At 35.8% G+C, this 144,179-nt stretch overlaps 11 protein-coding genes across 18 annotated transcripts; 7 read left to right on the forward strand and 4 right to left on the reverse strand.

The window, feature by feature from the left end:
• The first annotated feature begins 41,940 nt into the window (after positions 1 to 41,940).
• Positions 41,941 to 44,603, forward strand: LOC149400980 (heme-binding-like protein At3g10130, chloroplastic). Of its 2 annotated transcripts, none has more exons than XM_089611535.1 (8): positions 41,941 to 42,469; positions 42,540 to 42,677; positions 42,782 to 42,850; positions 43,109 to 43,180; positions 43,254 to 43,336; positions 43,712 to 43,849; positions 43,931 to 44,141; positions 44,241 to 44,603. In XM_089611535.1, exons 1-8 carry the CDS (start codon positions 42,074 to 42,076, stop codon positions 44,283 to 44,285), a joined length of 1,152 nt encoding a protein of 383 aa, XP_089467661.1. In that variant the 5' UTR covers positions 41,941 to 42,073; the 3' UTR covers positions 44,286 to 44,603. The 2 variants fall into 2 exon arrangements, with proteins under 2 accessions (XP_089467661.1, XP_089467662.1); XM_089611536.1 differs by having other exon boundaries at positions 42,269 to 42,469; positions 42,544 to 42,677.
• Positions 44,604 to 51,029: 6,426 nt separating this feature from the next.
• Positions 51,030 to 53,745, forward strand: KCS11 (3-ketoacyl-CoA synthase 11). Its single transcript, XM_089611534.1, has 3 exons — positions 51,030 to 51,314; positions 51,760 to 52,534; positions 52,633 to 53,745. The coding sequence occupies exons 1-3, from the start codon at positions 51,307 to 51,309 to the stop codon at positions 53,407 to 53,409; spliced, it is 1,560 nt and encodes a 519-aa protein (XP_089467660.1). The 5' UTR covers positions 51,030 to 51,306; the 3' UTR covers positions 53,410 to 53,745.
• Positions 53,746 to 53,927: 182 nt separating this feature from the next.
• Positions 53,928 to 56,257, reverse strand: LOC149400982 (histone H2A variant 1-like). Its single transcript, XM_089611538.1, has 2 exons — positions 56,014 to 56,257; positions 53,928 to 54,485 (listed from the first exon to the last, which is right to left on the reverse strand). The coding sequence occupies exons 1-2, from the start codon at positions 56,125 to 56,127 to the stop codon at positions 54,189 to 54,191; spliced, it is 411 nt and encodes a 136-aa protein (XP_089467664.1). The 5' UTR covers positions 56,128 to 56,257; the 3' UTR covers positions 53,928 to 54,188.
• Positions 56,258 to 71,436: 15,179 nt separating this feature from the next.
• LOC149400983 (EG45-like domain containing protein) lies at positions 71,437 to 72,924 on the reverse strand. The gene is made up of 3 exons (XM_089612403.1): positions 72,575 to 72,924; positions 72,182 to 72,482; positions 71,437 to 72,086 (listed from the first exon to the last, which is right to left on the reverse strand). The coding sequence occupies exons 1-3, from the start codon at positions 72,729 to 72,731 to the stop codon at positions 72,080 to 72,082; spliced, it is 465 nt and encodes a 154-aa protein (XP_089468529.1). The 5' UTR covers positions 72,732 to 72,924; the 3' UTR covers positions 71,437 to 72,079.
• Positions 72,925 to 85,592: 12,668 nt separating this feature from the next.
• LOC149400984 (26S proteasome regulatory subunit 8 homolog A) lies at positions 85,593 to 89,075 on the reverse strand. Its single transcript, XM_089611683.1, has 9 exons — positions 88,771 to 89,075; positions 87,673 to 87,770; positions 87,333 to 87,557; positions 87,120 to 87,182; positions 86,866 to 87,029; positions 86,516 to 86,672; positions 86,302 to 86,400; positions 86,021 to 86,131; positions 85,593 to 85,946 (listed from the first exon to the last, which is right to left on the reverse strand). The coding sequence occupies exons 1-9, from the start codon at positions 88,970 to 88,972 to the stop codon at positions 85,806 to 85,808; spliced, it is 1,260 nt and encodes a 419-aa protein (XP_089467809.1). The 5' UTR covers positions 88,973 to 89,075; the 3' UTR covers positions 85,593 to 85,805.
• A 4,616-nt stretch (positions 89,076 to 93,691) lies between these two features.
• LOC149400985 (uncharacterized) lies at positions 93,692 to 96,198 on the forward strand. 2 transcript variants are annotated; one of them, XM_089612959.1, is made up of 8 exons: positions 93,692 to 93,938; positions 94,020 to 94,269; positions 94,394 to 94,529; positions 94,679 to 94,760; positions 94,928 to 95,103; positions 95,189 to 95,326; positions 95,424 to 95,563; positions 95,671 to 96,198. In XM_089612959.1, the coding sequence occupies exons 2-8, from the start codon at positions 94,152 to 94,154 to the stop codon at positions 95,928 to 95,930; spliced, it is 1,050 nt and encodes a 349-aa protein (XP_089469085.1). In that variant the 5' UTR covers positions 93,692 to 93,938; positions 94,020 to 94,151; the 3' UTR covers positions 95,931 to 96,198. The 2 variants fall into 2 exon arrangements, with proteins under 2 accessions (XP_089469085.1, XP_089469084.1); XM_089612958.1 differs by lacking the exon at positions 93,692 to 93,938 and having other exon boundaries at positions 93,948 to 94,269.
• An 11,265-nt stretch (positions 96,199 to 107,463) lies between these two features.
• Positions 107,464 to 109,766, forward strand: LOC149400986 (uncharacterized). The gene is made up of 2 exons (XM_089610567.1): positions 107,464 to 107,702; positions 108,674 to 109,766. The coding sequence occupies exons 1-2, from the start codon at positions 107,464 to 107,466 to the stop codon at positions 109,764 to 109,766; spliced, it is 1,332 nt and encodes a 443-aa protein (XP_089466693.1).
• A 7,810-nt stretch (positions 109,767 to 117,576) lies between these two features.
• On the forward strand, positions 117,577 to 120,203 carry LOC149400987 (RING/FYVE/PHD zinc finger superfamily protein). Its single transcript, XM_089611837.1, has 7 exons — positions 117,577 to 117,740; positions 117,819 to 118,014; positions 118,320 to 118,405; positions 118,503 to 118,649; positions 119,001 to 119,124; positions 119,526 to 119,812; positions 119,894 to 120,203. Exons 2-7 carry the CDS (start codon positions 117,834 to 117,836, stop codon positions 119,984 to 119,986), a joined length of 918 nt encoding a protein of 305 aa, XP_089467963.1. The 5' UTR covers positions 117,577 to 117,740; positions 117,819 to 117,833; the 3' UTR covers positions 119,987 to 120,203.
• Positions 120,204 to 120,599: 396 nt separating this feature from the next.
• On the reverse strand, positions 120,600 to 123,689 carry PEX7 (peroxin 7). 6 transcript variants are annotated; one of them, XR_016296484.1, is made up of 4 exons: positions 123,629 to 123,689; positions 122,502 to 123,535; positions 121,620 to 121,718; positions 120,600 to 120,913 (listed from the first exon to the last, which is right to left on the reverse strand). XR_016296484.1 is itself a non-coding variant. In XM_089611833.1 (3 exons), exon 2 carries the CDS (start codon positions 123,468 to 123,470, stop codon positions 122,520 to 122,522), a length of 951 nt encoding a protein of 316 aa, XP_089467959.1. In that variant the 5' UTR covers positions 123,471 to 123,535; positions 123,629 to 123,689; the 3' UTR covers positions 120,600 to 120,913; positions 122,502 to 122,519. The 6 variants fall into 6 exon arrangements, 4 of the variants coding, with proteins under 4 accessions (XP_089467959.1, XP_089467962.1, XP_089467960.1 ...); XR_016296483.1 differs by having other exon boundaries at positions 120,600 to 120,945; XM_089611833.1 differs by lacking the exon at positions 121,620 to 121,718.
• A 414-nt stretch (positions 123,690 to 124,103) lies between these two features.
• LOC149400989 (uncharacterized) lies at positions 124,104 to 126,137 on the forward strand. Its single transcript, XM_089610568.1, has 6 exons — positions 124,104 to 124,216; positions 124,619 to 124,694; positions 124,742 to 124,811; positions 124,917 to 125,289; positions 125,633 to 125,733; positions 125,812 to 126,137. The coding sequence occupies exons 1-6, from the start codon at positions 124,104 to 124,106 to the stop codon at positions 126,135 to 126,137; spliced, it is 1,059 nt and encodes a 352-aa protein (XP_089466694.1).
• A 12,197-nt stretch (positions 126,138 to 138,334) lies between these two features.
• On the forward strand, positions 138,335 to 139,279 carry LOC149400990 (uncharacterized). The gene is made up of 2 exons (XM_089613312.1): positions 138,335 to 138,699; positions 138,806 to 139,279. Exons 1-2 carry the CDS (start codon positions 138,411 to 138,413, stop codon positions 139,069 to 139,071), a joined length of 555 nt encoding a protein of 184 aa, XP_089469438.1. The 5' UTR covers positions 138,335 to 138,410; the 3' UTR covers positions 139,072 to 139,279.
• The last annotated feature ends 4,900 nt before the right edge of the window (positions 139,280 to 144,179 follow it).

The raw sequence follows: 144,179 nt of genomic DNA on the forward strand, positions 1-144,179 counted from the left end.
TTATGGGATGATGAAGCCGATAATATTAGACGATGAGCAGAGAGAGAAGGCGGAGTGGTATATCTATACCAATTGTCCTGAAGTAGATCCATATTTGCTGTAAGTTTATCGATCCATGTGGTTCTCTAAGTTATTCCATTGTTAATCTGTTATTTGAGTAAAGTTTCGAACAACAGTGAGCATTTGGAACTCATACGAAGGAATTCTCAAGTGGGCATTGAAGATGTTGAACTCGAAGCAACGCATAGAAAAGAATTCAAAGATTGGTTTGCAAAAAAGATAAACACTAAACCATAAACCAAATAATTCAAAGAGTTAAAAGTGCTAAGAATTCCTTTGTTTTGAACCAGATTTATGACATAAAAGTTAGTGGCTCTGACGTTTCTGAAGAGCTCTACACATTGTCTGTCGGTTCATTGGAAATCGGCCATCAATATCCGAGCTGTTTTGTTAACGGCGTGAAGTTCATCACTCGTCGTCGTGATAATCAACGAATAATTCAAAACAGTGGTGTATGTGTGCCCGTGGATGAGTACAATTTCTACGGATGAATGGAAGACGTCATCGTGCTTAACTACAGACATAACTGTCGTGTCGTACTATTCAAATGCATTTGGTATGGTGACAAGTAAAATACAGGACGAATAGTGCACGTTGATAAGATTACTGGAGCGACGAGTTCTTATACCGCTAAAGAGTGGTTTACAGATGAGCCGTTCGTACTCGCGACTCGGGCGAACCAAGTCTTCTACATCCAAGATCTTGTTAAAGGTGGCGATTGGGAAATTGTTCAAGAATGCCATAATCGAGGGATTTGGGACATTCCTGAAGTTGACCCTACAACCTCAACCTTGGTCCCATTGACAATAGAATTGTCAAACATCGAAGGTCTGAATCATCGACACGAAACCGCTGAAATTGAGCTAGTCACTATGGTTCACGATGATGAAGAATTTGATGAGGATAATGAGGCACACATCGTTTTTGAGGGAGAAGATGTTGATGTAGATAGAGAAGAAGATACTAACATTATAGGCAGTGATGATGATGAATGAGTAATATTTATCTAATATGTAACCACGATTTTCCTCCGCCATATGTGAGGGCATTTTAATAAATTAAATCGTGGTGTCGTCCACGTTTCTTTGTTTTCTAATCTTGTTTTCTTTTTATAGGATGTCGACTGGAGTAGGTGGAGGCGAGGGTCCACCACAGACGCCGGGATCCTCCGGATCGAAGAACACACGTGGACCAACGAAGGGTCTCGTGTCAGCGAGAGCAGGGGCAGGGACTCCTGGTGCGAATGTAGTTCGCTACGATCGGCGACACATGATGTTCTACCAGGACATCAGGGAGCTAAATCCCATGATCGGCACCTTCTCGAACCGTCTTGGAAACTTGATCAAGGCGACGTTTCAAGCACACGCAAACGACTGGAATGAAGTCGAGCCTCAGCATGTGACGGCCGTTATGACCGCAATCCATAACGAGTACCGTTTTGTGTACGAGGATCCTGCAACTGGCGAGAGAGTGCCATCTGATTGCATTCGCAACGAGATAGAGTCTACTATCATTCGCGAAATGAAGCGGTTGCGACGCAACCAAAAGTCAAAGTTATCATCTAGATTCTTCAACAAGTTTTGCGAGAAAATAGAGCTCGCCGGATAAGAAACACCAAAGGGCTATACGCACGAGGCTTGGTTGAAGGCAATAGAGGTGTTCAACACACCGGCCCATAAGGTATGAGTTGAACATGATTTTTTTTTCTCATCGAATCGAATTTAATGAATTTATGTCTCGCAGGCAAAGGCTGACCGCAACAGATAAAATGCGAAGAAGAAGCAGACAAAGGCCAGACAAGGGTCGATACCTTTTTTCGCTCATCGACAGAAGGGCGTAAGTTGGTTAATTTTTATTAGCATTAGACACATTAGTCTTATTTTGATGATTAAAACTTGCAGAGGAAGAAGGATGGGACATTGCCCTCCGCATTAGCAACGTGGGAGAAAAACCATCAAGATATTAACGGCAACTGGACAACGCCCTTCGCGAATCAACAATTTGTAAGTTACTTTATTTAATTACTTAATAATAATTATATAATAATTTTATTTAGTTTTTTTGTAAAGGCGCGAATCAACGCCCAAGTGGCAGATATTTTGCGACAAGCGGATGAGCAAGTCGAAGAGGTAAGCCTCGAAGACGCAGAGGAGTATGCGATGCATGACATTCTCGGGCCATGCCCAGATTGGGATGTCGGGATAGGACCCACGACCCCAATTGGGGCTTTGAGTGTGGCTCGAGCTCAAGACGGAAGCTCGTCTGGTTCGTCATCTCAGTCACGTGCCGATCCAGTACTGTATACCGAGTTGCAAGCTCAGTTGGCAGCACAACAAGCTCAAATGGCGGCACAACAAATCCAGATGGAAGAGATGCAGCGACAGCTGCTCTCGTTTACACAGATGCATACTCGGGCTTCCCCCACAAGCCCACATCCTCAGCCTACGCCGATATCAGCGGCAATGGCTGATAATGTGACGCCAGGTTCTGCGGAGTTTCATCGAGATCGTCCTAGTGGTAGCGGCAGTGGCCGAGGAGGAAGCAGCAGTGGCCGCGGAGGCAACTTATTTGGAAGAGGAAATTCATCTATCGATAAGTTTTATAGGCAACAACGAAAATAGTTGGACTTGTATATTTTTATATTAGCGAACAAACTCGTATTAGTTGTTTGTATATTAAAAATATTTTAATATGAAATATTAATTTCTAATTCTAATTATAATTCTATTTATGTGTAAATTTTATTTTTTTTTCAAAATAAATTGGGCATCAGGTGCGACTAGTCGCACCTGATAGTAAGGCGGGAAGAGTATTGGGTACGGCTAATCGCACCCAATAAGTTGGCGGGAAGAGCATTGGGTGCGACATGTCGCACCCAAAAGTCAAATTCCCGCCTTATTCTTGAGTTCCCACGAAAAAATAGGTCCGACTTCAGGTGCGATAAGTCGCACCTAATAGTATATACTATTATTGGGTGCGACATGTCGCACCCAATAGTATTAGCTGCGGACTTTTAGGTGCGACTTTGTTGGCATCAGGTGCGACTTTTGCCGCACCTGATGCCCATATTTGTAGTAGTGAATTTTTTATTTTCTATTTTATATATAAAAAATTTAAATTAAAAACTTTCTTTATAAAAAGTTAAGGATTCTTTTAATAAATCGCGCATTTCGATTAAAGCGAATGGATACTTCTGATATTTTCCCTTCTATGAATAAAAGGATTTTTGTTTCTTTTTATTTTTATTTTGGATTTTTGGCTCAAATAGTCCCTAAATTTTTATGATAGTGGAATGTTAGTCCTTAAAATTTTTTATGAAGTATTTTGGTCACTAACCTATTGATTTTGTAGCATTGTGATCCTTTTTTGACAAAAAATATATTTTATTTTATGAAATTATATACTTCATAAACTTAAAACATGTTTATATACTAAACTAAACTGTTAATTTTACAAAATAAATTTATTGTATCATATTTTGATCCCAAAAGCACTACAAAAAATTATACATTATTAGATTTTTATAGCATTATATATGTTACTTTTTAACTTTTTAAAATTATAAAAAGTTATTTTAGTTTGTAAATATATTTTAAGTCGATTTGGTGACCAATTATATAATAAAAAAGGTTATTATTTTTTTTTTTAAAAGGATCAAAATCCTACAAATAAGTTAAGATCAAAATGCTTGAAAAAAAAAGTTTAGGGACTAAAACGCCACTATCATATGAAAGGCTGATGACTATTTGTGCAATTTTTTTTTATTTTTTAGTTTTACGTGTTTAACGAAACAAAAAAAAAAAAAAAAAAAAGTGAAACAATTGACCGAGACGTTCCACTATAAAATTAGGTGCTAGGTGTCATTATATGATTAAAAGAACAGAGAAAGGGACACACTTCGGAGACAGGTGATTTGAACTCTAAATATATAAATATGGTAAAACCGAAAAGGATCTTGGTGTACTCGCGTATCCCTATATAATATGCAATTAAAAATTATAATCATGTACTTTTCAGGTATTTTAATCTCCATGGGTGAGCTGTTGTGTTCAACACAGGATAATTACTAATGTATTGCTATAACAGTTTTTCTCAAAATTAATTAATAGTAATAACCGTTTAAAGATTGAAAAGCAAAAGTAGTACTCCCTTGTATAATTATGGGTTTGCAAGACAAAATAAGCTATTATTTGACTGCCGAAATCTACCACATTTTTCTTCAAGCGCAAAAGCAACAGTAAGAATTGCCGAATAATTTGTTGTTATAATCTTATACATAATAATAAGTTGTCCAATTTAGCACACATCTTCTTCGAGCGAAAATAGCAACAAAGTACAGAGTTTGTTTATTGTTGTCTAAGCCAAAAGATCAATACTATATTTCAGTAATACCCGAATCCAAAACTGAAATATATTTGTATGCATATTTGAATTATCTTCAACACGGATATTTATGAGTAACTCTTATAGTTTTATCTAAATAGATATCATGTCAAAATTATGGAAATCAAGGCAAAGCTCGTAGCTACTAGGAACGAAATCATTCATGTATACTATTGTATATATAAATAAGATATATTTATGCAGCTGGAGCGTAATCATAGGCTCCATCATCGTCGTCGTCATCATCTCCTTCAATGGGAGCTTCTTGAGTGGCAAGGAAACTCATATTCTGTACCGAAATAAGATCGTCTTCATGACTTTTGGGGGCCTTGGAGAATAGTCCAGTAGTGGACCTGGCAAGGAGACTCATTTTTTGCTTCTTCTTTTCTTTGTTACGAAAAACTTTGAATAATATTTGGAGATGACTGTTAATAGAAGAGAAAACTAGTTGGGTTTTTTGTGTGTGGTTTTGGTACGAGAAGAGACTGAGTTCGTTGGGTTAAATAGAGCGAAGAGACAGCTCAGCATGTGGAAACAACGTGGACTCGTGCTTCAAGTGTGTGCTAACCTAACGCTGTGTAAAGGTGGCAAATGCGGTCCACTTGATTTGACTGATAATCCCACTGAAGCATAAATTATTATTACTTTTCCATGAAACAAACTTTTTGCGTAGCGTCACTTATGCTCTTTACGAGCTACGTAGTGATATTGCGTAGAGAAAATTTCTTTATATTGCTAATTAACTAGCTTAGTTTGATTGATTTATATAAACGATTCAAATAACATGCATTAAGGCTTCATTCGAAACCCAGAAAATGCGAGAATAATAATGAAAATGTGAAAGTAAATTATTGTGCCAAAATTAATTGGAACTTGTACAAAAATCAGAAATTGTGATTTCGTTCATAGGGGTTATTAATAACATAGATGATTTAGGTTGCAGAACAATCTCAGTATGTACGCTGCAGAAGATGATTTTGTTGCAATTTCTCGTGAGAAAGTTCAGAGAGAGAAGTAGAGAGTATCTTAGAATTAATTTAACCTGAATTTTATTTTATTAGGAAAAATAGTCCATCATGCCGAAATTAATTAAATTATTATTGTTCAATTAATTAAATTAATTGATCAATTAATTTAATTAATTTCAACATGATAAGTTATTTTTTTGATAAAATAAAATTTGGACTATTTTTAAAAAGAATGTGAATTATTGTGTTACTGACTTAATAGCCACTATCACTAATTACTCTGATTGTATATATTTGAATCAACTAGCTCATAGGTTTCTATAGTACCTCAAGATGGGTAACTTATTCCCATTATTATTTTTTTAAAATAAGTTGTTTTGTTTTTGTTCAGTCAAGAACATGATCAATTATTGTTATCTTTAGTACTTAAGCGATATAAATATATAACACAGAGAGATCAATATATAACTTATCAGCATTCGAGAAAAACACGGAGATATCGGAAAATATTTTTAACTTGCCATCAATATCTTCCCATCTTAGATTTCTATGATACCTATGGAATTGACTTTTTCACACTAAACTTATTTTCACATTTTTTTTTGTTCACCAGTCAAGAACATAAATACCTCAAGAAGTGGTTCAAGCTACTTAAATATTCGGGGTACTTATTTCATTGTCCTCCTGCGCGAAAAAAGAAATCAAACATTTTGTTTAGTTCCAATTTTTATGAACGTATAAGATCAGATTTGTAAGGAAAATCCGACTTACCAGATATCGCGAGAGATTGAGAAGTGTATCATATAAAACTTACCTAGGGTTTCTTGCGATCACTTCATTTTCTGTTTGTGCAATTCCATGCAGCCATATGTTTGTGTTCGTCTCTCTATTTTGGAGATCTTCATCGACAACGAACTCAAAGAACTTTGCAATGCCTGTACCGTCATACTAAGTGTGTGAGAACTTATTTTTGCATTGACGTGTTTGTCAATCTTCGAGAGAAGATTGGGTGAAAGTGAGAAGGAATCTCAATTTTGAGGGGACTTAGATTGCAAGAATCCACTGGTGAAAAGTCAAAGACAAAGGTATTTGTGAAGGGAAGTTTTGTCAAACTTAATACTCCTGCACCTTTGATTATTTTGAGTTAATGGATTGCTTTTCACCTCTTACGTATCAATCCTTCTGTGCTATTTTACTAAACAGGGTTAACAATTGCTTATATTCTTTATTACTTTTAGTTATTGTTATTTGATTGTTGATTTAATTAATCTTGATAAAATCAATCAGTTGTTTAATTAACGGTCACAATATTTAAGTTGAACAACTATTTAACACCACGTCAAGTAATTTTATTATACATAGTATTGGAGCTATATATAATACTGGATCACCGATAGGCAGGCACAAAGCCATGTGTATATGAGGGGGGGTTATAGCCCCCCCTCAAAAAAATATTTGTACTTTTTACCCACTTTTTATTTTATTTTTACAATTTTTTACCTTTAAAATTTACAAATTAGCCCCCCTGAATTTTTTTTACAAATTAGTCCCCTTAAAGTGAAATCCTGGCTTCGTCCCTACCCGATAGGGATAAAACAGTAAGAGCTCGAAAATAATTAATTAGGGCAACTAGTATTGTTTCCCATCTTAGATTCAAAACTGGAACAAAGGCAAAAAAAAGTATGAATACCATAAGTAATTAGCGATACACACTAATAAATATAATGAGAAAAAAAAACGAAATGAAATCATTAGAAATATCCCATTCAAGCAGCTGGAGCATAGTCGTAATCAGCATCATCATCGTCGCCGTCCCCTTCAACTACACCGTAATAGCTCGCTTTGTTGAAGCAATACTTCTCATCACCATAACCACCAATCTTCTTCTTGTCTCCAACAGCTGTGAATAGAGAGAAAGTATTTTTCATTATATTATCAGTTGTGATTTAAAAGTGATTTTCAAGTAGCTAGTGAAATGCTTATTTGAGATTTGAGAGAGTATGATTGAAAGAAAGTAATTAGTAGGGGTGGCAATTTCGTGTTCGTGTCGTAATCGTGTCGTGTTAATCGTGTTCTTTAAAAAAATCGTTAGAACCAAATCTGACCATTTATTAATCGTGTTTGAAATCTAGATCCAAATCCGACCATTTATTTTATCACAGATCCATATCCATTTAAATTAAACCATTTAATAATCGTGTTAAATGGGTTATTTAATCGTGTTTTAATCGTTTTTAAACATTTAACCTCAATTATCCAATACACAAATATAAAAAAAAAATATATATGTGATTAATTTTAGCCAATGCAAAAACTTGAATTACATGATGTAGTTATCTAAATCTACTGATCTCAATCTAACAGAAGAAAATATATTACACCCTCAGTTTTGAGGTAGAATGGACAATCCGCTTCACCCTGTCAAAAGAGGAGCGAAATTTTATAAAGTCTCAATTGCAAACATTTACAGCAAACTAACACACGTGAACATTTCATCATGCAGGTGGATATTAACTTCATATGCGTAGACTTTTCCTTTTTAGTTTTTCTAATCAACTTGGACTCATACTAAGAAAATGGACACTCTGTAGCAGAGCATGAAGTTGTTTTACTGGTTGGATGACTGGATCTAACACAGTAGGAAAATATCGAAGAAGTAAAAAAATACCTAACTCATTATAATAACATTAATATACTAGACATTGATATTGCAACTCAATTTCTCTATTTGGCTTAATTTGATACTGGACGTCGTCAACAACGTCTTTGAAGGACGGGGCGGAAGAGACCGCGTCGCAGGTGTAGTATTGTAGTGGCTCAAATACTCAGATCGAAACCCTATATTTTCCCTCAAAAATACATAAGCAAAAATTCTACAACTTACCACAGCTCTGCTCTGCTTTAGCCTGTTCAAAGGAAAAAAAAATTAAGACTAAAAGAATTGTTCGAAACACTGATCAGCTAGGCTAAGCTCATTTTGAACATTTTGTGAGCTTGTTGTATGAAACTATGTCATAAACAACACATTGTATGTTCTACTTCTACATATTCATATTATTGTTTATCTGAAGTTTTTGTATCTAACTGGCATAATATTAAAATCTATAATCTATAAGACTCTCACCACTCTTGGTGCTGTCTTCGCAGAAAGTTTGCCCTTTTATGTTCGATGGCTTCGGTTAAAACTTTGTTCTTATTGTGCAGAAAAATCACAGAACATATGGCATGAACAAACCTTTCATTCATGACTCAAATCTCATCATCAAATTCAAATAGTCATCCATGAATAGAATACGCTAAAAAAACAAATAGAGCAGAACAATTTCGAAAAAAAAAACCCAAATAACAAACCCTAACCTCTCGAAATCTTTTAACCCACAAAGAGAGGCCGCAGCGAATTTGCATCACAAAATGGCATGGAAGACGTATTAGAGAATGGCAGAGAGAACGGCGGTCGTCGAGCACTGAGAAGGTGTCCATGATCAGGCGTTCCATGTCGCCTCCGATGAACGTCGTTCGATTGATCGTGCTTCATTTTGTGAAGACCAAGCCCGGGACGTGCCTCGCCGCGAGTTTCCTGTCCCGATGGATACAGCCGATGAGACCCGACACGAACATCTTCAACCTCGTGCTCGGCGGCTGCGTGAGGTTCGGGCTCGGTTCAGAGGCGAGAGGGTCGCGGAGTCGATGGCCCGGGCCGGCGTTGTAGCTGATGCGAACTCGGTCGTCGTCGTCGCGGGGATCCACGAGATAGTGGAGACAGAATGAGAGAAAGAGAGAGAAAGGGTCGGTGAGAGTTAGAGAGATAAAGTGCGAGAGAGGTGGAGAGGTATGAGTTAGAGATAGACTTTTATTTTTCTTTGCTATAAAATTTAGTCAGAGTAAAATTTGAGTTATTCAAAACTTCAAACGAAATTTTTAGAGGTAAAATTTCCCTCCTTCTAGAATTAGTGAAAATTTGACCCAATTTGACCAAAAAAATTGATGAGTCTATTTAAAAGTTGAAAATTATATGGACAATTTTTGTAACAAATGAATAGTCTTTTATTATCAAATGATTAACGTATTCAAAATTAAAAAATAAACGTAAGTTGCCTTTTTTGTTACTAATTTTTTTAAAATATAATTAATCCCTAATTACGGTATTTAAAATCATCAATAAAAGCCAGTTGTTAATTTCTTTTAAATTAACTATAAAATATTAAATTGTTATTAAGAATGAGAAACGTGGGTTATGAAAAGTATTAATCAACATTTACAAACTAATTGAGTACCTTTATATATATATATATATATATATATATATATATATATATGCCAAAACTAATTGAGTAGATTGATATATATGTGATTCTTATTAATTATGAAGTCAATTGGTTATGGCTCCTTGAATTAGATTAAATTAAATATCGTTCTTTAAAATTGAATAAAATTAATTATCTTTCTAAAGTTATATAACATTTGATGCAATATGGATTGAATTGAAATCCAATAAAATTGAATATGATAAGTTATTATGAGATGATAGCTATTGTGATTGTGAATTGAATAGGTCTATATTAATTGGATTGAATTGAAATAAAACAAAATTGAATATGATACGTTATTATGAGAATATAGTTATTGTGATTGTCAATTTTAAATTACGATTTTTCAATATGAATTGAATTGAATTGAAATTCAATAAAATTGAATATGATACATTATTATGAAACTATAGTTATTGTGATTGTGAATCGTGATTGTTCGATATGAATTGAATTAAAATTGAAAAAAAAAACTGAATTCAATACGTTATTATGATACTATAGTGAGACTATAGTAATTGTGATTGTTCGATATGAATTGTGATTCTTATTGCTTCCGTGATTCCTATTGCTTCCGTTAAGTCAATTAGTATACTATTGACTATATGTTATCATACGTGAATTGATATCTATACGAATATACTTTATTTTATTACATCATATTTTCTAATATTAATTTTATGTTTATAATTATAATTTTATGTTTATAGTTATAAATTTACAATTTTACATATATGATATTAATCGTGTTTAAATGGATCATAATCGTGCTGTTACTCGTAATCGTGTTAATTGGATCATATTCGTGCGGGTCGTAATCGTGTTTCGTGTCGACCATTTACTAATCGTGTTAATCGGCTTTTTATCGTGTTACCGTAATTGTGTCGTTTTTAACCATTATTTAATCGTGTTAGCGTGTTCGATCCAATTAAGAACCGACCCATTTATTGAGATCCAAATCCGCATTAAATCGTGTCATAACCGTTTCGTGTTTCGTGTTCGGATCAAATTGCCACCCCTAGTAATTAGGGCTATATATAGAGAAAATATTGTCGATATTCTTTTAAAAATATATAAAAGAAAATTATTGACGGTGACAAAAACTGTGGGAAGAATGGTTATGATGTGTGGCGCCACGTGTTATGAGAAATCTAAGCGCGGTGGTCTACAGCTTTGGTAATAGTTCATCTCGACATAATGACTCTATTCTCTGACTCTTTTTTTTATCTCTTTGGAATTTTGCATAAAATAAAAAAATAAAAATAAAAATCGACTTTGTGGTGTTGGAATTACGTGGACATCAAAAAGCTATTGTGCTTGGACAAGGACTTTCAAACCCATCGGAAAGCCATTTACTTTACGGACATTTCCTTAACTAGGACTAAATTAAGGAACATTTTCATTTTCCTATTTTTTTCAAAAATTTATCAAATTAGGACTAATAAAAAAAAATTCGTTTTTTCGATGGGATGAGCGGGAAAATAGAAAGAAGGAGAAAAAATAAGAGATTTTGTTGGGAAAGATTGTAGGTTGGTAATTAGTATGATGGTATAATAGGTAGATATTGTGTATCTATCATTTGACTTTTGTTTGACCGGTACTAGTTTGGTAAATTTTTGAAAAAAATAGGAAAATGGAATTTTGCCTTAATTTAGTCCTACTTTTGGCAATTTTCCTTTACTTTTATGAGGTGGGCCTTGATATTGTTTTGTGTTGTTTCGTGGGTTGTCGACTTATTTTTTACGATAAATTTGTTTGACAATATGTTTCAGAATATGTTAAGGTATTTTGGCATTTGTGTGCATAATTGTATTTCTAACAAATTTCACGTTTTTTCATAATGAATCGCAGAAAATCTTCTACATATATTTTCTCCGCTCAATGAGTAAGGAAATCATGTTTTGATTTTCAGAGGTGTTGACTACTATAAAAGAAAAAAGTTCTGCCCTTAGTAGTTTTGGCGCATTCATTCACACAATTAAGGTGTCACTACTACAAATTTGGTTTTCTGATGCGCATGACTATCAGATGCGACTAGTCGCACCTAAATGTCGCATCTAAATGATTTTCGGGTGTGACTAGTCGCACCAGACTGTCAACCAGAAGTCCAAAAAATTTCGCTTAAATTATTTTTTCTTTTGAGTATCAGGTGCGACTTTTCGCACTAGATAGTTTAAAAAACTTTTAGGTGCGACTTCTGATTGTTTAAAATTTTAAGCGGGCCAATTTTCCCCCTTCTTTTTTCATTAAGTTCTAACGTGGCTTTTTTCTATTCCTTTCCTTCTTTCTTTCTTTATCTTCATCGTTTTTCTTCTATTCTTTCTTCCTCTTCATTTCGCTCGGTCACCTGCAGAGAACAAGAAAAAAAAATTCCAGCAACGAGAACCATCCATCATCACCATCCCGACCACCATCATCCTTTCCTCACCTTCTTCTTCTTCCTATTCGCTCAGCCCTCGCGTGCCATCACAGCTCCACCGCACGCGCGTCCCAGCCGAGCAGAGCGCCACCGCCACGAGCTCGCCGGGGCCGCCGCCCGAGAAAGAGACGCCGGGAAAGAGAGAGAGAGCACGCCGAGGAGTCCAAATTCACGGAAATTTTGGTAAGAAAATCAAACCCGAATGGATTTGTGAGAACTAGGGTTCGAAATGGGAAAAAAATTGGGGATTTTGATTTTTCTTGTTTGATTCCGTGAATTGATGTGTCTTGGTTGTTGTTTTAGATTGATATGAGATGATTATCAGCTTAACTTGTGGATTCAAGCACGTTCTTTGGAATTTTCTCATGAATTTTGGACGAATTTCAAACAATTAGGGTTTATGAATGTTTGAAATTGGGGGTTTTTTATTTTGAACGTGGTATGGAGATTTTGAGGTTATTTTCGTGATTATTGGTTTGATTTGAGGTTGGGTTTGTGTTTGTTTTGGATATTTGGACGAGGTTGGTTTGAATTTTGTTATGTTGGCCGTGAGTTGTGCTTGGCCGTACGATGTTGTTCTGAGAATGATTCACTTTTGTTTTGGCTGATTGAGTTAGATTCTAGTTTTGTTTGGAAATTGTAATTTGACGGATTGTTTGACCTCGTTTGTGTGAGTTTTATTATCGAGTGTTTACTTGGCCGTGAGACTTGTTTTGGCTATGTGATTCATTTTGGTTATGTGATTCATTTTGACTCCTTGTAACCGAAAAAGTTGTGAAATAATTATTATATAATTAAATTTATAATAAAAATTAATAAAATCAGCATATTAATTTTTTTAAAAAAAGATAAAGAGCATCAGATGCGACTTTTGCACCTGATAATTAAGACTTTCAGGTGCGACGTTTCGCACCTGATAATCAAGACTTTCAGGTGCGACTTTTCGCACCGAGGAGCATTAGATGCGGACTTTCGGGTGCGACTTTGTCGCATCTAAAGCTGCAAGTCGCACCCGAAAGTCCGCACCTGAAAGTACTTTCAGGTGCGACTTTTGCACTTTCAGGTGCGAAAAAAGTCGCACCTGATGCTATATTTTGTACTAAGGTGTTTTAGACTTGCAAGATTGACGGATTGATAAACTCTTTGTGTTGTGTCTGTAGTATGAGCCTCTAGACATTATTCTAGATTTATGGAGTGTTAGAGTGTTGTTTGGGTTTTGTGATTTCGTGATTGAGTATTCACGAGCGTTGACATCGAAGATTACCAAACACTTGCGAGAGTGTTTGAGAGTGGAAGTGAGCGGATCCCAGGTTCAGAGAGAGCCTGTTGAGTTGGAATTCACGGGTAGTAATAGAAAATGGCTTTTGAGACGGGGATCGCTCATATATATAAGACCATTGTGTACTATTGACTATTTTTCATATGGAGCTCTACAGAGTAAGTGGCGTTGCACCGAAGTCAATTACTATTATTTGTGTCATTTAGTTTTACGCATTGCCTTATATATTTTTTTCATCTATTGCTACCATATTATCGTATATATTTGCTCTACATTGTGTGCGATATCTTGTTTCGGACTAAACAGAATTTCATTATGGTTGAATGGGATTTTTTTAATATCTTTTGATTTAACTTACAGTCGTAATGTAAGAACTGCATAATTAATAGGTTTTACAATGCTCTTGCGTGAAAATACTTCAGGAGTTATGCACTGCATATACTATACAGCAGTGCTACATATATAAGTTATGGCCTTTATCTCATGTCTAAAGCATGTAATCATGACGTTCATTTTCTCATTTTAACTACTAATTAAGTAAACTTATAATTTCACTTTTTTTTATCCTTATATTCTTCCAGGATAGAATATTTGCGATCTCTTTATTCTGTGTGATTTAGTAACATGTACGCTTCATCTATATAAATTCATTTCTCTTTTTTTATCCGGATATTCTTCCAAGCAGAGCAGATGTGTGTGAGCTCTTCATTACGCGTGATCAATTGTCAAGGAGAGAGAGCTTGGAGCCAAACTGAATTTGGACAAGAGAAAGATTGAGAGAGAACGAGAGAGAGATAACTTTCTTTGACTGAATGAATGAATGAATTGTTAGTTATAAGGTATATATAAACAACGTATCTAACTAACTATAGCGCTACTTCTATCACAGCCGTTAATGTAACGGACTTCCGACTTCCATCCAAAGGTTGTGGTGCTATAAGTCTAACATTTACTAATACTAACACGTAGGCTAATTATAATATGTAAATAACTATTTATAACTTCGGCCAAAAAAACCGTAGGCTATAGCGCTACTTCTATCACAGCCGTTAATGTAACCGACTTCCGACTTCCATCCAAAGGTTGTGGTGCTATAAGTCTAACATTTACTAATACTAACACGTAGGCTAATTATAATATGTAAATAACTATTTATAAATTCGGCCAAAAAAACCGTTTAATTATTTATAAATTTGACTAGATGTATAGAAATATGAAATATTACGCTATGAATTGTTATAGTTGAAATTAGTGATGGACAAAATGATCACAAGAGTAACAATTCTTAATTAAGAGATATTCTTTCTACCGGTGCAATAACAGAGGGTTTATTATCATATATGATAAAATAAGGTATGATATAATTAGGATTCTTTATTTACCTTATTACGCACACCCGGAGCATAGTCATATAATGGGCCAATTGTCTTCATTTTTTTTTTTTTTTTTGAAAGTCACGGAATATCCATTAAAATTGGGTAAAAACCCATCAATACAGGAGAAAAACATCTTAGTACATGGAACACCTCAAACCTAAGTCGAAGTGAAACTAACACTAAGTTCCGGTAATCGCACATTTTGTGCATGCTTCCGACGAGTGGAAGAACGACGAGCACAGAAATTGAGCACACATTGGGCTCTTTCAACAAAACCTAAATTGGTAGATGGAAAGATCCACTCAACCTCGGTTTGATGACCACGAAGAAGATGCATCTTCAACCTGTATAGAACAAAACCTAACAGGAAATCCACAACGGGATAGTGGACAACGGCTAATCCGTGTCCAAGATAAACCAAGACAAACACATCGCGCATAAAAACATAAAGCATAACTAAGTAAAAACACAAAACAAAAAACACAACACAAACAAAACGGCAGATCCGACCACTTCTGCACCCGAAAAACTCTTCAGCCACGTCCCTCCCATCTTTAGCTCGGAGTCTCGCCGTATCACTCCAGTCGGAGAGAGAAACAGAGGAAGCCGCCGAAGCCGCCAAACCGTTCTCAGATCCGAGACCAGGCCCACCGGAGCCACCTGACCCACCGAAGCCACCGAGACCTGATCCACCGAAGCCACCGAAGCCACCTGCGAACCACAGACCCAGCGAGGGATCCGAGACCAGACCCACCGAGGCCACCTGCGAACCACAGACCCACCGAGGCCACCGAGACCACCTGCGAACCATAGACCCACCGAATATTATCAAGATCATCGTCCAACTCATAATCTGAATAAATAACTGTCATCATCACACTACAATCATCATTAACATCAACATCGTCGCTACCTAATATTATCAAGATCATCGTCCAACTCATAATCTGAATATATATAAGTCCCTGAAATCTCCATCTATATATAGCTATAAATAATCAAGTTCTTATTGTATTTGATAGCTAATATCCTATGATTAGGGCTAGAATAATTGATAAGTAATTATCAGCTACCTAGGATGTGTACATTATTATTATTATTATTATTATTATTATTATTATTATTATAAACGGAAGGAAATATTTACTATTCATCTAGACTTGATTTACTATTCAGCTTAACACTACAAGAAAAATCACTTCCAGCGATGCCTTAAACTGTCGTTGATAATGACAAAAATCGTCGATGTAGATCATCAGCGACGACTTAAGTGACATTTTCTTTCGTCACCATTTTCTTGTCGCTAATGGTTTAAACAATCAACAGTGACGAATTTTGGTGTCGCCGAAACTCAATTTCTCTTTCTAAAAAAGCCACAATTTCATTATTAAATTTTTCTCAATATTCTTCTCTTAAGGGAATATTGAATACAATTACGGACATTAAGAAGAAGTTATTTAATGAGCTTCGTAAATTTCATAAATTGAATACAAAGTGTACACCATATAATACATTTATTTCACAAATTACAAGCTTATACAAATTACAAGTTTATCGCCCTTTATATGTCAAGATATTAACATTAATGTCACCATAAAAATTAACCCTATACAATAATTAAATTACAATCGCTGCCATAAAAAATCACCATATACTCTTTATATAGTCTCTTGATGTTTCTAGAATAATCTTATGACAATGATTTTTTTTTCAATGTCAAATCTTCCTAAATTTCTCAGAGTCCCATATGTATATGCTACAAGCACTATATACCCGCGCGGAATAATTAATATATTTTAATTTGAAAGAATAAATATATAGAGATATGTCTATAAATATTTAAGTTTGAAAAAAAAATGTATTTAAGGCTTTATAAAAATATTTTTATCTTTTTGATAAATAAAAAAAATCGATGCGAATGAACACTACTTGTGTTTAGGGTCCAATATCTTATTTAAAAAAATTAAAAAAAAGTTTTAAAAAAACAAAACACTGCTCATTGAACACTGTTTCGTGAGAGGAGAAGGGTTCCTCTCCTTTATATATATAATAATAATAATAATATGTGTTCATTAACCAAGTAACTATTTTATTCCTCCATAGCTATTCATTGTATGTAAATAAAGTTAACAACGTCATGTATTATTCACATTGGAATACTCGGTCTGAGCAAAAAGAAAAGTGCAATACTCAGTGGACTCATACCCCTTATTTTCATCTTTGGTGCGTATTGGTGATTATGCACCCATATAATATGCGGAAATATTTAATTACGTTACTTAGCTAATTAATTAAGGTTATAATACAAGATCTAGATTTACTTTAATTAATCTTAAGCATGAGAGGAATATCAAGCAACCGAATTAAACATAAAAGTCATTAGAAAAACTTTCTCCTTAACTACAGGAACTTTAATCGAGTTCTTCAAGAAATTCAAAAAAAAAAGTTTAAAAAAAAAAACAATGTTCATTGAACGATGTTTCGTGAGAGGGAGAGGGTTCCTCTACTTTATATATATATATATATATATATATATATATATATATATATATATATAATAATAATAATAATAATAATAATAATATGTGTTCATTAACCAAGTAACTATTTTATTCCTCCATAGCTATTCATTGTATGTAAATAAATTTAACAACGTCATGTATTATTCACATTGGAATACTCGGTCTGATAAAAAAGAAAAGTGCAATACTCAGTTGGCTCATACCCCTTATTTTCATCTTTGGTGCGTATTGGTGATTATGCATCCATATAACTATGCGGAAATATTTTATTACGCTACTTAGCTAATTAATTAAGGTTATATAACAAGATCTAGATTTACTTTAATTAATATTAAGCATGAGAGCAATATCAAACAACCGAATTAAACATAAAAGTCATTAGAAAAACTTACGGGTTTCTCCTTAGCTACAGGAACTTTAATCGGGTTCTTCAAGAAATTAAAAAAAAAAGAAGTTAAAAAAAAACATTGTTCATTAAACAATGTTTTGTGAGAGGGGGAAGGTTCATATCCTATATATATATATATATATATATATATATATATATATATATATATATATATATATATATATATATATATATATATATATATATATATATATATATATATATATATATATATATGTGTGTGTGTGTGTGTTCATTAACCAAGTAACTATTTTATTCCTCCATAGTTATTCATTGTATGTAAATAAATTTAACAACGTCATGTATTATTCACATTGGAATACTCGGTCTGACCAAAAAGAAAAGTGCAATACTCAATGGACTCATACCCCTTATTTTCATCTTTGATGCGTATTGGCGATTATGCACCCATATAACTATGCGGAAATATTTTATTACGCTACTTAGCTAATTAATTAAGGTTATATAACAAGATCTAAATTTACTTTAATTAATATTAAGTATGAGAGAAATATCAAGCAACCGAATTAAACCTAAAAGTCATTAGAAAAACTCGGGTTTCTCCTTAACTACAGAAACTTTAATCGAGTTCTTCAAAATCCCGTTCTGAGCTCCAATAACTCGATATTCTAACTTTATATCCCATGATCAGATCTCCGGGTACTCTCGTGGTGATGGACTTGATGATGACACCTTAGTCTTCTGAAACGTAATCTCCGAGATGAATAAAAAGAAAGTGTGGGCACACTCTGAATCTCATTACGACTCTGATTTATGATTTCAGATCGTACCGTATTTATGGAAACAGAATCATTGAATTCCGAGGGAGAAGAAGAGAGAGAGAGAGAGAATTTCGTCCAACACAGGGGAGTTGGTCGAAATTTTAGCTATCAGCTTGTGTTTTTTGCTTTCTCATAAACTCCTATTTATAATGGCAGAAATGAGATATTCTTGGAATCTCTTAGATATACTTTATTTTCATCTATTCTTTCATATTTTTGCAGTTAAGCATGAACCCTTGGATCTTAACTACAAATCCTACTTTTTTCTCTCATCCATCAGATCATAATCTAGGGTATTATATTTCCTTATTTTTCCCTTATATTTAAGGAATCTAGATATTTGATAATAATGAGGACAATATCTAATTTCCTTATTGAATGGAGAGAATATTTTTACCATTATTATTCTCCTAGATATTAGAAAATTAATTATGAGAGAGAATAAAGAACAATATCTTATTTCCTTATTTAATGGAGAGAGAATATCTCAGTCATTATTATTCTCTCTCTTATTTAATTAGTTACGTGATTTCTTTTCTACAAATCTATTAACTAATTAAAGAGAGAATATTGGGTACACTAGGACAAAATAAGTTATCCGGTGCGACGAATGTCGCACCCAATGCTTCAAATGTCGCACCTAAAAGTTTATTAAGTGTCGCACCTAATATGAATATAAGTGTCGCACCTAATATGACTATTAGGTGCGACACTGTCGCACCCAATGTGAAATTCCAGAACCCAAAATATTCGGGGGGAATTTCTGACCGTTTTAAATTTTTAAACCCATTAGGTGCGACAAATGTCGCATCTAATGGTATTAGGTGCGACAAATGTCGCATCTAATGGTATTAGGTGCGACAAATGTCGCACCCAATAGTATCAGGTGCGACACTATCATATCGGGTGCGACCGGATAGCACTAATCATCAGCGAAATTTTTAGTCGCTTGGAAGACTATCTGGTGCGACATGTCGCACCTAATATGTGCTTAGGTGCGATATTTAGGTGCGACATGTCGCACCTAATATGTTAATTTGTAGTAGTGGTAATTAACACCAAAAGTAGGCGCCCAACATGACTGGTACTAGGCCAATGAATTTCGAATTTTATATTGTCCATAAGGCCCAACTTAAAATTCAATTAATTATTTACTAGATCCAACAATAAATAATTAATTCCACAATAAATATTTAATTCGGCAAATAGATACATTTACAGTTGTGAAATTATTATAATAATATTCATTATTACCATAGAGTTCTTATCTGTCTTTACCAGAGTCAAATCGGGGACTATGGACCTAGTAATAGAAGCTTTACAAATCCATGAAAAAGATGAAATAGTTCTTTCTCTTTTTTCATCGATTTGTTTAATATTGGTCAAATACTCCACTATGTAAGTCATAACTGAACCCTCTCCTTTATACTAGAATTATATATACTCATCGTGAAGAGTTTCTACTGATATAGTCAGTTCGTGATCAAGATCCTCCAGGTTCAACCCGTATCGAGAAAGGTTAATTATTCTGTTATAACTCTTTATACTTATATTCCCTAAGCACTGTTGCTTTCCTAGCAAAAGATTCTTCTGAACGTTACTTACTTCGGAAGTGTGCGCAATCTATTAGTTCTGGAATCAATTCTTATGTGAGTGAACATTTACCTTCTTTCATGAAGGCTGGATTCCGTATCTGTGAATCATTTCCTGCTTAGATCATATTCCGGATTCTCAAGACATAAGTTTAATCAGCGTCTCCGTAGCCTTTAATGAATTGAGTCAAAGAACCCGGCGATATGATCTAGAAGTCCATGATCACTTCATGATTTAGATAAAAAAAATCTCACTGTGACCATCATAAGCGACCCTGGGTAGTGTGTCGTAACGGTACTTAAATGACACATCTACAACCAAAGTTTGTCCAGGTCGTACACTTATCACAAGTGCAGAATGCTCTCACTAATTAATCAACTTCCACTCGTGTTCCACATATATGATTTTAGATTAACTATCCAGGTATGAATCAATCATCGACCATGTTTTAGTTCGCCGCCCGAACTCGGATGCCCAGCAGGTGATTCAATTTAATACGGAGACTACGGATTGATGAATGTTTGATAAATATTTTATAAGAAATAACCGCTTTCAAATTAATAGATAATAAATGTCGAACTTTATTTTATTAATAATTTCAGCGAGAATTACAAATAAAATCTTCTCGTGGACAAGAATTTATAACCGTGTGATGTTGTTTGTTACTTACCACCATAGATTATTTGCTCCAATAATCACCACAAAGAGTTACTTTGCTTTCCTTTCACGAAGCATAGTAAATTATACGTTTAGTAAATTAAAGAATGTGTATTTAATATAATTATTTATTTATATTTGAAATGCATAATTTTATATTTAGAGGTTTTTGTATTCTATTAAGCAATTTATATTGAGTATTTTTTATGAAATAAGTTTGGTTCAACTTTTCTTAGATATCTAAAACATTAATCATAATAAAAAATAAATCACTTTTTTTTTCTTCTGTAATTACAAACGTTTATGTTTTTAATTAAACATATACATATATATATATATATATATATATATATATATTTATGTGTCTATGTATACTATTATGTGTATAACTATTAATTTAATATTTGTATCTAAATATATACTTATTAATTATGTGTTCATGATTATTGTCATGTATAATAGTATTTCAAACCCCCACAATAACACGCGTTCGCGTCCATTTTTTATATCTATATATATATATATATATATATATATATATATATATATATGTATGTATATATATATATATATGTATGTATATATATATATATATGTATGTATATATAATGATGCGTGATCTTAGGAGAAGTACTTGATTTATATAGACGAGATTCTAGTGAAGTACTCGATCTCAAGTCTTAACACATACATACGGTGATTATTTATATTTGAGAGATCATTCTTTAATTAAATGGGTTTGTGTAACGAGTAAATAAAGTGTTAAGAATAAAATTTATTCAAAATTATGCATAAAATATCAAAGTCGAATTTATATCCCGCGTATGTGTCAACACGGACTAAGGAACGAATAAACTACTAATGCATATATGTTAAGCATAGTAATTACCAACTAGTTTATTCGTTGAATTGTAGAATAGATAACCATGCACGTTCTTCCTATTTCAAAGGGTACTAGGCATGTACAAGTCAGTTCACCTTGAATTTCAGCTACTACTTAGCGCATTTAAATGTTAAACTAAACTGTTCAAATAGATTGACACTTATCAGTAAACCTACGGGATTAGTGCCAAAAATTTGGAATTTTTTATATTTTCGCAAATACTTGAACTTCAAATTTTTTAATCAATGTTTCTCATACATCCACTTATGCGTATCTTTAATGTTCAATAATGGGAGATATTTTTTACTTTCGTCAAGCATAACAATTCATGGATCAGAGACTTTTTTTACGAGATCAGTTGATACTATTATCATTGAATTTTTAGTTTATCACAACATCCACTTATTAAGACTTTTCAATTTACTTATTCAATGTCGCTCACAAATCAGCTCGTGCTTTTTTCATGTATGTGATTGTTGGGGTAGCAACTCAAGTCCCACATCGAAATAGTAGGCAAAAATTGTCTTGGATATAAGAGTCACACCAACTTCATTAGTATGAGGCCTTTTGGGGTGCCCAAAGACAAAACCATGCGGGCTTGTGCCCAAAGCGGACAATATCATACTAATGTGGAGTTATGGTGGGTTGGCAGCCTAACACGGTGGAGAACGGATGCCCTACAAGTGGTATCAGAACCAAAGGTTCAGGAGCATTGGGAGTTTGGGTTGTGTTTGCAATGTGGAAGGAGAAGCCATCAATGTGATGACCTCGCGATAGGAGTTTCTTGTGTCGAAAGTCTTCCTGACAATGATGATGGTCAGGCGGCGTGTCCCGTTGGTACCAAACGGCGGTATAAGATGATTTCGCTAGAGGGGAGGCCACGTGTATATGGTTCTTGGTTTGAGGGGAGGATTGTTAGGGTAGCAACCCAAGTCCCACATCGAAAGAGTAGGCAAGAATTGTCTTGGATATAAGAGTCACAATAACTCCATTAGTATGAAGCCTTTTGGGAAGGTGCCTAAAGACAAAACCGTGCGGGCTTGGGCCCAAAGCGGACAATATCATACTAATGTGGAGTTATGATGGGTTGGCAGCCCAACACGGTGGAGAACGGGGGCCCTACAGTGATCACTAATTCTCTGGCTTAAACGATAAAGTTGAAACTAAATACACTAATTCTTGTTGAAACGAGTCTTAAATACCAAAGAATGTGATATTTGTATTAATGAAATTTATACTGATGTAAATCGTTGACCATTATGAACTTGTTGATTAATCTACAAGCTGTTAGATGTATATCGATCCATAATTGCACTCAACTAGGAGGTTGTGGTCGTGTCGTTAAGTTTATGTTACAAACTTGTCACTAATTCAAGCAGATTTAATAACATCTCGTTTTCACTAAATCACTGTAATTAGTGACAAATTTGTCAATAAATCACTGGATTTAGTGACATGTTTGTCACTAAATCACTAGAATTAGTGACAAACTCATAACTAGATGTCTAGAATTAGTGACAAGTTTGTGACTAAACCACTGGAATTAGTGACAAACTTGAAACTAGTTTCAATGATATAGTGACAAAATTGACTCTACATTCAGCTATTTAGTGTGTGACGACCCGACTTTTCGGACCGTCTTACTTATCTTAGTTTTGAAACTTTAGAAAATTCTTTAGAAAACTTGGAGGAATTTTTTTTTTTAAACACATCGAATCAAGGCGAACTAAAATTTTGAAGATCTTAAAAAGAAACAAAAACATTTAAGAAAAATATGAAGATTGCATATTGAACACTTCATGAGAAGTACTTAACCAAAATTGAAAATACGAATTTAAAACTAAACATAACGACAAAAAAAATACTAAACATAATCCATAATCTAAATCTCAACCAAAAATATAAAACTCTTTGAAACTTCGAAGTAAATGAAAATAAAAACCTTTAAAAATTATTTCTTAAAAACTCGTAGCGGAAGACTTATTTCTTAATAACGAAAACGAAACTTTAAACCTTATTTCTTAATAACTTGTAGCGGAAGACTTAATTCGTGAATGGAATCCATGACCCAACCCTCTCGCTATCGACGCCGCTAGTCCGCCCTTCTCAGTTCCTTGTAGATGTTTACCTACAACACAGACGTATATTTTTTTCGAAGAGATGAGCTTACGCTCAGCGAGAATAATATAAAGCTCACAAAATAAAAAGAGTAATGCAATGCATGAACCGGTTATTAGTATTTTAAAACTAAACGGTGACTTGATCTATCTTTTCTTGATTCTTTCAACTTTTAATTCGGGGTGCCCCTAGGGTAGTCGTACCTATTTTAGTGCACACTTTAGAAACGAAGATATGGGGTTGCAAGGTCCCACACTTCGCTCTATCTTATAAACTTATTAGGGCCTCGGCCCGAGAAATTTCCCCATTTGGGCCCGTAAGTCGGCTCGAGAAATTCTCCTTAAGACCTCCGTAGCTCGAGGCGGTATGACTCATTTGCTTATCTTTATCATTTCACTTTTTTTTTCTTCGTTACATGCACGAATGACGTATGACATACAATAAACATGATAACATGACTAGAAAAAGAACATGATATAAGTATTCTAATTTATAACATATCATCACATAACGTATCGTACCATATCATATCATCACATAGCATACCATACCATATCATATCATAAACTCGGCATATCATAACATATCGTTCATAATTTATCATACCATACCATATCGTATCATATCATTACATAACCTACTATACCATATCATATCATAAACTCCGCATTCATAACATATCATACCATAACACACATATGTCAAACAATCAAACAATAACAATTTCTAAAAAATAATAAACTCATTCAGATCATATAACACTTATTATATTTTTGAACTAATCTATGTTGCAGTGAGATTATTCTCACCTTCGTTTTGGAAATTACGACCGTTGGTCGAGGACGGCTCGGGAAAACTAGACGGGTCGGAAAAGCTACGCGACTCGGAACCTAATAAACGGAAAAAAATTATTAAGCTACTTTTGAAGAAGTTCTAAAGACAACTCAGGTTCTGGAAATTTTCAAAAATGGCTTTCAAAGTGAAATTACCAAAATACCCTTGGCTATTAGGGTTTCGGTGAAAAATTAAAACTCTGAGAAAACTTCTGTAAAAATTCCAGTACGTATAAAACATAATTTGGATCACTTTTTGTAATCAGAAAATAATCAGAAAATCGGGATTAGGTCTCAGGTCTGTGCACTGATATAAAAATAATCAGAAAATATTCTGTATTTTATAAAAATATTTTTCGATTAAATATTTAGATAGAAGAAACATAAATCTAACTTTTCCAAAAAGAATCAACGCAAAAGCATTCGTTTTGACACCAGGGCAAGCGTTATAAGAAATCGTTTTCAAATAATCTGAACCAGAGAGAAAGAAAACATACCTAATTAGACCTACGAATTTTCAAACCAAGAGAGGGATGAGGGAGATAGAGCAGAGAAAGAGCGTTAAAAGAAGAGGAGTGGATGTTTAAATATGATTTAATTAAACACTAAAAGCCCAAAACCTAAAAGCCCAAACCCTAATCCTACTTTTAAAATTAATATATTAATTATTATTATTATTAAAATAAAAGATATACGCTGATATCTTATATATATTTAACTTTTTTATATATATAAAAGTATAATAACGTATATTACATTACTTTACATAAAAATAAACTGATCATATATATATAAGTATATATATATATATATAATGTAAAAACCTTACATAAAAATAGATCATATATATATATAGATATATAGATATATATAAAAGTGTATATATAACGTAAAACTTTAATACACTAAGTATATATATAAGTAATTTATATATATATATATATAAACGTAAAATGATTTATATATAATATTATATAACATAAAATAATATATATATATATATATATATATTATTTATATATATATATATATATGTTAACTTTAATTTGTTATAATATATGTAGGTAAAGATGATTTATTTATAAAATATATAACTTATATATATATATAATATTCATATTTTGTAATCTAAAGAGTATATTAAATTCAAAAATACTCTAAAACATACATAAAAGAAAAACTTTAAAAACTATCACATAAATAAATCATTCACTACTACTTTATAAAAACAATACTAACGTCACTCGAACACCAAAATTTTAGCTTTTTAATAAAGCTTAAAATTTGGGATTTCACATAGTGACAAATTTATCACTACATCCATTCATTAAGACTCCTCAATTTAGTTATTCAATGTTGCTCAAAAGTCCACACGTGCTTTTTTCATGTATGTGATCATCGTTGCTAATAAATCACACACGCAAACGCACGTATCACATAAACTAAAAACTCTCAAAAACAACCAAACAATAAACTAAAAACTAAAACAAAGGGAAAAGATGTATTTTTAGGTTACAAGAGCTCTATTTATAGGTGAAATGAGAACTAATGGCCCAGATCCGCTCAAAAAGGGGAAATTATCACTTCAGAAATTGTCTTCAGCGCGCCACGCTGGGGTTCACCGCGCCGCAATCCATAACGTGTTTTACTGTGGTCTGTTGCAGGTTTTCACCTTACGCGCTTCCGCAATGAATGCTGAATTTTTAATTCTCATCTTTGACTTCGTTCAAAATGTGTCGTTTTGCTCCGTTTTGACTCCCGTTTTCTTCTAAATGACTCTCACAACATCTCGAATCTCAATTAAACACCCAAAACCTGAAACTCACTCTAAAAACACCAATTAACCTCAAATACACTTGAGAACTTACTAGATTCACGTTCGGGAATGATAGATTTGTACGTATAAAACGTACTTATCAATCACTAATTTTCTAACTTTAGTGATTTATTTGACAATAACTAATTCTTATTGAAACAAGTCTTAATTACCAAAGAAGGTGATTTTGTATTAATGAAATTTAAATTGATGGATGTTATGGTTGACCATTATGAACTAATTGATTTAATCTACAAGTAGTATGTATGTCGATTCATAATTGCACTCAACAAGGAGGTCTTGCTCATGTCGTTTAGCTTACGTTACAACTTCTCACTGTTTCAAGTGGATTTATTAACATCTTGTATCACGAAATCACTGAAATTAGTAACAAGTTTGTCACTAAATCACAACTAGTGACATGTTTGTTACTTAATCACTAAAATTAGTGACAAGTTTGTCACTAAATCACTAGAATTAGTAACATATTTGTCACTAAATTAATGAATTAAGCGGTGGCTAAATTGAAAGTTCAACGTTTTAATTTGGTTAGTTCCCTAAAATGTCCATATTTTTTGAACCACACTACTAGAAAAATGCTATTTAGTGGCACTTGAAATGTGACGTTTTGTTGAAAAACTGCCATCTATTATAAATTTTTAGTGGCAATTATATAAAAACTGCCACTAAAACACTAGCATACAAACAAATGGCATTCATAAAACAAGCGTTTCTAAATCTTCAATAAAGATGACACTCATAGTGCCACCAAAATTATTTGTGTTATTTATTTATTAAAATACATTATATGATATTACGCAAAATAAAAAAAAAATAAAAAATAAAAACTTATTGATGTGGTGCTCTATCGCTCACTCTCCATGTAAATATTCATGTGATTACATATAAAATAAAATAAAATCCTAAACGTACTCTTTTTTATTGGTTTAAAAAAAAATAGTAATGTTAATAAATAAATGTTATAAAAGAAACTTATCCTAATTCTAGTCGAACTAGGATAAGTATTCAACTATGAGATGTTCTATTTCTTAAAATATATATATATATATATATATATATATATATATAGAGAGAGAGAGAGAGAGAGAGAGAGAGAGAGAGAGAGATGCTAATGCCACAAAATTTTATTAAGAACCTGTAATCAGATTCCCTAAACTCTTTGAACTCTTGCAATCTTATATTCTTGGAAACAATATATTATTTCTTTTATCTTCTGAGAAGTGGGTAAGTAGAGCAGCCCATAATCAGGTATGTTTCAATAACTGTTAATGCAATTTATTTTAAGTCTTCAAAATAGCACATCACTCTTCTATCGTAATTTTTTTTTTAGTCTGCAATTTTTTTTTTTTTTTTGTTTACTCTTCTAGGAAACGAATTAAAATAAGTGAGCACATATCTTTTTTTCATTATTATTATTCTGGATCGTGGCTTTTTTTAAAAAAATAATAAATAAATAAATAAACATCCCACGTGTAACTCCACTATAATTTCCACTTCGTTCTCAAAATTCCCTCCTTAATCTTTCCCTCTTTATTTTCGTTTTCCCACCCTTTTTTTTCAAGGCAGTTAGACTTGGAGGAAATATAAAATAGAGGGATACAATATTCACTGCAGGATAAAATAGAGGGATACAATATTCACTGCAGGATAAAATAGAGAGGGATACGAACCAAGGATTGAAATCTCGCATCTCGCGGTCGTACCGCACTTCGAATTTTGGGAGTATCTCGTCCCGTACCATGGTATTCCGTGGTATTTGATGAACGTTCGGGGTATCTCGTACCGCGTGGTAAACCGCATTTCGCGGGGTATATCGTATAAAAAAAAGGGTATTCCGCGGGATATTTGAACAATAAATAAATTTTAAAAAAATATTTTTCAATTTTCATGTATCAAAGAAAATTTTAACAAAGAATTTTTATACATAGACATATTTCTTAAATATAAATTTAAAATCTTAGAGTATCGAACACATAAAACACAATTCAGTCACGAAATTACTAGTAAATAAAAGTGTTTCCATTTACACTATGTACTATTATAATACAAATCCAAAACTAAATTAATTACATAAAATAAAACATCCATTTGCCTTTTTTTATTTTCTTAATAATTGATCAAAAAAATTAAATGACAATTGTAGGAAAAAAAATATGCCAGATAAAATATATATATATATATATATATATATATGTTTTTAAAGTTTAATTGTATAAGGAAAAACATATATTTTTTTGTACAGAATGTAATTTTTTTTACTCATTAGATAGTATGTGACTATGTGTTTGACAAAGAAAAAAAAAGCAAGTATATTCTCTTTACAGGGTTCAAAAACGTGTATTAGAAATAGCAACACATATACGTCTACAAGGAATTGTGTGGCAGTCATCACATTGCAACCCATGTAACAGAATGTATTGTTTTTTTTTTTACTCAGTGTTTGACAAGTCAAAGAAAAAAAAACAAGTAACTTGTATTAGAATTTAGAAATAGCAACGCATATGTGTGCAATGTGGCAGTCTATCACTTTGCAAAAGAATCCCACATCGGAAGTAAAATGTACATTTTAATAATGAAACAGCTATAAATAGATTGAGTGTGTTGGACATTTTTACTTCAAAGATTTGGCTACATTTATTGTCATTTGGGCCTGTGACGGGCCCAAAAAACAGTTTAAATTATGGATTTATGTTTGTAAATAATTCACGATTGATATCTGTAGTGTTTTAGAACTTAGAACAGTGTGGGTAATAATGTTCTATTACCATGGATTTACGATTCAGTTACGCCTCTATTTTTTTTTTTATTGAAATACTTGTTGTTTGATTACTGTGAGATATATATCCTTACTTTACCCAGCCACAATTCGTAGTTTTTTTTTTATTAGGGGACTGATCACTCTAAGAATAATGTTTGCAAATAATTCACGGTTGATATCTGTAGTATTTTAGAACTTAGAACGGTAATATTAGTCATTATATCTAAGTGTGGGTAATAATGTTCTATTACCGTGGATTTATGATACAATAATGCCGTCATCACCGGAAACAGCCGGTCCTGGCAGTCGACGAGTTCCGCTACTTCTCCACCTCTTGCGCTGTGGCTTCCACTGTGATGCAGCGGAAATTTTGTTGATGAGATAAATGGACTACGATTGTTGATTCGACGCACGAATACCCAATCGAAGAACCTTCCTCCACCTATTGATTCGCTCACGAATACTAGGTCTCGAGCATCAAATCGGATTCTCGCAAGAGCATACGAATTTGGGGATAAAAACACAAAGGTTTTAATTTTTTTTTCATTCATAATCTATCTTTTTTTACAAAACAAGTCACCAAGATTTTGTTGGAATTGATCTAGGGTTAAGAAAAAGTTTAACGCTTTGAGCAAGTAGCGGAATTTAAAAATTTTCTTTAAAACAAGTAAAACGATTTTACTAACCTAGACAAAGAGCAAGTACATATAAATTAAAACTATAAACAAGCAATACATGTTTACTAACCTTTGAGAAGCTTAAACGTTGAGAAACCTTTGGAAGGTTGAAACGTTCGTCTCCTCTCGCAACCGTCTCTCTTCTTTCCTCGGGAACTCGAGCAACCACGAAAGTTTCTATCACAAGAATCACTCGAGAAAGAAAGGAATTAGTGTGTGTGCACTTTTAAACACGATGACTCTAAAACAAGTCTAAGAGTCGAAGAGCTAAAACACTAGGTCAACTGTGAACCTAGGTGCCAAAACAAAAACGAAAATAACTAGAGAGAGAGAGAGAGAAAGGGGCGGCCACCACAAGGTCTAGAGAGAAAAGCCATCAATCTCTAAAACTTTGGAATGAATAAAATGAAGGGAATGAAGGCTCTATTTATAAGAGAGGTTTTACCTTCAATAAGGTAGTTTCCTCTTCTATAGAATATCACATATTCATGAGCAACATTCCCTTTATTTCTTTAGCGACATACGGCCAAGAGAGTCTTCATGACTCCTTGGATTTGTTTCCTCTTTTGTTTGCTTCTCCCTTGACCCATTTGGCCGAAATCCCCCTTTCCTCATAGAGGAAATTTGTTTCCTCTTTTTCTTTTGGCAAGTATCTTCATACATTAATGCACAAAAAACTCTCTCTTTTTCTCCTTGGGTTGGGCGGCCAAGACCTTCTAGAAGGGCCTTCTAAATTTTTCTTCACTTGTTCATTACAACATAAGAGAAGCCCATTAAGAATTTTCAAGTAAAATTCTATGAAATGAATTTAATCCACAAGGCCCAATGAACTCATCATGGCCGAGTGATTTAAGTCATCACATGACCATGTCAAAAAATTTATTGACATTCATTTCATCCTATGTCCAAAAAGACAAAAATACCCTTTTGACAATTTTCGTAAAACTTGTCTCGTTCTTGTTTTGACTTAGCTTCTAGTTTAACTATTCCTACTCGATATGATTTGTGACAGTGACCTCATGGATCCAAATGAACAAAGCTTGAGCTAAAGTACTTGGACTCAAAAGTTCACAAACTTTTTCCAAGTTTAGCTTAATGTCAACTGATTCCACTAAAGAGTTGACACTGAGAATCTCTCGGTTCAAATGAATTTATTTTCTACTCAAGAATTCAACTAAATTGTGATGAGTGGATCCATTGAATATTATCTATGTTTACCATTCATGAATATCATCAGCTAGTCGGGATTTACAAAATTACCATTTTACCCTTCTAGCTGTTATTTCCTCAACTCCTTTGTCGCTTGTGAATAGGTCAGAAACAATGTATTGACGAGGAGCTAACAAAGCACATCGTTTCATCCAAAAAGAGTCAAGACTCAATTTGGACACTGGCCAGTTCATTTATTCACATTCCAAGGAACAAAGCATGACGTGATATACATTGCATTTCAGCAATCTTGTACATGAATTCCATATCTATGAGATCTTCACAAAGTTACTCATGACACTTTCATAACTTAGTACTTCACCAATAAGTCATGTTAAGAATCACATAGTGAATCTGAACTCTGACTTTCTCAAATGAGAATACGTAAGCTATGAAATGACATGTCTCATTTCAGGATTGAGGTAAGCATGATGCAATTCATACGTAGTGACTTCGAGACATAAAAGGTTAAATGGTTTGATCTTATTTTGCCTCTAGAAGTGCACTGGTCAATTCAGTACTTTCGGAAGATACCTAGAAGAACTATAGAGTCTCCAACTCTCGATGTCCCATAACCAGACATCATAGATTCTCCTAACAATCGTACTGGGATCAATATACTTTTGATCCTTAGATTGCGAATATATTGTTTTAAGCAAACCATGAAGAGTTTGTTCATGCAAATCTACATTTGTCTCTTCATATGTTGTTAGGTAGGGGTGGCAATTTGGGGCCGTACACGAGACACGACACGGTTACGACACGGTGTAAATGAGTTTGGATCGACCTAAAATGGATCTGGGTCCATCCGTGTCGAACACGATTAACACGATTAAATAATGGGTGAACACGACACGAACACGACAACCCATTGAGACCCAATTAGACACGAATATTAAATGGGTTGTTAATGGATAAACACGATAAAGACCCATAATGACCCAATGGATTGTGTTTGAACTTCTCTTTTATAGTAAAAATATTATGTTGGTGGCTTAGTTGATTATATGTAGTATTTTTATTAATTACTTATTCTGACTAATTTGTTATTTAATTTGATTTAGAGAATTTCAATATTTTGAAGTAAACATGTTTAAGGGCCTAAACCGATTCGCGTGTTCAAATGGGTTTAGTGGTCTAAATGAGTCTGTGGGTCTAAGTGGGTTCGTGGGTTACATGGTCCATTGATACACGATTAATAAATGGGTCGTAGTGGATTGGGTCTGGGTTTGACAAAAAAATAGTGGGTCGTGTTTGGGTTTTACTCCTAGACACGATTAATAAATGGGTCGTGTCTGGGTCTGTCAAAAAATACATGAAAATGAATAAGACACGGCACGAACACGACACGTAACCCGAATTGCCACCCCTATTGTTAGGTTTGTTAATGGACTAAAGACTAAGGTTTTATCATAAAGCTTCAGACAAGTAAGAATGAACGAATGTTTCAACTTTAATTAATAAATAAGCAATTACAAGCAAGAGTCTTCGTGAGACTTTATTACATCAAATGTACAAAAGTAAAGACTACAACTCTTCTTGTTGGCACCATTGACAACAGATTTATAGATGCATTTTGTGACCATTCACATCCCTAAAACTGCATAATTAAACATTAATAAAGACTCTTAACAAACATTAATAAACGAAATTAAAAAAAACTAATAATGAAACAAAAAGGACAGAACACAAAACGTAATTTTGAAAGCCTAAACGTCCGAATTAGGCTTAAATGCTGAGACCCCACTATATGGGTCTTGTTTACTAGGACGTTTCCACTCAGAAAACACTCCTCTTTTGTCCGTTTCTGCGATCCCAACTTTCCAGACTCTTTTGATCTGCACCATTCTCCTCGGGTTTGATAGAATTCGTCCCCGAATTCGATGCATCTTCAGGTGGTGTGAAAGGAGGAGGATTTTCTTGACGAACTCCGGAGATCTAGATTCTACCTCAAACAAAAATGACACATTAATGAAGTCTTCAAGAGCTTGATCGGCTGGATTGTTCGTTGGAGCGAGAGCTATCTTCACGCCTTCTTTTTTTTCTTGTTCTACGTCTCTCCCATAGAATATTGGATTATTCAATGGCTCGGGAATTACTTCCTCTTCTCCATCACTTTCATCGTGAATTGCATCACCCAGCAGCTCAAAAAAGGACTCTTCTTCTTCACAATCAACCTCAAACACATGTGATATCGTGTCACCGTCAACAAATCCAGCGAAAATCTGCATGATTCGCGATCGTTTTCGGCTCTGATACCAAACTGATGCAACGGAAATTTTGTTGATGAGATAAATGGACTACGATTGTTGATTCGACGCACGAATACCAATCGAAGAACCTTCTTCCACCTATTGATTCGCTCACGCATACTAGGTCTCGGGCATCAAATCGGGTCCTCACAAGAACACACGAATTTGGGGATAAAAACACAAAGGTTTTAATTTTTTTTTCATTAATAATCTATCTTTTTTTACAAAACAAGTCACCAAGATTTATAGATGCATATTGTGACCATTCACATCCCTAAAACTATTTAATTAAACATTAATAAAAACTCTTAACAAACATTAATAAACGAAATTAAAAAAACTAATAATGAAACAAAACGGACAGAACACAAAACGTCATTTTGAAAGCCTAAACGTCCGAATTAGACTTAAATGTTGAGACCCCACTATTTATGTTGGTCTTGTTTATTAGGACGTTTCTATTCAGAAAACACTTCTTTTTTGTCCGTTTATGCGATCCCAACTTTCCAGACTCTTTTGATCTGCATCACACCGCCGCTGAGTCAGTGACTACATCACGTTCTTCGACTTTTCGAAGCTCGACGAGCGTGGCGCCCACCATCATCTCTGCCGCAGCGTCTTCTCTAGCGGATCTTTAGTTTTTAATGGGATGCTTGGTTTATTTAGAATGCGTAATCGAGTGCTTCACTTAGAAATTACGACAATTAGGTGGGTGATGCATGGGTCCTTCAGTAATAGGATTTTGTCTTCTCTGGAGAACTTCACTTCTAATGCTATTTGTCAATATGAACGCAGTAGTATATGTGTGTGAAGAGAAAAGATAGCAAAAAGACATGGTTGTACTGTTACAAGCAAATAGTTGTACTCTTATCACACTTATCTAATTAATTTGTTGCTGATAAATTTGTTTCTGAAATGTACGTGTGTAGTCTGATTAGATTTATGGAGTCAAAGGGTAAAGGTGAAATTCATGTATGCTTGTGATGGAATATATTGTTTCATTGTTAAATCTCATCTTGTGTGTTTAGTAGCATTAAAAAATTGCCATCAAAACTATTTGTCTAGTAGTGCCATGTGTATATATTTAGAATTCACTTAATCTAAGCAACTTGAAACTAAATCATATAGTAAAATTGAAACCGGATTCTTATACAATTTGACTATTTCACTGATTCTAGATAAACCTTAGCTGTTTTGAAATATAACACCCTTTAATATTCGTTGCCCTTTATTTTTTATGACTGTCATATGAATACATTTATCACTTTGATACTCTTTTTTTTATAATTATTCAATCTCATTGCTTTCTCTTTCTTCATATTATATGTTAATTATCCCGTTTATTGGTTTTTTCAATCTAAAGCAAAATTTAAGAATTGCATGCATATTAGTGCAAAATTTAAACAGATCAAGTGACTATTCATTTAAAATTAGGAAATTATAGCTAGTACTCAATCGCCCAAACTTAAGAAGATCATTATGCTTCATACGAGAAAATTTATATATATGCGAGCTTTTATGTCCGCGCTTTGATGCGGAGAGTTTACTATTGCATAAATGAATAATTAATAACATAATGAATAATAATAATAATATACTTTATCTCAAATGTACCCATAAAAAAGAATACTATTGTACCCATTATATATACATCGTGAGTTTGTTTTTAAATACCAAAAAAAATTGACTTTTTATTTCATAAGTAATTAGATCACATTAGCGATAATTTAATGAAAAAAACGTTAACAATTTAAATTTAGAAAATATTTAAATTTATGATCATAACTTACGTCTTTTGTCAATATATTTTCGATTACTCAAAATTTCATCATCTTCATCATATTTTTTCCGAATACATTAAACAATTACATCATTTATCTACTCATCGAGGTGGATCCCAAAGATCATACACACATACTTTTAACATACAAAAATAAAATTGTAAGCAAAAGTACAACACCTCAAAAGACATATTAACACCATGGGCTATAGATTAATAAATGCTAATATTAACCACAACAAATATGGTAATCAAATTATGTATATTATACCATTTTCAATGGCACCTTTCTTAATAATTTTCAATTTCGCAACGATAAAATATTTAGTTGGTAGTCAAAAAATACACCATTGAAGGATCTCATAGAGAGAGAGTACAAACACACACGCTCTCATAGCGAGTTGGCAGTAAAAAAAAAGTACACTATTAAAGGATCTTTGATACTTATTGCACCACTACTACATATATAGTTTTCCGCTGCGGATGACTTTTGGGTGCGACTTTTCGCACCAAAAAGACTTTCAGGTGCGAATAGTCGGATCCAAAAATCAAATAAGCGCTGGAAAATTTTCGCGAATTTTTGTGAATTTGGGTGCGACTTGTCGCACCCAATACTTTCTCCAAAGTATTAGGTGCGACTAAGTCGCACCTAAATGACCTAAATTTTTCCGCGGCCAAACTTCTCCCCTTTTTTTTATCAAATATCATTGGGTGCGACTTGTCGCAGCCGAAAGCACTGACACAAGTCATTGGGTGCAACAAAGTCGCACCCAAATTCAAAGTTCTTTATATAAAGCTGCTCGGTTTTCATTCTACCCGAGCCAAACACCCAAAAAACTTCTCTCTCCGATTTCTCTCTATATAAAGCAATTTCTCCGACCACCACTACACTCCGAACCCCGTCGCCGCCACCACTCCGACCGCCACCACTACGCTCTCTCTCTCAGCCTCCGGCCGCCACCATGCCACTACGCTCTCTCTCTCTCAGCCTCCGACCGCCGCCACTACCCTCTCTCTCTCAGCCTCCGTCCAGTCCTCCGACGACCTGAACCGGCCTCTTCCTCGCGCCACAAGGTCGAGGCTGCCCCACAAGGTCGAGGCGCGAGAGGCCGACGGGTCCGTGAGATTCGGCGCCGGAGACTCGTCCGCGTATTTGTTCGACCCCGATATCTACACCGACGGAAGGATCTCGGTTCAGGGGATCGACTCCGTGCTGTTCCCGGAGACGGATGAGGAGGCCGAGAAGAAGGCCGGGACTTCCGTCAAGTTCGCTGCTGCCAAGCCGGCGAGAAGAGGTATATTATATAAAGTTTTCACCTTTGATAATTTTTTTATGGCTTTTGACGTGGCGATAGTTGAATCGTTAAGTTAGGTTTTTTTTCTTTCTGATTTATTTGGATGTGAAGTGTTGTGTTGTGATGATGTTAGGTGAAAAGTAAATTAGTCCTCCTAAATGGGTTAATTTCTCTGGCAGGGTTTAGGTTATAAATTAGTCCCCGGAGACCCCTCGAGCTAGACTCGATCTGAACCGGCCTCTTCCTCGCGCGACCCCTCGAGCCAGACTCTGACCGAGACGAACAACCACCGCTGTGAGCCACCGAGACGCCGGACCAAGAGGAGATCGCTGGGAAAAGAAAGCTTTGTCATGTTCTTCGTCTCCTTCATCAAGGTAAGGATTCAAAATTTCCTAAATCATGAAATCCGAAATTAGGGTTTATGAAGTGGATTTGGGGCTTTGTGATTCTGAGATTAAATTGATGATTTTTTGATTCGTTTTATGCTCGGATTTGTGACCAGCCGCCCCTCCACGACCAGCACCGAGCCGGCCAGCCCCGCTGCAGCCCCTCCGACGACCAGCCCTTCCGGCGCCTCCGCTGCAGCCCCTCCGACGACCAGCCCCTCCGTGACCAGCACCGAACCTCCGCTGCAGCCCCTCCGACCAGTCCCGAGCCTCCGCTGCAGCCCCTCCGCGCGACCAGCCCCTCCGACGACCGGTATTTTTCATAATTTTATTAGTATTTTGATTAGAAGTTTAGTTTATAATTAGTTAGTTAGTTTATAATTGATTTGTAATGAATTAGTTAGTTAGTTGAAATTAGTTTATAATTGATTTGTAATTAATTTATTAATTGAAATTTGTTCTAATTAGTTTTAGGTTGTTTAGTTTAATATTTACATGTTTAGGTTATTTAGTTTTGATTAGTTTAGGTTAATTGAAATTGTAATTAGTTTAATAATATATTTAGGTTGTTTAGTTTTGATTAGTTTAGGTTAATTGAAATTGTCAAATTGAAATTGTAATTAGTTTAATAATATGTTTAGGTTGTTTATAATTGAAATTGTCAAATTGAAATTGTAATTAGTTTAATGATATGTGTTAAATTGTTAATCATGAAATTAAAATTAGTTATGTTATTGTATAATTTAGTTTTATTTCACACATTTTTTTATAAATGAGTTGAGATTATTGTATTTTTGTTGTAAACGAGCCACGGAGGTTCTGTTTAGGGTTTAGTTGATTATTAGGATAGTTTTGGATGATTTATATATGCTTTTAAATGAGTTTGCAGGTTTTTGGTTTATTAGTATTATAGGGGAAACTCTGCCGAAATTTAGATTGAGTTTCCAGTATATTATTCTCAAAACCCTAATTTTTTCAATTCGACTTCAAATAACATAAAATTCATAATCTCATCTTCATTCATTGATCTTCGTCACGTAGCAATAAGTAATCGACTTCATTCGTCTTCGTCACTTAGCAACAACTCTTAATAATTGTTCTTTTTCCCTTTCGTTTAGCGAAATCAATGTCCAATACAAGTAGAGATTGGATCAAGGGGACCAACAACCGGCTCGACGTCGGCGCGAGCAACACAGGGTGTACCTGGTGCGAAGGTGGTCAAGTGGGACCCAATAAACCAAACATTCTATCAAGAGATAAGGAAAGAAAATAAAAAGTTTGGACTATTTAACAACCGCCTCGGTGCTTTGGTGAAAGCACATATCCCGCCTACGACTCGTGATTGGAGTGAAGTGACGCCCCAGACGTTGGCTGCTATTTTGAGCGCACTTCATTCCGAGTTTAGATTTGTGTACACGGATCCTGACACCGGCGAGGATCTGCCTGCGGATTGCTATCAGAATACGATTGATCAGGCTATCATTCGGAATGCCAAGATCAGGCGACGCAACCAGAAGTCCAAGCTATCAGAGAAGTTCAGGTTGGAGTTTTGTGGGAGCAAAGAAAACGCTAAGGCGGAAACACCACCGGGATATAAGAAAGAGGATCGGGAGGCGGTGGTAGACGAGTTCGCAACTGGCGATTGGAAGGTACGTAATGTATGATTGTAATAAATCACAATATCTTTATCAGATTGAATAATGACAAAATTAATTATTTGCAGAAAAAGTCTAATCGCAACAAGGAGAATTCGAAGAAGAAGAAGACGATGTCGACTCAAGGATCTCTTTCTTTCTTGGCTCATCGTCATTTGAACGTAAGTTATTCTAATTTTGAAATACTTAATTTGAAATAAATTCAATACTTATATTTTCATAACAATTGCAGAGTAAGGATGATGGGACTTTGGGCTCCGCGTTAACGACGTAGGAGCAAAAACACCATAATAGAAAAAGTGAATGGACGACAGATTGGGCGAGACGAGCACATGTAAGTCATATGTGATAATTACTCGTACGTTACTTACATAATAATTAATTTTTAATAATTTTTCTTATGTGTAAAGGCGCGGATAGTTACTCTACTGGCGGATCTTCAGCGACAAGCAGAAGAGCAAGGCGTAGTCTTTAACCAGGACGACGCAGAGGAGCACGCGATGCTAAAAATTCTCGGGAACCGTCAAGATTGGTACGTTGGAATAGGTCCAGCGGTCCCGAGATCATCTTGGGCTATTGCTCAGGCTCAGGACGAAAGCTCGTCGTCAGGCTCAGGCTCGTCGCGGCGCCGCGTTCCAGATCCAGTGGTTGGCGAACTCCAAGTTCAGGTGGCGGCGCAACAACTCGCTATGGATGAGATGAGGCGAGCCCAACAACAGCAGATGGAGGAGATGCAGCGACAACTGTTCGCGTTCACGCAACAGTTTTCGCCCTTGCCTCAGATGTCGTCCGGCACGATGCCACAGATGCCTCAGATGTCGCCCGACATGTTGCCACGGATGCCTCAGACAACGCCGTCGCCTCAAATGCACCCGTCGCCTCAGACAACGCCGCCATCAGTTTCAATGGCAGATGCTCAGACGACGCCGCCAGCTTCAGCAGAATTCCAACGAGAGCGTACGAGCGGCAGTGCACGAGGAGGTAGCAGCAGTTCCAGAGGAAGATTTGGCGGAAGAGGGAGTAAAACATTCAAGGAGTGGTTTACAAACCGAGGAAAAGGAAAGGGAAAAGAATGAACATTTTTTTTAATTATTTGTCGTACATTATAATAATTATTGTAATCGAACAACAAATGTTTAGTTTTTATTATTATTATGAATATTAATTAATGAATTTTTTAATTAATAAACTATTTAGTAAGTATTATTTGATTATAATCATAGAATTTATAAGCATAATAAACCAAAAAAAAAAAAAAAAAAAAAAAAACTATCGGGTGCGACTATCCGCACCCGAAAATTGAGCGGGTAGACCTTTGGGTGCGAATAGTCACACCCAAAGGTCAACATTCCCCGCCACATAATGGCGGGCAGGCTATTGGGTGCGACTTGTCGCACCCAATAGTTTCGCGGGAAATCCATTGGGTGCGACAAGTCACACCCAAAAATTTGGCGGGTAGGCCAATGGGTGCGACTATTCTCACCCAAAGGTTTGGCGGGTAGGCCTTTGGGTGCCAAAAGTCGCACCCAATGGCCTTCCCGCAGACTTTTTCGCACATCTTTTCTGACTTATGGGTGCGAATTTGGGTGCGGAAAACCGCACCTAAAAGTCATGACCATCGGGTGCGACTTTTCGCACCCATCACCTTTAGGTGCGAACTTTCGGGTGCGACAAAGTCGCACCTAAAGGTATCATTGGGTGCGACTTTTGACTTTTAGGTGCGAAAAAAGTCGCACCCAATGATGTTTTTTGTATTAGTGCACCCAAGGTTTCAAATTCCGGGGTTTTCGCTCGGGAACTGGAAAATGGAGGAGACCGGCACCGGGACGTTCAAAACCCATTTTTTCACGTAACAGGAACCGGACGGAAAGCGGTCTGATTCCCAGTTCGAAGCTTTCCGACAGGCCGCCGTTGAAGTCTTCTTCCGTCTCGACGATTCCCGATGTTGAAATCACCTAGGTTTGTTGCCTGGTTTGTTTGGGAAGAAGACAATGACAGGAGAGAGAGAGAGAGAGAGAGAGAGAGAGAGAGAGAGAGAGAGAGAGAGAGAGAGAGAGAGAGAGTCAAATTAAATAAAGACTATGATTGAACTTTTGCTGACAACACAATTCAAACTTTTTTTTTTGTGTAGTAATCTATTTGCTTTCCTATTATTTTTAGGCTAAGTAAATTGGAGGGGAGTTTTTTTATGTCACAATTTTTATTTGACATAGTAAATCATACCTACTACTACCATGGAATTACCCGTCAATTGACATTAGTAAATTGTAGGGAAGTTTTTTTATGCCACAATTGAACAAAAATTTTTTATTTTATTTGTATTTATGTCACGGAATGTACTAACTTCTCAATTGGTTTTTTATTTTTTATTTAGTATTATCAACATTTAACATTAACATAAACAAATATTAATAAATAACAAATTTTATCAAGTGTTAATATTTTTTGAATTATCTTAACACCATTATTAATTTATACATATATATATATATATACATATATATATATATATATATATAACTAGATAAATATTTGTTCACTGGATACCTCATCGGTAAATCCGGTATTTGTTGGTAAACCTTGTTGGTAACAATAATTTCAACGATATGGTTTACCCTCCCTTTCACTGGATATCTCGGTAAACCAAGGGTATCTCCCGGGAACCCAGTAAAATTTGAGTCTCAGTACGGCATCAGTAACGGTATTCGAATCATTGGCACCACATTTCCAACAAATTTTTATATAAAAATTAAAATAAAATACACAAAATTTGTGTAGGATTTTGGGGTTTTTAGATAGATAGGAATAGGATAATGTGTGTGTTAAAAAAAGGTAAAATATCAATAGCATCCCTTCAGTTTAATCGAAATGCGTGATTTATCCTCTCAGTTTTTAGAAATATCAGACATATCCTTTCAGTTTAATATAAATGACATATATCTCCCTTAAAAATATGTTATATTTCAAATACCACCATTTTCGTTTATTTTTTTACAAAAATAATTTGATTCTCCAAAATACCCTTAATGAAATAATTTTTTATTTTCTATTTTATATATAAAAAAAATTGAATTAAAAACTTTCTTTATAAAAAGTTAACGATTTTTAATTATAAGAGAAGTTTTAATTTTTTTAATAAAATAGTAAATAAATATTTATTCTATTAAGGGTATTTTGGAGAATTCAAATTATATTTTGTAAAAAAATAAACGGAAAGGGTGGTTTTTGAAATATAACATATTTTTAGGGGAGATATATATCATTTATATTAAATTGAAATGATATGTTTGATATTTCAAAAAACTGGAGATATAAATCGTGCATTTCGATTAAACTGAAAGATACTGTTGATAATTTCCCTTAAAAAAAACCGTATCATATTTTGGATATTTTGTTAAAAGTTTAAAATATTAGCTTTTTTATTAATTAGAATCGACTATTTTGTATTTTTTTTTTTTTCTTTAATGTAACTAGATCTCTATATTTTTGGTTTATCGTACAAAGGATAGCAACCACAATAATGTTTAAATGAGTTGGCCATCTTCAAGCCAATCATATTTTTTTCTGGCTATAACTCTCTTTCTCTTCAACAATGAACTACGCGCCAAAAACAACATTTCACTTAATCCAACAGAATGACCAGTTCAGTTCAACTCAGCCACCAAATTTCCCTCCGGCCAATCGCCGCCGCGCGCGTCAATTTCAGAACCACCAAACTTAAAACCCTAACCCTTCTTCGACACAACAAAAGCTCCAATAAGCTGGTCACGAAGCTCAGCTCGGTCAAACAGCAGAGTCCGTCGACAGAGTCAACGAGCTCTGTCGTGGACGTGGACAAACTGGTCGGATTCTTGTACGAAGATCTCCCTCATCTGTTCGACGATCAGGGAATCGATCCGACGGCGTACGACGAGTCGGTCAAATTCCGGGACCCAATCACAAAGCACGACTCCATAGCCGGATATCTCTTCAACATCTCGCTCCTCAAGAATGTCTTCAGGCCCGAATTCTTCTTGCACTGGGTCAAACAGGTCTGACTTTGACTTTCTTTTTTAGACACGCGTCGCCATGGTATTGGGTGAGAAGAGTGGGTTGGTGTAGACAGGTCCGTACGAGATCACGACGAGGTGGACGATGGTGATGAAGTTCATGCCTTTGCCGTGGAAGCCAGAGCTGGTCTTCACCGGAACCTCTGTCATGGGAATCAATCCCGACAACGGAAAGTTTTGCAGCCACGTGGTAACCATCAATTCGTTCGTCACTTTCCCAATTAATTAATCTGTACATAATATATATTTTGAAGCAATTTTGAAATTTACTTGCATGTATATTTTGAGTTGTAGGACTATTGGGACTCCATTGATAACAATGAGTATTTCTCTCTTGAAGGTTTCTTGGATGTTCTAAAGCAGGTATCATTGATTACTATTTATTTTAGAAGAGAAAATGTGAATCATATCCCTTGTTTTTTTATCCGAGTTTGGTAAATGATTTCAAATATCTTTACTGGACACTTCAAAAAAAATTATTACTAAATTATTAGCATAATTAAAGACATTAGTAGCTAGATGACTCTTTTTTTTAAAATGATATCAAGCTTGGCATAATTAAATTATTTTGTCACAAAGGTTATAATTGATTTAGCTGAAGGACTAATTAACGATGTGCAGCTGAGGTATTACAAAACTCCAGACCTGGGAACACCCAAGTATCTTATACTTAAGAAAACAGCCAATTATGAGGTCTGCGTATTCAATTCAAGGTTCTTGTTATAATCTAAAGTCATCATTGATACATTTTTGTTGTTGTGTACAGGTTAGAAAGTACGATCCGTTTATAGTAGTTGAAGGAACTGGAGACAAGCTCTCTGGCTCAGGCGGATTCAACGACGTCACTGGGTTAGAAATCTTCTCTTGATCATCAAAGTCTCCACTTTTATTTCTTTCTTAAAAAAATATCAATTGAGTACTCTTTTGATGAGTGAGTGAGTGTGAACTCTTATAAAGAGAGAGAAAATGAGAAGAGATATAAAAGGAATACCAAATCATTTCTAGTTCTTGGATCATTACAAGTACATTCAATCGATTATCATTGGATAGGCATTTTGACTGATGTTTATCCGAAAATATGTATTTTAGAAGGATTTGAATGTGTGATCAACACGTTCGATTGGCTAGTTTACTAAGATGTGAATCATTGATTATTTTCTTTTATTTCTCCATCTCTTTTGGAATGAAGTGATCCAAGAGTGTTATCTTTGGTACGTATACCAGGTACATTTTTGGAAAGAATTCGAAGACAGAAAAAATTCCGATGACAACTCCGGTATTCACGGAAGCTTCCGATCACCAGACGAAGCTGTCAAATGTCTCGATCCAAGTAGTTCTTCCGTCCGACAAAACCATGAACAGGTCATTCAATTAAATCCACGCCGACCTTACAAACTTATTGCTTTATTACATATCTGAAGATGCTTTTTTTTGTGTGACAAGTTTGCCCGATCCCGAGAGCGATGCGATAAGGCTGAGAAATGTGGAAGGAGGCACGGCTGCGGTGGTGAAGTTCAGTGGAAGGCCCAGCGAAGAGCTTGTCGCGCAAAAAGAGAAAGCTTTGCGTTCGAGCCTCATGAAAGATGGTCTAAAACCGAGAAGCGGTTATTTGCTCGCTCGGTACAACGATCCCAGGACCAAAAGCTTTGTGATGGTACGTTAATTAAACAGATCATGATCATTTGATTTGGATTAACTCATTATCATTCGTCTCAAAAGTACTAATTAGTTGGGGTTTTTTTATGACATGAAGAGGAATGAAGTGCTTATATGGCTGGAGGGTTTTTCATTGGACTAGTCTCAGTTTGAGAAGCTTTCACTCTCTTTCAAGGAAAATTGCTCTTCGGATAAGGGATTGCCTAAATACTTGAAAGAAAAATACTTACTTATATTTGAGGCCATGTAAAAATCTTGGTTGGGCTGCAAGCTACAGAGATATAAAGTTATAAACGCATACTTCCAAATTTAGGTGTCATGTTGTACTTGATTTAGAAGTTAAAATTTAGAAGTTTGACTATGTTGTGCCAGTTGTATCATTCAAATATTCATCAAGAGGCGTTTGGCATTTGTTTAAACCAATTAGTTTATCAATATAGTTACAAAATTTGTTCTTTTCTACGAGAAACATCCCAATTTTCACTCAAATATGCCTAATTTATTCTTCATCTAATCTTATTTATATGGGTAATTAGTATTAAGATAATTTTGAGACTACTAATCTCATTAAATAAATGTATTGGATCATTATTAATTAAGTTAAAATTCATGTGATCTAATTTAAAATAAAGTTTCTGGCTTAAATACATATATATCATGAGGTTATTATGTCGCTACTATAAATGTTAATCTAATTTGATAAGGGGTTAAATTAAAAAGTAACTATTTGGTAATTATTAGGCAGTTATTCATAACAAGGCAGGTCTTTGATTTTAGTAAGTTTCTACACTTCAAACTCAGATAAATTACAATTGAAAGATCATCATTTTTTTGTGTTTTCAATCTATGAATTCAAGTACGCTTCCACTATTTACATTTTTTGTTATGTTTCTCTTGAATTAAATTAAGATTAAATTAGTGATTCAAATTCTAACAACTGAGCAACCTAATTCTTGAGAATTTTTTTTTCCTGAATCGTTGATTAAGGAATTGTGATTATATCACAGTATTGCGATTTTACTTCATTAACGTTGATAAAATCAGTCGGTTATTTGTATACCTCCTTTAAAGGAACTCTGGTTTACCTTTTTATTTTTTGCGATGTAGGGGACGTTTGGTTTAGTTTTCTAAACTCGTTTTCTGTTTTTAAATTCTGTTTTCTGATTCTAATTTTTAAATTTAAAAAACAGTTTTAGAATTACGTTTCAGAATATTTTAAATGTTGTTTGATTATGTTTTCTATTCAATTGTATAGAGATAAAATAGAAAACAATTTTTCATTGTGTTCTGTTTTCTAAACAAATTTCAAAGAAAACAGAAACATGATTCTAAATCTGTTTTCTAAAAACATAAGCAAACAGGTTTTCTAAAACTGTTTTCTAGAATTTAGAATCAAAAAACAGAAAACGGATTTGTAAAAGTTAACCAAACGTGAATTTTTTTGGCACCACGGTTTGCTTTTGAGATACTACTTTTTGGCACACTGTTTTGTGATTTTGGTTGTTTGGATATGCGCACTTACTTTTGGTTGTTTGGATAATCGACATATGAATTTGTGGCTTATGACTATAGCTTTAGTTTTCCTTTCTTTATAAAGTCGAAATTTCTTTACAATTCAACCTGTAGTGCGTAGCATGATGGACTTCAATATACATTTTTTTTTTTTTTTGGTTAATGGCATATATATGGATTTGTCAAATGGATACCACCATTATCCATTAAATGGTAAAAGGATTTAATAATTTGTTTTTTATGTTTGATTATATAAATATATATATATATATATATATATATATATATATATATATATATATCTAGCATTTAAAGTTGTGAGCATCGGTATATATTCATATATGTCAACTTTGATACAGTTTCAATAACTCAAATACATGGTAATAGTTGTCCATTATTTCTAGTAAATTAATTGAAACATAAATGTCGTCAAAGTGATCTCTTTTATATAGATTATTTATGAAGATTTTTGGATGTTGTGGATGTGTTGATTTATGTAGATACTAATCGGCTCAAAAAGATATTAGTAACTGACCAAATTATATATACACATTTGTGATGATAAACATGTAACAAATGTAAAAAAAATTTACTTATAAATAATTGATCAATCCAAAGATAGATTAATTATTTGACAACCCTTATTGTTAGTGTTTGATCATTACAACAAGAATATCGTTAGCAGTTAATATTATTGTCCAAAGCTTGATATTGATGTTGCATTAGGTATCTTGGGACGAGATTTACCATTATTTAAATTTTATTGCTATTTAAGGTTAATTTATGTTTATATGTGCTTATGAGATCTTATTGTTCTATTTCAGATGTTTCTACTATATATGATAATCTCAATTCGATTCCGGTCCTTAAAGGTAACAACAAGCAGATCTATGAGAAGTGAGACCGTTCTAACCGAATGAATCTTATGATCATTAAGCGTAGCATACCTGAAGCTTTTAGGGGTACAGTGTCTGAAGAGATCACTGATGCCAAAGATTTTCTTGTCGGAATGGAAAAACGCTTTGAAAAGAACGAAAAGGCTTAAACGAGCACTTTTTTTAAAATAGGTTTATTTCAATGAAGTTTAAGGGCAATGAAAACATATGGGAGTCAAGCTTCGGTAGTTGAGAGTCTTATGTATGCTCAAGTTTGTACCCGTCCGGATATTGTTATATTGTTGGAGTTTTAGGTAGATACTTAAGCAATCCAGGTATGGATCATTGGAAAGCAGCCAAACGGGCCATGAGTTACTTGAAAAGAACAAACGATGACATGCTCACATATAGGAGGTCAGACCAATTGAAGATCATTGGATATTCTGACTCCGATTTTGCGGGATGCCAAGATAGTAGGAGATCCATATCAGACTATGTCTATATGAAAAGTGGTAGAGCTATATCATGGAAGAGTGTAAAACAGACTCTTATAGCTTCATCCACCATGACAGCAAAATTCGTAGCGTGTTATGAGGCATCCAACCATTGTATATGGCTGAAGAATTTTGTCACGTAGCTGCGTATTGTGGAAGGAATTGAAAGGCCGCCTATGTTATATTGTGACAATAAATCAGCCGTGATGTATTCCAACAACAACAGGAGCTCGACGAAGTCAAAACATAATGGCATCAAGTTCTAAGTTGTTAAGTAGTGCAAAGTGAACAGATTTACATAGAGCATTTATGAACAAACTCCATGATAAATGACCCTCTTATAAAAGGTCTATCACTGAAGGTTTTTCACGAACACACTTCTCAGAGTTTCAGGATATCTAGATTTGGTGGGAGTTTATTTATTTGTTTATTTATGTTGTGTGCTTCATGTTTGTTTGTGTTATTTGTAAACAAACATATTTAGTGCTTCTGATCATATTTATGGCATTAGTTTAGTACACTTTGCATATTCAGGATAAAATTTGATCTCTTTAAAGTATGATCTGATAGTATTGATATGAATAGATCATCTTGCATATAATTTTATCTACCACATATTCATGATTGATCTATATCATTTGATTATATTGATACAACGAAAATAACTTTGATCATGTATTGATATAATTGATGGACGAGATTGTAATATGTCACATCATAATAATGAAAAATTATTTTTGGCGCACTAAGGTTGACACATTTATTTTATACATATGTAGTACAGTGGGAGATTGTTAGAATAATTTTGGGACTACTAATGTCATTAAATAAATTTGTTGGGTCATTATTAATTAAATCAAAATTCATGTGATCTAATTTAAAATAAAGTTTGTCACTTAAGGACATACTTTTCACGAGATTATTATGTGGCTATTGTAACTGCTAATCTAGTTTGATCAAATTAGAAATAATCAATAGTTATTAGTAACTAACTACCTAGCAGTTATTAATGACAAGGTAGGTCACTGATTGTAGTACGTTTCTTTTCTTGTATCTCCATCAACAATAATACTTCAAACTCCCAGGCAAACTGCAATTGGAAACCCACTACTTACGCTTCCGCTATTTACATCTTTGGTTATGTTTCTCTTGAATTAAATCAGGATTAAATCAGAGATTCGAATCCTAACAATTAGCACAGATTTGGACTTTGGGTTTTGTCTAATGGGATTTTATGAACGTGTTTGAATGAATAATTATATCACGTCTATCTACTTGAGATTCTTAGTGAACCAGGTATGTTGAGAGGGAAGGTATAGATAGATAAATAAATAAAAAATAAAAGACTAAAACTTGAGGCACCAGACAATGAGGTTCTTTTATTTTTTTGTCTTTGGCCTCCATGAATTCAAAGGGTATGTGTGTGTGTGTGTGTGTGTGTGTGTGTGTGTGTGTGTGTGTGTGTGTGTGTGTGTGTGTGTGATAGCAAAGCTAAGCAATAGAGAGAGAGAAAGAGATAGAGAGAGAGATAGAGAGAGAGAGAGAGAGAGATTTTATAAAAATTAAAAATTAATCAAATTATTTAAACTCACCAGATTTCGACATGTGTCTTGGTATCCAAATTTCAGCGTTTGAGGTTGGAACGTAGAATAAATTGTTAAGCTTGAGTATTTTTCTCACAATTTTTAAAGTTTTGGAATTTAAGTGCAACAATTCGAAAATATTGAGTCTTTTTGCCGTCATTTTCTTTATTTATTTTAATTCAAATATTTATAGAGGAATTCTAAAACACAAATACAAATCAGGGATATATTCAGTTGATCAATTTATTTACCTACATTAATTCCAATATATGTATCCATCCTATAATTATGTGTGTGTGTGTGTGTGTGTGTGTGTGTGTGTGTGTGTGTGTGTGTGTGATAGCAAAGCTAAGCAATAGAGAGAGAGAAAGAGATATAGAGAGAGAGAGAGAGAGAGATTTTATAAAAATTAAAAATTAATCAAATTATTTAAACTCACCAGATTTCGACATGTGTCTTGGTATCCAAATTTCAGCGTTTGAGGTTGGAACGTAGAATAAATTGTTAAGCTTGAGTATTTTTCTCACAATTTTTAAAGTTTTGGAATTTAGGTGCAACAATTCGAAAATATTGAGTCTTTTTGCCGTCATTTTCTTTATTTATTTTAATTCAAATATTTATAGAGGAATTCTAAAACACAAATACAAATCAGGGATATATTCAGTTGATCAATTTATTTACCTACATTAATTCCAATATATGTATCCATCCTATAATTATGGAAATTACAATGGTATTTGGTCAACCTGTACAATCCAAGAATATTTTCGTCTTTCACAATACACAACAAAAAAAAATGATGTAATTTTAGTCTCTCTTTGCTCTATTCATCCTCTTCTTTACAATACATCACCGCATGCCGCGACCACCGCAAGTAACCACATCCTACTACACGACATCATCACCGCAAACCAATGCACACTACCGCAGCGAAACCTTGAAAAAAAAATCATCTTCTAACCCTAGACCAACATACACACTATCATAAACATACAAACTATCATAATAATATTCAATCTACTGTATATTAGCTAAAATTTCATTAGTTTATTTTCCGTCGTTGATGAAAACTCTGGCAACCCAGGGCGACTGTGTAGAGATTTGTTTTTTTCTTTTTCTTTTTTTCAGAGAGAGAGTCTAGGCCAAATGAGAGGGAAAGAGAGAACGAAAGATGAGGATTTCAAATTTTGAAAAATATGTGTTGGAGGAGCTTTTTTCAAAATGCACATAAAAATTATATTTATGGGTAATACCCATTAAAAGTTGAATTGTGTGCACTTTCTATACTTTTTAAATTACTCTTTTATAATTATAATTATGACAATGTTTGTCAATACACAGTTATTTATTGACGAGTATATCCATAAATAATTATAATTTTAAAATTAAAAATAATTATAATTTTAAAATTAAAAATAATTATTATTAGATTTTGGTTCAAAAAGTTTTATATGCTCATAATTTAAATATAATCCCTAAAAAAAATCATCCTTTGAAGTTCGTGGTTTATTGGAATCACGACCCTCACCCATATTGATGATCTGTGCCATGTTTCAAATAAGGTAGACCAATGCATGTGAAATTGTTTTTTTTTAGATAAAATTGATGTTCTGGTATTCATAACATATTCGAACTTATTTATTTATCTGCTATTGACAGGTCAAAATCCCATATGAGCAAGTGGGTAGAAATGAATCATCATCCGAACATGGTGATGGTAATATTTCCCATAAATGAATTTGAAATGGGAGGCTTGTGTTCCAATTTTGACCGTTTCGGTTGATGAGTGGAACTTGACTGTCAACGATTCCATAATACATTTTCAAATGAAGGAAAAAAAAAACAAATAATAGATTTTTCTCATCTCTTTCTTATCTGACTTTGATAAAAGAGTGCTCTTGCAATTTGTTTCCCACACGTTATTTCTCTCACCTACACACTTACGCCACACGTTTTGTAGACTTTAGATACTGTGTGTAAAATCCGTCGATGATATATTAAGTATAAACTATTGAAAATCAAGCTGAGATAAATCATTTTTATATCGAGCCAAGAAAGTTGATCACGATTATATTTAAAATGAAGTCGGACTTTATTTTATTCTAGTATTATAGATTAATGTGGTTATTATCTATTTATACAATTATGTTAACAGATATGCAGTAGATAGTTCCTTCATAAATTAAATTATGTTTAGGAAAAACATATCCTTCCTGAATTCTGGGTAATGAAATCGAGAGTCCCATTAATATAAATAAACAAATATATATATATATATATATATATATATATATATATATATGATATGTTTAGTAAAAAATATTTTTAAAAAATCCTCACAAAATAGAACATTTTCACTAATCATTGAATAATATAATATAAAAATGAGTCGATATTTTGCCAGCAACAATTTGGTATTTATAAGAAGAAAAAAACAGGGTCTATGAAAACGCGTGATCATCGGAGTTTTCACCACATTGATAAAAAAGCGTCCGCATCTGAATATTTCTCTCGGTTCATTATAAAACCCCAAAGTCTCACTTCTCTCCACGACCCCTTTTTTTTTTTTTTTTTTTAAATCCTGAGTATTACATTTACATCTTTAATCTCTCAATTCCTTACTCTCTCTCTCTCTCTCTATATATAAAAAAGATTCCCGATATTAGAGGTCGAAACTTTTTGTCGCTGAATCTATATCAATGCAAAGGTGAGCTGTATTTTTTTTTTTTTTTTTTTTATCTATTGTTTGTTCAGATCTTCGATTCCTGTGTGTTTGTGACTGGTTTTTATCTTGATCGCGTAAAACAATTTTGTCGTGAGGCTGTTCTTGTTGTTGAGGATTCCAATACTCGTTGGTAATGATCGACCATTAATGAGTGGCCATTATCTTATCATAGTACGATTTACGAATTGATTGTATGTTGAAATGTCGCTTAAAGCATCTCTTTTGCACCCAAAGTTTCCTCTATTTTTTCAGGTGTTTATTACTTTGATATACGTTATTTAGAGATAAAGCACCTGAATCTAGCGTGAAAAAAGTCAAACCTTTCAAATTTGAAACCGAACATATGCTCTTAGATTCGATCTATGTTGGATTGAATAATGTCGTCGGCTAGAATTTCCTAATCCGTGGAATATTGTTGTTATCTCAGGGGAAAAATGGAAGAGCCAAACCCAGAAACCCCTTTGAACCCACAATCCTCGTCATCGTCGTCGTCTCGAAACTTACCAGACTACAAAAACTCGGTGAAACTGAAGTACGTGAAGCTCGGATACCATTCCCTGAGCACTCTCCGAATGCTCTTCGTTCCGCTGCTTCTGGTCGTCTTCTTCGCTTACGCGTCCACGTTTTCCCTCCAAGACCTCTACGATCTGTGGGAGCACCTGAGATTCAACCTCATCTCGGTCATCACTTGCTCGACCCTGCTCGTGTTCCTGAGCACGCTGTATTTCCTGACCCGTCCCCGGCCCGTCTACCTCGTCGACTTCTCTTGCTACAAGCCCGAGGAGGCCCGGAAGTGCACGAAGAAGATCTTCATGGACCAGTCCCGGCTCACCGGAACCTTCACCGAGGAGAACCTCCAGTTCCAGAAGAAGATCCTCGAGCGATCCGGCCTCGGGGACTCGACTTACCTCCCACAGGCGGTCCTCAACACCCCGCCGACCCCCTCGATGAGCGAGGCCCGCAAGGAGGCCGAGACCGTCATGTTCGGTGCCATCGACGAGCTCTTCGCCAAGACCTCCGTGAAGCCCAAAGACATCGGTGTCTTGGTCGTGAATTGCAGCCTTTTCAACCCGACCCCGTCGCTCTCTGCCATGGTTGTCAACCACTACAAGCTCCGCGGCAACATCGTGAGCTTCAACCTCGGAGGAATGGGATGCAGCGCCGGCCTTCTCTCCATCGCCCTCGCTAAGGACCTCCTTCAGGTTACAGATGTTCATTAATGTTAACCGCAAATCACAAAATTTTAGTGGCTTAGAAGTTAAGTTTTTCAATTGTTAACGAGATGTCATCTGTGTTTCAGGTCCATCCGAACTCGTACGCGCTCGTGATCAGCATGGAGAACATCACGCTGAACTGGTACTTTGGGAACGACCGGTCGAAGCTGGTGTCGAACTGCCTCTTCCGGATGGGAGGAGCGGCGATCCTGCTGTCGAACCGGCGGTCGGAGCGGCGGCGGTCCAAGTACCAGCTGGTCCACACGGTGCGGACCCACAAGGGCGCGGACGACAAGTGCTTCGAGTGCGTGACCCAGGAAGAGGACTCGGAGGGCAAGATCGGCGTTTCCCTGTCGAAGGACCTGATGGGCGTGGCCGGGGACGCCCTGAAGACCAACATCACGACGCTCGGCCCGCTCGTGCTTCCCATGCACGAGCAGCTTCTCTTCTTCGCGAGCCTGGTGCGGCGCAAGCTTCTGAAGGCCAAGGTGAAGCCTTACATACCGGATTTCAAGCTGGCCTTCGAGCACTTCTGCATCCACGCGGGAGGGCGGGCGGTCCTCGACGAGCTCGAGAACAACTTGCAGCTCTCGGAGTGGCACATGGAGCCCTCTCGGATGACCCTTTTCAGGTTCGGAAACACTTCGAGCAGCTCTCTCTGGTACGAGCTCGCCTACTCCGAGGCCAAAGGGCGGGTCAAGAGGGGCGATCGCACCTGGCAGATCGCCTTCGGCTCCGGCTTCAAGTGCAACAGCGCTGTGTGGAAGGCTCTCAGGACCATCGACCCGGCAACGGAGAAGAATCCCTGGATGGACGAGATCCACAATTTCCCTGTAGAGGTCCCCAGGGTGTCTACCATCTGAAACATGATTGGGATTCAATTCATTCGGTCCTGCCACTGCGTTTTCGGTGGTGGATGTCGGGATGATTTTTTTTTTTTTTTATTCATTTTTCTCTGGTGGTGGTACAGTGAGGAGAGGAAGAGAGTAGTGTTATCAGTTTCTCACTTGTGTTTGGGTTTATTGGCTTTGAATGAATACTGATGGGGGATTCATTGGACCGGTTTTTTGGCGAGATCTGGTGTAGTCGGTCATTTGAGCGATTTTTAATTTAATTTTTTCATGGTATGGGTTTGTACGACTGTTTCATTGGATGACATTTATGAAGATTAGAATTGGGGTGTCTATTAACCATGATAATTTCTTTCTTTCTCATTTTGTGAGCTGCTACTTGTTTGTTCTTTTAACTTTACTCACATCAAGCATAGAACTGATGAATTTGGATTTTTAATTGGATATTTCCAAGGGCGAGGAAATTTCATTTTTTTTTACAGCTGGTACATACTACATAGAATGGCCTAATATATGAAACCTCTGCGATATGATCGACGAATTCTTGTAAGTTTTTTCTTCCATGCACTTAGTTTAAAAAGCATTGGATTACATGAACGAGGCAAGACAGCCCATGATCTCATTAAACAACGTCATAAGCCTTGAAAAAAAAAAAAAAACAAAAAACAACTGCCTCTGAAGTGTTGAAAACAAGCAGCAGAGACACTAAACTAAAACAAACCTAAATAATGAGATACCAAAAAAAGACGAGCTGAGACAGAAACAGAGAAACAAACACTACTAAGCCATCATCACTCTTTGGTGGACTTGTTGATGAGAGACTTGTGGATGTGGGGGATGACTCCGCCGCCGGCGATGGTGCCTTTGATGAGAGTGTCGAGCTCCTCGTCACCGCGGATCGCCAGCTGGAGATGCCTCGGCGTGATTCTCTTCACTTTCAGATCCTTGCTGGCGTTTCCCGCCAATTCCAGGACCTCGGCAGTCAGATATTCGAGAATGGCCGCCGAGTAGACCGCAGCCGTCGCTCCCACCCTGCCGTTCGAGGTCGTCCTCCCTTTCAGCAGCCGGTGGATCCGACCCACCGGGAACTGAAAATCAGAGACACAAGTCACAGTGATTACCAACTAACTCTTTTACCAAATTTTTTTTTTTTTTTTTTTTTTTAAGAAAAGGGTTGTGAAAGACTCGAGTTCATGTCCATGAGGACCATGATACTCCAAAACTAAAAACAAAACAAAAAAAAAAACTAAAAAAAAAAAAGAAAGCATATTATGAGTTGCCTTTTTGTTGCTGAAGTGGGTGTCATAATTGTTGTTGAATATTTTAGAGCCGTTAAAAAATCTTAAAGAGTGGAAATTTGAATCAATCCGATCCAATCCAACAACATTTTCACTTCATGGTTGGAGCTCAAATCTCTTGAAGCCAAACACTGTCAAATCTCAAGATTTCAGCGTCAGCTCGAGGTTTAATACACAAAACTACTGGACAAATTATATTAGTGACAATTTTTTTTTAAAAGAAAAATCTTTGAGGGAAGAAAGATTCAAACTTGGAACTCCCCCAAAATAAAAATAATAATAAAAGCAAAAGAAAGGGAAACGCTTATGATTAGCAAGGATCGTCGTACCGTTACCGTTATCGTACCGGGACCTCAATTTTGGGGGATACCGCAAACCGAAGAGAAAACCGAATGGGATTCAGGAAAAAAAAAAAAAGGGAAACCGATACCGGTAGGAACCCCTTTACCGGAGAAGAACCCGATAAAAAATGTAAGAACCCGAGGGAGATTCAGATAAATATTTTACAATAATAAAAATAGTTTTCATAGTTCATACTTCAAACAAAGATTCATACTAAACATAAACTGAATTCTTAAACAAAATACAATATAATCATCAATTCATATGACAAAAATCAACATAACCATCACAATAATCATCAAATTAACTGTAATCAACATTTTAATTCAATTTTATCATGACAATAATCAACTAATCTTGAAATTAATTAAAATTCAACAATATCATCGCAATAATCATCAATTCATAAAAAAAAATTGAAAAAAAATCCTAAAAAATGAAAAACTCGGATGATACCTCTCGGGTTCCCCGGTATCTAGATGATACTTCTCGGGTTCCCCGGGATCTAGACAAAAATGGCTTCCATTGAGCGGGATCCAGCGGGACGCACACCAGAAACACCGGGATTCACGAGATTTGGCCGGGATTCGACCGGGTTCAGTTCACGGGACCGGTTTCTGGCTTTCTGCAAGTCCCGTCCCGGTCCCCTCCGGTTCAGGGGATCCCGACCAGAACCCGACCGGAACCCCCGGGATGTCGAACCTTGATGATTAGCCGTTCAAAAAAGTTCCAGGGCGTAAGAAATCCAAGATGTAAACAAGTTTCTTACATTCTTTGGCCTCTTAAACGTGAACCAAAACAGTTTCTAAACAGTAAAATGCACTAAAAAAGTACAGCAATATACAGAAATACACAGAGAATTTCTAGCTGTGTACAAAACCCACAACCCATGATCTTCATAAACTCAAAAAGAAGCCCCAGAAATTTCAGAACTACCCACAACCCTGAGAGAGAGAGAGAGAGAGAGATTTGAAACCTGAAGGCCAGCACGAGAAGAACGAGAAGTGGGTTTCTTCTTGTCCTTGTCTTTGTCCTTGTTCGCCGCTGTGGTCTTTCCCGTTATCAGTCCTTTCGCTCCTTTCCCTGACATTTTTCCCACCAAAGAGAGACGAGTCAATAGTCTTCAAACTTCTCTTTTGGTCAATTTCACACCTAATTTCTTGACTCTGCGTCTTGCAGAGGAGAGAGAGAGATATACAAAGTGACTAAAAACTAAAAAGAACTGTGGAGAAGATTTACTTACTCCAACTCCGGTGACAAAACTACCCCTGTAATTTTAATTAAATTACATGCCTATGATTTGTATTTTGTTGTACATATAAATTACAGCAGTATGTCAGTGATTTATTGTAGACAGAAAGAGGAAAAACGCCGATTTTCAATAAATAATTTTACAACCGTGTTTGATCTTTGTTTTGTTCTACAACTTTCTACTTTTACTTGAAGTGTTTCAACCCCTTTTTTTAAAAAAATAATAATAATAATAATTAGCCGTTTTTGAAATTAGACGGACTAGTCACATGAAGAATTAATATTTAATCTTTTAATATTTTCAATTAAATAATCAATTTTGATAATGTGACAGCTACAACAAATATTCTATACCGATTTTATCATGATTTTTTTTTACTATCTTCAATTAATATTATAATCTGACTATTAAATATTATAAATATAGTCCAATTTAAGCATGATTTTTACATAATATGATATAGACTTGTTGTTTAATTATTAGATGGTTAAGTTATTATTTTAACATAAGAGAATCTGAATAAGGCATATGTATGACTCACTTTTATCATTTCATTTTTAACCTGATATTTAAACAAAATTAAATAAACATTAGCTATTGATATTTCATGATGCATATAACGCGGCGTCGGGCAATGCCCAGAGGCATGAACGCCTGATGTTGGCGACCGGACGAGGGGGCACTGTCGTGAGCGAGGCATGCCGAGAGTTCTTGGCCAAAGGTTAGCGCGAATGAGATGTTACTTTGTGCCATGGCTCATGTGGCAACAAGGCGCACCATGAAAGCATAGTGTGCGTGATAGTGAGACCCTCGGTGCTTGCTTGCACGAGGACTGACCAGGGCACTCGACCAAGGGTTTATGCGGAGTCCGTCTCGGTGTTTTTTTATTTTGGTCAAAGGATTGGATTTTTTGGCCAAAGGGTTAGGATTTTGGCCGACCACTTTGGTCTTGGCCTTGCCCAAGGGCCTGAGCTTTTCTTTGGACTCAGTTCAAGGTTTTTCTCTTGAGGGCTTCCTTTGAATATTTGATTCGAGCACCTTGTTTAAGGACATGACTCGTTTGTTCGGTCATTTGTGGTACAATTTTTTTTATATTGGGCTTGGACCATTATTTTGGGTTCGCCTTGTTGTTTTTTGAGTAGAGGAGTCGTTTTTCTTCGATAGAATGACATCATAACATGTAGTCCTATTTTATAGTGTCCTAATTTTTATTTTTTTCTAATAAAGTTTCCTAATTTTTAAGATTCGTGAGAGAGAGAGAGAAAAGAAGAATAAATAAATAAAAGTTCAAAAAAGAAAATACGTTTTTACAATTTTACCTCTAATTTTTGTTAAATATTTGACGGTTTTGAAAGAAAATAAACAGAAGGATTTAAGTTATAAACGGTCAATAGTTTAAAGCAGGGTTTTAAATCCCGGGGGAACCGGTCCGGTTCCCCCTTTTTTGAACTCCCCGGCACCGGAACCACGAAAACCGGAAGTTTCCGGTGGTTCCGGGGGAACCGGACCGGGAACCAGTGAGGAACCCGGTTCTCACTTCCCGGTCCGGTTCACTTAAAAAAAGAAAAAAAAAAAAAAAAAAAAAAAAAAACCCGGCTATTTGGAATAAAATAAAATTAATGGATTTTGGTCCAAATTTTTTTAAATGGTCATAGCTTTAATACTATCTCCTGGCATTATTTTTGAAAAACACCACGATCTGTTCTTAGGAAAATTACGTACGAGAAATACTATGGACACATCATTTTGTAAATAGCTTCCGTTTGAATTCATTTATGAATAATCTAAAAAGCTAAATATCCGAACGAAAATTCCCTTAAAATTATACTAAAAACTCTTTCTTTTTTTTTCGTTGAGAAGGTAGGAATATCATAAACTGCTAAGCTCCCAGCTATGTAGCGAGGGGAAAATCACATGTTGCCAAAGGAACAAGAGTTTGCTACCCATTTTTAAAGGTCATTGGTTAGCCCATTACATTTTCTAAGGATCCTAAATAGCTAACAATAAAAAATTAAAAAAATAATAATAAATAAATAAATAATAAAAAACAATAACAAAAAATAAGCAATCTTAAAAATCTCTTTCCACCCTCTAATTTGCGCTTTGTGAAAGAGTTGGCTAGGCATCAACAGTTTGTTAAGCATCCAATCGAAGCCACACCTTTCTTCAGATCATGCTCTTCTGATTCGATAGAACTTCTTGCCTGTGAGGAGGCGGTTATACAGAGCTTTGCATATAAAACTTCCCATATAAAATGAATTTTAGCCATCCACAGTTTTTTGTTTTTTTTTTTTTTTGCAATCGGAGCTCTATGCACCGAAATGTGCATTGTAGAGAGGCACTTTTAACCGTGAACTTTCCCTCCAGCAAGCTTCGTGCGCAGCGCCATCCCCTCCTGAAAACTAGCGCGCGGTGCACAGTTTCTCGATTCCGATGGATTTCCTTTCCCTTTTTGAAGGTTTTGGGCCACTCGAACTCGTCAAAAGGTCTAATTTTGCTCCGAAAATCACCCTTGAAACTATATATATCACTCTTGTAACATAAAAACACACCTTTACTTTTATTCTAGTTTTTTTTTTTATTATTATTGTTTGGTTACTATGGAGAGCTTTTGAAAAAAGAAAAAAGTGTTGTTCATTGTTATTGACGCATCCGACGAGTCTTTTAACTCAAATCAATTGTTCTTCTTTCTTCCTTTCTTTTTAATTATTGTTAGTCATTTCATTACTTGTTGAACATCAATTTTAGTTAATATGAGTCAAGGTTTGAAATGATGGTTGCCGTTTTTGTGCCGATGGTATAAAAAAGCGGAAATTGCGGTGACCGATGGAAATTGCGACGAAAATAATATAAAAAAGTGAAAAAATTGTGTTGATGAAAATTGCGGTTGCCGACGGAAATTGCGATAAAACACAAAAACTGCGACAGAAATAATATTGCATAATTTTAATTTTAAACAAGTATTTTGTTATATATAGTTTAAATTTAAATTTAAAACAAAATAATTAAGTAAATACACAATACACAACTAATATAATAATCTATAAATTCAGATTTTTTTTTCTAGTATATATATACTTTCATACTGAAATTTCCATTCAAATTATTTTTTATATAATCTTCTATTGATATGATAGTCAGCTTTTCTTTTAATATTCAATTTTTTAAAATTATGTGTTCATATACGTTTGTTTTACTTTTACCAAAATAATCACACATCTTTACTGATGCACTCTCAGCATTAGTATGGTTCAAAAAAAAAACAATCAGCATTAATATTTTACACAACTTCCAATGTTATGTACCAGCTTTCAATGTTATCACCTCAATACATTCAAACAAAAACAAATAATAATAAATAAATAAATTTCTAAGTAAAAGTACACCTTACGTAATGTTACTCACACCTCTTTTTTCTCCCTCTTCTGTCTTCTCTCTGCTTCAAAAATAAAAACCACCGAAACAAGTGGTAGCTAGTTTGGTCTAGCGGTAATTCCACATTCACTTCGACGGAGAGGTCATGGGTTCAAGCCCCCATGGGATACAGAAATGCATGCCCCCTAGGATTTATTCTAATAAGTATGTAATCTTGGTCAATAGTGTCATCTACTATGTAATTGACCGATAGTGCTACCTGCGCTTTGCACTGCTAATATATCATGTAATCTTGGCCGATAGTGCCCCTACTCAAAAAAAAAAAAGCCAACGAAACAATGATGATTTTACATTGAGGTGAGCGAAATCTATCAAAAATCGACAAAACAACGTCAAAAAGAAGAAATCACGACGATATTATGCGGCGAAACGCATAACATAATATTTTCTGCCCGGTCTTCAACAAATAGCACGATTTTGGCGCCACAACGACGCTATTTCTCAAAATTTTAATCCCTGATATGAATTCTCTTTTGCTTTCATTGCTGATTTTATTACTTTCAATTATTATGTTATACTTATCGATAATCATGAACATCATCAAAGGCTGGGTTTCTTATTGATAACGGTTTGGAGGTTCGTTAGGGTTAGAAAATGCTTGTGTTTGAGTCGTTATTTCTTGTCCAGAATTATGCTTAATGTTTTCTAGTGCTTGATCACCATTAGAATTGTTATCTTGGATTCTATATTGCTTGAGAGAGAATAGAGTATCGTGCTTTAATTCATGGCTTCATAGTTGACCTAGGTTAGTAGAAAATATAGGCAATTTATGTAATCGGTTGAACTCTTTTCGTATTGCGTATAAATGTTTTAATGGGATTAGAGGCTGTGAGGATAACAATTCGTCAATTACATAAGTTTTCAAGAACACTCGAGTGAGGCTAGTGAATATCTTTATCAGAGTGAGATTAGCATTTATATGAGTAGATTTTGTTGTTCAAATCCGAAACCCCCGACCTACTTAGTTCCGGTGAAATCGTGACCCTTACTTTCTCTGTATTGAAAAACTCGTGTCTAATTCATTGCTTTTGTTTTATTTAATTTTGTTAATCATTTCAAAACCTCATCACTTTTACTTGAAATCAATTCGCTACAAGATTTAGTAAATCGTTAGAATCACTAGTTTTTGTGGGTTCAACACTCGATACTTCAAATCTATATTACTTGGGCGACACTTACGCTTGTGTGTATTATTTTTATCGCAACAAGAATAAAGAATAATTATTTAATGAAAAGAGCTAATAATAATTTGGGCGCTCTAGGTTTCTTGCCCAAACCAAACTATGATATTTGTATATAGCCATCGTTTGAAAAAATGATAGAATCCAGCCACATGCTCCAATGTGATATCATTTTGTACCTGTTTTACCTTCAACAAAATGCATAGTAGAAGCCGTGTTTATTAGTATAAAAAAGAACAATTTATCACGCGTGTACTTACTCTCGTAAATCAAGAAACAATCCATTAACACACAAACATCATCGTATTCAAAATCAAAAAAAGAAAAAAAAAACATTCCCCCGCTATTCTCATTCCTAACTACCTAGAAAACCGCCCAAAAAATTTCTCACGAAGAAGACAATGGAAATCAAAGCATCTGAATGTAAGTTCTTCACACCCATCAATATTAACAATAATTAACTATTGTCAATGAAAATTTACAGTAAGTTACAGTAAAAAGTGAAGAAAACATGGAACACAATATTAATTTAACATAAATTTACAAACGATTTCCGCGCGGTGCTCCTCTTTTTCTCGATCGATGCACGGTGCTTTCGCCCTTTCGTTGGCCGACGAAGAGCTCCGCCGCCCTCGGAACCTAGATCTGGCCGCGACGCTAGATTATGACGAAGAGCTATGTCGCCTCTCGGAGCCCAAATCTGGCAACGCAATGCTCAACGCTGCCGAGCTTGCTCCGTTCAACGCGGTGGAGACCTTTATGTTCATAGCATATCCGACAAGATCGTCCTCACCAAGACGCAAATCATTTTCTCTGATGTTCAATACTTGGAGGTGAATGATCCTTCTTCTGCCTCCACCGCCCGACAGACCGTGGCGATTATGTCTCCACCGACGAGCATGCGCACTCGGCGAGGATTGGAAGAGGGAGAGAGGGACACAGTCCGCCGCTCGATAGACCGCGGTGATTCCATCCCTCCCACGAGCACGCACTCTCGGCAACGATTGGAGAATGGAGAGAGGGACACATAGAGAATGAGAGATTGTGCTTTTTTGTACAGCTTTAGAGAGAGAAAAAGAGAGGTAGAGAAAGAGAGTGCAATAGAAAAAGAAAGAAACTGCTATTAAAAAAGAAAAATAATCGAACTTGATTATTTATACAAATTAAATATTTAACTGTCTGTTTAATCGTATATTTAAACCAAATGACAAAACAAAAATTGTAAATCACTGATTCAATTACCAACTCAGCAGATTGGCTAATTGTTTAACGTTTTGAAAACGTAGACTATCTCTAAATTTTATAGTTTAAAGTGGATTAGAAAATTCATAATAATTTGCTACATAATCATTCATTTAATGATTAATTAACCGAAAAGAATAATTGTAATTCTAAAATATTACTAAATGAGACCATTTACATAACAAAACAAAAAAAAATCTTTAAGGGTTAGGATTCGACACACAAATCCGACCTAAAATCAAAAAGCGAAATCACAAAGAACAAAATTAGCACACACAGATTTATAGTTATTCACTTTCAATGTGAAAGCTACGTTCACTTTATCGCTGCAGATTCTCACTAAAAAACTCAAATCGGGAGAAAATGTATTTACAACTCTTGCGCTCTACAAAGAACATCGCCGCATAGAGTATCTATAGGGAACACATTAAAGTTAATAGACAGACCTAAAATTTCCCAAATACCCTAAACTAGTAACCCTTATAATATAATTTTCGCTGTTAATCATCGTTGTAAGATCTTTAGTCGATACTTCGATGCCGATTACGCTCCACACCTCTAACATATAAAACCTAGAAACAGTCAAGGAAACCTAAAAATATCCATGGATTCACATATAATCATAATTTCAATGAGAGGTAGGGTACGATATATACATTAAAGTGATCATGACATGTTGGTCCGCAATAATATTCGGTTTAACGTGTTGACTACGGGCTCACTGATCATGAGTCAGGTCAGTGTTTTGTAGTAAGTAGTAACTCATCAGAAGATGTATGTATTGACTTAGTCGTCCACTATATAATTATCGAACTTATGGTACAGAAACCCCATCAATTTCAAACCATTCACACTTGTAAGTGATCCAAAAAAGTACCCGTACACATGTCTTCATATTATTGATGATCGATGCAGACATATTAAGGAGTGGAAACTTTTATTCTAGTATCACACTCGATTATAACCATATATATACATGCACCGGCAAAGCTAGACTTTTAATTGAGGATGGGTATAGAAATACAAAAAGATTATTGAGGGCCAAATAAAATAAAGAAACTATAAAATTGAGGAACGTGGCTCCACCATTGGATTGGATATATATGTTGGTCTTCGAAATTACTTTTATTTGAAAATTTTACGTTGTCTATAAAGTTAAACTGACTTCCTGACTGACATATATGACCCACAGGAATCGAAAATAACACCGAGGTTTTTTTTCCCTCAAACACGTGGCAAATTTTATACCGCAAAATGACAACTATTCAATAAACACGTGGCGAATGTATATAAAAATAGAAAAATGACTTAAACTTAATTATTTTTAGACATATTGTTATATATTTCTTCATTTAGATTAAAATATATTAATTATTTTCTGCAGCAACGCACTAGAACAAATAGAGGCATATGATGATACTACTGTCACACCAAATGCCTCAAAAGTCGCACATAATAGTTTATTAGGTGTGACATTGTCGCACCTAATAGTCCGTCGCTAAATGTATTAGGTGCAACATGTCGTATCTAAAAGTGTCCATATTAGCTGCGACATTTCAACAGCGACATTTTTAACTGCGACATGTCGTACATAATTTCGCACCTATTTTGATGCCAGAAATCTTGAAATTGACGGGTGATTTTCATATTGGGTACGACATATCGCACCCAATATAATGGCGGGAGCCTATTTGGTTCAACATGTCGCACCGAATAAGATCCCCGCCAATATATTAGGTGCGACATGTGGCACCGAATAAGTTTCTCGCCATTATATTAGGTGCGACCTGTCACACCCAATATGTTATTTTTTTTTTTTTTAAAGTTACAAATTTATATATTAGAAATTCAAATCAAAATTAATCTATAACTAAATAAAAATTAATTAAAAAAATTATAATAAAACCGAAAAAGTTCAATTCCTAAATTTTTTTTTCCTATACAACTTATCGATAGTAGAATTTTCTCTACCAAATAAGTTGCCAGAACTTCGGGAACCGCTTCCTCGTCCTCTACCAAATAAGTTGCCAGAACTTTGGTAAATCGCTGTCTCTGCTGAAGGGTTAACGTGTACGCTGCTGGCGGTTTGTACCACTCATTCCTCTGTTGTCTCAAGTGTAGAGAAGTCTTGATTGTCAAGTCCATCAAGTCAAATCTCGACTTCTCCGTATCATAGTTCTTCTTTTCCAAGCTGTGCATCGTCCCGAGAAGATTCTCGCATATGTTCTTCTCTATATGCATGACGTCCATGTTGTGCTTCAACTCCAACTCTGACCAGTAAGACAACTCATAGAAGATGCTCTTTTTGGTCTAATTCAATTCGAACTCAGCACGTTTTCGTTTACCGACATGTTTGTCAGTTGTCGTGCAAGAAACGCTAGCCATCTAATCGAATATATCTTGCGGAGTCAACTTGACAGGTTTACAGCATTTCTCGTGACAATCTACGTAGTGATCAGTGTTTTTCCTCAATCGGTGAGGCGTAGGCAAGAATCGACGATTGTCGTAGTAAACGATACTGTTTCTGACTTTCATAGATGGCGTCTCGAGGTTGCACGTGGGGCACGCAGGATACCCTTGGCCACTCCATCCCGAAAAATACGATCGAGCCGAAAAGTCGTTTATCGTCCATAGAAGCGCAGCACGTAACCGAAACACTTCATCGTTCGCCCAATCTCGCACTTAGAACCCAAAATCCCATAATTCTTTTAGCTCTTCAACAACTGGTTGTAAGAACACGTCCATGTCTTTTCCATGTGAGCTCAGCCCGGGTATCAGAAGCGTTAGCATCAAGTACTCCTTTTTCACGCACAATAAAGGCGGCAAGTTGTACGCAGTTAGTACCACGGGCCATATATTGTACGCTAGAGTCATTTCCCCAAACGGGTTGAACCATCTGCGTCGAACCATCTGGGTATCTCTCGTCTAGATTTTTCCACGTCGAACCATCTACAGGATGTCGTAAAACGCTTTCTTCCTTGATGCGATCTCGTGCATGCCACTGCATCTCAAGCGACATGTGTCGAGAAGCTTACAATCGCTTCAATCGATATTTCAAGGGAAAATATCGCAATATCTTTTGTGATATATTCTTCCCGGTTGGCTTCCATCTGCTCTCATTGCAAACTGGGCACATTTCAGCTTTTTCGAGATATTTTCGTAATAACACACAATCGTTGATGCACGCGTCGATCATCTCGTATCACATGCCGAAATGCTTCAGCTTCGCCTTGACCTCGTAGTGTTTTTCTGGAATTCAGTTACCAATTGGATGAGACTTCCTCAAGAGCTGCAACAATTCTGTGAATGACTTGTTCGTCCAATGGTTCTTGACTTTGATGTGCATCAACGAAACCAGAAACGATAAAGACCAAAATTCTTTGCATCCAGGGTACAATTCCGCTTCCAACTCCGCGAATAAGTCTTCCACTTGCTCCTCTGCACGCACCTCGCTCGGGGTCGGATCAGCAAAGTCGTCGATGTCCTCGAGATCCATTATATCATGGAGAGCATCGTACAATGTATTCATTTTTCATGCACAACAAAGGCGGCAAGTTGTACGCAGTTAGTACCACGGGCCACATATTGTACGCTAGGCTCATTTTCCCAAATGGATTGAACCATCTGCGTCAAACCATCTGGGTATCTCTCGTCTAGATTCTTCCACGTCGAACCATCTGCAGAATATTGTAAAACGCCTTCTTCCTTGACGGGATCTCGTTCATGCCAATGCATCTCAAGCGACGTGTGTCGAGAAGCGTACAATCACTTCAATTGATCTTTCAAGGGAAAATATCACAATATCTTTTGTGATATATTCTTCCCGGTTGGCTTCCATCAGCTCTCATTGCATACTGGGCACACTTCAGCTATCTTGAGATCTTTTCAAAATAACACACAATCATTGATGCACGCGTCGATCATCTCGTATCTCATGCCGAAACGCTTCAGCTTCGCCTTGGTCTCGTAGTGTTTTTCTGGAATTCAGTTACCAATTGGATGAGACTTCTTCAAGAGCTACAACAATTCTGTAAACGACTTGTTCGTCCAATGGTTCGTGACTTTGATGTGCATCAACGAAACCAGGAACGAAAAAGACGAAAATTCTTTGCATCCATGATACAATTCCGCTTCTAACTCTGCGAATAAGTCTTCCACTTGCTCATCTGCACGCACCTCGCTCGAGGTCGGATCCGCAAAGTCGTCGATGTCCTCGAGATCCATTATATCATGGAGAGCATCGTACAATATACTCATTTTTCATGCACAACAAAGGCGGCAAGTTGTACGTAGTTAGTAAAACGGGCCACATATTGTATGCTAGACTCATTTCCCTAAACGGGTTGAACCATCTGCGTCAAACCATCTGGGTATCTCTCGTCTAGATTCTTCCACGTCGAACCATCTGCAGGATGTCGTAAAACGCCTTATTCCTTGACGCGATCTCATTCATGCCACTGCATCTCAAGCGCCGTGTGTCGAGAAGCGTACAATCGCTTCAATCGATTTTCAAGGGAAAATAACGCAATATCTTTTGTGATATGTTCTTCCCGGTTGGCTTCCATCTGCTCTCATTGTAAACTGAGCACACTTCAGCTTTCTCGAGATCTTTTCGAAATAAGACAGAATCGTTGCACGCGTCGATCATCTCGTATCCCATGCCGAAACGCTTCAGCTTCGCCTTGACCTCATAGTGTTTTTCTGGAATTCAGTTACCAATTGGATGAGACTTCCTCAAGAGCTGCAACAATTCTGTGAACGACTTGTTCGTCCAATGGTTCTTGACTTTGATGTGCATCAACGAAACCAGGAACGATAAAGACCAAAATTCTTTGCATCCAGGGTACAATTCCGCTTCCAACTCCGCGAATAAGTCTTCCACTTGCTCCTCTGCACGCACCTCGCTCGGGGTCGGATCCGCAAAGTCGTCGATGTCCTCGAGATCCATTATATCATGGAAAGCATCGTGCAATCCACCGACTCCTCTCTGGTTAGTTTCGTTGGCATTTTCTACTTGGGTAAGCACATGACGTTCATCGTAATGATACCATTCGGTGTATCCCGGGGTAAACCCTTTGTTCAAAAGGTGATTCTTTACGACCCCGATGTCCTGCCATCTCAGGTTATTACACGACTTGCAAGGACAACGTATTGACCGTTTTCGTTCTGGAGTCTTCTTACAAGGTGGATAAACTCGTTAACCCCTGTCTTATACTGCAAACTCAACCGATTGTTCTCGGTAATCCAATTTCTACTTGGATTTGACATTCCGCTGAATGAGAAAGGTGAATCGTTAGAATTCGTTTTGTAAGAGTGAATTGTAAGGAAATTGAGAGGAGAAAAAATGAATCGTTATGATTCGTTTTGTAAAGGTGAAAGAGAAATTTTGAAAGACATGTATTAATTTTGAAACGAAATTGTTAGAATTCGTTATTATATACAAATTCACTACTGATTTCATTAACGAGTTAACCAATTTCGACAAATTAGTTAATTTCGTTAAAATATGTTACCGAAAGAGTTAATTTTTTTGACAAATACGTTTTATTCTACCAAAATTTCGGCAGAGTTTCCCCTATAATATTGACTAATCAAAATCTGCAATTTAAAAAAACACATATATCATCAACCAGTACTATCATATTAACATACTAAATACTAAACTGAGCCTCCGTGGCTCGATCGCAATAAATTTTAAATGAGTTTAAATTAAATTTAACATGTTACTAATTCATTTTAAAACATATTCATATATATTACTAATTAATCTAACTAAACATGTTACTAATTAATTAATTAACCAAATTTTCAACAAATTGCAATCAAATTAATCAAAACATGTTACAATTACATTAAATTACACTAAACACATGTTACTAATTAATTTAATATGTTATTTTTAATTTAATTCATCTAATCTAACATGTTACATATTTATAATCAAACTAAACATATAAATTACTTTTAATTTAATGTAACTAATCTAACATGCTACTATTTAATTTTATAACATATTACATATTAAATAATCTAAAAATGTTACTAATTACAAATAACAACTAACCTTCACTGAGGCAACGACGAGGCGACGAGGAGCTGTAAGGCACAAGACGCGGTGCTGCGAGGCAGTGAGCTACGACGCGGAGTGAACGCAGAGCTACGACGCAAAGTGAACGGGAGCTACGATGCGGGGCTGCGAGTGACCGGGCTGCGGGGAAAGAGTGAGAGAGTGAGAGAGTGTGAGACTTACAGTGATGGGCAAGGTCGGGGATGGGCTGGACTCGCGTAGGCGGAGAGAAAGGTCACCTCGCTGCTTCGGGCGACGGCTAGCGAGGCTAGGCCGAGGACGGCGAGGGGGCTGGGACGTCGGGGCTGGGCCGAGGGGGCTGGGCCGATGGGGTTGGGCGAGGGGGCGGGCCGAGGGGTGGTTCATGGCGTGGTTCATGGGCCGAGGTCGAGCTCGCCGGAGAAAGAGTTGCAAAGAGAAAGAGAGTTGCAGAGAGAGAGTGGGGGAGTTGCAGAGGAGAGAGAGAGAGAGAGAGAGAGAGAGAGAGAGAGAAGTGGTTCACGGGCTGAGGAAGAAGAGGGTCCGGGTATTTATAATACCCTAAGTTTATTTGGTGCGACATGTCGCACCAGGCGTCTCACCGAATATGAAATTACACAATGAAAAAATTTTGGGGGGATTTTTCAGACCGTTTTAAATTTTGAAACCTTTCGGTGCGACGGTCGTCACACCGAAAGGTATTAGGTGCAACGAAATCATATCCGGTGCGACAATGTCGCACCGAATACCACTTAACTTCAGCGAAAAATTTAGCTATCCGGATGGGTATCTAATGTGACATGTCGTACCTAATATGAGCTTAGGTGCGACATGTCGCAACTAATACCCTTTCGGATCAGAAAATTGAACTCGTAGTAGTGACGCGCGGAACATACTGATTGTTCCATAATAAGAAAACATAGCCATCTATGTCACATAACCTTTATTTTTTGTGTTTGTTTAATTTTTACACTTTGTATTTTAATCGTTACCATTTGCTTTAATTTAACGATCGAAGTCTTCCCGTCGGCCAATTTCCACGTTCAACATAAACGAGGATAAATTGCTTTGTATTCTGACAAGGTCTATGTTTTGCGAGGAATATATTATTGGCAAACTTTAAATGGATTGTTTCGGATGATCTTTTAAATTATGAAAATGAAATGTAAAGGACCACTAAATTGTAGAGGACAATAAAGTTGAATAGAAAAATGTGACTAAATTTAGAATTTGATTGTTTTTTAAATTAAGAATAAGAAAAGAACACATTATCATAATTTAATTCTTCCATTTTATCTAATTATTTGCTTAGCTAAATAGTCAATTGAAAAAAAATGAATTTGTACAATAACTAATATTTATCTCAAATTTAAAATATTCATAATCTAAAACATTTTCCAGTATCGCTAATATTTTTATCAAATAATTAGCACACTAGAAATATTTACACTTTTATATTGTTATTTAGCTAATCTTTAGTAAATATTTGGTAAATAGCCAAATTTTTTTATGGTTGCAACTATTTACACTATTATTTACAACTAATTACATAAAGTGTTGGTGTGTAGAGCCTAATTTGGTTGCCGAGATGAAGAGTTGAAGACCGGCGCCGAGCTGACGAGGTGGAATGCTGAAGGCCGAGGTAGATTGCCGAGTTAGGATCGATCGACGAGCTGACCGCATCGAGCTGAGACCATACGACAATTTTTATGTTGTTTTGGTCAGGAATTTCAAGCCTGTATGTTGCCCTAGTTGTTTCTCTATAAATTTGTTGTAGCTGTCACTCTTGTAGGGTGTGAAAAAGAACAGAGAGAGAAAAGGCGGGCGTACAGAGATAAAAGGGAGAACGAGTGTAAACATCATCCCTGATTTGGGTTTATAGCAGATTTGCAGCGGCAAAGTGGACGTAGATCTCACATTGAGATTGAACTACTATAAATTCTTATGTCCTTTCTTTGCGTTTGTTGATTTCATTTTCTGTTTGTGAGAGGAATTTCAGTGGTGAAATCCCAACAAAAGGTTGAATATTTGTCAGATATTTACTAAAAATTGGTTAAATAACAAATTATACACGTAAATATGGCTATATATCTACTGCCTACTGAACCCTATTTTTATTGACAATGTCAAATTTAATTTTTGCTAAAACCTAATTTTGTCTATATTAGTGAAAAAAATTAAAACATTGATTATTTTTCTTAATTAAATATTTTTTATGTTCACTATTGTTGAATATATTTTCATTAGTTTATTGATAATATGGATTATTTATAAATACTCAGTGTATGTTCAAGATATATACAGAAGTCTTATCCACTTTGTGGAGTCAGATATTAAGACTATAGTTCAAGCTCTCGTGATATTAATACATGCATCACTTTTCATATTTTCAAATTATTTCACTAATAACTATTTATCTTTTTTGTGATAAAAATACCCTCATGTTTCATAAATTTAGTCAACAATTTTTGAAATATGATCATCAATTATTGAAATCTGGTCAACAACTATTAAAATTTGATTAACTGTTATTGCAATCTGGTTAAAAATTATTGAAATTTTGTCAATAGTTATTGAAATATGTCAACAGCTATTGAAATCATATTAACTGTTATTGAAATCTGGTTAACTGTTATTGAAATTTGGTTAACTATTATTGAAAACGCTTATTTATGAAAATTAGAAGGTTCAGTGGTTAATATTGAAAAAAAAAATCAAAAAATTGTTACTTTCGACTATTTCCACTATTAAAATGAGTTCAGTTCTATATCGGATGTATCTAATCTATTGTCTATATATCTAGCCTCCAAGAGTAAAGTTGTCATGTATGTATAGGGAAGCCAATATAGCGCGACTCATGGTTCGGTAACCTATGTTCTTTCCATAGATAATAAACTCATTTGAATGAAAGATACTCCTCCTTTTGATAGAGTATGCCATTTTTTTTTCTATTTCTTCATTTATACGCTGTATATAAATTACATGGACTATTCTTACAAAGAAATTTTTTAAACTTCAAATAATATAGACAAATCATCATCTCGGTGGATTGAATTCATGTTCTCGTGTAGGAGAAGACTTCACATGTAGAAGGTAATGCTACACATACTAGACGCTTAGAGGTGAGTCTGTTATTGGTCTTGAACATTGCGATTAAGAATAAATTTCTCTCTTTGAAAAAAAAGAAGTTAGGCTACTATTTTATTCTCCCCTTTAAATAGGTTAAATATTAACAAATCTCTATTTCAATTGATTTATCGTGATTTCACACTAACTTCAGAATAAATTCGTAACTTAAACATATTAACTTTACTTTTTCTAATACTTTATTTGAGTTTGACTCACTAGATCGATATAATACTCGTTGAGAATCTTGTAAATCACGAGAAGCTCCCTCGAAAGCTCGGTAGAGGTACTAATGAAAAATCAAAGTATTTTCAAATATTAAACTATAAATATCGACGTATTAAAATAAAATTATAGACATGGACAAGTAGTTACGCTCACGATGGTTCGAAAATAACGACATATTCGCTTATATCCCTGCGATAGAATACTAATATTACAGCACAATGAATTTGATTGGGAAAGAGCACGTAGAGTACGACTTCATATTCATTATAATATTAATCAATTAATGACTATTCAACTTCATAATCACACAAACACCAAAATCAACTTCTTCTTCTCCTTCTCATTTGTACATTTCTCTCTCCGATGCAAATCTATCACGTTAATCAGACTTTTGATTTTAATTTTTAAAAGAAAAAGTCTTGATAAAACGTTTGAAACTGCGATTCATAGAACATGCCAGCTTTGACAACAGCGATAAATAAGAATAATAATAATTAAAAAAAAGGATAAATAATTAATTCTCACGATCATATCAGACCCTGCAAGGAAGACAAGTAAGAGGAGTTAAAGAAGAAGAATGAAAAAATGAACTAGTGCGGGGAAGGAATAGAGAGAGGATAATTGGAGGACTGACTGTTGGAACTCGATGTTGACGGAGACGGCGGAGAGGTTGGCGAGGGCGGAGAAGGCGGTGGTGGAGAGGACGAGAGTGGTGGCGGGGGCGGAGGGGTTGGAGGGCAGCGTGGCGGCGTAGTCGACGATCTTGACGAGAATGGTGCTCTCCGGCACGCACGTCCCCGGCACCGCCGCGCTTATGCACCGCACCTGGTACTGCCTCCCGCACGACGCCCCGTTGTCCCATATCCCCTCCCCCGCCGCCCCAAACACATTCGAGCTCGGAAACTCCCCCGACTCCCGACCATAACACGCCGTCGCTGCACATCATTCATTCACCTCAACTCTCAATTCTCGATTCATTCAATATATTCATGACACCAACGAGCACCAGATCGATGAATTTGCTTACGTAGATACGGCGGAGAGTAGTGGGCCGCGGTTCCCACGTCGGCCACGGATGGACGGAGGAGCAGTGAAGCTATTGCCAATACGATTACGATTCCCAGTCCTTGTACTTGTGGTGGCAGACTTGTAATATTCTTATGCCTCTTCGTCTCTACTGCCATCTTCGAGAGAAAGTGCGAATTATTATTTTTTTTTATTTTTTTATTTGGCTTTGGGGGAGAGTTTGGATTGGATTGATGAGCGTACACGTATATCGGTATCTTTTTTTTTTATATATATATGGTTGAAAAGTTTGTCATTATTATTTCATTATTGCTCTTTCTTCAAGTCAAGTCAACTTTTTAACAAATTTGAATTTGGGCATATATGGGAATTCATTTATTTATCGGAATATGATTGAAATAAATTGGTGTTCATCTTCCTACTCTATTTCTAAGGAACCTTCTTTGACACGCGCTAAGAAAATAAGCTATATCTCATATATAAAGCTAAGATCTAAATAATAAAATTTAAAATGATTTTGATCAAAGATCCAATTGTACAAAAGCCGATATCATGATTGGATTATTTAAACGAAAAAAAACTAGGTAAATTATTAACAATAAAAAAATCTTCAATTAGAGACGGTCGATCAATGTTGATATATGCACGACGGAGACAACTATGTACTGGCGGGAATGACAAGGACTCTGAGCTCTGCACGATGACCACGAAGAGTCAAGAAGTTCCGTATGACTACAAACTTTACAAAAATTGATGCGCGATCATAGAAGAAAAAAGATATACGTCTGCCTTAGGAAGAGAGCCTTCTGATGGTTAAGATCACCGGACCCGATACTTTCCATCCCGCTGAGCCTTTCCTCCATCTCGGACTCGATGCTTCGGCATAAGACCATTCCGGCGTCTACACGATGAAATCTCGGTACCATCTTCCTTCAAAATCCTTTGTCACTTACCCATCCTCCTTATCACTCCCAACTTTTTGGAAGAATCTTTGGAGTTTGCAAATCCTTCCTAAAATCAAGATTTTCATGTGAAAATTGGTTCGAAACAGCCTCCCAACTCTAGAGGCTCTCGGTCGTCGGCGAGTTCCATGCTCACGTTCATACCCCAGGTACGGCTCCCTTGAAAACTCTGCTCATATCTTCTTCTTTTGTCCTCACGTTCGGAAGATGTGGTAGTGTTCCATGACCGGAGACCGGATCCGAGTTTCTTCAACAACCCATGTCGGAGATTTTATCGTCACCACGTGGCCTTACTTCCGTGATGAACGCGAGCACTTCCCAGCCATCTGCTTTCTGGTTTGGAAGTCGAGGAACGCCCTTGTCCATGGCAGCAAACATCAACTGATCGCGCTTGTTCCAGAATCGGCAAGCATTTGGTTACATGAATTCTACTCGGCGAAGAATCACCGATGTAGCGGCAGAACTCAGCCCGAGCAAAGTAGAAATGGGTCCCTCCCAATGATGTCAAACTCAAGTTAAACGTAGCCGCGGTCACGCCAAAGACGGGTGAGGGCACGGGTTTTGGAGGGATTATTCGCGAGGACCCTCATCGGGGCCTTTTGCAGCCATCTACCAACCCGATATGAATCGCTGATGGCCAATACCCTTGCTCTCCGCGAGGGACTACTGTTCGCCAAGACGTACGACTTGTCAGTGGATACTGTCGAGAGCTAATGTCTTTCCCTTATTATTGCAATCAGCTCCCGCGCCCCTCCTGTCCACATTGAACCAATCATCAATGACATCTGGGTCTTGCTCACATATGCTAATGTTAGTTCAAGCCTCATCACTCCTCGAGAGGGGAACGCAGCTGCTCACACGTTAGATAAGTCCTCGTTTGATTTCCATAATGTCATTTGTTGGATTTTTAAGTGTCCGTCCAATATTTTCCTTGTTCTAGTAGCCGATATTTGGCTTACTAATGTTAATGAAATGGCTCACTTTTTATTTAAAAAAAAAATAATAATATGGGGTTTCACATGACTATTCAACATGTGTGAGATGCTAAGCTTGAAAAGAACTTTATAGAATAATTAGATGTTCACGGCTCTAAAAAAACATAATCTAGTTCTATTATGCACGATTAAGCACTTATTTGCTATTTTCTATAATGGTCATAATTCTTACAATTCGATTATTATAATTCATAAACTATATAAAAACATTTATTTTATCATGCAAGTTTTATCCATATAAGAGGTTTATTCAATTTGACAAGAATTCAGGCTCAATTAAAAAAAAAAAAATTAAACCAAACTTTTGTTATTAAAAGTTTGAGATTAGTTGGGGAGAAATCTCATGTCTACACTTAGTTTATATTATGGATAAACTACATAAATACCTAATGAACTACTGCACTTATAGCAACTTATCGGGTAATCATTCAGAATCTCATATCTGAATACTTGATGATACTCATTTTTTCAACGATCGTCATTTCTACAGTTAAAAGTTTACATTTTTAAGTATGAGAAATTGCCTCAACTACCACCATTTGATAAGGTTTTTTTTCAATTTCCCACCAAATGATTAATTTGGAAAAAAAAATATTACTAAGTCACTTATACAAATACAATTTTACCCTCAACAATTTATGTCAATTGTTGACATAGATGTCAATAATAGATGTCGATTGTTGACATCCATGTCAACAAACAGAGAACTTAAAACTCACAGATGTCACCAATAGATGTCAATTGTGACATCATGTTGAAGGTAAAATTGTATTTGTACGAATGGTTTACTAGTATTTTCTGTCAAATTAAGTTTTTTTGTGGAAAATTGGAAAAAAAAAAACTTATCAAATGATGGTAATTGAGGTAATTTCTCTTTAATTATTTTAAAATGTGTCAAGTTTTGAATCAACGTCTACACCACGAACCGTCACCACATCATCCTCGTGATCTGGTAAGTTCGCGTAGAATTCGTACATGAGCGTAACGTTTGCTTTGTGCTCGGGTGTGGCACAAAATTTTCTCCAAGAGAAACCTTCGATGGTATTGTTGATTTGAGACCCTATAGGCGTGGTTGAGCTCACCTTCAACCCTCGTTCAAAGATCGGACTTCGTTGAACGAGGATGTCGTAGCGTTCTTCTGCGGCCTTGCTAGTGAATACCCGACTATTATAATCCACTACGGGTTCGGGTTCGGCTTGACGAGACCTCTTTTTTTTTTGTGGGGGGGCGAGAAGAGCTAGGGGCGGCTTCTTTGTGACCGGCGGTTGTCTTTGAACGGCCCATTTTCACCTAATTGAACAAATCATTTCAAACTCAAATTCAACAACATTTTCAAACAATAAATCATCTTCAACACAAAATTAAACTCAATTCAACACTAAATACATATAAAAACACATTATATTCAAATAAATAAAACATAAAACTCATCACAAACACAAATTCAAACTCAAATCCGACCTCAATTTAACTACAATATCAAAATACAACTCATTTTAAATCTAAAATAACATTATACCCAAAATCATAAATTAGAACAAAAAACCCAAAATAAAAAACCCTAATTTCGGCCAAATCTACACCCCCAATATCATAAATTACAACCAAAATCATAAATTAGTTTATAAATCACACAAAGTATTCATAAAAATTAGGATTTTGATATGAAATTGAGATAAAAACATACCTTGATAAAAGAATTTGGTGGGAGAGAGAGCAAGGGAGGCGACACCGAGAGAAAGAAAGAAGAGCACGGCGAGATTTTGCTTCGGCGAGGAGGGCGGCGAGATTTGGCGGCGGCGAAATGGCGGCGAAGTTTCAAGGTTGGTTTGGGAGGAGAAATGGCACAGAATCGGCCGAAATGAAGGTCTGAGGCGAGAGAAAGTGTAAAAAATGAAAAAAGAAATCGAAATGAGGCTTTTATAGTGAAGCCCTAAAATTTTTTACGACATTTCGCCGCGGCGAGTTTCAGCCTTCGCCGCGGCGAAATGTCGTAAAAAATTTCCACAACGGGTTATTGTCCCGTTGTGGAATCGATTCGCCGCGGCGACTCATAAGTTTCGCCGCGGCGAGATGTCTGACTTCATACCTTTCCCACAACGGTACAGTGTACCGTTGTGGAAAAGTTTGGCCGCGGCGAGTTTGAGCCTTGGCCGCGGCGAGATCCAACAACGGGTCACTGTACCGTTGTGGAATGTCCAGAATTCCACAACGGTACTACAGTACCGTTGTGGAATCATAAAGATTCCACAACGGTACTGTGGTACCGTTGTGGAATCCTGGATATTCCACAACGGTACGGTGTCCCGTTGTTGAATCTTGGACATTCCACAACGGTACGACTGTACCGTTGTGGAAGCATATAGATTCCACAACGGTACTGTGTTCCGTTGTGGAATTTCCGTTGTGTAATCCAACATTTGTAGTAGTGTTGATTACTCAGCAAATTACTAAAATATCCTTAACAAATAAATGAGTATTGTTTTAAAAGTGAAATAATAATAAATAAAATGAAAAAGCTTTCTATCTCTCTCTCATCGAGCAAAGACACACATATATACATATAAATATAGATACATACATATACATTCACAAACACATACACACGGTATGGCAGTGTTGATGCGGAGAAGTCCTGTGACGATGCCAACAAAAAACGGAGGAGATGACTACTCGTCATCTATCAATAAGAGTAAAAATTTGAAGACATCGTCGGAGGTCGAAAGAGGGGTGGGTTTGGTTGGGGGACATAACTCGTTTTATGTTAGTAATTCATAACTCGTTTTATGGTGGTTTATATACTAGTTAATATGGGACAAAATACATTTTTAAAAAATAAGTAAGAGTTCTGTTAAGATCTAAATTTGCCATACAAAAATTAAAAATCAACATTTGGGAAGTAGAGAGTGAAAAATTAAAAACACTTAGAGTGATATTGCCAAAGAACAAAACAATCGTATAAACTTGTTTATAATAAATTATACAGAATGTATATAACATATATATGAGAGAGAGAGAGAGAGAGAGAGAGAGAGAGAGAGAGGGAGATTTAAAAACACAATATTGATTGAAATCTCAAACAAGCAAAAACTTACTTTACGTTTTCAATTTTTTTTTGTTTTATTTTTGTTCCGAAAATAAAACGATTAGTTAAAGTATGGAATTGCAAGTATTGAAAATTTAGTTATTTTTTATTTTTAAAAAAATTAATAATTAGATATTGACTATTTTAAGATTATAAGTCTTGAAGTGTCCTTAATTCGTGTAATTTATGCAGTTTATTTTATAAAATAAACAATTAATTAATAGGATAATTGTGATCGATTCTAAACAAGAGAATATAAAGATTTTTTTTTATTTTTTTTTTAATAAAACTCAATGGAAATTAATGATGTTTTATTTTCTCTTTTTGTTTAAGCATATTTTCTCTTTTTTTTCCTATTGGTAATTTATAGTTGTATGGATGGCTGAGTATGACCCAGCACATTATGTGCAAACTCATTTAATTTGTCTCTTTAATTTCACGAGCTTTAGTCAATGTAATTTTCTATAATTCTCTTCTTGTTTTCTTCTTATTATTATTTTCTTTTTTATTTATAAAAAATGTTTATTTTCTTCTTTATACAAGGTTTTAAGGATGCAACTTGATATAATAGATAAATGTTGAACATCCATTTTATTGTTTCTAAACGCTAACATTGAAATTACTTGGCGATATTACATAAAAATAAAAATAAAAATAAAAAAAAGGCATGACTAAGAGCATATCTCTGGTGCTCTTTGTATTTTAGTAATTTTTTTTAGCTATTTTAACCGAAAGTAAGTCATTTTTTTTTATCTCACTTCAACTACACTCTCTATTTTAACTAGCATTTCAAATATTTACAAAAAAAAAAAAAAAAAAAAAAAAAAAAGCAGTTGGAAAAAAATTTGTTAAAATAAGTAGATAATAATATAATTAAAATAATATTAAAAAATTTAACAACAATCAATAAGCACAAACATGTTGTAGCAACTCTATCAAAATGTACGAGATGTGCATAGATCTACAAGTGCATTGTCAAGTTCCTCGAGATCTCAAGATTCAGCTAGCAACGACGATATCACACTATACAACACGTCTCAATTTCTTTCCACATGCAACAAGATACATTTCACGTCTTGGAATGATGGAGACAACGCGAAAACATGTTTCTTTTCTTGTCAAGAATGGCTGGTGGCATACTCTCGATATCGGTCTCTTAACTGTTTCATCCAAAACCGCATTTAGTATCTCCGGTCACATTATCGATGATAGAAGATGTAATCTAAGCCTTGAATTGGTGGAGGAATTGACTATTGGAAAAATTGGCTTCTTCACGATACACAAGCTCAAAGGACATTCGTTAAATTCAATCTAGTGGATGATTTTATTTTTTATTTTATAACTTAACGATTAGATTTGAATTTGTAACTTTGAATAATTATGAATTAAATTTAAAGGTATTCTTTCCTTTACCGATAGTTATCCCTTTGGATTTACTCAGAGAGGCTTTAACGAGGCTGTTTTCAATACATTATTCTTCATTATCTCACTTTTACATTCTAGTTCTTACTTAAAAAAAACACCATATTTTAGTTTGGGTCCATTAGATGTATAACCTATTTACAATTTTGGTTTGCTATTTAGCCAATCTTTAGTAATTTTTTGGTAAATAGCCATGACCAAATATTTACACGCGTAAATTGACTGAAATGCTCTATCAAAATGTTGGCTATTTATGTAAAATTTACTTAAAACCTACAAAACATTGACTATTTACCTAAAATTTACAAAACGTTGACTAATTAGAAATTTCTCTAGTTTTAATTGGCTAATTATTTGTTTTAATTTTTATAAAAAAATATGAAATTTAACTATTATTTTATATACGGAATTGAAAATCTTCATCACTAAAACGGAAATTTCCGTTCCGTATATACCGAAACTCCGATTAACACTGAAAGTAAATGTTCCTTCCGGTCAAAGGTGGAAATACAAAAAAAAAAAAAAAAAAAAAAAAAAAAAGTAGTGGCAGTTGGCTAGGTTCACTTCATGCGCTAAATTACGCTTGCATGAAAAATTGACAATAGCCAACGTCAATCATGGAAAGCGGGACTGTCGACATGCACTTATGAACTTTTAAGTTATTTTCTTCTCTAGACTAAGGCTTCACATTGTTTCAATTTTCTTTTATCAAAATCTATCTGAAGACAAATAATAATTGAGTAATCAAAGTCTTGAAAAAATATTTTAATCTATTAGCATTCTTGTGTTTCTTTGAAGGGTAGCGATTTAGTTTAACTTAAAGGCTGTATAAGCATATTATTTTGTGTTGAAATTGACAATAATAATATCAATTGTTTGTCATTTTATAAAAATAAACAAAAACTCAAATATTAATAGTTCTAATATCACAAGAGTCACGAAATCAATCAGTTCATGACTAAATGTATCACGGAATCAACCAGTTCGTGACTGGTCTGATACAAAATGTGTCAATATTTGAATTTTGGTTAATTTTTTATAATTTTCAAACAAATGATATTATTGCTGTCTATTTTCTTCTGTGTTGTAATTTTTTAATGATTAAAACAAGAATGGTTTGCAAGCAAACCTAAAATTTCGAATATTTAGAACAAGTTTAATAATTCAAAAGGGCTGATTGGGTAAACCAAATACAATATTGGTCATGCGTTCATTTTCGTAAATAATTCAAAATATCCAATCTATTATTAAAGGCATGGATGGTTGCTGTTGTTTATCAATAACGTTGACCGTTGACTCAATTATTTTGGGACCAGATCTGCATCCATATCCAATTGCGCATGAGATTCTTGAATTTGTAAACCACAAGCTTCTATATTTCCTTTAATTATTCGTTCGAAACATATACTTATCTTAATTCTTAACTACTTATTCGGTGTTAATGAGAGAGACACTTCTAACAGTACCCCGAAACCAACCAAGTTGATTTGAGTCCAAATTAATTTTGAGTTACTAAATTAAGTGAAACTGACAAAAGTCTCCAATGTAGATAATCAAAATGAATCAACTACATCCATTATTTAGTAATGACAAATCAATCTTGTACAATTTAGTGATCAAAATGAAACAAACATACATTTTGACCTTGAATGTAAATGAGACCATTTTGCATCAGTAGAGAAACAAATACTTAGTGATCCACAACTTTGTATCATTTTTTTACAAAATTAACCTTATTTAGTTACTTTTCACTTTTAATATTTATTTAAAGACTACACATGTGGAGTGTTTCAAGTAATCATGTAGAGTATCTTTGAGCAGCTATATCTACACTAACTTACAGTTTAAAGTCGCGAGTTCCAGTGATACGTGGACAAAAAATTTCTGAACAAAAATTACCTTAAAAACTATGTCACGTAATATTTTTAAAATAAAAGAAAAATAGACACTGCATACGAATGAATTTCTTTTACATAAATAAATAAAAATGTATCTAAATCTAATAAGGTTCAATAATATTTACACACATGTAGTTACGAGGAAAACACATATTCCTTCAGTATTTTTTTACATTGTATCAGAGCCGCTTCACAAACTAATCTATCCCAATAGAGAAAGACCAAAACACAATACATAGAAAATTTGCAAAACGCAAATTCCGAGTCTTTGAATAATTGATTCGGGAGCTATTGATCATATGTCTGGTAGCTCTTATATTTCCGGCTTATATTTTCTTTATGTGGTAATCAAAAGGTCAAAACAGCCAACAATACTCTATCTTATATCGCTGACAAAGGCTTTGTTGTTATGTCACCTTCCATCGATCACTTCACTAAATGTTCATCATGTTACAACCTCTCATGTAATCTTATATAAGTCGACCACCTAACTCATGAATCCGAATGTCTCACAAAATTAGTTTCCTCCGGTTGTGAATTTCAAGATATTCGTTCCTTAAAGACAGTTGACAATGCTAAAGAAGTTGATATGCGCTCCTCAAAATATAAAAATCCTAGTCTATTTCACTGTGAGATTCGCCAATTCGCAAAGCATCATAAAACTGTTTATCGGGCTCTAAAGTATGTGTTATCTAAGCCTTTTTTGTCTTGTGAATAGTGATATTTGGGGATCCTTATACCATCTTCAACCCACTTCATAGTGGAGTCGAAAGTGACAATATGGAGTGTGATTTGCTCCAATCCAACAACATTTTTCACTCGATTATGGAATGGAGGAATAGTGAAAATCCATAGAGTTTTACTATTCATTCCACTCCATTTTGGAGTGAGATTTAATCATATTAAATTAGTTTTAACTCATTTCAAAACAACCCCACAACTTATTACATTTTAATATTTATATGTAATTATATTAATATATCACAAAATAATTTTGTGTTATTCTAATTTGATATGAACATTGATGAAAAGTCATGAAATTACATGACATATATGTGTGTATATATATATATATATATATATATAAATTAAAACCTTAAAAACTAAATTGCTAAACATGATGCATTACAAAGTCAATTGCAAACAACATGATAGACATAAGCAACATCTAGTATTTAGGATTATAAGGTTCATCAATATCATTGAAAATATTGATAAATGGATTTGGTGTAAAAAACCCTTGTTGTTGTTGTTGTTGTTGTTGTTGTAGCTATTGTATACGACGTTGTTATGTTCTTTCTAATAATATTTCAGTTTGCTCTATTCTATATAGCTCTTTCAATTAATATTTTAGTATGGTGCAATTCACTTTATATTGGTTGCCAAGTATTAAATATTATATGTTATGTTTTTATTTTATATAAAAAAATATTACTTTGTATTTTTATTGGAGGGTCACATAATCATTTTAAATTTATATGATATCTATAAAATTATATAGCATGGTTGGATACAAAAAGTACAAGTTCAATATATATGGACTATAATGTAATAACTAAGAAGTTGGAAAATATGGAATATGATTTTTTGGTGTTAAAAATGGAGTACTAGGTTGGAGACAAAATATTGTTTGAAGTGACATAAATTGCATTTTAGAGTGTAAGAAACTGGATTTATGGAAATTTGGGTTGGAGATGTTCTCACATGATTTATTACTCTCATTGATAATCATACTCGAATAACTTGAATTTACCTAAAAAGTTCTTCGCATTCATAACGGCGGTGAGTATTTTAATTCTATTATTATATATAAAAATAAAAATTAACTCAACAACGAATTCTACACTAGAGTTCTTGCATTGATACACCTCAACAAAATAGCGTTGTCGAACGAAAAAATTGAGATCTCTTAGAGGTCGCCTGCAATTTCCACATGTTTCTCATCGTTTTTTGGGTGGCGCCATTCTAACTTCCTCATATTTGATAAAATGGCATGCCAACAAGAGTTTTAATTAACTACACATACTTTTACAACACTTAGAACATTTTATCCTTCGAATCGCTTATTCACTAAATTACCTCCATGAGTGATTGGTTGTATGACTTTTGTACATATTCATGGACATAAATAATAGATGAAAACTTGATCCTCGTGCTCGTAATTGCATTTTTCTTAGTTTCTAACCTACCCCAAAAGATTATAAATGTTTTATCCTAATACAAAAAAGCACTTTGTTAGCTTGGATTTCATTTTTTTTTTAAACCTTATTTTTCCGAAACTTTGGTTTGGTGGAGACAAATGATGAATCTCAGTTTTTTAGAATAGATATGTTTGCCAATAATAAAATTTTTAAAAACATTTTCATATGAAATCCACTTCTTTGGCTCCCTCTTCTGAAATTTGTGTTTCATCCAGATCAGTGCCACATCAAAGTGAAGACAGCCTAACATTCTCACTAATATTAGCACCTTCACTTAGCATAGGATCAGTCGATTAGGTAATTCTTCTTCACATGTGTTTCTAATTAGAACTAGTCTCGAACAATTTAAATGAAATAATTGCCATTCGAACACTTGAATGCACTAAAAATCCTATTTATCCCAAATCTAACTTCATTTCCTGTTATAAACTCTCACCTGAATTCATAACATATGATGAAATTCCCAAGTCGATACATGAAGCCCTAGTTATTCTACGATTGAGGGAAGCTATTTCGAGGAGATGAAATCTGAGAGGTAAACAAGCGGTAGGAAGCAAATAAGTGAATATCAAGTATAACGTTTATGGTTCAATCAAAAGGTACAAAGCACGACTAGTTGCTAGGAGGTTCACTCAAACACATGGCCTTGACTATAAAGAGATAGTTGCGCAAATAGCTAAGTTGAACATAGTTAGAGTAATTTTTCGTTGACATCCAATCTTGATTGGCCACTTCTACAATTGATGTAAAGAACGTATTTCTTAATTAGGAAGAAGTATCCATGGATGTTCCACCTAGTTTGAAATACATGGCATCAAATGAAAAATTATGCAGCTTGAAGAAATCTCTCTGTGGCTTAAATTACCGACAGCCTAGTTTGAAAGGTTCACAAGGGCAGTGAAAGAAAAATGATATATTCAAGCTCACAAGGATCACTCACTTTTCTTTAAACACAATAGTGACAATATGGCTATCTTAATTGTGTATGTCAATGAGATCGCTATGACAGGTGATGATACACCCGAACTGGAGATCCAAATTTTTTTTCTTCTCAAAGCAGTTCGGGGTAAAAGATCTAGGTACACTTAAATATTTCTGCGGTATAGAAGTAGCTCGATTTTCAAAAGGCATCGATATATGTCAATGGAAATATGTGCTAGATTTGTTGGAAGGAACTGGGTTGCTCTGTTTAAGCCTACAAAAGCTCACGAGGACCCTACTAAGATCCTTAAAAACGGGGTGGTGTCGATCAGTGAATAGATTCCAACTCCAGAAGTTTGTCTGTAAATTAATATACTTGTCCTACATGAGGCTGGAAATCGCCACTGTTGTAGGAAGAATAAGCCGGTTTATGCATTGTCTTATAGAAGAACACTTCACGAAATTATGTAGAATTCTTCATTACCTCGAGGGTAATTCGAGAAAGAGAATTTTGTTTGCAAAGAATCAGAGCTGAGAAGTAGAAGTCTTTACGGATATTGGTTGGGTTGGACGACATATGACCGTATTGAAGTGGGAAAGTCTCACATTGGTTGTATGTGTGAATGGACATGTGTTTATATATAAGTTGAACCTCTCCACTTAGTACCAATTGGTTTTAAGATGGAATTCAACAGACCGAAGATCAACATCCGGCTGCTTCTCATATGGTTATATGGTGAAGCAAGAAACCTAATGTGGTTAGGCTGGATGTTGAGGCCGACTTCAGAATAATGAAAAATAGGATATGTGAAGTACTTTGGTTGAAAGGTTAATAGAGGAGTTGAAGATGGAGTTTGATAAACCAATGAAATTATTGTGCAACGATAAATCAACTGGAATCCTGGACAACACAGTCGTACAAAGCATGTCGAACATGATTGACACAAAAGTGATGAAATATGTGTTTCGTTCGTTCCTTTTTCAAAGCAACTTGCCAATGTGCTAACCAATGATCTCTTCAAGTAAACATTCGAGAATTCGTTATCCAAGCTTGACATATATCTTTGCTTAAGAGTATATATAGATATATATATATATATATATATATATATATATATATATATATATATATATATATTACTTAGTCAAGGGATCAGTTTACTCAAGTTATTTCAGTTCCGCTCCACAAAGAATGTAAAATTCTCAACAAAAACCAAAAATGCGGATCAAGTCATCCAAAAAAGTCAAAAGGTTAACCCGATCAATCCCCATGTGTTTTTTTTTTTTTTCTTTTATCGGACCAACGGCTCATGAATAGTTGAATCCCTATTCTATTACATCAGGTATATCAGAAAACAATAGTTGAATCTAATTTCAATGTTTTTTCAATGTATCACGTACATCTAAGTTGTAGCAAATTTACTTCCATTTTCCCTGGCACCACTCACAATGCTTCTAAGCGCTCACAAATCACAATAACGCAGAACTTCTAGTGCGCACTCTAACATATACGAGTACCGGCATTACTTCGAGTATTGAAATAGTAAGTTCAGTTTTGTATTAAAAAAAAATTGAAAATCAAGGGTGAAATAAACTGAAGAGGAATATCATCTAACATTCCCGGAAATGAGGGCAAAAGAAAATAAATACAAGCTTGAAAACAAAGGTGCAACCATATCGAAGTCAAGTAAGTGAGAGATTTGGCGTGCAAAGCTAAAACCCGTCTTTTCAGTGGCCGTCGAAGAGAACTACTTCCAAAGCTTGCGAAGCGACATGTTCTTCTCAGTCTCTTTCTTCATTACCTTTGCCACTGCCATCTCAAAGTCTTCCTGCGTTACATGAACCCTTCTCTCCCTCAAAGCAAACATACCAGCTTCCGTGCACACAGCCTGTTTGTCCAAGAACATCGTGAGAAAATTACTCAAGAAACCGAAATATGCAGGGCTCGAATATAGATCTATACCTTGAGTTCTGCACCAGACGCGCCATTCATCTTCTCCGCAATCTTCTTCAGATCGATTCCACGCATCAAGTTCATTCTCCTCGAATGAATTTTCAAGATGTCGAAACGAGACTGCAAAAAATTAAGAAGCAACAGATGTTATATATACAACCACAATCGCGAATACAATACTGATAATCAATCCATATTTTTTTGTGAAACAAATCAATCAGTGAATTTGAATACTTAATAATCAATCAAATGAGGTAAATTTATTTGCTAAATGAGAGAGAAAAAATTACGTCCTCATTGGGGTTTGGAAACTCAATCTTTCTGTCGATTCTCCCTGGCCTAAGGAGAGCTTGATCGAGAATATCAATGCGGTTAGTTGCCATTAAAACCTGCCAAAAAGTGAAGCTTAGAAAATATTCCGGATGATCTGAGAATAATTTTAAATGAATAAATAAAACCAGATAATGCAAGTCCATATCTTCTCTACAGCTACATAGAATATACCTTGATCTTGTTTGATGCTTCAAATCCATCCAACTGGTTAAGAAGCTCCAACATAGTCCTCTGAACCTCGCTGTCTCCGTTGCCACTGCCTGATTCCATTCTCGCAGATCCAATACTATCTATTTCATCCATGAAGATGATAGATGGAGCGTGCTCCCTGAAACAGAACAGTATGAGTGTATGTGAGAACCTTGGCTGATGAATCTCAACTCAATATTTCTCCGTTAAATGAAAATACAGCAATGTTATCACACTATGGAAACCAGCTTGACCAAATGAGGCAAACAAAGTGGTCAAAATAGGGAAAGAAGATACTGAACATGATGAACAAAGATAAAGACCAAACCAACCTCGCCATGACGAAAAGCTCTCTGACCATTCTGGAACCTTCTCCGATGTACTTTTGGACCAACTCAGAACCGGACACCCTAATGAAAGTACAATCAGTGTGATGAGCCACAGCTCTAGCCAGAAGTGTTTTCCCAGTCCCAGGTGGACCATACAGCAAAACTCCCTATCACACAGAAATATAATAGTTAAAGCTAACAATAACAAAATTAATCATGAATGAGGTAGCCAAACAAATGCCTTTGGTTGTGATTACCTTTGGTTGAGCTATTCCAAGGCTCTCAAATAATTCGGGATGCTTGATTGGAAGCTCAATGACCTGAGAAAAATAACAAAAACCATGTGAAAAAGAAACGAAGGAGCAATACAATGACTCAGAATCCATAAAAGAACTTATCAAAAGCCCATGAAGACCTAGAAAGAATAAGTTAGAAGGATTTTCGTATATTTAAAATGCATTGAGAAAGACCTCTTTGATTTCTTTAATTTGTTGGTCAAGACCACCGATCATGTCGTATGTGGAATCTGGAACCTTTTCAACTTTCATAAGGTTGACAAGAGGATCAACTTTGCTAGGCAAGACCAAATGAAGAACATAGCTGTCATTGCGAAGAGCAACTCTGGTGGAAGGTGTAATCTTCGTGATATCTATGCTTTTGTCAATATCAACAACGTATTTCCCTTCTGGGTGAACCTAAATATAGGAAGAACATGAAGTATTAGAAAACAAGCACAGTTTGAAAAAAAATCAATATATTCAGTATAGATTATAGAAATCAAGACAGCATCAAGCATAGCAAAAGAATTACCTTAACCAAAACCTTGTTTTTCCCCATTACTTTGACAACTTCCCCAACATAAGATCCAGGCTCTTGAAGCAGCTGTAGCTCTTCCCTAAGCATCCTCACTGTTCAAATCAAGTAATTTTTTAGAATTGTAGATCCAGTAATTAATACAAGGGAAATGAAGAAAAATAAATGCTTCTAAGATCAGAAACTAGGAACCATTCAGGCCCTTGACTCGTATGTTTAATTAATCTCTACCCATTCGTTGACATTGAATTGCAGAGGAAAGCTGATTAGCTATCTAGATCAATAACACTGAACTTTTAACGAACTAGCCTATTAAGGATATCTTCTTGATTCAACTATGGAAATTCGATACAAAGAAATGATATGAGACAGTGATCAAAAAATTTCTTGGGCAATAATGGTATATAACAACACCCCTTCAAGCTACTTATAATTTCTCAACACCATAAAATTGTAGTTTGTAATCATAAAAAAAGTGTTGAATTTTACAATCATTTTGTTTATGCAGTCAAGTTCTTGAAAATAACTGGCCAATCGTTTCAGTATAACTCTTCTAAACCGGCCAAACTCATATCTGATACTCCGTCGACAAAATACAGATACCCACGAGAAAGTCCTCACCTGAACTTCTATCTTTAAATATCCCCATGCCCAAAAATTTCAATTTAAACCCTAGATTAATAGTACAATGATTAATCCAACCACAAAATAAATATAAACCGCCAAGAATAACCCTAATTTCACCCAATCAACCACGGTGTAAAACCTAATCAGCAGCACTAAATAACCGCATAAAAAAAAAAGTTATGGCACCTGAAATTCAAATACCCACGAGAAAATTCTCACCTGAATTCTATCTTTAATGATCCTTATGCATGAAAATTTCAATCTATATCATAGATTAATAGTACAATAATCAATCCAATCACAAACGAAATGTATACCGCTAAGAATTACCCCAATTTCACCCGCCCAACCACGGTGTAAAACCTAATCAGCACTAAACAACCTCATCAAAAATTAGGGTTTGGCACCTGAAATTGGAAGTACGACACGAAAACCTAATAAATCAAGAGAAATGGAGAGCGATCGGACCTCGGGAATTGAGCTCGTTTCGCTGGGCTTCGAGACGATTGAGATTGTGAGTCTTCTGCCGGACTTGAAGCTGAAGCTCGTGGATGTGCTGGAGGTAGTACTGCCGGAGACCTTCTCCCTGTTTTCCGGCGACCTTCGCCGAGCAAGTCTCCTCCGCCATAACCACCTCCGGTATCTTCGTTTCCACTCCCACTGTCGCCATTTAAGATTAGTAAAGAAAGTTTCGGATTCAGATTTGTGTTTTTTCCTCTTCTTACGACGAGAATGAATGAGAGCTTTATTTACTTGCTTCTTGTGCTTTCATTTTGCCTTGCACATGAAGTCGGTGAATTTGGGTTTATGGGCTTTGATGGGCTAATGGAGTTAGGCTTAGGCTTTTAACGTTGGGCCTTTAAATGGGTCTTTTTAACCCCTTTTGAGGTTTTAAAAATCACAGGGATTTGGACATTTATTAAAAATGATTCCTAGTTTAGGATCTCTTCAATATTTTTGGATCAAAATCCAATATGTCAAAATTAATCCAAAAGTATGATTTTCTTATATTTATTGATATTAAACTACCCTCAATGAAATATTCTTTTAATTTTTTTATATATTTTATCTGTCTCGTTTATTTACATGATCGTCAATAATTTATTTGATTTATTGACATTGTCTACATAATTTTTTTTTGGACAATTTGAAAAATATGAAGAAAAAAACATTCAAGAAAACCAAACGAAAATCAATAACTACACATCTTAAATTAATCTCGTTTCAAGCCTTTCTCCATATATTGGCAAGTATTTAAGTTTATTAGTCATGGCTTTAACTTTAGGGTTCGGGTTAAAGTTTTGGTGTTTTTTTTGTTATTTTTGGTGGTGAAGAACAGAAGAAGAAGAAGAAGAAGAAGAAGAAGAAGAAGAAGAAGAAGAAGAAGAAGTAAGGTTATGAAAATTACAACGATTTGGACAAATTCATTAGTGATCTCAATGTTTTTGACCAAATTCAACCAAACAATAATTTAGAACACTTCTATTAGTATGCCCAATGTGCAATGTCCATCTTACCCTTTAAAATTATCTTCTTCTTTTTTTTCTTTTTCTTTCTTTCCCTCTTTCTTTATATGTTTTTTTTTTCCTTCTTTTCTCTTTGTTCTCTTTCTCTCTCTTCTCTCATCTTTGATCCCACCTCCCTCAGCGTCCTATTCTCCACCGGCAGCTCCGTCCCTTTCCATCGAAGCCTCGCCATGCGGACCCTCTTCTTTAGCACCGTCATTGTGTCGTCCAACCTCTGCCTCCATTATCGTCGTCGGAATCCGCACCGACACGAAGAGGCCTCCGGCGTCGGCGAGGAATAGACTTTTCAAGTCCAAAAATTTCTTCTCATAATTGTAGACGTATATATCTATAAGTACATAAATCTGTATACATGCATGTGTACAATTATCGAAATTCATATTAAATATTTTTAGATATGCTTGTTTAAAATTATCAAAATTATAGGCATCAATGTCTCCAATTTCGATAATTGTAGACATATGATTGATACAAGCTAAAAAAAATTAAATAAAGACCTGTAATCTGATTCTTGAAATAGTGATAAACATTTTCCACAAAAATCATCTAATGAAACAAAAAGGCAATTAAAAGTCATGCCAAAGTTCATCTATTTTCAGCAAAGTCAATTTCATCTCAAAATAATTATGGACTAGAATTCATAAAGCATGTATTCGATATTCAAATCTGATTGAATTATATGTAATTAAGAACGTACAATTTATTTACTAATAATCATACATACATGCATAAAAGAAATTTTAGAATTATATATGTGAAATATGCTACGAACTGAAAATAGCAACTCAAAACAACGATTTTGCTGAGGGGACGTTTCTCTCTCTAAAAACAAAAAGGTTTTTTCTCTATAATTTTTTCAGATATAGATCCAGATCTAAGCTTTCATTTCTTCCTCCGGGGCTGTTGTCGCTGGCAGTGGATCTCTGCCACTCGCCGTCTAGCGTGCGGCTCCGGGGGAGGATAGACATGGACTTCGACGAACGAGTGACTTGGTTTTTGCGACCGGAAAACCCGAGAAGACGGTTTAGCGAGGTGTCTCCGGCGACTAGGATAATGCGGACTGTGGCGGTGGTGCGGCGTACAACGTCGGCGACGACGTTGTTGTGGCATGATGCATCGACGGTGGTGTTGCGGCGTACAGTGATGGTGCGGCATGCAACATCTTTCGGTGGTGGCGTGGCGGGGTCCTCTACAGGTGGTGCGAAGGTGTGTGTTACTGTAGTCGGTGGTACGGAGTGAGTCGTCAGAGCCGGTGGTGCTTTGCCGGGTTCCATCTTCGGAGTTGCAGAGTAGGTCTTCCGTTCCGTTTCCTGAGGGGTCACCGCCTAAAGTGCAACGTAGGTCTCCACCGTCAATGATCCAGCGTCGGTCTTTGTTAAAGATGGTGGGGGCTCGGCGACGATCACTGAAAATGGTAGTGTGGGGACTTTCTCGCTTGTTTGATTGTCTCTCGCTTTCCGGGAGCAAACACGTGATACCAAAGTTGATTTCCAATTTTATTTCTGCTTTTTTAAGTTACAGTTTCTTAAGACTTTGTTTGGTTTTGGTAATCTGTATGTTTTGTTTTTTTATTGGAGGCGGAATAGCTGTCATTCACCATCCCAGTGTGGATTTCCTGTTAGATTCATGTCTATGCAGGCTAAAGAGTCATCTTCTTCATGGTCATCGGACCGCGGTTGTTTGGATCTCTCCATCAGCCATTGTGGGTTTATCGAAAGAGCCAAATGTGTGCTCGATTTTGAATGTGCTCTTTATTCTTCCTTTTGTCGGAAGTATGCACAATATGAGCGAACACCTATATTTAGTGTTAGATTCGTTCCAATCTAAATATGTGTCGTGTCTAAGATGAAATTCGTCTGTATCGATGGGTATTCTACCCGTTTTTTAATGAAAGCTTTGTGCAATTCTAAAAAAAACAGCGATTTTGCTCGTAAATTTCAACAGCAAATGAAAACACAAACTGCTTTGGAAGAGTTCCAATAGCAAATTACAATACAAACTGAAAATGAATCAATAAATATATTAAAAAAAACCCAACATATAATTAACAACAACAAAACACCATCAAAAAGCCAAACCCTAAATTCCTCCACAATTTTTTCAATCTGAACCAAAAATCATCAACGACATAATGAATCATCATTGAATCCAAAGATGAGCAAAAACCCCTATAGAGAAAAGTCGGGGGTTTTCTATACCTTGTGTTGACACACACATAAAATTACATGTTAGGCGATGAAGAAGGTATCTCCGACCACGACGAAGATCGGGACGTTCAAAACCATTGTCGCTGCCAAGCACGCAATCGTAGGTGAGAAGAGGCGTTTGAAGATTTTCGATATTGCGGAGATTGTGGAGGAGAACGAGACAGGCTGTCGAACCAAAAATTTCGGGATGGGCTGCTTGGTGGCGGCGATGGTGTCGAACGAAAATAAAATCAACTCTCTAGAATTTACTTTAAGATCAAATCCTTCCTTGATCGCAGAAGCCGATTAAGGCTTCGGTTCTCCGAATTCCAAGCGCTAGATGAGAATCTATGAACCCCAGTCCTATGTCACTTTATTTCTCATGCCTTTGCAAAATGGCATCCATGATTGATATTCCATAGTACGTTTACACTAAAGTTGCGTACCTAGAAGCTAGTATATAATCAACAACAACAAAACACCATCAACAAGCCAAACCCTAAATTCCTATGTAACTTTTTCAATCTGAACCAAAAGTTATCAACGACATAATGAACCATAATTGAGTCCAAAAATGAGCGAAAAATCCTATAGAGAAAAGTCGGGGATTTTCTATACCTCGTACTGACACACATATAACATTACATTATAGGCGACTAAGAGGGTCTCTCCTACCATGGTGAAGATCGGGACGTTCAAAATCATTGCCGCCGCCAAGCACGCCATCGTAGGCGACGAAGAGGCGTTTGAAGACTTTCGAGATTGCGGAGATTGTGGAGGGCGGGTTGTTGAACGATAGGATTTCAGGATAGCCAGTTTGGCACGGCGGCGACGATGTCGAACGAAAATATAATCACTTGCCGTAAATTACTTTAAGATCAAATCCTTCCCTGATCGGAGAAGTCGATTTAGGCTTCGGTTATCTAAATTCCAAGCCGTAGATAAGAGTGAGATCGAAGATTGCTGATTGAGAGGAAGAGGTGGCTCCTACGAGGGGTCGAATTGGTTGGATATCGTAATTGGAGAGAATCTCGCCATGGCGAAGTCTCTTGAAGCGAGTGAGTCGGAGAAGAATAACTCATTCTTGGCTGGAGCAAGAGAGATAAGAGAATGAAAAGAGGGAAAACATGAGAAGATGGTATTTTTAATAATAAAAAAAAAAGATTAAAACTTAAGGGTAGATTTGTATTTGCTCACTGGGCTATTAATAGAAGTGTTCTAAATTATAATTTGGTTAATTTTGGTCAAAATCACTGAGACCACTAATACTTCTGTCCAAATCCCAAAATTACATGTTCTAATGTTTTTCTAGAACTAATTACAATTATTGTGAAAATAAAATTTCAAGTAGTAAATAATTATTTTTGTTGATGTTTACCTAATTAAAAAAAAAACTATCTATCGAAATGTAATAAGCTTAAAAGGGTTCAAAACAATAACTTAAAATCTATTGATTGAACTAAAAAATATATTAAAATTCAATGGGGTGTGTTTTTTGATTAGGCTCTAATGAAGGTGATAGTTTAGCAAAATTTCCCTTTTAATTTGGGCCTTTGACGGGTGACCCGGATTGAATTAATGGATCCGAATTGGTACGGCCTCGTACGACAAAGGAAAAAGGAAGCCCAAAACGACTTTTTATAAGAAGCAAATCCGCAGCTGTGTGTCTCTGCGCCTAAGCCCCTTCTTCTCTTACAGTCTCTCTCTCTGTTCTTCTTTAACTTATTTCTTTCCATTCCTTTTTTTAGATTTGTAATTAGAAAAAAGATTTCATTTTTTTACGGAAAATCTGATCGCATCAATTAGAAGGGCTAGGAGGTGTGTGGATCGATCTCTATCAACTCTCTCTCGCTATAAAATCAATCGATTTACCACTTGTGTCGAACAAAATACCGCCATTTTTTTTTTGTTGTTGAGACTCAAGGTCTTTTTTTTTTTTTTTTTTTTTTGTACAATCATCATTATTAGATTTCTGACAAAGAAAAGGAATTTCCTTTTCATATAGTTTCCGTTAGGTTTGTTTCTCGGGAGCTTTAGATACGGATCAGAAGAAGAAAGATACCAGTTCTTTGTTCCTTTCGACTATTTTCTTTGACAATTAGGGTTACAAAACAATTGATTTGAGCTTGTGATTGATATGGATAAGAAGAAATTGGCCGTTCCTCTTGTTTGTCACGGACATTCTCGTCCAGTGGTTGATCTGTTTTACAGTCCGATCACTCCCGATGGGTTCTTTCTCATCAGCGCTAGCAAAGGTACGTTAGGTTTCGCGCTTTGGTTTTTGGGCGTTTCTCGTTCTACTTTTTGATTGAATTCCTGATATGTTTGATTGGTTGTGATGTGATTGATTTCGTTGATGAAAATAATTAATAAATGTAGATTCTAAACCAATGCTGAGAAATGGTGAAACCGGAGATTGGATTGGAACGTTTGAAGGGCATAAAGGCGCTGTGTGGAGTTGCTGTTTGGACACCAATGCTCTCCGAGCCGCCACTGGCTCCGCTGATTTCTCTGCGTATGTTATTTCTTTCTTCCATTGAACCAATTGTGTTTGTAAACCATAGAACTGAAAGCGCACATGACAAATAGAGCAATGTTTAAGTTGATTATCAAAGAGAATATATCGGCACACTTACATTTTATTGAATGAATCCACATGAACAGGAAGGTTTGGGATGCATTAACCGGAGATATTCTACACTCTTTCGAACACAAGCACATTGTTCGGGCATGTGGATTTTCAGAGGTTGATTCTCCTCGTAGCTTGTCTTTCTTTTACTTTTTCTCTTTTTTCAACTGTGTGAGGGAAATGAGAAGATTTGATATAATCAGATACTTGTAACCAAAACACAATTTTTTTTTTTTTTGGGGGTAGATTTTGTTTGTAATTATTACTCGTTGATTTTTATACAGGACACACACCTTTTACTGACCGGAGGGTTTGAGAAAGTTCTTCGAATCTTTGATTTGAATCGGCCAGATGCTCCTCCGAGGGAAGTCGACAAATCTCCCGGCTCAATTAGGACCGTTGCTTGGCTCCACAGCGATCAGACAATATTAAGCACTTGTTCTGAAATGGGGGGTGTCAGGTATAAATATCTTGTTTTGTTATGTTAATCTCGTGCTCAGTGTTGACTTTTGGCATTATTATCGACAATGTTGAAAATTTTGCAGATTATGGGATGTGAGAAGCGGTTCGATAGTCCAAACCCTTGAAACCAAGTCGTCGGTGACTAGTGCTGAAGTGAGTCAAGACGGGCGCTACATAACAACCACCGATGGAACCACCGTGAAGTTTTGGGATGCAAACTAGTGAGTAGTAGTTTCAAGCCTCTCATCAAATGGCTCTTGTGCCTGTGTTATTATTATAAGATTGGGTCGTGACAATGTGCTCTTTGATTGCTTACAGTTTCGGGATGGTAAAGAGCTATGAGATGCCGTGCGCAATGGAATCTGCTTCATTGGAACCGAAATACGGAAACAAGTTCATTGCCGGGGGAGAGGACATGTGGATCCATGTGTTTGACTTCCACACCGGTGAAGAAATCGGTATGTGTTCTCTCTTTTTTAGAGAAGCTTATTTATGAGTAAACAGCAAGATTTAGATTCTTAATTAATCTGATTAATGTTGTTGTTCAAATGTTGGGTTGTCTCAGGGTGCAATAAAGGGCACCACGGTCCGGTTCACTGCGTGAGGTTCTCGCCGGGAGGGGAATCGTATGCGTCGGGATCGGAGGACGGAACGATCAGAATATGGCAGACTCCGATCTCAAACGAGGACCCCGAAACAAACGGGTCGCCCGGGAAAGTCAAAGTGACCGTAGACGAGGTCTCTCGCAAGATCGAGGGATTCCACATCCCCGATGACGAAGGTGGCAAATCCGGAGAGAAGGATGACGGCGGAAATAATGAGTAGTGACAGATATTATTTGCCCAATATTATAAACTAAAGATACACAGCCAGGCCTCTTTTTTCTTTTTGCATTTTTGTTCTGTTTTTTTTTTTTTTAGTTGATGATGATGATGATGGTATGGGACTTTCAGATGTCAGATTGCTCTATAAATTTTTAGGTGCATCTCTTTTGTTAATTCACTTTGTCCGAATGTATATGCGAATGCAATACAGTGAATGCCTTTCATAATGAAAATATATCAAATGTGGGTTGAGGACCTAAAGCCTCGAAGGCTTTTTCTTTCTTTTTTTTAATCAATGGAAATATGCGAGAGTATAAATAATATAATATATATGTATATCTGGAAACATTTAAAGAATCAGATGTTTTTTTTTAACGTTTTGTTATCAATTGGCATTTAAGTCTACAGAACTATTAATTGATGGACTACTTACTCACACAACACAGGTATTTATATTTGGGTGTCTACAGGGACAACTTATTTTGGGTAAACTCTCTAGACAGAGGAAAAATTATTCGGAACCACCAGGTGTTCTGTATCTATATCAGCCAATGAAAACTCAAGAATGGAGCTTTAAACCTCTTCTTTTGATAATTCTCAATTTAGATCAAGTACTGTATCTGTATGGGTAAAGTATGCCATCAAATATGGGGAAAAACTTACTCACGCTTTCTTGTCCCTTAAAGTAGCACAATTCTGAAGTTTTTTAAATCAGAAACAAAGTGAAGTGGATTCCACTTCCAATCTTCTAAAAGAGAAAGATCTTCAAGATGAGATTGCGGTGCTCAATTCCAAGGCAGAAAAAAGTGTGGAGACAAAGTCGAGAGAAGCATGACTCAAAGAAGCAGATGCCAACACCCAGTTCTTCCACACAGCACGATTGTCCGGGGAAAAAAAAATTATACTGGCCGGCTAGTGGATGATCGGGGCCAAATCCTAGGAGCGAGAAGAAAGATCGGGAGATTCCTGAACCTTAAGTTTGGTGAGCTCTTCAAGACTTCGAATCCTTCCTTTCCGGAAGATCTAGAAAAGCTTATCGAGCCCGTTCTTAGTGAGGCCGGTAATGAAAAGTTGATAGGTATACCGACCAAAGAAGAAGTGAAAGCGATGGTGTGAGACATGCCAGCGCTCAAAGCCCCGGGTCCGGACGGGCTCCAAGGGGTATTCTACAAGAAATTTTGGGATATTGTGGGTGAATCTTTAGTGGTCTTCGTCCGAGATTTTTTTGGAGGAAGGGGACTTGATCCCGAGGGGAGGTTTGCGCATGTAGTCCTTATCCCGAAGTGCAATGGTGCGGAGTCCGTGGATAAAATTAGGCCAATAAGCCTTTGCAATTTTAGTTTTAAGCTCATCACGAAGATTATTACGGCTCGACTAAGGCCCCACTTGGATGGCATGATCTCCCCGTATCAATCGGCTTTTGTACCGGGTAGATGGATAGCGGAAAACACGATCGTGAAAAGAAAAGTCATGGATTGAATGAAGAAAAAGATGGGATAGGAGGTCTCATGGGTATCAAAATGGACAAGAGCAAAGCTTATGACAAGATGGAGTGGGTGTTCATCCTCAAAGTCCTCAAAAACTTTGGGATGTCGGATGGGATGGTGGAAATCATCCGACAATGTATATGCACGGCTTCTAGTGCAATTCTCCTCAATGGGAGCCCCTTAAACAAGTTGAAACTCGAACGAGGACTTCGTCAAGGCGATCCGCTTTCGCCTTATTTATTTATTATTTCTTCGGAAGTCCTATCGAGATTACTTAGTCGGGAGAAATGTAGCGGCGGTTTCCATGGTATCAAGATCGGAAGGAAAATGCAAAGCATCTCTCACTTTATGTTTGCCGATGACACGATCTTTTTTTACCGGGCAAACGAAAAGGAGGCCAATTCGATATGGAAGGGTGTGGAGAAATATCTTGGATGGTCCGGTCAAGAAGTCAATCTCAATAAATCCGGGATTATTTACTCCGATAATTGTTCAAGAGCTTTACCGTATCGAAGAGTCTCTGGGGATGAAAGAATGTAATTATGATGTGTATCACTTGGGCAACCCGCTCTTCTTGGGAAGAAACAAATCCGAGAGCTTCAATTTCTTGAAAAGGAAAGTACAAGACCGGCTTGAAGGGTGGATGGCTAAGACGATATCCAAAGCCGGGAGAAGCACATTGATCAAGGCGGTGGTTCAAAGCATTCCCCTTTATGCTATGTCTACTTTTTAAACTCCCAAAAACCTTTTGTCAAGGTTTAGACAAGATGGCTCTGAAGTTTTGGTGGAAAGGGGACGGCGGTAACGGAGGTATCTTGCTTCGGTTAGTTGGGATAGTTTGTGTAGGCCTCGGAAGAATGGTGGGCTTGGCTTCCACAAATTTGAAAACATAAATCAGGCTCTACTGGCCAAAGTGGGCTAGAAATTGGCATCTAAGCCCGATCATCTTTAGGCCAAAATCCTAAATAGCAGATACTATGTGGTAGAGAATTTCTTGAATTCGAAAGTTAAACGAGTCATTCTCCATGTTGGAAAGACATAGACTCGATCCAGAAGTTTGTCAAAAACAATTCTTGCTTTGTCATTGGGAGTGGCAAGGATGTGAACCTGTTTAGCGACAATTAGGTCTTAAAAAATCACAGTCTCTTAGAGGAGGATTTTGAGGATTGTAAAGTGGTCTTGCTCAAAGATCTCATGGCAGATTCCAGTCGGAATTGGGAGCCAAAGAAAATTGAAGAGTTTTGTGGTAGGGAGTGGTCCATCGGATTGGCAAAGAAGAAAGCCACAAAGACACTCTCTATTGGAGAGGCAACGAAGACGAAAATTTCTCGGTCAAGTCGGCGTTGAGACTACTTCAGACTGGGAATAATTCTCCGACTAAGAATATTTGGAAAAAAATTTGGAGGCTCAAGATTCACGAGAGGGCTAGATTTTTCTTCTGGAGAATTACAGCCCGTTGCTTCACGCTTGGTCGGTTGTTGGTGAGATGAGGCGTATCAGCAGACCCAAATTCCAGGAGTTACATGAGGAAAGAAGAATCGATAGCTCACGTTTTCTTCAGATGTGAATTCGCGAATAATCTGTTGTTTGTGGAAGGGCTTGGGAGATCGTGGAACTGGGATGCGAAAGCAGAAGCTTCCCAAATGATGAACTCGATTCTGGAGCTTAATGATATGATGAACCTAGGAACGACCAAGAAAGATGACTTGGTTCTTCTATCTTGGGCTATTCTAGAAGAGGTATGGCGAAGAAGAAATGGAATCATCTTCAGAGGAGAGTCGGGAAGCTTTGACGAGTCTGTGGCTCGTACCCGCAGAAGATTCTCAGAGCATTTCTCAGCTGGCAGAAGCTACAAAATCCCAGCGTCGACGTTGTCTTCTTTCGAGCTGAAATGGACGAAGCCTAAGGAAGGTGAGTTTAAGATAAATGTGGATGCTGCTTTTAGCCCGGCTGGTGCGGCGGTGGGGTTTATGGCGAGGTTCGAGTTAGGAGAGCACAGATGGATTTGGAGATGCAAAGTGAAGGCAGACTCAGATTTTCAGGCAGAGCTTCATTCGTCTTGCTAAGTTAACCAATCTGCGTATAATTCTTCTTGAAAGAGATAATAAAAGCATCCAGGAGAGCCTTTCGGGAAAGAAAAGATGTCCAAATTGGGAATACACTCCTTTATTTTTGTCTGTACTAGACTTGGCTTGAGGCTGTTAATTTTGGCAAAGTGAACATGGTTGCTCATCATCTTTGTAAATGGGTGAATCTTTCGAATGAGTTGGGTTTTTGTAATATTGAGGATGCTCCGCCCCTTGTGCAGAATGCTATTGAGATTGACTCTAGTTAATAGATTTCATGTCTATCCTTCCTCTATTGTTCTTCTTCCGATTCGTATCCTCTTCTCAGTGTCTTTGATACATTGGTGCTTCGGTTCCGAGTATCTTGGCCTCATTACCTCTTTGAGGTTGAGTTTTTCAAAAAAAAAAAAAATCAGGAATAAAAAGGGAACAAATTCACGAGAGAAACATGCGAACCATATTCATTTATGTTTTTTTTTTAAACCATACGTCCCTTACTCAAAGTGTGCAAAAAGCAAGAATTATTAAATTCAAATAATTAACTCCAAATTTCTCTAAAAAGAAAAAGAAAAAATGGGGATAAATGATACCAATGACCCCTGACTTCTAACGAGTGTAACGACAATTTTGGTAACAAATGTTTACTTTAAACCAAGGATCGAAATACTGTTACCGTTCCGAACTTCAGAATTTACTGGTAACCCCTGGTACCGTAAAGGAATACCGGGGAAAGCAAGAAAAAAAAGGAAATCGGTACCGTTGAACTTACCTTTACCGTTGAGGAATACCGTCAAATACTGTTGGGAATATTGCCCACTTGAAGATAATGAATAAATGATTACTAAATTCGATAATAAGATTACTTTATTAGCATTATATGATTAGTGGGTTGATTTCTAAACAATTAGAATCAATAACAACTATCTTCCATAGCCTCCGTATTAAACTGAGTCACGTGTTAGGCACCTAAGTTTGGGCGGTGAGCTAAAACGAGGTCGATGACTGATATACGCCTGGAAAGCTATATCTAAAGTCATATATGTGGAACACATAGGTGAAAGCTGATCACTATGTGGGAGCATTCTACACTTGTGGTAAGTGTACGACTTGGACATGTCTTGGTTGTAGATGTGTCGTTTAAGGACCGTTACGACACACTAACCGAAGCCGCTATGATGGTCACAGTGAGACTTGATCTGAATCCTGAAGTGATCATGGACACTGGGTCATGTTACTGAGCTCTTTGACTCATTCGCTAAAAGGCTATCCATGCTAATCACAGCTTATGTCTTGGGAGTCTCTCAGAGCATGATTCGAGTGGGAAGTGATTTACAGATACGGAATCCAGCCTTCCTGAAAGAAGGTTAATGTTCACTCACCTAAGGGTTGATTCCAGAACCGATAAATTGCTAGCACTTTCGAAGTAAGTAACGTTTGAAAGAATCTTTCGCTGGGGAAGCAACAATGCTTAGGGCTGATATATCAAGAGAAGTATAACGAAAAAATTGACTTCTATTGACACGGGTTGAACCTGGAGGATCTTGATCACGAACTGACTATATCAGTGGACACTCGTCACGATGAGTAAATATAATTCTAGTATTAAAGGAGAGTTCAGTCTTGGCTTACAAAGTGGAGTATTTGACCAAGATTAGACGAATCGATGGAAAAAGAGAAATGACTATTTTGTCTTTTTCATCGGATTTGTTAAGCTTCTATTACTAGGTCTATAGTCCCCGATTCGGCTCTGATAAAGGAGGATAAGAACTTTCGTAAAATAATGTTTATCATTATTAATCTCACTTGCTGTAATTGTGATTGACAGCATTAATTCTGGAAAACAGGTATTCGCAGAATTAAATAAATATTTATGGTAGAATTGTTTATTTATTGTTTGATAAAGTAAATAAACAATTATTAATTATTTGTTTATTGTTGGACCAAGTAAATAAATGATTAATTGAGTTTTAAGCAATTGAGCCTTGCACACATGGAAAAGTCGAATTAGGTTTTTTGGCACTAGGGATTGCGCAAATCACCTTGGCCGTGTGCCATCAAGTTCGAAAATTTCAAATTGGTATTTACCAATATTTTCTCTTTAGTTGTTTAAATAAAGGAGAGAGAATAATATAAGATATTGTCTTTTATTCTTTCCTTATTTAAAGGAAAGTATTTAGGAGAATATATTTAAAAGGAAATAATATATTCTCCTTTATTATCTCACTAAATAAAATATTCTCTATTTAAATAGAGAATAATATCCCATAGATCTTGATCTGATGGATGAGAGAAAAAGTATGATTCACTTGTTGAGATCCGATGGCCTAGATTTAATCCACTAGTGTGAACACAATAAAATAAAATAAAATATTCTGAAAGGTTCCATGAATATCTCATTTTACTACTATAAATAGGGGTTCATGAGAATGCAAAAATAAACAATTAATTTGTGGAAAATTTCGTGGCTCTCCCTCTTGGCCGTGCGAAATTTTTTGCCTCTCCCCCTCGGAAATTCGTTTCCATTCTTAGTAAAATAAGAGCGAGATTTGAAACACCACGTTTCTCATCTAGTGAGATAAACACTGTGCTCACTCATCTTTCTTATTCGTCTCAGAGATTACGTTTCGGAAGACTAAGGTGTCATCCTCGAGTCCTTCATCAAGACGACGCAAGTAGTACGCGATTGGTTTAAGAGCGTTCTGTAGCTGAACCGAAAATCAATGTAAGTATTCATTTTTCGCTCATATCGGTTGCTTGATAAATATGCTCTCGTGAATTAAATTAATTAAGCATAACTAGATCTTGTTAATTATAACCATAATTTAATTAGCTTATGATCAGCGTAATTAATTATTTTTCCGCATTAATATGGTTATATGGGAGAATCATCTCCAACGAGTCGTATCAGAGCGATTGTTCGTGTCTGATACGCGCTTGATTCCCCAACAAATACCGTATTTACCGAGGGGAATTCAGAAAAGAAATATACAAAAAACATACAAAGTACGTAAGATAAAATTCATAAAATTAAAAATAGTGTACAGTGTTTCAACACACTACCAAATTACAAACACAACAAAAACTAAGTTCAATAGTACAAACCAAAAATTCTATAACAAATAAATATTATTTATATATCATTTAATGATACATATAATAATTATATTTTAAATATATATATATATATACCAAATATCTATATATATTTATATTTATATATATGTATATATATATATATATATATATAGGTTGATAATCATCTCTAAATTTTTCCCCCATATAATTACCAAAAAGCCCAATTATGTTTTGTTTTGTACGTAATTAGCCCATCCTCACTAGGTCATTTTGTCATATTTACTCATTGTAGTTAGTACTCATTGTAGTGCAGTACTAAATAAATATATAATAAAGAAATGTTGACATAACACATGCATGGGAAATGACAAACCATTTAAGATTATTAATTTATTATACAAACCCTCTCTTTTTCTTCTCTCTTCACTCCCGAGTTCTTCTTCTTCTCAAATACCTGCAAAAAATAAAACCCTATTTGAGAAATTTCATTTTATAGACCTACAAGTTAACAAAATATCGGGATTAGATCTCACACTTTAAAAATATATAGAAAAATGGACTTTTATCCTAATTTCGGACACAAATACCCTTTTGAATAAATACACTCATTTCACTTTCACTTTCTATCTTTTCAATCCCTATTTCGGTCTTTCATGCTCGATTCTGATGAGATATAACTAAATTCAATGAGATACGAGGGAATCCGACGAGCTGTGATAACATAAAATGACAAAATTTTACGTGAATTTGACTTTTTCCGCGTAAAATGTCCAAAAAGTATGAATTTTATCGTATAGCATCGTACGGCATCGTACGTTATAATTATAATGTATATTATAATTTATATGAATTTATCGTACATTATAATTATAATATATCGTATCTCATCGAACGGCATCGTACGTTATAATTATAATGTACATTATAATTTGTATGAATTTGATCGTACATTATAATTATAATGTATCGTATCTCATTGTACGACATCGTACGCCATCGTACGGCATCAATAATGTACGATACTATACGATAAAATTCATATTTTTTGGACATTTTAAGCGGAAAAAGTCAAATTCACGTGAAATTTTGTCATTCTATGTTATCATAGCTCGTCGGATTCCGTCATATCTCATTGAATTTAGTTATATATCGTCGGAATCGAGCGTGAAAGATCGAATGAAGGATTAAGAAGATATCTCAAGTAAAATGAGTGTATTTGTTCAAAAGGGTATTTATGTCCGAAATTGGGACAAAAGTCCATTTTTAGTTTTTTTTTTAAAGTGTGAGGTCTAATCCCGATATATTGTTAACTTGTAGATCTATAAAATGAAATTTCTCCCCTATTTTTAGAAGTTTGATCTTGAAATTTCAAGATTTAAACTCAAAATCATCAAAAAAACTTAAAAACGACGGGAACCTCACCGGGAAAGGCGGGATCCGGCAGGATCTGTGAGGAAATGGTTGTGCTCGCGTCGGGAAGGTGGCGGTTTGGCGGGATGCGAGCGGGATCTGAGAAAAAAATGCTTGGCTCGCGGCGGAAAGTTGTCTAGCTCAAACCGACCCAAATGACCATATTTTAGGGGAATCCGGATTACCACCCATTGTATATAATTATGTTTTTAAGAAAAATCTCAGATTCTTTGAAAATTTATTGACATTTAAAAATTTATAGACAAGCATGTCAAAAAAATTTCAAATAGATTCTCAAATTTTTTGAAGATTTATTTACAAATATGTCAATAAATATTCAAAGAAATCCCGAAATTCTTAAGATTTATTAACATTTAACAAGTTATCGATAAACATGTCTATGGATCTTCAAAGATGGAAATTTCCAGCGAAAAGTTTAAAAATAAAAAGACTCGAAATCATATTTGTAACTTCGGTTTTGCATAAAACAGAAACATTAAAAAAATAAATTAAAAATGAAGAACAAAAAGAACAAATTATTATATATATATATAAAAGGGAATCCGAAATCACTGTTCATTCAGTGTAAATTTACTGTTGAGAAAATTTGTCAAATGTCAGTTTTGTCCTTCGAATTACTAATATTTACAAGTCTGCCACTGTAATAACATTACAAATCTGCCATCCAAGCTGCCTGCGTCTCCTATCCTATAAAAGAAAATTCAAACGAAAAATTACAATCCTGCCATTGCTAAACTCTTCAAGACTCTCTAGAAACATCTTGAATATTTCAAATGTTTCAGCTCAGACATTACGGGAGAAAATATCCAGACAATTCTGGATTACTTACTACATAGTGTTTTCTTTTACCCTTACTCTATAAATACCCTTACTCTATAAATAGATACCCAAACCTGTAAAAAAAATTAAAAATAAATAAGCAAAGATCATCCTCGAACCCTTACTCAATTCATTTAAGAAATTGAACAAGCAAAACTTAAAATCCAAGAACAAGTTATCAATTCAATGATTTAAGCTTCAAATTTTTCGGCCAAAACAACTCTATCGCACAAACTCAAATCAGAACGAGCACAACACGAGTCCAAACAGAAACCAAGCCATGAAACCATAAAAAAAAACATCCCTAAAATTCCGGATCCGTACCTTGATGACCAGACGAACGAACGAAGAACATATAAAGAAAAGAAATCCTACCTCACACACGAGCACCAACGTTTCTCTTGGTCGTCTCTCTCTCTCTCTCTCAAATTTCTCTCGATCGCTCTCTGCCTCTCTCCCTATCTTGGAATCGATCAGAGCAAGCTTTTGCTCTTTTTTTTTTCTCTTTCTCACAAAGGAAGAACCAAAAAATACCAAAGAATAGTTATGGAAGAGAGAGAGAGAGAGGGTATGGATTGTAACACTGTATTTTAACTACACTTCCGAAACCCAAAATGGGATTTGCAACAGAACATTAAAAAATTGCCAAAAATAACATTTAATAAATTGTGCTTATTCATCTTGACTAATCAATTGATACCTGGACAAAGACGAAGATAAGAAAGGAAAAGCAATATTGGCATATCGGATCCATATTCTTTTCATAGTATTTGTTATATCATACTGCATATTCATTACAGAGTATTTGACTAAATTTTCTTATGTGTTGTGTAAAACATTTAAATTTTCATATTATGTTATGTAAACATTACAAAAATGGAAGTTAAGTTTAATAGGCTATTTTAACGGTTTTTATATACTGAATAAGTCGTAACAATGTAATATGCTTAATTTTATTATTATTAAAATATATCAGTAATATGATTAATTTATTAGTATTTAAATGTATCAAATAATCCAATTAAGTTTAAAAGCTATTTTAAAGTTTTTATATATTGATTAAGTTGTAACGATGTAATATGCTTAATCTAATATTATTAAAATATATCGGATATATGCTTAATTTTATTAGTATTTAAATGTATCAAATGATCCCGCTGCAACGCGCGAACGTATTTGCTTGTATATATATAAAGGAAAACGCAAGTTTCCTATTCACCTAGACTCAAAATACTGTTACGCATTCCTGTGAAATTACGAAAATGCCTTTTAATGATATCATAATTAAAACAATGCCACTGTTTGGACTCTAGATATCTCCAGAGTAATCAGATTCTGGACAAGTCTTCTGAGATATTAAAAATATAACCTATTCAATGTTACAAATTATAATGCCACTCTCTAGAACAATCTAGAACAATATGTTTCTAGATAAGTCTTTTGACATATATATATATATATATATATATATATATATATATATATATATATACACACACACGCACATAGCAATCAGATAGACGCCACCCAACCCTACCTTACCCCCCACCCCACCCCACCGCCAGCTCTTCAAGAAAGTCAGTAAACACACTTAACAAAATCAGGTAATTACCATAACTATCATTCATTAAAAAACATGCTTCGTTGACATCTAGACGAAACCAGAAGAAAGAAAAATTGTAATATGCCCATCTTACCCAGCGAACACAACCCACCTAACAAACCCACAAAAAGAATATCCTCTCTTCTCATCATCAATTAAAAAAAAAATCAGACAGATCAACTTTAGTTCATGAGTTTGAGTGAGGTATTACTATTAATAATATATCATGAGTTTGAGTGAGGTATTACTATTAATAATATAACATGAAAGCTTGGCATATTTACCGAGTATAATTAATTTTTTTCTATATGATGTATGAGGCAAAATCAAAACAAACTTCCAATCGAACTGTAGCAAAATTCTGATCGGAGAATATATAAAATGAACCACACTATTTATGAGAGAGGTCGGGAAGTGTAGCATACAAATAAAATTCTCCTTCCTGAGTATTGTTGTTCACCAGATTCACTGTTGTTCAAATACGTAAATAAAAATCAGCAATACCACGCCTTGAGTGAACCTCTCTATAAATCAAAAAAACACCATAAGAGCATTAAACTCGCTTAACATTATCCATGAAATTCAGATCAAATAATAGCACCAAAATCACTTCAAATTCATCAGTATCAAAATAATCAGCGGCTGTATCAAATCAATTTATCAGGTAAACTTTATGATCAATATTTCACAACACACACACACACACACACGAATACATACTCACATACACACAAAGACAAAGACATACACACACAAACTCTCACACACACAAACACTATGCTCTTTTCCCAAGTCCATGATTCAGATGTCAACAATGTTGACTTTAGATGTCAACAAATAATAACTCTGTTTACTTTTTTGTACGCAGTGATGAGGGATATTTATTTATTATTCAAGCACAGTGGTACTTGGGTTGAACCTGGTCGGTGTCACGAGAAATGATCTTTCGGAATCGTGGTGCCGTACAACGTCAACTTCGCTAGTTTGATGCAAATCATTTACACGAACTTGCGTAAATCACCATCCACTCATACTGTTGGTGTTGCATACTCGATGGCTGGTGCAGTGCAGCCTGTTGAGATAACCAACGATGACACGCTCAAAGGTTTCTTATATTTGCGGAGAAGACGAGAAGATGACATGGAGAAATTTCAATTGATATTGGAAGTAAATGAAAAACAATCGGGTCCCGATTCAGCAGGGATTGGATCCACTCCCAACAGCCGTGATAGTGGTTGTGTTGGAAATCTACCTAGAAGAGTTTCCGACATGCCATCTATAGCCGAGGAGGGGTGTGTTTGGTCCCAACTCCTAATCAAACTATGGGATTAGATGAGTTTATGTTATTTGACGATGCGACACAACGACGAGGCTCTCCACCACCACAAAACTGTCCTCCACCACAAAACTCGCCTCCACCACCACGAAACTCGCCTGCACCACAAAACTTGTCTCCACTGCGAAACTCGCCTCCACCACAAAACTCGTATCCACTGCGAAACTCGCCTCCACCACAAAACTCGTCTCCACTGCGAAACTTTCCTCCACCACAAAATTCGTCTCCTCTGCGAAACTCGCCTCCACCACAAAACTCGTCTCCACTGCGAAACTCGCCTCCACCACAAAACCCTCATCCGCCTCCACCACCACGCAACTCCAATCCTCCACTGTATTCGCCGCTGAATTCACATAGCGTCCCAAGTTCATCTACTAGGAGCGGTGCAGCTGATGATACTATTGTTTTGGATGTCAATTCCCCTGTATATATTGAGCTTCATGCACTGTATGCTAATAAAAAGGCTTTACAAAAACACTTGATGTTGTTCGCTGTAGTCAACAACTTCACATATAAGACAAAGAACTCAGACAAAAATCTCTGCACATTGTTTGTCCGGGAGAGGGATGTAATTGGTCTATTCGAGCTGTGAGAAAGGAAAACACGCCCATATTTCAAATTAGAAGGTAAATTGTCTTTATGTTCCATATGTTCTCTGTATGTTGACTTCTCTTCTTATTTCTAGTTGATGTCTACTGTTGACATAGATGTCAACAAACAAAAAGCAGATTGTTGCAGATGTCAACATTGTTGACATAATATGTCAACATTGTTGTTGACATCATATGTCTATAATGTTGACATCAGATGTCAACAATGTTGACATCTGATGTCAACATTGTAGACATAGATGTCAACAATGTTGACGTCTGTGTTATAATTTTGAAATTTTTCCCCGGTGATACTCATGGAATTTTCATGTTTCAGGTTTGACAAAGACCACAGCTGTGCCTTACAGGTAAGGCAAAGACATCACCCGCAAGCAACGAGTGAGCTAATTGGAGAGGTTGTAAAGCACAAGTGTATTGATCCAACGACGGGTATGTGCAGACCGAAAGAGATAATGAGTTATATGAAAATGGATTACGGTGTTTCCATGACTTACAAAAAAGCTTGGCTGTCTAGAGAGAAGGCACTAAAGTCCATCTACGGTAGTTCAGCAGATTCGTACGCGTTCTTACCTAAGTCAAGGTACATGATCGAGACTAAGAATCCCGGTTCTTTTTTTGACCTAGTCACTGGTGCGGGCGGCGTATTTGTCAGTTTTTTCATGGCACTCGGCCCTTGGAGAAGTGGTTGGGAGTACCTTAGACCTGTGATTGTCGTTGATGGTACCCATTTGAAGAACTATTATAAAGGAACGTTGTATACCGCATGTGGGATGGATGGAAACAAGCAAATATTTCCGTTAGCCTATTGTGTTGGTCCTTCAGAATCTAACGAGGCATGGAGTTACTTCTTCGCCAAATTGAAGGACGCATATGGGGAACGGGAGAATCAAGTATTTGTATCTGACAGACACGCTGGCATAATCAATGGCGTGATGACGGTATTTCCGAATTGTTATCATGGTTTTTGCATGTTCCATCTCGCCGGTAATTTGAAGACTGCTTTTAAGGGGATTACGAAGGATGTGAAGTGGAAATTTTACGGTGCCGCAAAGGCATACACGATGAGTGAATGGGAAAGTTACATGGTCATGTTGGACGCTGAAAATCCGGAAATACGTCGATACTTGACAAATGATGTCGGGAACCATAGGTGGGCACGGTGTATGTTCACGGAGAAAAGGTACGATATCATGACGAACAACAACGCGGAAGCATTGAATGCATTAAACGTAAAAGTGAGACAGTTTCCAGTTGCAAAGTTGATGGATTGGCTAAGAGAGAGGAGTATGAAATGGTTTTATGAATGTCGAGAAGCTGCGGCAAAAACACAAACGATTATGACAAAAGAATACCACTCCAGAGCGGACAAGTACATTGGATATGCTGTTCGAATGACTGTAAATGTTTAATAATCGTTGATATGTGTAATCTGATGTCAACATTGTAGACATAGATGTCAACATTGTAGACATAGATGTCAACAATGTAGACATAGATGTCAACAATGTAGACATCAGATGTCAACATTATTGACATAGATGTCAACAATGTAGACATCAGATGTCAACAGATGTCAACAATGTAGACATCAGATGTCAACATTGTTGACATATATGTCAATAATGTTGACATCTAATGTTAACAATGTTGACATCTGATGTCTACATTGTTGACATATATACGTTGTTGACTTCATTGTTCATAACTATATCTAATGAACCTTTTTTGTATAATAGGTCAGACCATCTTCAATCAACGAGTTTGAGGTAGTAGACAGAGAGGGGATCGTATTTGCCGTTAATTTAGATGATAGAACCTGTTCCTGTCATCGATGGCAGATGCATGATTTTATTTGTCCACACGCAATCGCGGCTTGCCGAGTTCGCAACCGTCCAGTTGAGAGCTTTATTTCTAAGGTATATACGACAGAGTATTTGTGGGCAACCTACGCAGCTGTACATCATCCTCATGGCGACATTTCGAGTTGGGATATTCCCCCTGAGGTGGAGAATATCCGCGTTATTGCGCCTCAACACCAGGCACGTGCCGCCGGTAGGCCAAAAAAACGAAGAATACCATCTCAAGGAGATGATGTTATTAGGCGCAAGTGTGCGCGTTGCGGGGAAATTGGTCACAATCGTCAAACTTGTAATAGTGCAACTCCATTGACCTAGCCTCCTTTGTCAACCTTTTTTTGTTGATTTCAAAGAATTGTCTACTTTGTTTGTGATTTCAGATATTATATTATCGTGTACTTTGTTTGTGATGTCAAATATTATTGTGAGTTCATACTTGTTTTGTGATTTCAGATGTCAACAATGTTGACATCAGATGTCAACAATGTTGACATACATGTCAACATTGTTGACATCTGAGTATCAAACATTGTTGACATGTCTAGGTACACAATATCATAATAAAGTACAGATATAATAATAAAATACCATAATTAATCAACAATATTATAATAAAGTACATATATAATGAAACTGAGATTAAGTTAAGGTTTTACATACCATAATCATTAAAGTACCATAATTTTAACAAAAAACTAAGATTAAGTTAAAGTTTTACATACCATAATCATTAAAGTACCATAATTTTAACAAAAACTGTTATTAAATAAATAAGAGTTTATGAATCAATTTAGCTCATTCATCCTTGTCGTTGTCTGATTCGGTCTCTCTTGCAATTTTCACCGCCCCGTGTCGGTAGAGGTCGATGGTGTACTTTTGTCGGTACATGGCGATGTCCTCTTGTTTGATTGCCAACATGTCAAACCCATGAGTCATAAACTCAATGGCCTTCACGACAACATGCCACAATCGCCGCTGTTTGACAAAAATAAGGTATTAGACAAAAATAAGGTATTAGACAATTATTCGTAATATTAAACATGTAACTATGTACGTACCCATTTCCCTGTTGTGGCATGTTGGCAGCAGTTCCGACTTTGAACTTGGCTGAACTGGTGTCTTCAATACCAAATCTATCAAATGCATGAAGAAAACAAAGCGCTAATGGGATGAATTCAGGCAGTTTTTGCACTTGGGCCGTCACCATTTTCCTATCTTATTTGTTTTCGGACATTGAATCGTATATTGTAATAGACCGTTCCCGAATGTTCACAAGTAGAAGGAGCCAATGCGACCTATCCGCGTGACAAACAGGCACGTATACGACATCAACGTCCACCCATGGCCATGAGTGCTTCAAGGATTTGTTTGTGGCAGTTATGTAGTCCACGATACGGGACTGATTTACCCAATCAAATTGATCATTGTTCTCACACTTCAGCCACGATTCATATCCTTGGATGCATAAGTTGTGAAAGAAGACGTTCATTATTGTGAACGAATCTTTTAGTTGACCCAACCACCGCTTCTTCCTGAGGTAGTATGATATAACATCGGCATGCTGCAATTACAATGAATAGACATGTAAGCATGATAGATAGGATGACATCAGATAACAACATTGTAGACATTAGATGTCATAAGATGTCTACAATGTCGACATTGTATACATCAGATGTCAACAATGTTGACATGAAATGTAAACAATGTAGACATCTGATGTCTACATTGTTGACATCTGATGTCTACATTGTTGACATCTGATGTCTAATTGTTGACATCTGATGTTAGGGATAAAAAAATCATACAAATAAACTGATAGAGAAAGGATTTACCTGATCGGAGAGCCACTCTTCGGGCGTCCACATCGTGTAGAAAAAGGATTTTGATCGCACTTCAAGTTCCGTGAAATTCCACCGCCACGGAATTTTGTCTTCCTTTTTTGAGTACCAACGGTCTTCTTCGTCCTTACTCTTCCTCACTCCAATCTTGAGCCATGTCTCCATTATAAGGACGTCTGCAAGAGAAGTTAGATCTAAATGAGGAGACAGCGGAATCTTTTGTACCCGATCGACACCTTTTACCAACTTCATAAATGGCATTGGGACTTGAGTTGGAGTGTATTTTTCTGGAGGTCGAATGACTCTTGTCAGTCGCTTCGGTGAATCTTCTATGTTTATTGGCACCAGCTGCCAAGAGTCCCGATTTTCCTTGTCCCGAGCTTCGTTGATCTCGACCTCCATCTCCTATACTGTTTTTCCCTCAGGAACCGAGCCAACCCATACTAGTTGACTGTCATCATACATCTCATCCTCGTACTGTTCAGCATCCAACTGCAACATGCGGGCTTTAGACTATGATTCAGTCAATTCTTCTTGACTGTCTTCTATTTGACTGTCTTCCCTGGCATTACCGTCACCTCCTTGGGACTCGTGAACAGGGCCTATAAAAAGGAGACCGGACATTACGTTAAACATATTTCAAAAAATACCATAGATATCATCAGATGTCAACAATGTTGACATGAGATGTCAACAATGTTGACATCAGATGTCAACATTGTTGACATCTCATGTCAACAACATTAGAATTACCTTCTTCGGCTTATGTCTTCCCCTCCCATTCCATCTGTTCTGAATCGTATATTGTAATAATATTACCTTCTTCGGCTTGTGTCTTCCCCTCATTTTCCATCTGTTCTGAATCGTCTTTGTCTCTGTTCTCTTCATCTTGCTTCTCTTCATATCCCTTTTCATCATCTCTATTCTCGTCGTCATATTTTTTCTCTTCATCTTTCTTTTCTTCTTCATCTTCTTCTTCTTCTTCGTCTTCTTGCTCTTCTGCAACTTGATTGTCTTCTTGTGGCGGCACAGGCTCTTCTTCAACTTCTCGAGGCAAAGCCTCAACTTGACTGTCTTCTTGTCGATGCACCGGTTCGACAATCTTGCGGGACAATTCCATAAACTATTCATTCATACTTGTCTTGAATGATTTGAATTCATGTTTCATGTCTATCTTAAACAAGCTCCACTCTCATTTCAAGTGGTTGACCGTGTCTTCGACACTCTTCAACCGAGCTTGTGAAAAATTAAAGATGTGACAATTTGACAAGCCTTATGTTATGTTCTCTACATGTTACAGATCAGTCCATATTACCTCGAAGTCTGTGCTTGGAACTGCAAAAGCAGTTTCAGATGGGAGGGATGTGTCCCCTTCTGATTCAATCCGAGCCTGTAATATCAACAATAAATCTCAACAATTTATCAATAATGTCAACAATATATCTATTGTTTGTTGACATCGTCTGTATGTCAACAATTTTGACATCAGAAGACAACAATGTTGACATCAGATGTCTGTATGTCAACAATGTTGACAACAGATGTCAACATTGTTGACATCTGATGTCAATATTGTTGACAATGTATGTGACAATGTATGTCAACATTGTTGACATACATTGTCAACATCTCTTTCAACAACTCTCAATGAAGACAGAAAGTAATTACCTCTGCTTTGCCTTTCTGGTTTTTCTTCTTCTTCTTTTCATCTAACTTAAAAATAGTTTTGGATGGGCGGGACGTGTCTGTAGCAGATTCAATCTGAGCCTGTAATATCAGCAATAGATGTAAAAAATTTATCAAGAACGTCAACAATATATCTATTGTATGTTGACATCAGATGTCAACATCTATTTGAACAAATCTCAATGAAGAAAGAAGATAGATTTAAAATATTTACTTACATCTGCTTTGCCTTTTTTTTTTTTCTTCTTCTTCTTCTCATCTGACTTAAAAAAGTGATCTTCACCGATGGTGTTGAACGCTAACTCCTCCGATTGAAAATCGATGTTTTGGAATGTGTTTTTCAACACATGAGTCACCGATTTCCAGCGTCGCATCAGTGGAATAGCTGTTTCCGACACTTTGTCACACACCGCGAGTGACATGAACACATGCATCGTCTCGAATGCCCAAATCTGTAGTGGATACACAAATGAGGGAATGTTGATCTTCCCTTTTGAGTCGGACTTCCCGCCAACGTTCTTCACGTATTTGACAGCGCTTTCATGAAAGAATTTCCAAACCACGTTACCCCACGGATATTTGATAAACTGGTTTAAGTCCTTGACCAGCTTAACGTACAACAAATCAGGAATGTTGGTGTGGCTAGGTGCACCGAGGAGAACGTTGCACATGAAGTGAAGGATTAAGAACTTCACCCGCCTCTCGGGATTGTCCCACCCTTTGCTCTCCTTCAGATTAGAAGTCAACACTGCCCGTGACTTCAGTGTGCCATTATGAAAAATGTCCGAGTACAAACCACCGTCAACAACTTCATTGTACTCGGGAGCTTCAAAGTTGTCGACGACGCGGAGACCAGTGATTTCTGCGAAGTGCTTTATCGTGAAAGCACGTGGTTGTCCGGAAACCTCAATAAATAGTGCATCTTCGCACTCCTCCTCGCCATCATACCTACCAACCCTCATTAGCAAGTGGTTGATAATCTTCGAAGAGCGGTTGATTTTTGGTAGTTGAAGAAACTGGCCAAAGAAGCAATTGCTAAACAATGACCTCTCTTCTTCGGTCATTTCCGCAGCTTCCTCGAATTTCTCGAGGGATCCAAAGAAACTGAAATTATGGTCTACAATGTTCCCTTCAGGAACAAATCTCGACCAACCCTGAAAATAAAAATTAACAAATAAAGAAATGATATGAGAATCAAGAAAAAAAAAACAATAAATTGTTGACATCTATGTCAACAATGTTGACATCAGATGTCAACATTGTAGACATATGTGTCTACAATGCTGACATCCGATGTCAACATTGTTGACATCTATGTCTACAATGTTGACATTAGACATAGATGTCAACATTGATGTCAACATTGTAGACATAGATGTCAACATTGAAGACATCTGATGTCAACATTGTACACATGTGATGTAACCATTATGGACATAGATGTCAACATTGTAGACATCATTGTCCACTGTTGATATAGATTTCAACAATGTTGACATATATGTCTACAATTGTTGACATCGATGTCAACATTGTTGATATCTATTCAGAGACAAATACAACAACAATACAGACCGATTCCCATGTTCAGAGACAAATATTCCAACAGATATTCAGAGATAAAATCGCCAACAAATATTCAGAGACGAACCGATTCCCATGTTCAGAGACTAATATTCCGAAAAATCAAGAAAATTTCATCAACAACACTAACCCATAATTTCATCAACAACACTAACCCAAAATAAATCAATAAAATCGAAATAAATCAATAACTGTTAGGGATTTTGGATCAAAGACTAACCTTTGAAGTTCCCATTTTTGTACGGGGTTTTTTGGGAATCACTTCTTCCTCTTCTGTGTCGGATGAACTCGCCGTGATGTTCTTCCTCTTTGGGGGCTTCGTCGCCGCGATTTTCGTCCGGGGTTTGGGTTTGGGCGAAGTTGTTGTTTTCCGTTTCCGAGTCGGCATTGGACTTGCCGGCTCCTCTGGGACTTTAGTTACGATTGTCCGAGGACTCCGACGCGGGGTGTCGGACGCGGGGGTGATGGGTTTGAGTCCGCCATTTTTCTTCTCGATGTTAGGGGTTCGGGTGAGAAGTGATGGGTTTGAGTGGGTTGAGAAATGAGAGTTACGTTAGAGACGAAAATGGGTGGGTTTGAGTCGACGGTTTCCTGGAGGTTACATGTAGTTACACAGAGAGAGAGAGAGAGAGAGAGAGAGAGAGAGAGAGAGAGAGAGAGAGAGAGAGAGAGAGAGAGAAGTCCGACGGTTTTGACGTGAGAGAGAGGGAAAATGAGAAAAGTTTGAGTTTGAGATGAGAAATAGGAGAACAATTCGGGAGAAATGAGTTTTGACTGAGTCTTCATTTAGGCTGAGTAAATATAGATGCCAATTTGTAAAGAAAATAGATAGTGAATGGCAAACTTGATTTTTTACTCTTGTCATGGTGTCATTTTGGGACAAATTAAGGTTTTAGTGGAAAATGGGAAAAAGTTATCAAAAGAGTGGCAAATTGGGCAATTTCTCATTATTATTTCTCATTATTATTTCTAGAATAGCTTATTTAATGGGTGATGATTCAAACTTCAAAGCGAAAAAGTGGGTGTATCGGATTTCGATGTATTTACATGTGTTTTATTTTTAAACCACAAATATAAAATAAAATCAACGTGGCTGATATATAGAAACTGTTATTACATGTGTATTATTTAAGACACCCGGGAAAAAAAAACTATTTCAAATATAACTGTCATTAAACAATTATGTAAAGAAAATATAAAATAACAATAAATTAGTTTATTGTTATTTTTATTTTAGTTAATATTCATTTACTGTTTGAATCACATCTGTTTTCTTCAACATAATTTTGTACAAATTTTTTTTGTTGAATCGAATTGTTTGTTCAAATAATTATTTATTTTAATAACAATCACAAAGAAGTTTACTTTCTTTTCAAGAAATAATGTAAGTTATATGTTCAATGGATTTAAGAAAATGTATATGATTATTTATTTATATATAAATTTGTAATGCACAGTTTTATATTTAGAAGTTTATGTATTTCATTAAATTTTTGTACTGATAATATATTTTTGAGTTAGTGCAAATAAATTTATCTATTTAAGTTTAATGAAGGTGCCAATTACATATATTTCATCGAATTATTAATGAGTTAATTATGTTTAGAAAATTGTTACCTTAAAAGCATAAAACAAATGTTATGCCATTGAATATATAAATTTTCAGAAAAATGAAAGTAAAAGATAATAGCTATAATAACATTTTAGATAATCCGTTTCTATTGTAGTAAGAGATAAAAATATTTACATTTAAATAAAATAAATTTACTTTTCAATAATTTGTATATATGTAAATTATTCATTGGACACCAAACAATTTCTTTTAATGATAAGAAATTAATAAATTATATGTTTAACTTATTATCATAAATATGCAACAAGTATCTTCGCTCCGCTGCAATGCGCGGGTATTCTGCTTGTAAATTATATGAAGAAATAAAATAAAGGATATTTTGGTAGCAAAAATTTTTCTCTATGTCATAATCATAGTCATACTTTTGAAATAAAAAGAGTAATGAATTTTGGTCAAAAAATTTATAAGTAGTCCCTAGTTTTGGAATTATCCCATAAACCAGAGCTCAGCCCAATATGAGTCCATATGCCGCGTTGATCCGGCCCATATAATAACCCAGGCCCGCTAAATCATTTTCAGTCTGCCAATGTCATCATCGTGATTTCAAATAACAATTCAATTTCGAAAAAAAAAAAATTAAACAATTCAATTTTTAATTTTTATTATCCAATTTGATGTTTTCATTCTGAAAAAAAGATGAGACTTTTTTGTGTGCCATCTCTAATTGCTTATTACAAAAACAAAGTTCTCTTTTTATATAATTAAAAAAAAAAACCTCTCATCCTCTCCGCGATCGACTTTACGGGAAAGTCCTCAAAATCATAATTGCACCCTAATTCGAAGGTAAATTCTGATTATCAATCCTTCGGTTAGGTCTTTTCAAGGTCGTTAATGGCGTTGGTAATTTTTATTTGATTTTAGATATTTGCGATCAAAATGAAAGGAGAGGTTGAGCTAGAGGCGGTGAGTTCCCAGGACCCGGGCGACTCGGACCCTTTGTTGGCGAACCAGGTCGATTCTTCGCCGTCAAGCTCGGCTGAGATTATCGGCGAAGACGATGTTGAGTCCGGTTCGATTCCTTGCTGTCGCATTTGTCTCGAAAGCGACGCCGAGCCAGGTGATCGTGGTTTATATGTGTGGGTATAAGTTTCTACTTGATTTTCGCTTAATTCATGATTTTGTGCTTGTATTGTATTGATTCTGTTGTGTTTCGGCTTTTGTTTGTTTAGCTAAGTTAGGCCAAAGAAGTGGAAATGTATTAAGATATAAACCATAATAATGCAGTATTAGGTTTAGTTAATTACACTCTGCTGAGCTTTAGGTTTAGTTACTTTGCAGAAATTAAATCTGGTTTTTGTTGCTGTTATTGGAAAGCCAAATGTCTGTGTTTGACCTGTAACTTTTCTTGTTGTGATCATACAGAGGACGAATTGATTTCGCCGTGCATGTGCAAAGGCACTCAACAGTTTGTCCACCGCGCTTGTCTCGATCATTGGCGTTCCGTCAAGGTACTTCTTCTGTGTTTTCGACTCGTGAATTTGGTGGTATTTGCATCGATGTAATTCTGATTTTCTAAACACGTTGAATTTGATGGCTTTTGTGTAGGAAGGGTTTGCTTTCTCTCATTGCACAACTTGTAAAGCTCAGTTTCACCTCCGGGTTGATTTGTTAGAGGACAACTCTTGGCGTAAAGTCAAGTTCAGACTTTTCGTGGCGAGGGATGTTTTCCTTGTATTTTTGGCTGTACAGACGGTGAGTTGGCATACTCTCTAGCAATATCTTTTTTATGTGTAATGGTTTGTGTCTGATCACACTTGTATCCTTTTTGTTTTGATAGTACATCTTTTTTCAAGCCAAGTAATAAGTATTTTGTTAAGAACGTGACTGAACTATTTGGAGATTCAAATGACGGAAGAATGTAACCTTTTATGTCTCTTCTATTGAGGATGAAATTTTCTAGTAGGAAAATATACTGTCTCATCAATGTACCTTCGACTTCAGATTTATTTTTCGCTATTCTTTCTATCGTCGTTTTTTTCTTATAAACTGTTGGAGAAGATCATCGTAAATGCTCACTAGCTCATTTTTGAACACGTGTTCCAGGTAATTGCTGCGTTTGCTGGCTTTGCATATATCATGGACAAAGATGGGGAATTTAGAAACTCGTTTAGTGATGGGTGGGATCGCATTCTGTCAAAACACCCTATCCCATTTTACTACTGTATAGGTAAATCGATCTTTCTCTGTATGAAATCCATACATAGCTTTGAATTAATCTTTTAAAGTTGTCTTTCTATCTTATGGAACTAAGATGACATGCCTGCTTTCATTTATAACGGAACATGAATTCTGCTCATCTAAATTGCACGAACCCTAGGTTGCTTAAGATGCTACGTTGTAATGCATGAATCCCAAGATAAATAAATATTAGTCAGGGCTGTGAGACGAGACTGAATTCAGACTATATCACATTGCTTGAACAATATCATAATGTGCGAGTCCAATTCTGTTTGTCTTTCTACATTACACCAGTACATAGTAATCTCAGACTATCATTTATCTTATGTTTCTCTCTTTCTTAGTAAGTCGTTCCAATCCCGTGCGCTGAATGTGTGTGTTCATTACCAGGGGTACTAGCCTTTTTCGTACTGCTGGGATTCTTCGGGATCATACTGCATTGTTCGTCTCTGAATGGCAACGACCCTCGCATGGCTGGTTGCCAGAATTGTTGTTACGGTTGGGGTATATTAGATTGCTTCCCTGCTTCCATGGAAGCTTGCTTTGCGCTGGTTATCGTGTTCGTGGTTGTTTTTGCGATTCTTGGTATAGCTTATAGTTTCCTTGCTGCAACAATGGCTATACAGAGGATTTGGCAGAGACACTACCACATTCTCACCAAGAGAGAGCTCACAAAGGTGAACCTCTGAACTTTTGCCTGCATTGTATACCATGGATTAAATAGGCTCATATGATTTTTGTACGCTGGGATTTATCAGGAGTATGTAGTAGAAGATCTTCATGGATCATATGCCCCTCCAAAATTGGACGCTGAACATGAAGAGCGTCTCAGAATGCTCAAGTTGCTGTAACATATATTGCAATGATGGATAAGTGGAAAATTTATTCTCGATGTTTTTTTTTTTTTTTTTTCTTACTTCTCTGTATACGGAATGGCTGCTGGATTATCTGTTTCAAAAGTTTCTGATGAGGAAAGTGACTTCTTACTTTTTCTTCAATTTTTTTATGGATGTGTAATTACAATCTCTCAGATTCACAAAATATAATAATCTGAAGTGCACTATCAAACTTTATCTTGGCGTCCTATAAACATTAAATCAACCCTGAATTTGAGTTTAAGTTTCTTCCTTCGTATATATTTTACTAAAAATATTGAAAGTACATATAATAAATTAATCAGTATTATTTGTAGCCAAACATTTGGAAATGAAAATTCAGATGTATCGATGGAATCGATCGATTTTCGACGGAATGAAAAAAACATATATGCTAATCGATTCCATCCACCGTTTTTCTTTAAATTTTAATCTACGCCTTTGAATCATCTTATACAAAAACTATTTTCTTTTTTTATAAAAAAAATTTATGACTTTTATTTATGGAATCTCGACAGAACGGATCTGTCCGATCAGGCTTCTGGATGGAATGTATCCGTCCATTTCGTAACAGATTCCTCTCCAAATGGAACAGAATTATAGCTTTGATATATTATCTTTATTCTGTATAACAGGGAAAAATTGTCCAACCATACATATGTAAGTGTAACTAGGATAAGCTTGGGGGACCAGACATTCCCGAAAGGTAATTACAATTGTGAAGTAGAACCTACATTCGTTTGTCCTCTTCAGCTATTTTAAAAGTATCGCCTAAAAGTCCCTGATCCAGCAACACACATCATTGAAGTGTAGTTTATTTCTTCTACTACCCAACTCCATAAACAACTCGTGGGTGTGAAAGCTTGTAATCCCGCTTGATACCGCCTTTGCTTCTACGGATTTCTGATGCACCAAATCAAATGTTAAACTTCCGACTGAAAAAAAAAAAAAAATTGATTCAACAAAACTAATATTCATACATTACTCTGCATACGAGAGGATTACAACCTACTCTATAACTAAAAAAAAAAAAAAAAACTTGATGCATGGTATACATTCCTGTGTAGGGTTATAGATATCTGCAATGATTTCCCTCGATAATTTCTTCCATGGAGAAATGCCGATCTTCATTCGGTCGTGTGAGATCGAGATCACAGAGTGATCCCCATAAACAGAGAGAGCTAGCAACTTCAAGCAAATGGTGACATTTTCATTACGAAGTCCCATTTTGCCGAGTGCTAGTACAAGATATATGATGGATGTGACCAATTATTAGAGTAAACTTTCTGGAGGCATTATTGAAATATCCAACCCCGTTCTCAGTTCAATAAACTTGAAGGGGCGGAATTATATTGAGCTTAGAGCTTAAAAAATTGGAAATTTTCAAACGTTAATTATCTCGTGTAAGACGCAATCAACTAACTCTCATATGATCATCAAGAAATGACATAAATCATATTTTATTTTAAATAACTTGAAGCAAGAAATGGCACATGAAATAGTGAATCCAAGTATGTTTTGTTATGACAAATCTCAAGAGCAAAAAGATTCATAACTTCGGCATGAAAAAGAAAACCGACGCAGAGAAGGAATGTTTGAAATGACCAACTTGTTGGCGTCGTGAGATGGACGAGAAGAGCAGAACCAGTGACACAAAATAGTACAACCCTGAAAAACTCCCTCTAACCATTCTTCCCAATATCTGGTCCTGAAACACATATGAAGTGGGTGAAAACTTGATAAAAATACAATACAGATCTGCTGTCATTTTACCGATGGAGTATCTGAGACATGAGAGGAGATTAGAGAGACGGATTTGGTGAATAAGATTGTGGAGAGAACCAATATCCACAACCAGTGTATATAGGGAGTGTATATTTGTGTGAGCTCCCAAATCAATGATCCGAGGCTCGCCTTTGGTTAGAGGAACCAACAGAGAAAGTATTGGAAGAGGCTGTGGTTAGAAGGGTTTCGATGAAGATTGAGGTTTGCCTTTCACTTTTTCTATGTTCTTCCCAATGAACTTCAGCAAATATTTCACCCAGACACTCAAATATTCACCTTCTTAACATCACCAAGAAAAAAGAATAATCCCAGCGAGAATCAAACAGCTGCGAGGGAGTCTTCAAGGTCGGGACAGGCCAACTTAAGAGCATCATGAACCGCCTTAGCAATGGGAACAAGAAAGTAGATTTTCGGTTGAGTTGATAACCAACGATACAACTATGGAACAGAACAGAAATTAAGCTGTTTGATGGAATAGAAAGAAACGAGACCAGTCAAGTAATTTCCAAAGGCTTTCCACCAATGTCAGCCATGGCCAGCAACAGAAAATTCCTTCAGAGCTCAGTACAGAACTAATATATCTACCTACTTACGAATAATCTTATGCCTCAAGTCAGTAAAAGCCAAATAGCAATCACAATCAAACAAGCTACGTTTCATTTCAGCTTCAGAAAGGAAAGAAAGAGAGAGGATTGAGAATAGTGACCTGAAGGGAAGGCGGGTTTCAGGGAGCTCGGGGATCGGTGCCGTGAGGCCAGACATAAACGAGCTCGTCCCAACCAGCGCTGGCAAAGAGGCCATCAACAAGAACACTGAGATCAATCCCAACGGCAAACTCGGTATGGTGATCATAGCGAGCAAGAAGAGCGTCCTCCAAAGCGTGATCCCACAAACACACCGACATATCGTACGAACACGACGCGATCTGAGTCGGGCGATGCGGCGAGAATTTGATCCTCCGTACGGCGTAGGAATGGCCATTCAGCACCGAAATCGGAACCCTAAACGACCTCACATCCCAAACCTTGATCGACTTATCAACCGAAGCCGTAGCCAAACGGCAATCGTCGTACTTGCTCCAATCGCAGGACAGGACCTCGAAATCGTGCGCCGGGATGATCATCGTCGAGCCGGGCTCCCTCACATCCCAGATCCGGAGAGTACAGTCACCGGAGGCGGAGGCGAACACGTCGGCGTGACGCGGATTCCACACGGCGGAGTAGACGCAGTACGCGTGCTCCTTGAACGTCCGTACGCTGGCCGGGCGGTCGACGGTCCAGAGCTTGACGGAGTCGTCCCAGGCGGAGGAGAGGAACGAGTCTCGCCGGACGGGGTTGTAATCGGCGGACTGGACCTCGCGAGTGTGTTCTCGGAAGGATCGGATGGGGTTGGCGGCGGCGGGGAGAGCGGTGTCGTAGAGCTTGACGGAGCCGTCGGCTATGGCGGCGACGAGGAGGGAGTCGTGGGATTCCGACCAGGCGACGTCGTAGACGCCGTCGGCGGTGTCGAAGGCGGCGAGTTCGGAGATTCCGCCGCCGGGGGAGAGGGAGAGGACGTGGAGGCGGCCGTTGCCGAGGATGCCGAAGTTCTGGGCGGTGGCGACGGCGAGGCGGTTCTCGTAGAATGGGCTGAATTTCACGGAGTAGCCGTTGAATGGGGTTTTGAAGACCGGCATCGTTGACGATGGTGCTCTGATCTGACCTTCTATTCCTCTTCTTCGTCTTCCTTTGTTTTCTTTATCTTTTCAGATAATACGACAGTGGCGGTAATTTATTATTTTAGCAATTGACTTAATTCCTGTAAAAAGTTAATTAAAGAAAGATGAAAAATTACCTCAAAGGTGAAAGCAAACATCATAATATTTGTTTTAGAGCATGTGAGATGCATCTTCAAAGACGGAGATGAATGCACTCCATCTCCAAACTATTCTTAAAAATATTATATTTTTGAAAATGATTTGAATAGTTAACATTCATATTTGAAGATATTTTTTAGAGAAAATGGCAGCAAAAATATCAATTGTTTTCGTCTTTATACAGTTTGCTACCTATTTTTTATTTTTTGTAGATGAGAATACCAAATGCTTATTTTTGGTGTCGCCGTTACTACCAATTTTAAATGGACGGTTTGGATTCATTTTTAAAATAAAAAACCCTTTATTCAGGTGATGTTTATTTGATTCATTTTTTATAATGAATATAATGAAATATTTTATTAACTAACATAATAAAAAAACGAGTTATATCTCTCGATAAGTCTTTATTCCCAAATAAGAAATTCTCAAAATCGAAATCTATAATCGAACGTAATGGCTGAAGAGCGTGGAAGTGATGGTGAAGACGATTTCGAACTGGGTGAAGAAGAGTACGATGACAACGGAGGACACGAGGTCGACCTTCAGAACACGACTCATCCTCAATAGTAGTGGGCCGCCGTGAACGAAGCCTTTAACGTCGGCGATGATGGCCAACAAGACTCGGATGGGTCATGGGAGGAGAGCGATTTGGATAGTTTGTGCAGCGACGACGACGTCTAGACTCGGAAGGGGAGGAGCCGGAATGAGTTCAATCCAAAGTCAAGGTTTGAGAATTTCAAGTTCAAAATCGGAATGGTATTTCCAACCATGACTCATATGAGGAATGTTCTGAGAGAAGTCTTTATTCAAAACGATAGGGATTTTAAGTACGTATTCAATGATAGTCAAAGAGTGCGAGCAAAATGTAGAGGCAAAGGGTGTAGGTGGGTTTTATAGACGGTTAGGATTAATACCCTTATAGACGAGCACAATTGTGGCATAGTTTTTGATAACACGCGCGTGACAAGCCGGTTGTTAGGAACACATTTCTTGGAGCAATTTCGGCTAAACCGGAACATGGACTACATAAGCTTCAAGAGTATGGTGTGTGCACAGAAATTCAGCAACGTGTCCAATACCATGTTTTATAGAGCAAAGAAGATCGCAAGAGATGCGTTAGAGGGTCGGTGAAAGATCAATGTGCTATTCTAGAGGATTACTGTAAACAATTGACATCCACTAACGCATGTATTTGTTTCAGATTAATAAAATACCTAATTACGTAATGTATTTTGTTTCAAAATCTGATTATGTTGTGTGTTATAGGTACAACTGCTTTGCTAAAGACAACTCTTGATCACGGGGAAAAGGTGTTCAAGAGAGTGTACATTTGCTTCAAAGCGTGCAAAGATGGATTCAACAAGGGATGTAGATCACTGTTAGGCTTTGACGGATGTTTTCTAAAAGGATATTGCAAAGGTATGTTACTGGCTGCTATAGGTATTGATCCAAATAATTCTCAGTATCCAGTAGCATTTGCAGTGGTTGAGAAGGAAAATACTGAGACCTGGACATGGTTCATGAAGCTTCTACACGAGGATCTTCAAGTTGAGAATGAAGCCAGGTTCACAATGATGAGTGACACGCAGAAAGGGTTGGAGAAAGCTCTAGGTGATGTTTTCCCTGGTTCGGAGATTAGGTTTTGTGTTCGACATTTGCATGCGAACTTTAAGAAAAGGGCATAGTGGATTGTTGTTTAAACAGATGCTTTGGTCTTGTGCACGAGCAATAACAAAAACAGAGTTTGCAAACAAGATGAATGCATTGAAACAAGAAGATGACAAAGCACATGTGTGGTTATTGAAGAAGGAGCCGAGAGAGTGGAGCAAGTCACATTTTAGATCAACAGTGAAGTGTGACATGCTTTTGAATAATATGTGCGAAAGCTTCAACGCAGCTATTATGCATGCTTGAGACAAGCCAATCGTCACACTCCTCGAGAAGATCCGCTTTTGGTTGATGTGCCGTTTTGCAACAAAAAGAAATGATGTTGAGAATTGGCATCATCCAATTGGCAAGCGGATGAGGGGGATCATTGAAAAACACAAGGGTGTTGCAAAACATTGTCAATCGACACTAGCAGGTACACATTAGCATAATCTGTTTTTTTATTGCATAAGTGTAGCGCTAGCATAATCTGTTTTTTGCTTGTATATTATAGGTAATGCTAAATTTCAGGTCACTTTTCTTGGGGCCGAGTCTTTTGTGGTTGACTTGAGGGCCAATGAATGCACTTGTCGAGATTTTGAATTAAGTGGCATTCCTTGCCCTCATGCGTTGTCTTGTATTTGGGCATCCAGACTAAATCCGGTAGACTTTGTTGATGAGTGGTACAAAAAGGAGGCATTTATCATGGCTTACAGTGGCATTATAGAGCCAATGACTAGCCCGGACAAGTGGCCGGAACTTGGAAAAAATCCGATTTTACCACCCCCTGATGTAGCTTTTATCAGGCAGACCAATGAAGAAGAGGAACAAGGCCAATGATGAGCCACCTCCTAGTTTTCTAGACCCTTGACATGCTAAGAAGCACTCTCGGAGAAGACAAGTCAATAGATGCAGCAATTGTGGTCAACCGGGACATTCACGACTCACGTGCAAGAATCCAAGACTCGATAAGGTAATCAATTTACTTTATTATAAGTTGTAGTTACTTATTAATCACAAAATAACTCAGTTACACATTATAGGTGAATCAACCCAAAAAAAGAGGAAGACCTCTCAAAGACAAAGACAAAAAGACCCCATCGACTTTGAAGAGAGATGAGCGCCGAGAGAGACAGAAATCCAAGTCAAATGCATCCCAGCCAAGTTCAAGCCAAGCATCTGCGCTTGTTCAGTTTATGCCTTAGATTCAATAGAGCAAAGTCTATTTTAATGCTAGCATGGACATGTCAATATGATTTTTTGAGCAAAGTCTGTTTTAATGGTAGCATGGACATATCAATCTGTTTTTTTTTTATTTACCAAAGTCTGTTTTAATGCTAGCATGGACATAGTGATCTGTTTTTTTACCAAAGTCTGTTTTAATGCTAGCTTGTTAAGATGCCATTTTTTTTGCTAAATGCAATCTCAGATATTTGCATGGACATAACAGTCTGTTTTTTTTTGTTATTAATGAATGCCAAGTTGTTTTGTAGATGCAGATGCCAATTTGGATATTAATGTGAATGCAGATGCAACATATTTCATTGCAAGCTGTTTGGTAAATGTACACAGCATATTTCAACGCAAATTTCAGTACACATCATATTTCAACGCAAATCTCAGTACACAACATATTTCATTACAAACCAACACAACAAGAAACTAAGAAAATAGTCAGATTACAAACATATTGCCACCCAAATTACAGCCACCCTCTTCCTGATCACCTAAATTACAGCCACCCTCTTCCAGATTACAAACACATTACACAGTTACAAACCAACCCAACAAAAGGAGAACAATTATGATTAAAACAACTTGCAGTATGAAAATCCTTGTTCGAAGTGACTCAATCTCATCCTCCAAATTGTTCTTCTTCTTGATGAGTCCATGAATGATACGCTTGGATCTTTCACATACCGCGGGATCTTTCCATCGAAAAAAATTACAGCCACCCTCTTCTTGGTAATCGGATATGTGAGCATATTCCAACAAAGAAGAAGACGAAAAGAAACTCAGCGATGACTAGAATCTTTTACTTTTTTTTAGCGCACCCATTGAACCTCCTACTAGGATTTGCATTCGTCCACGCCGTCCACTCCGTCGAAGGCACGCCACAGCTGCAGTAGTACCACGCTATGTCATCGTCCATTGCTATGAAATCACGAGGAGGAAGACGATAGAGATGAAGCGATGTCTGGGCGATTTGACGATAAAACTAGGGCTTTCAATTTAGGGCTAATCTTATTCTTTCGATTTGGGGGTATAGAGATCTCGTGGGATATTAAATGCATATTTATTAGCTTCAGATATTAGATAATATTCATTAAAGTCCGGCTTTAAAGGATGTTGGCTTAAGATGTTGCCATGTGTAATCCGTTTGTATTTAATAGTCTTGGTAGTAACGGCGACACTAAAAGTAAACATTTGGTATTTTCGCCGACGAAAAAAAAAGAATAGGTAGCAAACTGTATAAAGACGAAAACAATTGATATTTTTGCCGTCATTTTCTCTATTTTTTAATACTAAAGTTTTTTAAAAATTATAAATTAACCCAAAATTTAATTAATAGATACTTTATATGTAGGGTATTGTAGATTTGTAGTAAAAAATAAACTACAAAATTTGGATATAGTCAACATTTACAAATTTTTAGAAAAATAGCCAAATGATTTAATCATACCACCATTTTAGACATAAATACCTTTATAATAAGCGCACAATAATGAACAAAATAAAACGAAAAATAATATGAAAAACTCCGCAATTCATGACAAGTGTTATGAGTTTTTGAATTTCTAGAAGGGAAAATATCAAAAGTATCTCTCGTGTTTAATCGAAATGCGAGATTTATCAAGAGTATCCTTCGATTTCTAGAAATATCAGACATATCCATTCCATTTAATATAAATGACGTATACCTCCCCTAAAAATGTTATATTACAAATATCACCATTTTCGTTTATTTTTTACAAAAAAATAATTTGAACTCACCAAAATACCCTTAATAGAATATATATTTATTTACTATTTTATTAAAAAATCAAAATCTCTCTTTATAAAAAAAATCCTTAACTTTTTATAAAGAAATTTTTTAATTTAATTTTTTTGTATATAGAATAGAAAATAAAAAAATTAATTCATTAAGGGTATTTTGGGGAGTTCAATTTTATTTTTTTTGTGTAGAAAATAAACGAAAAATGTGATATTTGTAATATAACATTTTTTTAGGGGAGATATATGTCATTTATACTAAACTTAAGGGATATGTCTGATATTTATAGAAATCGAAGGGATAAATCTCGCATTTCCATCAAACACAGGGGATACTGTTGATATTTTCCCTTTTTCTAGAACTATATCCCACCTAAGATGCGGCCTTTGCAATTAAAAACACTTTTGTACGTTTAAGACTTTTGCAATAGACTCAAGAACGCTTTCATGTAAAAGCATGTCTATTTTTAAATATTTCTAATTATTTCCAGTTATTTCTAAATATTTACAGAACATCATACAACAAAATAATGACACCAAAACAGATTTTCATATATCGAAACTAATAGATAAAAAATGGTTGTTAAAAGAAACAAAGTATCATAATATTGCTTAGATTCAAATAAGACCCACCTCTGCCTCCGCCTCCATCTGTGTAGACTCAACTAGACATTCGCTTGCCACACCGAATAACTCCACTTGGGCCTCTCTCGTCGTTGCTCTGCCGCCTGGAGTTGTGCAAAACTTTTCGCCTAGATAGCCGCTCGCGAGCACCAAACAACGGACTCCTCTGCGTCCGATGGGAAAACGTACTCCAGCGGAATTCCACAACACTAAACTGTTGGGGAATCAAGCGCGTATCAGACACGAACAATCGCTCTGATACCACTCGTTGAAGATGATTCTCCCATATAACCATATTAATGCGGAAAAATAATTAATTACGCTGATCATAAGCTAATTAAATTATGGTTATAATTAACAAGATCTAGTTATGTTTAATTAATTTAATTCACGAGAGCATATTTATCAAGCAACCGATTTGAAGAAAAACGAATACTTACATTGATTTTCGGTTCAGCTATAGAACGCCCCTAAACCAATCGCGTACTCCTTGCGTCGTCTTGATGAAGGACTCGAGGATGACACATTAGTCTTCCGAAACGTAATCTCCGAGACGAATAAGAAAGATGAGTGGGCACAGTCTTTCTCTCACTAGATGAGAAACGTGGTGTTTCAAATCTCGCTCTTATTTTACTAAGAATGGAAACGAATTTCCGAGGGGGAGAGGCAGAAAATTTCGCACGGCCAAGAGGGAGAGCCACAAAATTATTAGGTAAAAAAAAAATCTTCTTTTTGCCTTCTCATGAACCCCTATTTATAGTAGTAAAATGAGATATTCATGGAACCTTCCAGAATATATTATTTCCTTTTATTGTGTTCACACTAGAGGATTTAATCTAGGCCCTTGGATCTCAACAAGTGAATCCTACATTTTCTCTCATCCATCAGATCAATATCTATGGGATATTATTCTCTATTTAAATAGAGAATATTTTGTTTGGTGAGATAATAAAGGAGAATATATTATTTCCCTTTAAATATATTTTCATATATTCTCCTAAATACTTTCCTTTAAATAAGGAGAGAATAAAAGACAATATCTTATATTATTCTCTCTCCTTTATTTCAACAACTAAAGAGAAAATATTAGTAAATACCAATATCATAAAAGTCGGATTTTAGGCACACGACCAAGGCAAATTTGGGCAACTCCCATGCCAAAATTCCCGAATCCGATTTTCATATTTTGTGCAAGGCCCAATTGCTTAAAACTCAATTAATTATTTATTTACTTGGTCCAACAGCAAACAAATAATTAATAATTGATTATTTACTTGATCCAACAATAAATAAACAATTCTACCATAAATATTTATTTAATTTTGCGAATACCCGTTTTTCAGAATTAATGATGTCCATCACAATTACAGCAAGTGAGATTAATAACGATAAACATTATTATACGAAAGTTCTTATCCGCCTTTATCAGAGCCGAATCGGGGACTATGGACCTAGTAATAGAAGCTTAACAAATCCGATGAAAAAGACGAAATAGTCATTTCCCTTTTTCCATCGATTCGTCTAATCTTGGTCAAATACTCCACTTTGTAAGCCAAGAATGAACTCTCCTTTAATACTAGAATTATATTTACTCATCGTGACGAGTGTCCACTGATATAGTCAGTTCGTGATCAAGATCCTCCAGGTTCAACCCGTGTCAAGAGAAGTCAATTTTTCCGTTATACTTATCTTGATACATATCAGCCCTAAGCATTGTTGCTTCCCCAGCGAAAGATTCTTTCGAACGTTACTTACTTCGAAAGTGCTAGCAATCTATCGGTTCTGGAATCAAGCCTTAGGTGAGTGAACATTAACCTTCTTTCAGGAAGGCTGGATTCCGTATCTGTAAATCACTTCCCACTCGAATCATGCTCTGAGAGACTCCCAAGACATAAGCTATGATTAGCATGGATAGCCTTTTAGCAAATGAGTGAAAGAGCTCAGTAACATGACCCAGTGTCCATGATCACTTCAGGATTCAGATCAAGTCTCACTGTGACCATCATAGCGGCCTCGGTTAGTGTGTCGTAACGGTCCTTAAACAACACATCTACAACCAAGACCTGTCCAAGTCGTACACTTACCACAAGTGTAGAATGCTCCCACATAGTGATCAGCCTTCACCTATGTGTCCCACATATATGACTTTAGATATAGCTTTCCAGGCGTATATCAGTCATCGACCTCGTTTTAGCTCACCGCCTGAACTCAGGTGCCCAGCACGTGACTCAGTTTAATACGGAGGCTATGGAAGATAGTTGTTATTGATTCTAATTGTTTAGAAATCAACCCACTAATCATATAATGCTAATAAAGTAATCTTGTTATCGAATTTAGTAATCATTTGTTCATTATCTTCAAGTGGGCAATATTCCCAACATAAACAACAATTTTCATCCAACACAATTGGTATATTTTTGAAGATCTAGTCGCCAAGAATCCATAGGACTTGAAATCACTCTATTTCGAGTTCAAATAAAGAAGATATGAACTTTTGAAATTTTGAAGAAGAAAAAAACAAAAAAAAAGTGAGGAAGAGAGACGAGAGAGAGTGTGAGGGTGCATAATAATGGAGATGAAAATGCGGAAGAGAGAGAGAGAGAGAGAGAGAGAGAGAGAGAGAGAGAGAGAGAGAGAGAGGAGAATGTAGTTATATATTATTAAGATATTAATATATTGCAGGTTATATTTGGTATTTTAAAAACAAATTCATGTGACAACTCTTCACTTTGACTATTTGTTTAAAAGTTTCCAAACGTCGACTATATCACAAACCTTATGTTTCAACGGTAGTATAGCTTAATTGGTAATTCCACACATCTCCAAAGTGGAGTTCGCGTGTTCAATCCCGCTCGCATCAAAACTACCTTAAAAAATGTTACAAATTTCCTATATATAGATTATTCATTTATTTATAAATTAGTGCACTCTAACAAACATCAATTCAAATACAGGTCATACTTGAAAATGAATTAAAACTACTACAATAGAAAACACAAATAGTTTACATAGACAATTACAAAAAAATCAAGACATTTAAAAATTACATAATTAAAAACTTAAGTCACATTACTACATAGAGGAATAAATTATCATATTTTGTGCAATGGAGGAATAAATTATCATTTTTTTCGTTTTCGGACATATTATTTATAATATATATGTCTTGGATTAATATGAACATAATTACTTTTTTTTGGATAAATTTGTAATATATAGAAATAATAATGGTTAAAACTAAATTATAAAAAATTATAGTGGAAGATGATATACTTAGGATATTCTTTGAAGAAAATGTAAAATAGAGATGAAATGGAGATAAAAAAAAATAATGTTCATTGATGTAAATATGTAAAATATATATGAAAAATGAAGATAAATTAGAGATGGTCATAGGAGCGGAGAGTGAGGGGCTTTCGATGAAAATTTTTAGTATCTTTTGAGGTTGACTTTATGCAAAAGTATCCTCATCGTCATTTAACCGACATCGTTTTATGTTCGTTTTCTTTATATCGAGGCATCTCCAATCTGAGGGGCGTAATTTTTTTTTAAAAATATCGTATCACTCGTTTGTGTTTAATCGAAATGATGTATTTATTCCCATAATTTTTTAAAATATCTATTAAAATTCTTATCATTATCAATTATACATCGATTATAGAGAGTTTATTTGGATCAGTCAACTAGATTCAGAAAACTTACACGATATTCGGCGACTAATTTCAATTACATTACTATAACCTTATCTATTTGTAAATTTGATTTGTATAATTTCTTTACTCAAGTTATAGGGTAACATATTTAGTCACCAAATGCATGATAAGTATAAGATATAAAATAATATGATTGAATATAAAGGATTAGACTAAAATATAATAAAAAGTAAGTTGTTACAGCTTTAAAAATAACTTATATATTATAATTAATTAAGAATATGTTTTTGTATTAAAAATGAAGCATCAGTTTGAGATAAAACACTATGATTTAGCAAAAAAAAAAAATGTAACGTGTACAATAGGGCATTTATTCTGTCATTGAGGACCTTCATACAAATAAAAAGATAATCTCATCCCTGATAAAGATGATTTTTTTTAGTCTTCTTCCTTTGGCAAAACTGTGACAAAATAAAATGGCTACCTTAGTTATAATCTAAGTATTTTAAATATTAAAGTAGTCAAACTCAAACTTATATGTCCATAAAAACATCACAGCTAAAGTAATAATATATCATTAATTTAACAAACAATTAATAACCTCTCTCTCCCTCTCTCTGTGTGTGAGAAACCTTAAAAAACTTCTCTTTGAGATCGACGCAACCTCCCTCCCTCTGAGACACTTGAGTCTCCTTATAGGGGAGGGGAGGTTTAGTGTTCTAATTGTTATCTTTAGTCTATATGTTTTTATATTTGTGTTCTGGTTCAGATCTATTTCGCCAGCCAGATCTACTTCGCTGCCACCGTCCTCGTCTCGCCCACCGTTCCCCAGGTCGATGGCACTTGGATTCCCTACCTCGTCTAAAGGGTCGTCGTCTTCCCTGGGTTGGTGGATACTGGTGGATCTCTGCTGCCTTTGGAGAGTGCGGATCTTGTGGTCCTTGGCCACCGCTGTGAGGTTGCTCTCGGTGGTGGATCCCAACAGCCAAAGCTTCGATCTGTCCGTCGGGTCCGTCATTTGGGTGGTGCGCCTCGGAGCCCCGGTGGCGAAGTGGCTCCACTCCCCATTGACGGTGGTGCAACTCATCCCACGGCTACTGCAACACGACTCTGTGCCTCGACGACAGCAGAGGGGCTCGGCTCCTCGCCGACAGTGGTGCAGCGAGGTTCATCGGCAACAGCAGTGTGGCGTGGCTCTTCGTGGTTGTGACGACTCGACTTTTCGGACTGTCTTACTTATCTTACTTTTTAAAACTTAAGAAAATTTGAGGTAATTTTTTTTTTAACATAACTTGAGATGCAAATTTGAAAACTCACAACTTAAGAATAAAACGCTTAATTCATAACTCGATAAAATAAATAACTCAAACGTAGCAATTGCATAAACAAGAATTTAAACTCAAAATAAAATTGTAGATAACCCATAAATAAAATTGTAACCTTTTTCGAAATTAAAAGGATCTTAAAATACGTAATTCAAAACGATATAAATAAAACCTTAGATTTGGATTATTGAAAAACTGAAAGCAAAGCGGAAGTCTTTTATTTTCGAAAACGGCAACCATAACCCAACCCTCTCGCTATCGCCGCCGCTAATCTACCCCCCTCACTTGTTCATGTGTTGTTTACCTACAACACGGATGGATATACATAGAGTGAGCTAACGCTCAGCGAGAATAACTATAACTCACAAAACATAAGTCATATATAAAAATGCATGAACCAGATATTAGTATTTCACTTGCTAAATGGTGACACATGATATCAAAAAGTAAAGTCTGACATATTTTAATTCGGGGTCCCCTAGAGTAGTCGTACCAATTTCAGTTTACACTTTGGTAACGAACTATAGGGCTGCAACCTCCCATAGAACGTCTCATCTGTCTGATAAACTCGTGAGGAAATTCTCTAGGTGAGCCATTGATTCAGCTCGAGAAGATCCTCTAGTTACCTCATTGGATCGAGGCGGTACGACCCTCTTATTTACCTGATAATCTTATTACTTGATTATGTCAAATGCAAGAATAATATAAGTTATTGACATACTTGATAACATGCTTAGAATAAGAACATATTATAGATAACATGCCTAAGTTAATCGTACATATCATAAACATATGAATCATAACGTATCATCATATCACACATATCAAAACAATCAAACATATATAGTCACATAACACAACTAAAAAAGATCGCATAGTCGCTAATATTATATTCGAACAAATAGATAACGGAAGTTACGATCGTATACCGTCGAAAGAATTGGACACTCTAAAAGACTTGGAACCTAATCAGGATAAAAGACTACCGGGATCAGCTAAGAATAGGATTCAAGACAAACTTTTAGTTCTGAAAATTTTCAGAAACGACTTTCAAAGTGAAATTACCGAAATACCCTTGTCTATTAGGGTTTCGGTGAAAAACTAAAACTCTGAAAAAACTTCTGTAAAAATTCCAGTACGTATAAAACATAATTTTGATCACTTTTTGTAAAGACACCACGGCCAAAATCATTTTTTTTTAACTATTTATTAAAAATAAAAGAAGTGCTAAAATCTAACTTTAAAATTTTTGCCAAAAACTGTTTGCGCACCGTTTTTAAAATAATAAAAAAATATTATGTATTTCATAAAAATATTTTTCGATTAAATATTTAGATAGAAGACATTTAAAACTAACGTTTTCAAAAAGAATCAACGCAAAACCATAACATTTGAATCCAGAGTAAACGTTTAAAGTCTGAAAATCGTAAATAGGTCTCAGGTCTACACACTGATTTGAAAATAATCAGAAAATATTCTGTATTTCATAAAACTATTTTTTGATTAAATATTTAGATAGAAGACACTTAAACCTAACTTTTCCAAAAAGAATCAATGCAAAACATACGTTTTGAAATCAGGGCAAGCGTTTTAAGAAACCGTTTTCAAGGAATCCGAACCATATAGAAAAATAAAACATACCTATTTAGAGTTACGAATTTCCAACAAGGAGAAGAGTGGGGGACGGAGAGCATAGAAGAAGCGTGAAAAGAAAAAGATGAGATGTTTATATATAGGGTTTGATTAAACCCTAAAAATCCAAAGCCTAAAAGCTCAAACCCTAATCCTACTTATATTCTTAATATATTAATTATTATTATTATTATTATAAAGCATACACATGCAACATACGCTGATTGAATGACCACGTAATATGTATATATATTACGTACTATAATATATATAGATATTATTATAATATATATATCTATATATTATGTATTATGTTATATATATATATATATATTATATATGACCTTTAATTTATAACTATAATATATATATATATATATATATATATATATATATAACAATATATGTAAAATATGTATATTTATAGATTTATTTATAACATATATAACTTATATATATAATATCCATATTTTGTAATCTAAAGAGTATATTAAATTAAAAAAAAAATACCTTAAAACATACATAAAAGAAAAACTTCAAAAACTACCACATAAAAAAAAATCATCCAATACTACTTTACTAAAAAAAAAGAAACGTCACTCGAACACAAATATTTTAGCCTTTTAATTAATCTTCTTGTCGGTCACCATACCGAGGTTGATTGGATTTATCCATCATCCGTTATGGATATTATGAAAGAGCCATATGTGTGCTCGATTTCCATGTGCTCGTTGTTCTTCACTTCGACTTAGGTCTGTTGTGTTCCGTGTACTAAGATGTAATTCTCCTGTATTTGTGGGTATTTTACCCATTCTAATGGAAATCCTTTTATCTTAAAAAAAAAAATCACAGCTAGTTTCTAACTTTAATTTAGACTATTTTTTTTAAATTTTTAGATGGGCTGGCTAGAATTTAAAATAGGAATTTAAATTAAATATCCATGTCAGCGGTCCAACCCTTTGGCAATATAGGCCATTGCCTAAGGCCTCACTGATTTAAAGAAAACAAGAGGCCTCAAACATTTTAGTACAATGGTGGGGTCCAACCGATTTTTAAAATTTTATTAGGGCTTTTTGTAAGTGTGAAAATTTCTCAGTACATAGATATGCTCAAATATTTAATGTTGATAATTATGCTGACGTGTTTATAAAGAAGAATATGTGGTGTCTCAGTTGACTTTTAAACCATGGGTCATTTCTTATGGCCCAAGAAAGAGATAAACTTAAACATCTCACTATACGAGACGAAGCTTGGATCAGAGTTGAAATAACTTTAAATTCTTGTTGACATTGCAATTTACTTGTTTGATACATGCACAAAAAATGAACGAGTTGAGGCAACACAAAAGACTATGCTTAGAAATGATGGTTAAAGACTATACCAATAGAAAAAAAATAATTTATTAAGAATAATAATTTTTTTTTTTTTTTAGTATTAGAAATGATGGTTAAAGACTATGCTTGTTTTGGTCTTATTTTGATGTCTTGAAAAAAAAATATGTATAAAAGGCCTATTTTTTTTTTTTTTTTGCCTGAGGCCACAATATCTATAGGGCCGGCCCTGATACATGTCCAACTCCCTCTCTTCTTTTTATCTTTGCGGTTATCACCATGATGGTAATTTTAGCAATTGACTCGGAACTCCAATAAAAAAGTTAAAAGGAAGAGGCTTTTGATGTGAAGTTTTAGTTCATTTTAGTTGATTTTACGTGAAAGTCCTCTGAATCTTTAAGACATAATCATTTGTGTTCGTTCTGTTTCAGGAGTATATTTTTAAAACTTTTTGATTTCTAGATCGGACGCTAAACATGAACAATCTGTGAAAATGCTAAAAACTAGTTCTAATGTTAGCAATACATAAAATCTAATCTGGCAAAACACACACACACACACACTCGTATGACATCTCATTACTTACAGCTTTGGTTTCAACTGAGATCTTCCAGTTTCTCAAGCAGGTCTAGAATTAGAATTAGAAGCCAAAAATTGCAACTGAGCCATTGCAAAATAAAATATTAGAAAATGCTTTTTTGTTTTTTGTTTTCTTTTTTAAGCAGACGTCAAAACCACGTAATGTATAGGTTATGTTTTTTGTCCCAGTATGAATGCACTGAGAAAGAAAGAAGGAAATCACACCCTTAAGTCTACTTTGTCTGATTTCCCACTTAAACTTTCAGGGCCGTTCGTAATTCAGTTACTAATACACATTTTTCCCGATGATCCGTATTTTATATGATATTTTTTTACATGTTTTCAACTCCCTCTTTTGACAATCTTGATTTGTTTCAAGTTTTTAACATTCGGGATTAAAAAAGTGGAACGGCTCAATTTTTAATTATTTTTTTTTTTTTTTGAAAAAGTGCTCAATATATATTTATTGATGTATGGTATAAGACGTAATCAATTGAAATTGAAAATAAACTGTCAACCCATGTCACGTAAGTTTATTAAATGAGGGTGTAAATTTGTAGATTAAAAAGCTAGTATATAGTATGGAAAAAAAACTGAACGGTCTTAAATTACACAACAATAACTAAGCACCCCTGCTCAAATATTAGATGAAAGGTTACAATAAAATAATTTCGACAATATATGAAAACGTATGATAAATCAGCAGGATTGACTTTGGGGAGATTTGAATTTAACTCAAAAACATACATTCGGTCAATTTTATTACACTACATTACACCACCCCAATTGAGACAAAAAGGTCAAATTTTTGGCCATTTTGCATTGATGATTCAACATGATATTCCACTTCCAAACTTGCCTATATAAGAACCCATTTACTCTCATTCTCTTCCAACACTACGACTACTACTTCTCATAAACATTGCTAGTTATTTAAAAAAGAAAATCTGTCTATTAATAAGCAATTGTGTAACTATGGCTCGTAGTAGAAGCATGGCCACTTCTTTGGCTGTGTTGTTGTTAGCTTCGATGTTCGCAAGCTGTGTAGCGAATCGGGATTGGCGGTTTGGGTTCAATTACACGGACTGGCGTCTCAGACACCGTGGTTGGGGTTGGTGGTCCCATAATCACCACTTGAACAACACGGCTCAGACTCCAACTCCCAACAAAATCGTCGTCGGCGATTCGCAGCACTGGCGCTTCAACTTCAGCTACGCTAACTGGGCTTACAATCATGGCCCGTTTTACCTTAATGACATCCTAGGTAAGACTCTACACCATTATTATTTTAATTAAAAATGATCTTATAAGATTTTTTACATATACTAGTTCATTTTTCTAAATTACTTGTGATCCATTTTGTGGCACAGTTTTCAAGTACGACCCTCCAGTCGGGAAAGACTCACACCCCCATAGCGTATACCGACTTCCGGACTATAAAAGCTTTGTGACTTGCGATTTGAAAAAGGCCGTACGGCTGGCAAACGCGACGCAAGGCGTGGGAAAGGGTTTCGAGTACGTACTAGATAAATGGCAGCCCTACTACTTTGCTTGTGGCGAAAGCAACGGCTTCCACTGCAAAGTTGGACTCATGAAGTTCTCTGTCATGCCTATTATTCGCCCTTGGCGTAATTGACTTCAGCGAGGTCAACCAACCCTTAATATAATAGGATAATGACGAGAACTAAAATTAATTATGTTTTTATCTAAGTTTTTCTATGGTCTTTTGTTTCATTTTCTATTTTTAGACACGCGATCAATAAGGTTTATGTATCTTGGGTTTATCAACACCAATCATTGTTTTTTCTTCTAATTTGAAATACAAGTTTTCTTCTCTATAGAGCTTTGCGCAGTCGAGATTTTTATGTCCATTTACAAAACGAATATATGTATTTGTTTTATCATGAGTTGTTTCATATATATATCCCTTCTCTATTACTCCCGGGCTAGGGTGCAAAATTCAGGTGCATTCACACACAAATATAATTATCTATTTTTTGTTTCCTTTTTATTATTTTAGAAAAAAGAAGTAAACTCAAACAGAGTATTTAAACAATAACCGCAAATCCATGTAGGCAAGGAGAAAAGGAAATAAAAGTTTGACTAGTTGACTTAACTAATAAAAACAAACTAAACCTTAATGAACACACTAACACTAATACAATCTAAAAATAGCAAAAACTCTCTATACTTCCCCTCAAGATCATATAAATCCTTGAGAGACATCTTGGAGATCAAATTCTCTAGAGCTGGAGTAGAAAACAGCTTGGTAAAGACATCAGCTAGCTGATGTTCTGATCTGGCTAGTAACAACTTGACTGATCTAGAACTGAATTGCTGGCGAACGAACTGTAGATCAATCTCGATATGTTTATTCTTCTCATGAAAATAGGGGTTTGAATCAATCTGAACTGATGTCTGATTGTCACAGAATAAAACAGCTATCATAATAGAAACAACGGATAAATCAACTAGCAGCTGTTTTAACCATAGGATTTCAGACGTGTGGCAGCTAGAGCACGATACTATGCCTCTTCCAAGCTTCGAGAACCCGTATTTTGCTTCTTAGCTTTCCATGACACCAATGAGTCGCCGAGGAAGAGTCAGAAGCCTGTAACTGATCGTCGAGAATCCACACATGTTCCCAATCGCTCGTTGGATAAGGCACGTAGCGGTGTAGAGGAAGTGCAAGGATAAAGCAATCCTCGACCTGGATGGCTTTAGACGTATCGAAGAAGATGATATGTAGCTGATAAATGACAATCATGAGGTGCAGGGACAGACTGACTAAGTTTGTGCACACTAAACGTGATGTCTAGCCGAGAAATCGTCAGGTACAGCAGACCACCAACGAGCCTCCGATAGGCTGTCATATCCTCAACGAGAGAACCATCATCCTGTTTGAGCGACTTTATGGTATCCATAGGGGTCTTCACAAGATTGGACTCCAAAAAGCCAAAGTCATCGAGCAGCTGCAACGCATATTGTATTTGAGAGACAACAATCCAAGCTTTAGATCTTGCAATCTCAAGTCCTAAAAAGTACCTGACAGGCCCAAGACTTTTCAATTTGAAAGTAGAATGTAGAGAAGTCTTAACTGCAAAAATTAGTACTAGATTAGGACGCGCAACAATAATATCATTAACATATAGCAAAATGGTAACATAATTACAACCAAACCCTTTTGTGAAAAATGAGTAGTCAGACTTGGATTGTATAAAACCATAGCTCAGCAAAAATTGTGTGAATTTCAAGTTCCATTGACGTGAAGCTTGTTTCAAGCCATAAATTGACTTATGCAATTTGCACACAGCCTTGCCTTTAGGTATCTCCCCCTGAAACTGAAGACCAAGTGGTATGTCCATGTACACTTCTTTAGTCAGTTCTTTCAAAAACGTGTTATTGACATCTAATTGTTATAGATGCCAATTTTGTGAAGCAACTAAAACTAATAAAAGCTTTAATGTGACAAGCTTTGCAACATGAGAGAAGCTGTCCAAATAGTTTAGACCTTATTGTTGAGTATAATCCTTAGCTACAAGCCGTGCCTTTCTTCTTGATAAAGAACCATCACCATGGAATTTATTCTAATAAATCCAGATGCAACCAATGGATCTTTTATCACGAGGAAGAGACATAATGGACCAAGTGTTATTTTCACTCATAGAATTTAACTCATGTTGCATTGCATCACGCCAACGAGAGTATTTTGATGCTTGGTGAAAGTATTCTTGCTCATACTGTGAAATCCCAAATTTTAAGCTTAATTAAAAGCTAAAATATTGGTTTCGAGTGACGTTAGTATTTTTTTAATAAAGTAGTAGTGAATGATTTATTTATGTGATAGTTTTTGAAGTTTTATTTTCAAATAATTGGCTACGTAGCCATCTTAAACACTAGCAATTTTTTTAGCCAACCTTTCGTTAATTCCTGTAAATAGTCATATTGCTTACGTGGCAGCTTATTAATTAAATTAGGTTTACACTTTTGCCCTTATTTAATTCGCAGATTTTTTTAATTAGGCAGTTTTTTTTTTCAAATTTTTAATCAAATAATGAAACCGAATAGGGAAGTTTTCAAATTTGAAAATTCCTGCCGTTGATGTCTAAAAATAGATTCAACAATTGTCTCGATGATTGTATAACCTGTAACAAATTAAATACAAAGACCGGATTTTTCTTATACTAGATGAATCTCAATACAAGAAGTTGTTAATAAAATATTGTTTGTGTGAAAATCGAATCCTCCTCACTCTTTCTCCTCCCTGCCTTTTATATCTTTTCTTCGTAGGTTGATCAGACCCACGTTCTGTCAGTTATCAGGTAACCGCAAAAATAACTTCCATTCAGTTATTTTGCGGTTTCTTTTGTGCTTACGTGGCCAAGTAAGCGTTATCTTGACGTCTATATTATTGTGCCAAGAAGCTTTTATTAGACTTAGTCGGCATTGAAGCTTAACTTATGCTTCATTGCGTTTCTCATGTTTAAAATACCTATGATCGGTATTTTATTTTTCTGTTCAGTGTTATTAATATTCCGATTATAACACCTGCAGATTTTGAAAGTTAATAGCCCATTTATTGTTATGTATTTGGAAGTTTTCAGCGTTGACTTTAGGTAATTAGTATCTATTTTCGTGGCAATTCATTATGGATAAAATCTGTAAATATATTCTTCATTTATTGATATTATTTTATCTTCCATATATTCATAATTTCCAGAATTTTCGTGCCCAAAATATTTCCAGAATTGTTTTCAGTTTATTTACACGAATATACTGTAAATATGCTTTGTATTTACAGTGAATATACTGTAAATATGCTTTGTATTTACAATGAATATACTGCAAATATGCTTTGTATTTACACGAATATACTGTAAATATGTTTTTTATTTACACGAACACACTATTAATGTGAGAAACAACAAAAAAAAAATTGTTCTTTCCGGAGTCCATGATTCCGATCGGGACCTTTGGACGCAGATCGCGGAGAGGAGGACGAAGTGAGAGGCGCCGGAGTTTTTCCTGGCGACGAGGCTGTTCTTCGTGGCAGATCGCGGAGAGGAGGACGAAGTGAGAGGCGTCGGAGTTTTTCCCGACGACGAGGCTGTTTTTCATGGCAGATCTGCCTCTCAGCGTGGAACGTCGAGAATGTTGGAATTGATCTAGGGTTTAAGAAAAAGTTTAACGCTTCAGTAAGCGGTGGAATTTTAAAAATTTTCTTTTGATAAGTAAAACGTTTTTACTAACCTAGACAAAGAGCAAGCACATGTAAATAAAAACTAATATGAGCATTAAAGATTACTAACCTTTTTAGAAGCTTGAACGTTCAGAAGCTTTTGGAAAAGGTTGCAACGTTCGTCTCCCCTCGCAGCACGTCTCTCTTCCTTCCTCGGTAACTCGAGCAACCACGAAAGTTTCTATCACTAAATACTCGAGAGAAAAAAGGAATTAGTGTGTGGGCACTTTTTTACACTACGACTCAAGAACAAGTCTTAGAGTTGAAGAGCTAAAATGCTAGGTCAAATGAGGACCTAGGTGCCAAAACAAAAACGAAAAGAACTTAGAGAGAGAAGGGGAGAGGGGCGGCCAAGCTAGAGAGAGAAGCTCTCAATATCTAAAACTTGGGATGAAGAAAATGTGAAGAATAAGGCTCCTATTTATAGGAGAGGTCTCAACTTTAATAAGGTAGTTTCCTCTTCTATATAATATCACATATTCATGAGCAAATATTGCTCATTACCCTCTTATTCCACACGGCCAAGACTTGCCAAGCAAGTCCTTGGATTTGTTTCCTCTTTTATTTGCTTCTCCCTTTACCCACTTGGCGGATTTCCCCTTATTCCTCTTAGAGGAAATTTGTTTCCTCTTTTATTTATAGGAGAGGTCTCAACTTTAATAAGGTAGTTTCCTCTTCTATATAATATCACATATTCATGAGCAAATATTGCTCATTACCCTCTTATTCCACACGGCCAAGACTTGCCAAGCAAGTCCTTGGATTTGTTTCCTCTTTTATTTGCTTCTCCCTTTACCCACTTGGCGGATTTCCCCTTATTCCTCTTAGAGGAAATTTGTTTCCTCTTTTTCTTTTGGCAAGTATCTTGATACATTCATGCACAAAATATTCTCTCTTTTCCTTTGGGTAGTAGGCGCCTAACATGCTCTAGAAAGGCCCTCTAGAAGCTTTTCCATTTGTTCATGACAACATGAAAAATGCCCATTAAGAATTTTCAATAAAATTCTTATGAAATGAAATTAATCCACAAGGCCCAATAAAACTAATATTGGCTGAGTGATACATGTCATCAAATGACCATGTCAAAATTTATTGACATCATTTTCATCCTATGTCTCAAAAGACAAAATACCCTTTTGACAATTTTCGCAAAACTTGTCTCGTTCTTGTTTTGACTTAGCTTCTAGTTTAACTATTCCTACTCGATGTGATTCGTGACAGTGACCTCATGGATCCAAATGAACAAAGCTTGAGCTAAATACTTGGACTCAAAAGTTCACAAACCTTTTCCAAGTTTAGCTTAATGTCAACTGACTCCACTAAAGAGTTGACACTGAAAATCTCTCGGTTCAAATGAATTTATTTTCTACTCAAGAATTCAACCTAATTGTAATGAGTGGATCCACAGAATATTATCAGTGTTTATCCTTCATGAATATCATCAGCTAGTCGGGATTTACAAAATTACCATTTTACCCTTCTAGCTGTTATTTCCTCAACTCCTT

The sequence above is a fragment of the Urtica dioica genome, chromosome 4, assembly GCF_054948205.1.
Source record: "Urtica dioica subsp. dioica isolate 48M chromosome 4, U.dioica_male_clone48M_v1_H2, whole genome shotgun sequence".
NCBI lineage: Eukaryota > Viridiplantae > Streptophyta > Magnoliopsida > Rosales > Urticaceae > Urtica > Urtica dioica.

Excerpts from the sequence above, each read along its gene's own strand:
- LOC149400980 (XM_089611535.1), top strand. The coding sequence starts at position 42,074 with ATGACCAGTTCAGTTCAACTCAGCCACCAAATTTCCCTCCGGCCAATC. Across the intron at positions 42,678-42,781 it reads GAAAGTTTTGCAGCCACGTG|GACTATTGGGACTCCATTGA; the intron begins GTAACCATCAAT and ends TTTGAGTTGTAG. Across the intron at positions 43,850-43,930 it reads TCCGACAAAACCATGAACAG|TTTGCCCGATCCCGAGAGCG; the intron begins GTCATTCAATTA and ends TTGTGTGACAAG.
- KCS11 (XM_089611534.1), top strand. Across the intron at positions 52,535-52,632 it reads TCGCTAAGGACCTCCTTCAG|GTCCATCCGAACTCGTACGC; the intron begins GTTACAGATGTT and ends TCTGTGTTTCAG.
- LOC149400982 (XM_089611538.1), bottom strand. The coding sequence starts at position 56,127 with ATGTCAGGGAAAGGAGCGAAAGGACTGATAACGGGAAAGACCACAGCG. Across the intron at positions 54,486-56,013 it reads CTTCTCGTGCTGGCCTTCAG|TTCCCGGTGGGTCGGATCCA; the intron begins GTTTCAAATCTC and ends TCTGATTTTCAG.
- LOC149400983 (XM_089612403.1), bottom strand. The coding sequence starts at position 72,731 with ATGGCAGTAGAGACGAAGAGGCATAAGAATATTACAAGTCTGCCACCA. Across the intron at positions 72,483-72,574 it reads CTACTCTCCGCCGTATCTAC|CGACGGCGTGTTATGGTCGG; the intron begins GTAAGCAAATTC and ends AATGATGTGCAG.
- LOC149400984 (XM_089611683.1), bottom strand. The coding sequence starts at position 88,972 with ATGGCGACAGTGGGAGTGGAAACGAAGATACCGGAGGTGGTTATGGCG. Across the intron at positions 86,132-86,301 it reads TTCCAAACCCCAATGAGGAC|TCTCGTTTCGACATCTTGAA; the intron begins GTAATTTTTTCT and ends AATTTTTTGCAG. Across the intron at positions 85,947-86,020 it reads CGTCTGGTGCAGAACTCAAG|GCTGTGTGCACGGAAGCTGG; the intron begins GTATAGATCTAT and ends TTGGACAAACAG.
- LOC149400985 (XM_089612959.1), top strand. The coding sequence starts at position 94,152 with ATGGATAAGAAGAAATTGGCCGTTCCTCTTGTTTGTCACGGACATTCT. Across the intron at positions 94,530-94,678 it reads GGCTCCGCTGATTTCTCTGC|GAAGGTTTGGGATGCATTAA; the intron begins GTATGTTATTTC and ends CCACATGAACAG. Across the intron at positions 95,104-95,188 it reads TCTGAAATGGGGGGTGTCAG|ATTATGGGATGTGAGAAGCG; the intron begins GTATAAATATCT and ends AAAATTTTGCAG.
- LOC149400986 (XM_089610567.1), top strand. The coding sequence starts at position 107,464 with ATGGCTGGTGCAGTGCAGCCTGTTGAGATAACCAACGATGACACGCTC. Across the intron at positions 107,703-108,673 it reads CCATCTATAGCCGAGGAGGG|GTTTGACAAAGACCACAGCT; the intron begins GTGTGTTTGGTC and ends TTCATGTTTCAG.
- LOC149400987 (XM_089611837.1), top strand. The coding sequence starts at position 117,834 with ATGAAAGGAGAGGTTGAGCTAGAGGCGGTGAGTTCCCAGGACCCGGGC. Across the intron at positions 118,406-118,502 it reads ATCATTGGCGTTCCGTCAAG|GAAGGGTTTGCTTTCTCTCA; the intron begins GTACTTCTTCTG and ends GCTTTTGTGTAG. Across the intron at positions 119,125-119,525 it reads CCCATTTTACTACTGTATAG|GGGTACTAGCCTTTTTCGTA; the intron begins GTAAATCGATCT and ends GTTCATTACCAG.
- PEX7 (XM_089611833.1), bottom strand. The coding sequence starts at position 123,470 with ATGCCGGTCTTCAAAACCCCATTCAACGGCTACTCCGTGAAATTCAGC.
- LOC149400989 (XM_089610568.1), top strand. The coding sequence starts at position 124,104 with ATGGCTGAAGAGCGTGGAAGTGATGGTGAAGACGATTTCGAACTGGGT. Across the intron at positions 124,217-124,618 it reads AACACGACTCATCCTCAATA|CCGGTTGTTAGGAACACATT; the intron begins GTAGTGGGCCGC and ends GCGCGTGACAAG. Across the intron at positions 124,695-124,741 it reads ACATAAGCTTCAAGAGTATG|AGCAAAGAAGATCGCAAGAG; the intron begins GTGTGTGCACAG and ends CATGTTTTATAG.
- LOC149400990 (XM_089613312.1), top strand. The coding sequence starts at position 138,411 with ATGGCTCGTAGTAGAAGCATGGCCACTTCTTTGGCTGTGTTGTTGTTA. Across the intron at positions 138,700-138,805 it reads TTACCTTAATGACATCCTAG|TTTTCAAGTACGACCCTCCA; the intron begins GTAAGACTCTAC and ends TTTGTGGCACAG.